This window comes from Arvicola amphibius, chromosome 2 (genome assembly GCF_903992535.2).
Source record: "Arvicola amphibius chromosome 2, mArvAmp1.2, whole genome shotgun sequence".
NCBI classification, from domain to species: Eukaryota; Metazoa; Chordata; class Mammalia; order Rodentia; family Cricetidae; genus Arvicola; species Arvicola amphibius.
In genome coordinates this window covers 132,594,160-132,738,338 of record NC_052048.2, presented here as the reverse complement: position 1 = coordinate 132,738,338, position 144,179 = coordinate 132,594,160, and the positions used below count along the sequence as shown (strand labels likewise).

The window sequence follows — 144,179 nt, the reverse complement described above, 5'->3', positions numbered from 1 at the left end:
AGAACCTAGGTCATGGGGAGCTAGATCAAAGGAAGGGGAACCAGAAAGAAATAACAGGACACTCAGAAAAAGCGTGAAGTGTCCTGCCTTTCACCCAAGTTGACCCTGGCAGGAGACCAACAAACACAAGGAACCAGAGCTACTAAGACAGACTTGACCCAAGTGTTATTGTTGGAGGAGCTAGAGGAAGGACCCCAAGAGAAGAGGCCTGGCCTCAAGGACGTCTGAAGGGAAGCTAAGTCCTCCACCCAAAGTAGCTACCCTCCTGAGACATCCCCATGTGTAAGTCACAAAAGACAGACTAAGACAGGAGCAGAGCAAGGGCTTAGGCAAGGAGCCTTCAGCTAATTGCAGGGAAGGGGGAAGGGAGAGGGGGAGGGGCGGGGAGGACCATGGTCCAAGGCAGAGCATTTAGCAGATGAGAAAGAGGTGTCACCAGATTGTGTTTAGCTGGCAGGGATGACTCCTGTCAGGTCTTGCGTGGAGAAGGTCTTTCAGGTTGACTGGCCCACAGAAGCTAAAAAGCACAGGTGAAAAGCCTGTTGTGCAATTGTCTCGGGAGTGGTTCAGCCAGTCCACAGAGATTAGTGCAGAGGCCTTACTTAGTTCAGGGCTTGGAAGGACCAAGTCACAGGAGCCACCAGAGCATGCACCCTAGATGGTCTGCCTGCTTGTGTGGCAGTACAATGTCCTGAGACACAGCCACCAAACCAAAGGAGACAGGATGTGAAGAGGGGGTGGGTAGGCAGGGGAAGCGTGAGGCAGCTTGATTGAGCCAGGGGTTTGGCAGCAGAAAGAAAAGAAAGAGGAAGGCAGAAGTGTTGAAAACTTGAAAATCTAAAGGAAGTAGAGAGAATTTGAAAGAGTCACCATCAGAAATAAGCTGGGAAGGATGGGATCTCCAAGCAGCGTAAAGCCCCTGCAAAGCTCAGAGCATGAATACGGGGTGCAGCCAGCTGCCACATTGCTTTTTCCAGTGATGCTGGTAGCCTCCAGCAGGGGCAGCTTGTGGAAGGGACGACAGACAGTGACACAGCAAGTCCAGTGGGAGGTTGGCACGTGACGATCTCAGCTGCTTTCAAGGACACGCTAGAGAGACCTGGCCTCTTCTGGATCCCCTGTGAAGGCAGGTGCGGGAGCTTCTGCTTACATCAGGGGATGTGCCACTCCCACTGGCATCGCTACACACACAGGCTGCTGAAGAAGACAAGACACTAACAACCTCACACTGACATTGCCAGTGATTTATTTCTTTCATTTTTAGAAATTGTAGTTAGGGGCTGGAGAGACGTCTCAGTCAGTGAAGCACTTGCCACGTAAGCATGATGTTCCAGTCTTGTTTTTGCTACTGTGACAAAACACCCTGACCAAATACAACAAAAACGGCTTAGGAAGGCTGGAGAGAGGGCTCAGCAATTAAGAGCATGGACTGCTCTTCCAGAGAGCCTGAGTTCAATTCCCAGGATTCACGTCAAGCAGCTCACAACTGAATGTAACTCCAGCTCTGGGAGAATTGATGTCTCTGGCCTCTGCGGGCGTGTGTGTGTGTGTGTGTGTGTATGTGTGTATGCATGTGCACACACACATGCGCATGCACATGCAATCAAAAGCAAAAGTAAATCTTTTAAAAAAAGGAAAGCTTGGCACATGCTGCCCGGTCAGTCTAGCTGAGTCAGCACTCTCAGATCCCAGGGAGAGACCCTTTCTCACAAAAGAAGGGGCTGGGGCTGAAGAGATGGCTCAGTGGTTCCAGGGGACCCAGGTTCAATTCCCAGCACCCACATGGCAGCTCACAACTGCCTGTAACTCCAGTTCCAGGGGATCCCATGGCCTTTCTGATCTCTCCCAGCACCAAACATGCATGTGGTACACAGACATACATGCAGTCATACACCCATACAAATCATATAATAAGTAAAAGAGAAATATGTTTTTAAAAACAAAGATGATGAAGGCTGGAGAGGTGGCTCAAGAGTTGAGAGAACTTACCATTCTTGCAGAGGACCTGAGTTCAGTTCCCAGCACCCATCTGTTGGCTCACAACTGTCTGAAACTCCAGCTCCAAGGGATCTGGCCTCAGCGCTCCTGAGCATACGTGGTACATACATTTATGCAAATAAATACAGATAACATATGTAAATTTTGTTTTGTTTTGTTTTCTCTGTGTAGCTCTGGATGTCCTGAAACTCACTCTGTAGACCAGACTAGCCTCAAACTCAGAGATCTGCCTGCCTCTACCTCCAGAGTGCTGGGATTAAAGGCGTGCACCACCACTGCCCGGCCCACCATCGCACTTTCTAGGAGAACTTCTGGTAGATTCTCCTATCTCCATCTCCTACTTTGCTGTTGATACGCTGAAATTAACCAATGCATGATACCACATTCAGATTTTTATATGTGCTCCCAGATCACACCTGGGTAGCCAGGCTTATTTATTTGGCAATGTGGCTTATTTATTTGGCAATGTCTTTGCCTATTGAACCATCTCCCTGATATATATATATATATATATATATATATATATATTCTTTTTTAAAGATTTATTTATTATGTATACAACATTCTGCCTCGATGTATGCCTGCACGCCAGAGGAGGGCGCCAGATCTCAGTACAGATGGTTGTGAGCCACCATGTGGTTGCTGGGAATTGAACTCAGGACCTCCAGAAGAGCAGCCAGTGCTCTGAGCCATCTCTCCAGCCCTCTGTGATATATTTTTAAATGATACACATAAGTGAATTTTAAAAATAGATTAATGTAGCTTTGAGTGGGAATGTATCATGCTGGCCCGTGGAATGCTAGGTTCAAGGGAAAATGAATACTATCACCCAGCCTGGGAAGACCTAAGTTCTTGTATGTCCACTTCTGGAGCCCTAGGCTGGGATCTGGGGAGTCCTTTAGGATTCAAGACTGGGGAGCAAAAGAACCCAGGCCAGTGAGATGGCTCACTGGGCAAGAGAGTCTGTCATACAAGCCTGACAACCCAGATTTGACCCCTGTAACCGACTAAAGATAGAAGTATGAATAAAAATAAATAAAACGTCTCCATGAAGTTGTCCTCTGACCTCCTCGTGTATGCCGTGGTGCTTGTGTGCACCCGACCCCATCACACACACAACACACGCAGTAACAGTAAAGAAAACTGAAAAATTTTAAAGCAGAGAGGCGCCCCAGCAGGCTCTGACACACCTTAGACAGCAGCTAGGTTTGGTACGGACAAGGATGGAGCTGGCCATTTATAAAAACAAAACCAAGCTCTGCTAAGGCAGCCTCCTTCCTCCTCTGATGCACACACAACAAAACAAACAAACAAACAAATAAAATAGCACGTTTTGGAGTCAGCCAGGCTTCTGCTTCAGTCTGTTCCATATCACGTCTCTCTTACTCTCTGTCTTTTTTCCCCCAACCTTAGTTGGTTTGTAACGAAATAGAACCTGAAATCTTCCTGTCTCTGCTGCCTAAGGGCTGGAATTGCAGCTAAGAACCACCACACCCAGTCTCTCCAGCACGTCCGCCATTCTACCCTTCTTACTCCCCACGCTCTGTGTGAGGCACTGCCTTAGGGTCACTGTTGCTGTGATGAAAGGCCACGGCCAAAGCTACTTGGGGAGGAAAGGGCTTATGTGGCTTCCACTTTCACAGCACTGTTCACCACGAAGGGAAGTCAGGACAGGAACTCACACAGGGCAGGAACCTGGAGGCAGGAGCTGATGCAGAGGCCATGGAGGGGTGCTGCTTACTGGCTTAGAGAACCCAGGACCACCAGCCCAGGGATGGTACCACCCACCCACCAATAACTAATTAAGAAAATGCCCTACAGGTTTGCCTACAGCCCAGTCTTATGGAGGCATTTTCTTAATTGAGGTTCCCTCCTCTCCGATGGCTTTAGCTTGTGTCAAGTTGACATAAAACTAGCCAGCATAGGCAACCAAAAGGATCCCGTGGAGGTGAGCACACAGTAGACTGTGACTTTCACCTTTGCCTTCCACTTCTTTAAGTGTTGGGGACTCCTCCACCCTCTGTCACCAAAAGAAACAGACTAAAACACTGCCCCCTGCTTTCTGGTGGAGAAACAAACGCATGGCAGATGTTTAAACGAAGTTCCAAGTTCCTATTTTACTGGTTTATGAGTCAGAGGTCAGATCTAATTTGTAGCTATATATCTGAGTCATCAGCACAATATCACCTTAGCGTCGGCTCACTTGGTGTGTCCGCGATGAACTACCGTGTGGCAGAACGGTGATCAGACGCCGTTAATGATACTGCCTTCATCTTCTCTGAATGGCTACAGCGCTGGCTCTGCATTAGCTTCCCGCGTCTGTGACTGAGACCAACAAGATGCTACTGAGTAGGGCAGCCTGGAGTTTCTAAGCCCAGAGTTGCGGAAAGACCCGAGACAGGTGCTCCGCGGGGAGAGCCAGGAAGACAATTGGTTGGAGGTGACTCTCCGGAGGGAAGATAATGCTGAGTTTCAGAAAGGCTGACCAAGTGGCGAAGCAGAACACTCAAGAACATTCAGCTGCTGCCAGTGAGGCTCACTGTGGCTCCGGGCCCATCTGTCTCTGGTCGTGACTGGAGAGAGAGAGAAGGAGTGCTCTTCTCAGAGGCAGAACCAGTTGAGCTGAGAGAAGCTGAGATAAGCAAGCCTGGGTAGTGCAGGGCAGGCGGAGCCGGTGAGTGATTGGCAGGAGCCGAGAGAAGGCCGGGGTCAGTATGTGTGCTGCAGGGGAGGTACTTGGAAAGGAGAGCAGACTGTAGATTGGCTTTGCATTTTGAATGTCCCTCAACATAGCTAGTCACTATGACAATGGTCATAATACAATGTCTGTGACCCACGCTGGAGCAGCTGAAAGAATCTGTGAGCCAGACTCTGGCCAGGTTTGGAGAGGTCTACCAGAGCCAAGCCAAAGCCCCCTTTCCTGCGAATTAGGCAGAATACACGGCCAGGGACCCAGCCACATCATTGGGAGATGCTCTAGCCTGGAAGCAGTTTTGCTCACATGTCCCCAAGCTATACCATGTCTGGACGACCTCTGCACCGGGTTATTTAGTATGCCGGTCAAAAAATGCTCTGCTAGTGAAGATCAAATCTGTATTTCCAGGCTGCCTGCCTCCCTATTTGGTGGGCAACTACAGCTCAAAACCCAGCTTTGCATATGGACAATTTCTGCTCGAAGGACACTTTTAGTGGATTCGTGCCTTGTCTCGTGCTCCTTGAAGCTAGTCTCTGCTGGATGCAGGGAGAAGAAAACCCGAAAGTGCCAACTTCCGCACAGTCTGAGAGGCAAGGGGAGGTGCGATGACAGCTCATAAATACCCAGGTGGGGATGACTGGGCACGATGAACTAACTGCTAGAAGCACAAATCAAGGCTATTTGAGGAAACACAGTCAGAGAAACCGAGGGTAGCATGAGGGAGTGCCAGCGCGTGAGGCATGGGGAGACATCGGGAAGGCTGGGGATGGGGGGCAGAATGTGCTCAGATACTGAAACAGGGTTAGTGCCCAAGAGATGGTGGCCATAGAAGGCGAATTGTGGGGAGTCAAGGGAACTCGAAATTTTCCAAGGGACAGGGAAAACAGCTGTCCTGATGGACAGCTTCCACTTTATTTTATTCTATTTTATTTGAAATAGGGTCACATGTAGCCCACACTGGCCTCCGACTTGCTGTGTAGCTACAGTGGCCTTGAATTCCTGATCTTCCTCCCTCCCTCTGCCTCCTTGAGGCTAGGACTACAAGGGCAGCCACCACAGTCAGTTTTTATGGTGCTGGGGATCCAACTCAGGGTTTTGCGGATGTTGACTATACCCTGACAAAAGCAATTTAAGGGGGGGGGGGCTGGAGAGATGGCTCAGCTGTTAAGAGAGCCTGCTTCTCTTCCAGAGGACTGGGTTCAATTCCCAGCACCCACATGGCAGCTCACAACTGTCTGTAACTGCAGTTCTGAGGATCTGACACCCTCATATAGACATACACGCAGACAAAACACAAATGCACATAAAAGGAAAGGGGTTATTTTGGCTTACATTTCGAGGGACAGTCCATGAGGGTGGTCGGGCTGTACTGGGAGAGAGGGTGACCAAGTTGCAGAAGGGGGCGGGTGAGGAGGGGGGGTGGGAGATGGGGGGTGGCCCAGCCCAGAGAAAAATGCTGCCCTCCTTGAAGGTGAGCCTTTCCTCTTCCATCACACCAATCAGGCTAATCCCTCACAGGCCAACCTAAATAATCCCTCACCGGTGTGCCCGGAGCCTCCTCTCAGGGTGATTCCAGAGCTCATGGATTTGTCAATATTATTCCTCGCAATAGGAAAGCCTCGGCCCCTGAGCCCTGCTTCCAGGCCTATTTTTCTAATCCTCTGTCTCTTAAGAGAGGTAATTAAACTAAACAAGAAGTCTCTGGCTCGCAGATAAAAAATGTAAAATAGCAAGGCCCTGAAGTGAAACATCAAATCCTACGTCTACTTTGAAGGCTCTTGTGCCGCTTCCTCCCGGCATGGTGTCTTTTTCTTTTCCTCTCTTTTTTGTTTGTTTGCTTGCTTTGTTTTTCCAGCCAGGGATTCTCTGAGCAGCCCTGGCTGTCCTGGAAGGGAGGCTGCACCACCTCCTGGCATAGTACATATTTTAAAGACAGAGTCTTGCTCTATAAGGCCAAAATGACTTCAAAATTGCAATCCCCCTGCCTTAGCATCCCCAGTGCTGCAAATAACAGGCATGTACCACCATACCTAGCTTTGATGCTGTAGTTTTTGTTTTAAGATTTATTTATTTATTATGGATACAGTGTTTTGCCTGCATATCTGCCTGCAGGCTAGAAGAGGGCACCAGATCTCATTACAGATGGTTGTGGGCCACCATATGGGTGCTGGGAATTGAACTCAGGACCTTTGGAAAAGCAGTGAGCTTAACTACTCAGCCATCTCTCCAGCCCTGATGCTGTAGTTTTTAATTCATGGCTACTATTTTACCAAATTATTCAATAAGTTACCCTCACGCCTTAAAGATGAGGGACACAAACTGAACGTGGTGGCACATAACTACAATCTCAACACTTAGGAGATAGAGGTGGGAGGAACAGGGGTTCGAGGTCCTTCTCAGCCATGGGACTTATAAGCTCTCCTGCGCTGTCCCTGCTGGCTGTTCTCGGGAACCCCCTGCCCGCTGCCTGCCGCCACATGATCCACTGCCTGACCCCGCTCGGGACCTGCGACGTGGTCTCATGGCCCGCTGCACCGATGCAGCCACTCGGCAACATGCAGCATTTTTATTAATCCATTTCAGACAAGACAAAAGGCAAAGAAAGAACTGGGCCTGGTGAGTGTATTTCAAAGGGTGCGCTAGCCGCATAGCTGACAGTAGAAAGGCACCAGGGGCAGAGGCAGGCTGCTGTGGCAGAGGCAGAAACTAACACCCAGTAGTAGTGATGGGAAGGGCACAGACAGGAGAATTCTTGTGGATTGCTGACCTTCTAGTCTACCCATCTCGGCAAACTCCAGGTTCAGTGACAGCCTCTGTCTTAGTGAGGGTTTTGTTGCTGTGAAGAGACTGCAAGACTGTGGCAACTCTTATAAAGGAAAATATTTAACTGGGGCTGGCTTAGAGTTCAAAGATTTACTCCATTATCATCGTGGTAGGAAGCATGGCAGTGAGCAGGCAGACATGGTGCTGGAGAAGGAGCTGGAGGCAGCAGGAAGAGAACTGGCTTGAGTTTCTGAGACCTCAAAGCCACGTTCCACAGTGACGCACTTCCTCCAGCAAGGCCACGCCCACTCCAACAAAACCACACCTCCTAATAGTGCTACCCGCTATGGGCCAAGCGTTCAAACACATGAGTCTAAGGGGACCATTTCTATGCAAACCACCACAGCCTCTGTCTCAGTGGGCAAGGTGGGAAGAGAAGAAGATATCCAATGTCAACTTCTACACACACTTACACACTCAGGAGCCAGGTAAGGCGGTGCACATAATCTCAGGCTTAGAGAATTTTGAGTTTGAAGCCAAAGTAAAGGTGCTAGGATACAGCTCAGTTATAGAGCAAAGGCTTAGATTCAATCCTATGGTGGTGTGAAGGAAGGTAGCGGCACTCTTAGGAGGTGTGGCCTTGTTGGAGTGGATGTGACCTTATCGGAAGAAGTGTGTCAATGTGGAGGCAGGCTTTGAGTCTCACACAGGTCAAGTCCTGCCCAGTGAGACAGACCTCTTCCTATTGTCTGCAAGATGTAGAACTCTCAGCTCTCTCTCCAGCACAGTGTCTGCCTGCACGTCGCCTTGCTTCCTGCCGTGATAATAATGGACTGAACCTCTGAAAATGTAAGCCACCCCAATTAAATGTTTTTCCTTATAAGAGTTGCTGTGGGCATGGCGTCTCTTCACAGCACTAGAAAGCTTAACTAATACAAATCCTCTAGTACCAAAGTGAAGGAAAACAAACCAAGAAAGGGCAGAGAATCTAAACCCAAAATAAGCAGAAGGAAGGGAGGGAGATGAGAGCTGAGGTCAATGAAATAGAAAACAGAGAGACTAGAAAAACAGTCCAACAATGGAGGAAAAAGTTGGTCTTTAGAAGAGAAACAAGACAAACTTTTAGCTAGCTTTACCAAGAGAAAAAGACTTCACTTCTAACATCAGAGGAGAAAGAGGGCACATGACTACCCACTTCCTGGAAACAGAGTCACAGGGCAGACCTTGAGCAATTGTGTGCCAACAACTTAGGTAACAGAGACGAAACGGACAGAATCTCAGACAAAAACTGCCAATATTGACTCAAAAGAACTGAAAACCTGGGGCTGGAGAGATGGCTCAGTGGTTAAGAGCACTGGCTGCTCTTCCGGAGAACCGGAGTTCAATTCCCAGCAATTTACATGGCAGCCCACAACTGTCTCTAACTCCATTCTAGGGGATCTGATTCCCTCACATGGACATACCTGCAGGCAAAATATCAATGCACATATGATAATAATAAATCAGTTATTTTTAAAAAGATTTTGTTTTAATTTTTTTAAAATTATGAGTACAGTGTGGGCCTCTGTGTGGATATGTGCACAGGAGTACAGGTGACTGTGGAAGCCAAGGAGGGCGTTGGTTCTCCTAAAGCCTTTGAGAGCCATCTCTGCAGCCCTTTAATTTTTGAAATGTTTGGTAGGAGTCACCAAGGAAGCCACTGGAGTTTAGGTTCTTCTTTGTGGACTTGTTTGGGGATTGAATTTGGGGAGCCTATGCACATACAACAAAATCTTTAAGAAGTATGATTACTAATCCTTTGCAAGTTTCTCCAAAAGGCATTTGAGGAGTGACAATTTCCTCATTCTCCGGGAGGATAGTATTATACTGATACCAAAAACAAAGTATAAACTGGAGCCCCCAGTTTGCCGCTACACAGTCGTGTGATGTGCACCCATAACCCCAGCACATAGGAAGCCAAGGCGGGGTTGTGAGTTCAATACTAGTCCAGGCTACATAGCAAGACCATGCCCTCTCACCTGTGATGGACTGTTAGCTGCCTACCCATTATCTACCCCCATTTCTTCCTTAACAACCAGAGCCCCAGTTTCCTCACGGGTCTCTTTGTTCTAGCAGTCGATACTCCCGGCCCTGCAGAAATCCTGATTGGCCCCAAGCCTCCGGAATCCACGCCCCTTGCTGGTGGCTGTTGTAGGGATGGGTCAGTGAGGGAAGTTCTGCTGGAGAGTTAGGGAGAGGTTCTCTCCTTTTACATCAGTCTCCTCCAGACCTGCACCTTGTGTTGCATTGCTGCTGAGTGTGCTCATGAGCAGGAGAGTGAGGCCCCGGTGTGCTGGATTCACGTAGATGGGAGGAAGCCTGGCCAGAAAGCCACAGCTGAGGTATGGCAGTGTCTGGGCCAGCATGGTGAGGATGGGGGGGATGACAAGTTGCTGGACATTGTAAAGATGGCGTTCTGATTAGCATATGTTTGATTTTTTTTTTTTTTTTTTTTTTTGTGGTTTTTCGAGACAGAGTTTCTCTGCAGCTTTAGAGCCTGTCCTGGAACTAGCTCTTGTAGACCAGGCTGGTCTCGAACTCACAGAGATCCGCCTGCCTCTGCCTCCTGTGTGCTGGGATTAAAGGCGTGCGCCACCACCGCCCGGCTTTGATTTTTTTCTTAAAGTATTTATTCTACTTTATATATGTGTCTGTATATGCACTATGTGCACACAGGAACCCAAAGAGGCCAGAAGTAAAAGGTTATCTGCCCCCCCACCTGATACTAAATTTCTCAGCTGAAGCGATAAGCCGGATCAAGCTGAATTGAAAAAGGCTAACAACGGGTTTGCTGAGAGCAACTCCTGGCCGGGTTCTGTGTCCCAGAGATTGAGGCCTTAGAAGTGGTGTCGCCAAACTAAAGCAGGAAGACTTTATAGGTTGTAGGTGAGGGGTGATGATGTGTTCGCCACAAGCTGCGTTTGTGTTCGAGTATGATCAAAAGCTGAGCGCTAAGGCGGGGACTTGGGCGACTGGCAACTTCCGGAGAGGAAGCTGCAACAGCCACCAAGAATTTGGGACAGGGCTTTTTGATGCCTTTCCTTTGTTAGACTCTCTGAGCAGGCGAGGTTTGGAGAGAGAGGGAGAGAGATGGGGCTTTCTAGACTGTGCAGCGGCAAGCTGGGGGCTCCAATCGAACAAAAAGAAGGGTCAGATCCCCTGGGACTGTAGTAACAGGTGGTTATGAGCTGCCACTTGGGTGCTAGGAACCAAACCACAGTCCTGAAAGAGCAACCAGTGCTCTTAACAGCTGAGCCATCTCTCTGGCCCCAAGCATATTTTATTAAGAGTGCTGTAAAACACATATAGCTAAAACTCTCATCGACATTAAAAAACAAAATAAAAATACAGTGCCAAAAGATATGGAGGCTGGATATGGGTGGGTGTTTGGCTTGAGCACCTGAAAGCATCGGTTGCTAAGATGGGGAGCAGGAATTCAGCTCTGGCAGATTAGTACGACGTGTCACCTTAAAGCAAAATGACCCAACAGAAAGGTAGATGCACTTAGGGACAGGGGAGAGGCCCACTCTAAAGACGCAAATTGGAGACTTCCCAGTACGTAGACCGTATTGAAGTCATAAGCAATGTCCCTACCAGTGAGGTGAAAGAGAGAAGGTATTGAGGGCTGAGCTCCAAGGTAGCTGCCATGACCAAGAAGGAGTTTTGTGTAGATAAGTGGACCCATTGCTCAGCAAAATACATTTTTAAAAAAAGATTTATGGGGGCTGGAGAGATGGCTCAGAGGTTAAGAGCATTGCCTGCTCTTCCAAAGGTCCTGAGTTCAATTCCCAGCAACCACATGGTGGCTCACAACCATCTGTAAAGAGGTCTGGTGCCCTCTTCTGGCGTGCGGGCATACGTGGAAGCAGAATGTTGTATACATAATAAATAAATAAATCTTTAAAAAAAATAAAAAAAATAAAAAAAGATTTATAGTTGGGCAGTGGTAGCACACGTCTTTAATCCCAGTACTAGGGAGGCAGAGGCAGGCAGATCTCTGTGAGTTCGAGGCCAGCCTCAAGTGAGTTCCAGGACAGGCTCCAAGGTTACACAGAGAAACCCTGTCTCATGGGGAAAAAGATTTATAATAAGATACTATCTAACTTTTAATTAAATAATAGTTCAGAATAAGGATTCAAAAATCAATTTGCTGTATGTCAGGTCTCTGCGTATATTATCCAATTTAATTCTCAGCAAATCAAGCAATCTTGAAGCACCAGTTAAGTGATTGCAAAGTATCATTACACAAATTGAAATAAAAATAAAACCTGGTGTAAGTAGGGCTGTGGGAAAAGAGAAGCCCTGATAGGGCTGGTGTCTGTGAGCTGGGGGGACAACAGCTGGAGAAAACAGACAAAGCCCCCCAGCATTCTTTGATCTAATCTGTTCCATATGTTGGTTGTGGCACCATCAATGAGCATGAAGAGCTGGAAATGGCCCGAGACCTTGTGAAATTGCATGGTACATGCACATTTCGGGATGGTCACTTAACCACTGAGAATGACAAGCATGCAGACTGTTGACACGGGCAGATAGATTTGTCCTCCTGGGGTCGGTTGCTTCCTTTTGAGGGTAGAACTTAAGCCAATTATTTTCAGTAAAGGGAAATTTACTATGAAGACAGAGGAACCCTGTGACGCCAAGGACAGCAGCCAGACCCGCAGAGCTTGCAGAGCCCCTGGAAGGGCAGTGCCCATGTTGCCAGTCATCCTGTGTGTCTCTGTCTCTCTCTGTACATCTGCTTTGCTGCTGTCACTTTGTGTCAGCCCACTGGTCGCTGTGCTACAGTTCCTTGTTGCTGCCTTCAGTTCACAAGGCTTTCTAGTTGAAGGAGCTTGGGCATGGTGAATCCTATTCAGAGGGGAGCTGCAGGAGTGCTGGGGCTGGCAGGGCAGTGGGTCTAGGGAAAAGGCTTAGCCTGAAAGTGGAAACTCCCGAAGGATTTATAGACAGTGGTTGGTGGGGAGGGAGAGGCATTTTCTTCAGTGGAGTAGCCATTGGTAAGGGGTCTCTGTAGATTATTCTTCACCCAGACACCCAGACATACACACATACCCACACACACACACACACACACCACACACACACACACACAGAGAGAGAGAGAGAGAGAGAGAGAGAGAGAGAGAGAGAGAGAGCTGAAAGAGTAATAGGAAGAGGAATAGTCTTAATTGGATTATGAGGGGACAAGATGGGGAAGCAGGACAAATAGGCTCAAAATACATTATTAATTCATGGACATGCCATAATAAAACAAACCCATTATTATGTATCATTAAAATATGCTCATCAGAAACATTCTACAAAAAGACAGCAAAAACAAATAACATACTTTAACCCATTTCTGTCTTGTGAAAGGTACATTAATAAGGTCAGAAAGGTGAATACCACCGATAAGATACACATTTTTCAGATGCCTTTTTCCCCCCTGTAAAACTTCTTGTACTCAGTTGGGTGGTGGTGGTGTATGCCTTTAATCCCAGCGCTCAGGGGAGGCAGGGGTAGGTGGATGTTGTGGAATATCAGCTGAAGATGTGTTACATTTGTTTATGCTGTGGAACATTAGTTTAATGATGCAAAGATGTGTTGTATTCTTTTATGTTTAACTATGTGAAGCTGTGTTACTTTGCCTGCCTAAAACACCTGATTGGTCTAATAAAGAGCTGAACAGCCAATAGCAAGGAAGATGAAAGGATAGGTGGGGCTGGCAGGCAGAGAGAATAAATAAGAGCAGACGGAGTGAAAAAAGGAGAGGAGGATGCCATGGACCAGCCACGCAGCCAGCTATGGGGTAAGGAGGAAAGAAAGGTATACAGAATGGTGAAAGGTAAAACCCAGAGGCAAAAGGTATGCGGGGTAATTTAAGTTAAATAAAGCTGGCTGGAAACAAGCCAAGCTAAGTCTGGGCATTCATAACAAAGAATAAGTCTCCATGTATTTATTTGAGAGCTGGGTGGCAAAGAGTTAAAAAAACAAAACCAACTACAAGTAGTTCAAAGCCAACTTGGTCTGCAGATCAAGTTCCAGGACAGTCAGAGCTACACAGAAAAACCAAAAGCCAAAGAATAACTCCTTGGAGTCTTAATTTTTAAAGTAATTTATGTATTCTTATTTTATGTGCATTATATGTCTGTGTGAGGACATCAGATCTTGGAGTTACAAACAGTTGTGAGCTGTCATTTGAGTGCTGGGAATTGAACCCAGGTCTTCTGGAAGAGCAGCCAGTGCTTTTAACTGCTGAGCCATCTCTTCAGTCCCCATATTTAATTTTTAAAGTACATTTTGAGATATTCAGTGAGTGGTTTTCCTTGACATGTGAAGAGATGCATGCCCAAGTGCCCCTGGGTTGCATACAAACAGCAACTCAGACTCAGGTGGAATAACTCCAAGGACAAATGAAGGCTGATGAGCAGTTCATTTGAGGCTCCATCCTGTGTTTACGGAAAATGGTTCTTCCTAGGAAAGTCCTCATTTCTGGTTTGCAGAGAACCTTGTACTTGACAGTCTTTCTCCCTTGAGACTTACCAATGTCTTCCAAAGGCTCCATTTGAGAGGCAGGGGCATTGGTGGGCGAAGAAGGTGACGAAAGATGCAGCGTTGTAGGCTGCTAACCAATGCATCTGTTCTGCATGAGACATGCATCCTTGTCCCTTTGTGAAGTTGCCACACCTCTCTTAAAGCTCAGACCACATAGTATATCCTATATGGAACCACCTCTAATCAGCATAAATACTGCATTCCCCTTGCGTGTTTGTTCCATCTGTTGTGGAATTGGTGTTGTGTGTATACATGTGTGTGTATGTGGAGGCCAAAGGCTGATGTTGGTAGCTTCTTCAATCGCTTGCCACCTTATTTTTTTTAAGATTTAAGAAAAAGGGCTGGAGAGATGGCTCAGAGGTTAAGAGCATTGCCTGCTCTTCCAAAGGTCCTGAGTTCAATTCCCAGCAACCACATGGTGGCTCACAACCATCTGTAGTGGGGTCTGGTGCCCTCTTCTGGCCTGCAGGCATATATACAGACAGAATATTGTATACATAATAAATAAATAAAATAAAAAAAAGATTTAAAAAATATTTGATCATGTGGATGTGTGTATCAGCCACGTATGTGGGTATCCTCAGAAACGAGGCGGTAGATCCCCTGGAGCTGGAGTTACAGGCAGCTGTGAACTGCCTGACGTGGGAATTGAACTAAGATTCTTCTAGAAGAGAAATACATGCTCTTAACTGCTGAACCATCTCTTCGGGTCCACTTCGTTTTTTTGAGACATCTTTTCTCACAGAACCTGGAACTCATTGATTCTGATATTCTGGCTGGCTAGTGAGCTCCAGGATTGCCCATAACTCCACCTCCCCAGAGGGGGCTAGGATTACAGGCACATGCTGCCGGGCTCGCCTTATTTATATTAGAGTGCTATGCCTTGAACTCGGAGCCTCATGTTTACGTGGCAAGCACTTTACTGTTGTAACATCTCTTAGCCTCCTACTCTACAATTTTATATGCTGTGCTGTGGATAATCATGGACGTATCTGTCTTTCCCATGGGTGAGGGATTGTGTAAATTGTCTCTGGTCCTTGGTATCAAGACAGTGCTTACCGAATTGTAGGCACTCAATAGATACTTAGTGACTGGTTAACTTCTGTGCTCATTTGTTGATTTGTTCCCTATTGATAGTGAGGAAAGACACATGGGGAGGTCACTGTGAGGTCTGCCCACACTGGACTAGCGGCAGCAGTTTCCAGCTCAGCAGGGACTGGGCGATAGAAGTAGGCTCAGTTTGTGACTCCTGAGAAAAGACTGAAGGAGACCCAGGAGGAGAAGCCGTCGCGTGGGAGGACATCAGCTCCCTCCAGATCTATGACCTTTCCCTGAAGAAAGTCTACTTATTTTCTGGCTTCCCAGACTTGCACTGCATCATATAGAGGCTTTGGGACAAGAATTAGAAGGACTCACACCTTCCTACTGTTTGTCAGGATGAAACACATACATGCTGCTGGGCATGGTGATGCATGCCTTTAATCAGAGCACTCGGGAGGCAGAGACAGGCAGACCTATGAGTTCGAGGCCAGCCTGGTCAACGAGGTGAGTTCCAGAACAGCCAGGGCTGCATAAAAACAAAAACAAGAAGAAAGGAAGGAAGGAAAGGAAGGGAGGGAGGGAAGGAAGGAAGGGAGGGAAGGAAGGAAGGGAGGGAAGGAAGAAGGGAGGGAAGGGAGGAAGGGAGGGAAGGAAGGAAGGAAAGGAAGGGAGGGAAGTAAAGAAAAGAAGGAAGGAAGGAAGGAAGGAAACACATACATGTCACTTCCAGTCACTGCTGTAACAACACCAGCAGCAGCTCCTGGCTTCAGTTAACACGAAGTCATTCTCTTGGAGTTCTAGAGGTCAGGAGTTTAGAAGGCATTTTAGAGGGCAAAGGTCAAGGTGGATACGAGGGCAGCTTCTGCTGGAGGCTATGAGGAGAGAGCCCAGCATCCTTCCAACTTCTAGAGCCCTCCTTTAGTTCTTGGCTTGCCCCATATCTCACACTGTCTTTCCTTCCCCTGCACCCATCAGTACATCCTTCCTCCCCTGCACGCCCAAGTCCTCCTTGTATCTGTTCTTGGGACTGCATCTTGCTGGCAGGGTAATCCAAGAATTTTTTGGTACCACGTGATCGAATTTAGCTTAATCACACTTGCCAAGCTCCTTCTTTTGTTGAATGAGATAAGCTTCACAGGCCCCAGGTTTGAGGACACGAGCCTCTCCTGGGCAACCATTATGTGTAGCCTATTATTTGTGCGAACGGTGGAAGTCTTTTCCTGTAACAAAAAGCTGCCCATTCAAACAGCTCTTGCTTTGGATTTCTAGCCTCCCTAGTAATGGAGGTGACTCAGTGCCTGCCTGCCATGCATGCACGCGCGCGCACACACACACACACACACACAATCAAGGTGAATCCATGGCACAGTGGGTGTTAACACTGCTGAGAAACAGACCCTGGAGAACATAATTGCTTCAGAGCTAAGTGACTACAGTAGAGGGTGCTAGATGTATCTAGGCTAATTCTCCATCAAAGATACAGGGAGACCTGTAAATTCCATTCATAGTGAGCTGCAGGTTCAAAGACGATCGTTCCGGAGGGTGTAAGGCATTGTGCGACTTCTAGAAGCTGATTCTTCCTTTCTGGAATCATAGGTTACATCTGTTTCTTTACACCTCTCCTCCCTCACAAGACTAAGGGCAGGCTCCTCATGTGTCTCTAGGGTCTCAACTAAAGTTTGGGACCAAGCTAGCATTCAAAATTCTCTGAATGTACACACACACACACACACACACTTATACACACACTATTAACTTCCATCCACTAAAGAAAGATACAATGATGAAGAACCCAGCATTTGATTTGCTTACATCAGCATTTTTGAAGTCTCCTGTAGCCCAGGTTAACCAGTATAGCTGGATCTGATCAAACTCCCAACATAGCTGAAGCTGATCTTGAACTTCTGTTGTATTACTACTACTAACTACTACTAGGTGTATGTAGTTCTGGAAATCAAATCCAGGCTTTAATACTTGATAGGCAAGTGCTCTACCAACTGGGCTATACCTTTACCCCAGACTTTTATTATTAATGAGGCAATAAAAAGTAATTCCTGTGTGTAATCTATACCATAAGCTCATATTATAAAGGGGAAGGATGTTACTGGGCCGGGTGTTGCTGTAGAACAGTAGTCCCAAGGCCGGGAAAGAACTGACTCTTCCTTCTGGAATCAGAGTTCACACCATTTCTCTCTCATCTTACCTCCCTCGCTTGCAGCCAGTGCCTTGAGAGCAGACCCCTCGTGTGTCAGTTTGCAATCAGCTGCCTTGTGGGGCTAGGAATGAATCCACAGCCCCTACATACCAGGCATGCTCTCTCCCACAGAGCCACAGCCCCGACCCAAGAAGTGTACGATTTGATGCAATGGTTGTGAGTGAATGCACAGATGTGTGGCCTCGCAGTCCTGTGTGCCCCACCCCTGAGCTTTAGGTAGATAAAGGGGCTGAGTGCACGTGTCAGGGACACAATGGGCACCTTGCCAAGACTCTTGCTTGTTGGACTTTTGTTCCTGGTCACTTTTCTCATTTCCAGGGTTGGCCTGGCCACCTCCCTGGAAGGCTAAGAAAGGTAAACAGAGTCGTGGTCCTTGTGGCTCGTCTAGTCATCTCCTCTGTAAGCAGCTATGTGCTTGGCCTTCCTAATTACCTGGACTTCTGGTGGACCCCACCCTAGCAACCACATTGTAAGCGCCCAGATACCTAAAGCACACCTTCTCTTCCTGCTTCTCCTTTTGAGAGTGACTGAGTATGTGTAGGGACCCCAAGGCTCCACGGATCCTTGCTTTAGTATCCAGAGTAGCTAGGACTAGATACACAGGCCTATCACCGTGCTCAGTACAGAAGCATACCATTATTTTAAGAATGATAAGAATGAAAGGGTCCTGGAAAATGTACAAGAATATGTGGAGGGAATACCGATTTTTCTACCGTGCTAGTTTTCAACCCAATAAACACTTGAATGAGCATGCAATTTAACATACGTGCTCTCCAACACTGGTGGGCAGCCTGCCAAGTGCCCTGACTTATCTGATACCAGACTCTCTGGAGGAGTCATGCACTCAATTGTCCTGTCTGCAGCAGGAGTGCAGAGAGACACTGGGTCCGGGATTCCGCCTCATCTTGCTCAACCCTGTGATAAATGCCGTCTGCTTTGCCTCTGCCTGTTCTGACCAGGCCAGTCTAGTCCTGTCTGCTATTCATCCTGTGTTCCTGCTGCCACACTGGCTTGGCATAGCTTAGGGACTGTTGGCTCCACACCAGGTCCTGTTCCTCTGCCCCTTCCAAACCCACACCATGGAGAATGTGATCTCTTCACTCAAAATCTTCAGGAACTAGAATACGTGGTGCTTAGAAATGGTCCTCCTAGCTCCATTCTGGAATCGTGGGTAAAAGTCAGAACAGCTGGGAATGGTGACACACACGTTTAATCCCAGCACTCAGGAAACAGAGGCAGGCAGATCTATGTGAGTTTGAGGCTAGCCTGGTCTACAAAGTGAGTTCCAGGACAACCAGCATTGTTACACAGAGAAACCCTGTCTTGAAAAACAAAAATAACAACAACAACAAAAAAGAGGACAGCAACTTTGTGTGATTCCAACCATGAATCACACATAATATCTTTGTGGCTCGAGCATCATAGGGCCTCAGCTTTTCCATTTGTGCCAAGGGGTTGATACCATAAAACCCCACCATGACAGCCTTGTAAAATGCAAGGATATGTTGCTGAAAAATTAGCATGTAAGTCAGGCGTGATGGCGCATGCTTTTCATCCCAGCACTTGGGGGGGTGGGGGACAGGTGGATCTCTGAGTTTGAGACCAGCCTGGTCTACAGAGGGAGTTCTAGGACAGCCAGGGCTACACAGGGAAACCTTGTCACAAAAAAAGGGGAGGGAGGGAGGGAGGGAAGGAGGGAAGGAGGGAAGGAAGAAGGGAAGGAAGGAGGGAGGGAAGGAGGGAGGGAAGGAGGAAGGGAGGGAGGGAAGGGAAGGAAGGAAAAGAAAAGAAAAATTAACATAACTTGGACTTTCAGGGGTCTGACTATGTGAGTCCTTGCCAGCCTCCGTTGTGTTCTGATGCCATCTGGGCATGTTTAAATATTGATGGGGGCGAGTATGAGCCCTGCAGCTGGCTGGAATATGCAGAATAGCAGTGATAATCCCAAGAGCCTCCTACTTGGCTGGTACCCATTACACTCTTTGAATCTAGAGAAATCTGGCTTCCTTCCCATTTTCCTAGAGGAAATCGAGTCTTTGGTCACTAGGCACTTTCACTCATGCGTAAGGAGCTACGAAAAAGATACTGGCATGGTGGGTCACCTGTACAGTCTCAGAATCTGGGAAGCTGAAATGGGAGAACATGCACAACTTCAAAGTCTGTTTCGGCTGTGTAGTGACTTCTAGGCCATCCTGGGTTATAGACTGCGAGGGTAAGACACGGTTTATATGGAGGAATGAAGAGGAGGAAGAAGACTATAAAAAAGAAAGGAGGTGAAAAAAGTTGGTGGGGTGGTGTTGACTTATAACCCTAGGAGTCAAGCGGGTGGGAGAGGCATCAGGGTCCAAGGTCATCCAGTCTGGGCTACAAGGTGTTGGAGGGATGGCTCAGTAGCTAAGAGCACTTGTCATGTGTGGTGGCTAACCTTGGTTGTCACCGAGACTACATCTGGAATTAACTAAAACCCAAGCAGCCGGTCTCACCCGTGAGGGATTTTTCTTGGTTGCATTATTTTAGGTAGAGAGCCAGCCTAAACCTGGATCATCTGTGGTCAGAAGACACACACACTGAATCTGGACCACAACCTATGAATTCCATATGGATCTATAACCATCTGCATATCTATCTATCTATCTATCTATCTATCTATCTATCTATCTACCTATCTACCTATTGTTTTGACCTTTAGAGAACACCACTTTTTCAGAGGACCCCAGTTTGATTCCTAGCACCCATGCCCTACAGCCCAAAACTGTGTCACCCCAGCTCAAGTACCCTCTTCTGTCTTCTTCAGGCAGTGACATGAATGTCACACACACACACACACACACACACACACACACAGAGAGAGAGAGAGAGAGAGAGAGAGAGAGAGAGAGAGAGAGAGAGAGAGAGAGAGAGAGAGAGAGAGAGAGAGGAAGAAACAGTTTGGGATAAGGGCAGGAACTTGGGGGGGTGAGGAGATAACACGACACCAGAGAACAGCGGCTGTCCTGGCAATGCTGATGTAAGAATTAGGGTTAACACTGAAAACGTCAGCTGGGTGGCACGTGCCTATTATCCCAGGTCTTGGTGGGGGCGGGGTGGTGGTGGAGACAGGACCACCAGGACATAAGGTCTCCTTGGTTACAAAGTGAGTTCAAGACCGCCATGGGCTACATGAGACACTCGCTTACAGAAGCTGAAAGGAAGAAAGAAAAAGAAAGAAAACATGGTACCTGATCTATGGTAATTGACGGCTAATGGTGACAATTTCACAGATGTTTGCAAATGCTCACTCAGGCAGCAGGATGACCTCAGGACTACACAGATACAAAACCAGACGCCCACAGTTCTTGTCTTCTGAAGGCATTTCTTTATGAAAATGCCACCTAGAGGCGCCCCTAGTGGTGAAACGTTAAATGGCCATGATTTCTTCTGAACCATCATCACCTCCCCCCAACACTTAAAATGAGCACTGACTGCTCTTGCAGAGAACCCGGGTTCAATTCCCAGCACCTACATGGTGCCTATATGGCAGCTCACAACTGTCTGTGACTCTACGATCTGACACCTTCATGCAGACATACATGCAGGCAAAACACCAGTACACATAATACAAGAATAAATAAATTACTTAAAAAAATAGTCACAGCCGGGCGGTGGTGGGACATGCCTATAATCCCAGCACTCAGGAGGCAGAGGCAGGCAGATCTTTGTGAGTTCGAGGCCAGCCTGGTCTACAAGAGCTAGTTCCAGGACAGGCCCCAAAGCTACAGAGAAACCCTGTCTCAAAAAAAAAAAAAAAGTCACAATCTGATGTATTTTGAAGTGTGGTATTCCACCCTGTCTCTAGGGCAGTTTTATAGGTGTCAGTTCTAGTCCTCAGGGAACATTTGGTAATGTGTGGTGACATTTTTGTCAACTTGTCTGTGGATCCACTACTGGTGTCTAGTGGGTTAAGCCAGGGAGGCTCTGAGCATCTTCAAATGCACAGGATGGCTCCCCAGATTTCAACAGTGCTCAGGGATAACTAGAACAGCGCTTCTCAACCTTCCTAACGCTGCGACCCTTTACTCCAGTTATCCTCGTGTTACAGTGACCCCAACCACAAAATTATTTTCACTGCTACTTCATAACTGTATTCTGTTCCTGTTACAACTCGTAATGGAGATGTCTGTTTTCCATGGCTAAGGTGAAAGTGTCCGTCAACCCCAAAGGGGGCCATGACCCACTGGCTAAGAACCCTGGTCTAGAAGGAAACTTCTGAATCTTCAGTCATTTCTTTCAGGCTGTACCCAGACAGAAGCACGCTTTCCTTCGAGGTCTTAGTAATGCGGCCCTCCGAACTCCATGACAGCTGTTCACGACAGAGAGAGTAGACTGGTAGAAGGAAAACACCTTCTCAGAAGTGCTGAGAAGCCACCTGACAGTACCAAGCCCCAAGAGTGCTGTTGTGGAGTTCTCTTCATTCTAAGGTCACTCATTGGTGGGGGTTATATTCGACTGATCTGCCCCCTCCATGGGGGTGGGGGACAGGCACTGGAGACCCAGTTCAAGGCCTTGTACTTGAAGGGGTTAATTGTCTTATACAAACATGTTATTCAGACACAAGACTCCAGAAAAAGACCATGTTCAATTTATCCTTAGAAAACTCTACCAAGATATGCAAATGAGCCAAATCATCTCTAGGTCATTGGATCCAAGTTTCCAGTTCATTTGTTTGTTTGTTTTTCTTTCTTCTCAAAGTGTGCTGGAGCAGAACTGATCCAATTTGCTCTTTGGTCTTTTTTTTTTGTTGTTGTTTTTCGAGACAGGGTTTCTCTGTAGCTTTGGAACCTATCCTGGAACTAGTTCTTGTAGACCAGGCTAGTCTCAAACTCTGAGATCCACCTGCTGCTGCCTCCTGAGTGCTGGGATTAAAGGCGTGCACCACCACCTCCCGGCTTGGTCTTTAGTCTTTTGGGTGGCCCAGGCTTCCAGGGTGGCTGATTTTGATGGCTGCTTTTCTAATGTCCAGCAAAATAATCACACTTGGACAAAACTGAGGATGGGAGAGAGAAATTAAGTAAAATAAGGCCAGAGTCAGGGTGGTGGCAAAGAGGGGGTGAGATGGAGCAAGAGACGAGCAAACTTACCAAGGGGGTAGATGCTAACAACCCAGAAAGACACTGACGACCAACGGCCAGTTCTAATCTTGGTCTCAAGCATCCTGCTTCTTCAACGCCTTTGCCTCTTGCCCTGAACTGAATTCCGGCCTGCTTCCCTGGCTTCCAGCTTGTGGGTAGAGGGGGCAGCTCTGGTCTCATCCTGACTTCAGAAGTAAAGTTCTGGCTTGAAGGAGTGTGCCTGCAGAAGGGAAGCGAGGCCAATTTGCTTGTGGTAATGGCATCAGCAGGCACCTCCCCCTGCTGCTATGGGCCAGGACGCAGGATGAGCACTTCCCAGCTGCTTCCATATACCACGTCCACCCTCACATGGCTGGTGAACTGTCTTGTGTATCCTGTCAACTCTGTAGTGCATGGCCCGTTACAGAAAAAGTGAAGTCCTTTTTGTTAGCACTGAGATTTGACTTGTAAAACATTTTGCCAGTACAGCTCTTATTTGAAACTGATTACAGATGTTAAACTGTAGAGTCTCTCATTTTTATGGGTTGCATTTGTAGCAGCTTCTGTGCGCATCCTCTGATGTTCTGTTTGCCTCATAACGTCACAAAGTCAAAGTAATGCTTGTGGTTTACAGGATTTTTTCTTAAGTGTGATATAATTCTTTTGTTGTGGCTGTGGTTGTAAGGGTTCTACAGTGCTTCATCAACATCACAACCTAACGAAAGAGTTAAGTGTGGTGACCCCAGAGATATCTCTGTGGTTTAGAACACTAGATAGGTGCTCTTATCTTGCAGAGGATATAGTTTTTGTTCCCAGGACCCACAAGGTACTCAAAAGCACAAAAACAAACAAACAAAACAAAAACCACCACCAACAACAACAAAACTAACCAAACAACAACTAAAAAAAAAAACAAAAAAAACAGTTCCAGGGGATCCAATGCCCTCTTGTGGCATCTGTGGGCACCAGGCATGCATGTGGTACATGCAGGCAAACAATCATATACACATAAAGTAAAAATAAATCTTAATTAGATGTGGAGGCACATACCTTTGATTCTAGCACTCAGCAGGCAGAAACAGGCACATTTTCCTGAGTTCAAGGCCAGCCTCATCTACAAAGTGAGCTCTAGGCCAATCAAACAAACATGTTGTGTGTTGTAGCAAACATCTTTAATCGCAGCACTTGGAAGCAGAGGCCAGCCTAGACTTCTAAATCAGCCAAAGCTATACAGCGTATCCTGGCTCAGTTAAAAAAAAAAAAAATTGAACTGCTTAAGAGAAGAAATAGCCCAGGAACGGTGGCGCACATTTTTAATCCCAGCACTTGATAGGCAGAGGCAGGCAGATCTCTGTGTCTGGTCTACATAGCAAGTTCCAGGACAGCCAGAACTCTGTGAGACCTCATCTCAAAAACAAACTTCCAATAATGAAAGCCTTTGCTATCCCAAACCTTAATTAATGGCTTTCCCTTTCTCACTCTTGAATTTCTCTAATCTTAGTTTTGGATTCACATCCGAGAGACTCAGTGAGTTTCTTTGGCTTCTTTATTGCATAGTGGATGATCCGCTGCTTGCACACAGTGTGCATGGCAGGTGTCCAGTGTTTGCTAGGCTAAAGAACGGGTCATTGCCTGTTGGCTAGGCTGCTCACCAGCACATCCTGGTACTATTACCCATGCATTTCAGGGATCCCACACCCTAGCCTCCCCAATTCTCAAGGAGTCCTTGTGCTGGGGATGGAAGCAATGCTTTGCCATTGTCTTCCTCGGATTTAGGATCAAGTTAGCGTTTGTCTCCTGGCCCGAGGGTCAGGCCCATTACATAAAAGCCCAAGCTAGTGAAAGGAATGGAGATGATGAGGCTTGAAATTCTTCACTCTTTGTTCTTCTGGTGGGTGACAGGATAATTAGTCCAGATGAGACGCAGCCTCTCCCAGCTATATTTAGTCTAATTGCAGAGCTTTTCTTCCCAGAGGAGTCTTGGATTCCTCCCTAGCAGACAGCGATGCCAGAGGGGAACTTTATAGGAGTCTGGCTGGTCACAGCAGGACATGCTCAGAGGGGAAGTATCATGGGACATTCAGGAAATAGGTTCAGTCCTCAACTCTGTCACTGAGTAGCTGCTGTGTCCCCACAAGGTAGGAGACCAGGAGAGCGCTCCAGTGTGGCTTTCAAATTCATTATGTAACATCAGAGGCATGAGGATGGGTGTGTCTTTTGTATTTTTAATTTCTCAGAAAATTTTAATGCTGAAAGTCTTGTCAAGCCCGTGGTGGCAAATAAACATGTTTTTGTTGTTATTTTGTTTTGTTTTGACTTAGAAGCTCAAATTTCATCACTGCCAACAAACAATACCCATTGTTTGAAGTGACAGACTCACCTTGCTCTTTCTAGAGACGCCCAAATCTAAAGGCTATTATATTTCATTATTGTCTTAAGTGGTGTTATATGACAAAAGCCAAGCTTACTTCATGGCTCAGCCACATAAATAATTGCTATACTTTGCAAAAAACCAAAGTATTTTGTGAGCAAACTCATTTAATTATGCATACTGAAAGGACAGGTGTTCAAAAGCTGTAAAAAAAAGGGTTAAAATTATTTCCTAATAACTGGTTTTTAGAGATATTATTTTAATGATGTATGTCTGGGTCTATGTGTGGGTGTGTGCATTTGTGAGCAAGTGCCCTTGGAGGCTAAGGCTTCCCATCCCTCTGGAGTTAGAATTTCAGGTAGCTGTGAGCCTCTGGGTGCTGAGAACAGAACCCAGGTTCTTTGGGAGAGCAGTATGCCCTCTCGACCTTCTACCCCTTGTAAAGGATTTCTCTCTCTCTCTCTCTCTCTCTCTCTCTCTCTCTCTCTCTCTCTCTCTCAGTCTCTCTCTCTGAGTCTCTCTCTTTTTCTCTCTCTCTCTCTGAGATAGGGTCATCAACTTAGACCATGAAACCCGATATGGACAAGGTCAACAGAACCCCCATATAGGGGCTGCCCATGCATGCTTCAGCATTGCCAGGGCATACATTCCACTCATTTCATTTCAGGGTCTCACACTGTAGCTCTGGCTGGCATTGAACTCAATGTAGACCAGGCTGACCTCAAACTCAAGAGACCCTCCTGCCTCTGCCTGCTGAGTGCTGGGATTAAAAGCATGGGCTACTACATCCAGACCCAAGTATCCATACTTAAGTGGAACTTTGGAAGTATTATGAGCTGGAGATGTGAGACAGGAACAGATCAGAACTGTTGGGGTACTGCAAAAGTAGCACTTGGGAGGAAGCTTGCAGCACCAAGCTAAACTGGGCGGTGGTGGCGCACGCCTTTAATCCCAGCACTCAGGAGGCAGAGACAGGCGGATCTCTGTGAGTTCGAGGCCAGCCTGGTCTACAAGAGCTAGTTCCAGGACAGGCACTAAAGCTACAGAGAAATGCTGTCTTTCAAAACAAATAAGAAAAGAAGGTTGTGCGGGTTGGAGGGGTGGCTCAGCAGGTAGGAGTGCTCACTGCTGCGCCAGTGGACCAGCGTCCAGACCCTAGCGCCCACATTGCGTGGGAGGGTAGAGGGTGGAGTCGCTCGCAAACCCCAGCTGCAAGGCCTTGAGTGCCATCTCCTGGTCTCACCTGTACACAAACACACACACAGTAAAACGAAACCTGAAGAGAAGAGGAGAAAGAATTAGAGGGAGGAGAAGGAGACGGTACTGTATGCTGGCACATACCTGTAATCCTTGCGGGCTAGTCTGGGCTACAAGACAAGACCCTCCCTCAAAAAATAAAACTGTCTCGCCAGGCAGTGGTGGTGCAAACCTTTAATCCCAGCATTCAGGAGGTGAAGGCAGGCGGATCTCTGAGTTTGAGGCCAGCCTGGTTTACCAAGTGAATTCCATGACAGCCAGAGCTAAACAGTGAAACCCTGTCTTGAAAAAAACAAACAAATAAAATAAAAAATAGAACTGTCTCAAATTAATGAATCAGCTCTCTTGAGCCTGTCTCTTGAACATGAGACAAGAACAAATGAAACCTAAATTAAGCAGAAGATGTGAAATCATAGCAAGTACCTGAGTAAAAATCAAAGCTAGAAAATGGAAAACCAGTAAATCTCGAAGCTGATTTGCTATTCTGAGGACAATTTAGCATTAATAGAGCCAAGCCATGAAGTGTACTGACAGATGCGGAGAACATGGCATCAAGCTCTCGTTTCTGATGAAAAGCAGTGCACTCTCAGCAAGCAATGCGAGTGAGTTTGCAAGCCTGACACGGGACACTGTGGAGACCTAGCAGAAAGCATCACACCTGGCATGATGTCAGACCCAGGATGCCTTTCTCTGCTTCTAATCAATGCTGCACTGGAGGCTGTGAAGCCAGTGCAGTCAGAGGGAGCGGCTCTCTTGAGAATGTGTTCCGTTCCTGGTGACGGCATTGCTATCTGCATAGAAAATCCAAAGGACTGTACAAGTGATGAGTTTAGCAGCGTAGAGGAAGAAAAATCAATATAAAAATAAATGAATGTTTGTATCCATCAGTCATAAGTGATCATTTTTTAAACTGTTATGTGTGTACATGTGCATGTATGCACGCCTTGGTCCTGCTGAGATCAGAAGAAAGCTTCCAGGAGGTGGGTCTCCTTTTACTGTGGGTTTCATGGGTCAGAAATAAGGTTATCAAGCTGTCGGAGACAGGGCTTCACTGTGCAGCCCTGGCTGGTCTGGATTCGTGATAATCCCTTGACTCTACATGCACGAATGCTGAGCTTTCAAGCTGCAATTAAATCAGGCACAGTGGTGCCTGCCTTTAATACCAGCACTTGGGAGGATGAGGATCTCTGTGAATTTGAAGTCAGCCTGGTCTATACAGTGAGCAGGACAGCCAGAGCTGCATAGTGAGACTTTGTCTAAAAACAAAACAGCAAAATTGAAATTAGTTTGGTGGTGGTGGCACACACTCAGGAGGTAGAGGTACACAGATCTCTGAGTTTGAGGTCACCTGGTCTACGGAGCAAGTTCCAGGACAGCCAGGGCTACACAGAAAAACCTTGTCTTAAAAAAAAATAAAACAAGCCGGGCGGTGGTGGCGCACACCTTTAATCCCAGCACTCGGGAGGCAGAGGCAGGCGGATCTCTGTGAGTTCGAGGCCAGCCTGGTCTACAAGAGCTAGTTCCAGGACAGGCTCCAAAGCCACAGAGAAACTCTGTCTCGAAAAACCAAAAAAAAAAAAAAAAAAAAAAAAAAACAAATAAGAAACACATATTTATGATATGCAGTGTTGATTTATACTTGATTATATTATAAATGTCATTTAGGAATGATTTTTACTTATTGCATCATTTAGGGTAAATCCGACAAAAGATGTAGAAGGCATGTTCATAAGAACTTATGATGTTTGATTCTTTGGTTCCAATAAGACAAATGATCAAGTAATATTATGATATCAATTTCCCCCAATTGAAGTATTCCTTAAATATACTTAAATATAATCTCAAATTGGAATTACATTTGTAGTTCCAGACTTGAGAGGCTGAGACAAGAGGATTGCCATGAGTTTAAGACTATTCTTTTTTTTTTTTTTTTTTTTTTTTTTTGAGACAGGGTTTCTCTGTAGCTTTGGAGCCTGTCCTGGGACTAGCTATTGTAGACCAGGCTAGCCTCGAATTCACAGAGATCTGCCTGTCTCTGCCTCCCAAGTGCTGGGATTAAAGGTGTGTGCCACCACCACCCGGCCGGGACTATTCTAATTCTAGCCCAGCCAGGACTGTCGAGTGAGACCTTGTCTCAAAATAATAAATTCCAAAAAAACCCTCATTTTTGTAGAAACTGGCCATGTGGTACTCCAATTCATATTAATAAAGGCTCTAATACAGCTTATCTGATTTTATGTGTAAAGTTTGAAGATTAATAACACCACCTGACTTCAAAAATTATTTATAAAGCTGTAGTAATTAATGCAATGTTGTAATATTCAGAGATATACAACTATGTCAATAGAATAGAATAAAGTCCAAAAAATAAGTTCGCTCACAAATATATTACAAGGTTGGCTTTCAACAGAGGTACAATCATTCTGCAAAAAAAAAAATCAGACTTTTTTTGTTAAAAAGATTTATTTAATGTACTCTGTTGTTTTGCCTGTATACATCTGTATGAGGAGTTACAATTGTGAGCTGCCATGTGGGTGCTGGGAATTGAACCTGAGTCTTCTGGAAAAACATCTGATGTTCTTAACCGCTGACATCTCTATAGCCCCCCCAAAATTGGTCTTTTAAAATGTGCTACAGCCCCTCCCCCCAAAAAAAGCAGGGTGGTGGTGGTGGTGCACGCCTCCCAGCACTCAGGAGGCAGAGACAGATGGTCTCTGTGAGTCTGAGGCCAGCCTGGTCTACAGAGTGAGTTCCAGGACAGCCAGGGCTACACAGAGAAACCCTGTCTCAGAAACCAATAAACATGCTAGAGAAAATGCAAAACAAGTTGCAAAGAGCATTTTGAGCTAGACCTCTCAAGTCTACCTCAAAATTAAATTAACCGATACGTATGTCATGAAGGAAGATCTATGGGTGTCCAGCAGGACTTGTTCCTGGGGAAGATACCACTACACATCTGTTCAAATGGCCAAGACACTGCCCCACGTGTTATCAAGGACACAGAAGGACTGGATCTTCATACTGTGGGTAAGAATGTAGAGTATTTAGGAAATATGTATTTCACAAGTGCTAACCGCGGAGCCATCATCCAGCCCCTTCAATCAGAGGTTTTTGCCCAGGAGAAATCAAATCATATGCCCATTAGAAGATGTATACAAAAGCAGCTTTATTAGGAGGAGGAAAGAGTTAAAACCAACTCAGTAACTCACTGGTAAACAACCACACAGTAGTGCCCAGCAGTAAAAAGGAATCAGCTTCTCATCCACTTGACAACACAGATGTCAAGCGACTGAGTTGAGGGACCTAGAGACAGATATTTCTCAGTGGTAGAATGCTTGCCTGGTGGGACTTTAGATTTAATTCCTAGCACTGGGGACCAAAACAAAACAAAACAAAACAAAAACAGCCAAGGCCAAAAGAATTGGAAGCTAATATTAACACTGTGGCTGTGGTGGGGACAGAGACAGGAGGATCACTGGGGCTTGCTGGCTGTTAACCTAGCTCCAGGTTCAGTGAGAGATCGCCCTGACAAAGCAAGACATCCAACCTCTGCCTCTGGCCTCTGCGTGCACATACAAAGACCACACACATGTTCACATATGGCACACAGGTGGTACATACATTAAGTCATGCACGCAAAATATAATACTGAGGGATACTGTGTATTCACAGTTATGAAAACTGCTGTACTCGTTTGGGTTCCTGTTGCTATAACAACTCATCCTGACGAAAGCAAACTAGGAGGAAAGGAAGTTACAGCAGCAGAAGCTTGAGGACTTAGCCACATTACATCCATAATTAGGAGCAAAGAGCAGACAGTGCAGGCGAGGGCTCAACTTCTCCACACGCAGGGCCTGGCCTTGGGAATGGTGCCGCCCACATTCACGGTAGGGTTTTCCACCTCAACTCAAGAGAAACCCATCCTAGGCATGTTCACAGACCAACATAACCAAGACAGTTCCTCACTGAGACTTGCTTCTTAGGTAATGGTGCAAGGTGGCAAGCTGACAAAACTATCACATCACCACATCACAACTTCTCAAAGTTTTTACACCTTCTGAACCTGCTCAACACCACTCCCGCTCTTCCAGCCTTTCACCCCCGGCTGTGGTGTGGCCTACTCTGGGAGTCTCAGGCTCCCAGAGCTATACAGCGATTGTCCATTTTGTGTCTGGCTTATTTAATGGGCCTGTCTTCAAGGTTGAGCATGTTGCCAAATATCACTTGCTTTTTCCTATTAAGGTGAATAATGTCCTGCTGTACCTATAAAACACCTGTTCCCCAGCCGCCTGGGGATCATTCGGGTGACTTCTGTTAAGGCTATTGTAATATCAGAAACATTGGTGTACAAATATGTTTGAACATGACTGTCAAAATAAGGATTGAGTCCTTTTGTGCTTACTTCTCTGGTTATATACCCAAAATCCTAATTGCTGTGTCATAAGGTAATTCCCATACTGTCTATAGGGCTTGAATGTAGTGTGCACCCACAGGCTCATGTGTTAAAGGCTTGGTGTCCATCTGGCGGGTACTGTCTGGAGAGGTGAAAGAAATAATGGAGCCTTGTTGGAAGCCTTGTTCACAAGGGTCACATGTTTGAAAGACATGCTTTGTCCTCCACATCCTTCTCTGCCACGAGGTAAGCAACTCTGCTCCAAAAATCCCTTCTGTCATGACATCACTGTCCTGTGATGGGGCTGGCCATGGACGGAAATCAGCTTAAATACTTCCTTCTTCAAGCGTTTGCCACAAAGATGAAACAGGAAGAGTTAACCCAATAGCCCTTAATATATCTATCACCAAGACATAGGGTTCCATTTTCTCCTCATCCCTTCCAAGACACGTTTGTTTGTATATTGACTTCGGGAGTTTAAAAAAAAAACTTTCCAAGTCCTTTGCTCCTTGTGGAAGTTTACAATAAGAATTGATCCCCATAGGCTCATATATATGAATGTTTAGTCATCAGGGAGTGGCTCTACGATTCGGAGGTTTGGCTTTGTTAAAGGAAGTGTGTCATTGGTGTTGGGATTTGAGGTTTCAAATTCCCATGCCAGGCCCAGGCTCACTTACTCTTTGTGGATGAGGATGATGCCCACTACCATGCTCCCTGCTATAATGATAAACTAAACCTCCTACCTGTAAGCCAGTCCCAATCAAATGATTTTTCTTATGAGTTGCCGTGGTTATGGTGTCTCGTCACAGCAATAGAACAGTGACTAAGGCAGCCCCCAACTTTTTTCTTCATATATTCAGAATTTATTGGATATCATTTGCAAGTATTTTCTGCTACTCTCCAAGTGCCTTTTCATTCTATTGATAAGGTTCTTTGATGCACAAAATCTTAAGCTGTTTTAAAATTTAAAGGAAAAAATTTTTGAGGCAAGATCTCACTAGCAGCACTGTTTAGCATGGAACTAGTGATGTAGACAGGGTTAGCCTTGTCTTCAAGGTCGGCCTGCCTCTTCTTCCTGAGTGCTAGAATCAAAGGCATGCACTTCCGTGCCCAGCTGAAGTTCAGTTTGTATCCACTGTTTTCCTTTTGTGGATTTTCATATTTAGAAGACCATTGTCAAATCTAATTGTAAAGCACTTTCTGTTTTCTTCTGGTTGGCTTAATTTCTAAGTGTTAGGTACGGGTCTAGTTCATTACTTTGCATGTGAAGAATCAAGCTAACAAGTTTGCACATTTGTTGAGAAATGCCCTATCCCCCTAACTGATCTCAGCATGGGGGTCTACTTTTGGGGCACCCTTCACGATGGGTCTGTCCTCTTGCCAGAACTAGTTTTGAATAGTAGCTTGTGACATAGATTTCTTTTTTTTTCTTTTTTCTTTTTTTGGTTTTTCGAGACAGGGTTTCTCTGCAGCTTTTTTAGAGCCTGTCCTGGAACTAGCTCTTGTAGACCAGGCTGGCCTCGAACTCACAGAGATCCGCCTGCCTCTGCCTCCCGAGTGCTGGGATTAAAGGCGTGTGCCACCACTGCCCGGCGTGACATAGATTTCTATCTTTTTTTTTTTTTTTTCAGTTTTTCAAGACAGGGTTTCTATGTATCCCTGGCTGTCCTGGAACAACTGGAATAAGCTCTGTAGCCCAGGTAGGCTGTAACCTGTAAGCTAAAACAAGCTAATTCCGTCCCCACTCCCCCAGCTTTTGTTGTTTTCTCACCGTGACAGAAAAGTAGAAACAGAACATTTCCTTCTATACATTTGCTACTGAAAATAAAAACATTCACTGTAAGATTTTGAAAACCAGAAAATGTACCTCGTTTCCCTGTAACAAAACTAATAATTTCTTTATATTCAAGCTACTGGTTTTTTTTTCTGAGGGGGGGTTGTTTTACGGGGAGGTTTCAAGACAGGGTTTCTCTGCATAACAGTCTCAGCTGTCCTTGAACTTGCTTTGTAGACCCCGCTAACTTCGAATTCACAGAGATTCACCTGCCTCTGCCTCCTGAGCGCTGGGATTAAAGGTGTGTGCTACCATGTCCAGCACCCCCGCCCCCCAGACTTCAGGCTTTCTATAGCACATGGGAATACTTAAGACTCATTAGGACATCATGTGTAGGGCATTCAAAGCTGCTGCATAGTCCATCCTAGCTTTTACCATCTGCTGCATCTAAGTGGCCAGCAGGAAGGAACAGTGTAAGACTCATACCTAAAACAACCCTATTGTGATCAGCCTTTACTCCAGGTGAAGGATCTAATGATGCACATGGCATCTACAGGCGTAACTGAATAGCTAGCACCCTTCTAGCTTCACTCCGAACTCATTCAAGGTCATCTCTCCTGGTTGTCTTTAAGCCAAGGGTTATCTGCATCTTGGGGTATTGCACCTCAATCTTGACACCTGTTCTCTCCATAACAGTGACAGCTGTAGCCCCATTCTCCTGTAGTGCAAAGCCACCTGTGGTCTCCTACAAGATCCTTCCCCTTCTGTCTCCAACATGAGGTGAATTTTGATAGAGGGGAAGGAGCTTGGTACTAGGGTCGAGAGTCAAGTCTTAAAGGTCCATTTCCAGCTGTGAGCCCATACAATCTGTAGGGAGATCTGAGGACTCATGGCAGGGTGGACTAAATACTATGACGGATCCCTTGACAGTGTGCTAAAGTGTCCAAGCAGTGCTGCAAATCACTCTAGAAAAACACTGTAATCTTGAGAGATGAAAACCCCAATCTCCCAACAGTGGTGGTGAAATAAGCTAATCTAAACATTTTTTCCTCTTGTTCTTAAAGGATAGGCTTAGGCTCAAATTAAGTACCTCAACTCCTTTTGGATGTGTCCTAAGAAACACTAGTTATGTGATGAACTAGGGAAGAGACGAGCAGCAAGTAAGCCATGCACCACGTGGTCCACTACTTTAGAAAAGGCACCACAATTACAGTAAAACTGTATGCCTTTATTCAGCAGGCATCGTCAAGACAGAACTGTACCATACATTTGACTTTCAAGACAGCATCTATAGTACCAGTAAAGAAAGAGTAGAGGGAGGAACGGACGATAGTGTGGAGTTGAAGGCAGACTGCTCGTGTATCCAAGTGCTGAGGCCTACACGCACAAAGATTTTAGTCAACAAGTTATGCTAAGGCCCATTTCTTCTGATTCCCTTGTTGCTGGTGAAAAAAGGCATGCTGGAGAAACTCACTGGATTAGGAGTTCTGAAAACACATCAGAGCACACACAGCTCCTGGCTTTTCATCTTCTGGAGATCCATTTGTCATGTATTCTACAGCTTTCATGTGCTCAAAAAGTTTCATGTATTTTTCAAGAACAAGTTTGATTAAACTGTCCTATTCACAGCCCAGGATATTCCTTCTTGAGACAGGCTCTCACATAGCCCAGCCTGGCCTTGAACTTGCTACAGCTGAAGATGACCCTGAACTCATCTCTCACCTACCAACTGCTGGGCACTTCAGGCATGCAACCATACCCACCTCTCCTCTGAGCACTTGCCAGTGACTGACAGAACTCCATGAAGAAGTGTTAAGGTGATGATAGACAGAGTTCAGCAGGGTTAGGACTGAAGTCTCTACATGTTAATACTGCCTGAAAACCTGACTGGAAAAAAAATTGCTAACTTGAAGGGGAAACTCCAATTTCAGTTCTAAACTCTAGGTTATCTGAAAACATTAGACTCTGGTTTTTAAAATAAATTTATATGCTACACGTTCCAAATTACCTAGACTATGTGTGAAATAAATTCAAACTTATCTTCAGATATCAAAAGAATCTTAATTAAATTTAATAAAACCTAATGTTGGTTTACATGGGACTAATACAGTGTTTATGAAGTTCGGGTACAGACACATAGCCTTAGCTCTGACTTATGGCAAAAGCTGCTGTAATTCACAAAAACTATTTTAGTCCACACCCCAAATCAAATTCCAGGCAACATTCATGGTGACTCATGTTAAAATGAATCTTTTAAAAAGGCCTTGTTAAAGAGTAAGGCACTCAACTGAAATTTTACTTAAACCCATTTAAAAGCCACATCTTGGGTTTATCCTTATTCTTCTCCCCAAGGGATCCTTTAAGTTTTGCAGTTGAGATGAAAATCAAATTTTTTATTTTTATTTCTACCCCTCAGCTTCTTTGAGTTTCAAAAACAAGAAAAATGAGGTTGAGGTTCTGGAGACGCCATGATAGAGTCATAGCCAGCCTCCACAACTGATCTTTGGCTTTGCCAGGGCTCCTCTTCTCTCTTCTAAAAGCCTTCTAGGTGTGAACTCCCCTTCTTAGGGCAAGGGTGAAAGTACTCACTCCTGTGAAATCTCCCAAGGGTCCCGGAGAGCTTGGTGAAATACACTGAGCATCCCTTTGCAGTGTAGATGCAGATATTTTGGCATACAGCAATCATGCTATGAGCCCAAACATCTGGTTGAAGACTTCAAGAGGTAAGGAGAATTCAAGAGCAAGTACTGACTATGACTTTTTTTTTTTTTTTTTTTTTTGGTTTTTCGAGACAGGGTTTCTCTGCAGCTTTTTTTTTTTTTTTTTTTTAGAGCCTGGCCTGGAACTAGCTCTTGTAGACCAGGCTGGCCTCGAACTCACAGAGATCTGCCTGCCTCTGCCTCCCGAGTGCTGGGATTAAAGGCGTGCGCCACCACCGCCCGGCCCTGACTATGACTTTTTACCTCCCAGACACTCCTAAAGAAACAGCACCTGGGCCTAAGGAAAAAGGCTGAAGTGCATTTTCATTCTGTGACTTAAAGGCAATTCTACAAAATTAAGATTACTTATTAAAGTGATCCTATCCATCCACTATGGAGAAAAAAATCAAATGAAGGGACGGACTCAGTGTCTTCTCAGCAAGAACATGAAACTTGACATAATGCTCCATTTGCCTCAGCTGCTTTTTTAGCCTCTCTACTCCAACAATCTCAAAAAGACACATCTTACTAATGTGGCTCCTTAGGTCTACATTAGCTGCTTTTATCTTGGGGCACTTTTTCATGTCACTGCTGTGCTGTCCAGCGCTCAAAACTTCTACTCTACAACTCACTCACACTTATTTTGGGAAAACAGCCTTAACTGGACAGTAAGAACTACAGCCAGTGCTGCGTGGCTGCAATTTTAGGAAAAACTGTTGAGGTGAATTTTTTCTTATCCTTGCATAACCAGCACTTTGGCAACACTGAGCACACAATAAGCAAGAAGTAAACACTGAAGTAACAGGATTTGTATATAAAAGGCGAGGAATGTTCAATGTGACCGAAATTCAGTTGAGATAAAGCAGTGTGAGAAGCAACAAACAGGTTTCCAAGACAGTGGGAAGTAAATAAAGTCCCCTATCACAGGAATATGCATCTTGCTTATGATGTGAGCTCGATGTGTACTATTACGTAAATGGGAGTTATTTTAATAGACACAGTACTTAAATATCTCACCTTCATTACTTTCATGAGTAGAAATTTTGACACAGTATCTCCTGAGTTCGTGAGTTTCCCTTGTGTTTGCACGCTCTGCACATACTCTAGTGCACCTGCCTGTATGCGCCTGTATGTAGTGGACAATGCTCATGCTGGAATGTTCATCTGGGTCGATTCTCCACGTTTTTAAGTTTTTCAAGACAGGGTTTCTCTGTAGCTTTGAAGCCTGTCCTGGAACTCACAGAGATCTGCCTGCCTCTGCCTCCCGCGTGCTGGGATTATAGGTGTGCACCACCGCCTGACAGGGTTTTCTCGCTGCACCTGAACCTGGCCAGGAAACCTCCAGATTAGCCTTGCCCGACTTCTCTAGTGCTGGTATTACAGGCCAATGCCACAAACATGCAACTTCCATGTGGGTGCTGGGGTCGTGCAGTCAAGTCCTCATACTTGGGCAAGTGCTTTCACTGACGGAGAAATTTGTTTTAGAAACAGCACTTCCAGCTGAGACCTGTAAGGCCATCCTCTTGGACAGCTGAACTTCCATGTTTTTACATTAACTTGAATGATGGAATCATAAAGATACTTTAACCCCAGCACTCAGGAGCAAGAGCAGTAAACTTCTTCCAAGCCCTTCACTACTCCTATTTTATACAACAGGAGATCTATCTTCATCTCAAGCCATTCTCACAATTAGTGGACACTCACCCTAATCAAGCACAGATGTTCCCAACAAAACAGATTTAGCTTCTGACTTGCCCAGATCAGTCAAGGCCATGAATTAACTCACCTCTGAAAATGATTGGCCTTCTGTATTTTTAAGAGGTTAGTTCTGAAACATCTGATCTGGTATGCAGTGACTGCAATGTCTAACAAAGCATCAATCACTTTGGAGAAAGCCTGTGTCCCCTAACAAATTTCATTACCTTCTTCCATGGCGTTAGAAGCCACAGGCACACTACAAGAGACTACTGCTTTCCTCACTCTCTCAGCGACATTAGGTGGTCAGGAGAAAAGGACAGATGAGGGAGAAAACACGACAGATAAATGGTGAAGTTTTAATATTTTTACTTAAGTTCTGAAATTCACTACCCTGACTTATGGTCAAGTTCCTCAGTGATTCTCTCCCAGTCTGTGGTGACCTTCCCTCCCGTAACTGTTCAAGGCAACTCTTTGAGGGTCCTTCCCCACGTCATATTCAAATGTCAGATCTCAAGACTCATCAAAAAACTACAAGGTTTTAAATTTCACTTTTAATTATCTTTTACTTAATAATAAAATGAAAAATAATATATGAATACATACAATCTATATACATATATTTATTGCAAATACTTAAAATTCTTATTAAAATGATTTTTCCTTATTTGTGAAAAAATATGACTTATTAAATGGCATTGACACCAACTTCTCTGTACATACCCTCAATTCCAATGTTAACAATTCCTTTAAAAAGGCAAAAGACACAAAAATTGAGCATTTACCAAACCAGTCTGTACAAACCTTATCACCAGCGAGGGAAAAATAGCTTGTGGTAAATAAGTCAACTTTCTTTTAAAATAAAAAATAAAGCCCCCAAATCATTCCCCTTATTGCATTTTTCCTTTTCTTTCCTTTTTTTTGGGAAATAATCTGAGTAGTTTGAGTAACTCTTGAAATAATTTGTGCCTTAGCAATGAGATCCTACATTACACATACCATATATGAGAAATTCAGTCCTTCCACTGTCACTTTTTACATAGATATTAAAATATATATTACTTAAAATATATTACTGGAAAGTTATTTTAAAATTGATCTTTAATAGTTGTATCAAATGTAAAGCATTAAAAAAAATAAAGTAACCAAGACTCTATGAAGCTCTTGCTTCAACTTTAGGAAATGTCTCCCTACTGTTCTGTTCAATAGGTATGTAGGTATTGAAACACATAGGAAAAGGTCCCTGCCTGTCAGAATGTTTCGCAAAGTCTCTTTGGACTGTTCCATAAGTTGAGCTGCAAAACCACCCATGGCCAAGTTCTCCACTTAGTACACTTTGCTGTCATGCAACGGGAAGTGTCCTTCTCCTTGTTCTGTGATGCCAGAGAGAAAACAACAGTGCTCACTAGCAATGAGCTCTAAACAAACGTGACCACAGCGAATCCCTCACTCTAACAAGCCCTTTAACCTAAGAGCTCACGAAGGTTTTCTAACATGGAGAGCAGTATGGAGCAAACAGAACGGTAGCTGATGGGCCTGCTCCATGTGGGACAGCGTGCCTTCACCTGGAAGGCAGTGAGGTCTTCCTTTGACTGTTAATCTACTTTTGAGATAGACTCTCAAATACCCACATCTCTATACCCAAGGAAATGCAGCCTTCCCACCCCAAGAAAAGCTCCCACATTTGCCAGCTCACTCTTAAGAAATGCCACATAGAACACTGGAGGCAGCTTCAGTGTCTTGAGTACAGGGGTTAAGGAACTGAAGCAGGACAAACAACTTCATGTTATTTGTGCTCCCCTTTAAATTAATAGGATAAAGAATTCTGATTATTAAAAAAATCCTTTGATTCAGGGAGTGTTCATCTTAGGCAACTCAGAACACTTATAAATTACCCTGAGATGATGCATCGTGAATACTCTCCCAGAGGTGACTTGCAGAAGTGGTTTAAGGCTGGAGAGGGCATACTAGTATGTGTATCAGGTGTGATATTTAAAACCTCACTGGAAATTGCCCAAAGAATAAGCTAAACACTGAACCATTTCATGTTAACTGAAATGGTTAAAAAAATAGCAAAAAGTTATGATTAAAAATGTGTTAACATGTACTGAAGTACCAAATTCAACTTAAAGGGACAGACTCAACTATTTTTTTCCTGTTCATTTGAGTGTTCCTCTTCCATCTGAAACCATGTTTTAAAACAAACCCTTTAAATAGATTCATATTTAATATATTTTCAATATAAGAAAAAATTCGTTCTTGTCAAGTCTGAGGCAGTGTACCTAGCTATCAAGTTCTGCTTTTGGAATAGTAGGATGGAAATTAGCTGGGTGTCACTTACTGGAGTTTGGATTGAGGTAAGAGGAACAATGTGGTCTTTAAATGGACCTGACAGTCTCCAATGCCTCGCTCCTGCCCACCCAGTCCCAGATTAATGAAACCAGGGAGCAAAATCTTCCTAGTAAGCCAGGTCGAAAGTAGAAAAATTTTCACCAACACAAACTTGCCCCTGACTGTCAGCATGAGGTCCTTTCTGAAATTACTCACCCTCTTCCAGCAGGATAATAAGACAAGGAGACTACTCAGATGAGGGTCTTTAAAGGTCTCATGGGGACTACCCATGTTCCTGAAGGTTTGGGACCAGAACCCTGGCTTCTATTTCCTACTCGTCCTTCAATTCACAACATATGCATTTCTTAACCCCGAATCCTTGCAGCCTTTCTTTCCCACCAGCTGTGCACTTACTGAATAAAGGGAAGATGGAAAGACGTCGTACTGTCTTGCCTGGTTCTGGAACACAGGATGTGAGCCCGTAACTGTTTACGGCCACGAGAGCAGAAAAAGTGAGTTTCACAGAGTTTAAAGCAAAGATTGAGGAAGCACATGTGTGTGATGGCCAGGGGTGAGCACCACATGGCAGGCAAGACACACTCCTGTCTCCTTCCTGTGATGTATTAACAGTTAAATTGTCCTGAGTTTTATAGCTTTTGAAACCCAACTGTACAGGGTTGCAATATTACATCATTACACACTTCACATTAAGAGACTTGAAATCAATCAATACAGACTATTTGATATTAGAACATCGGATGAACTGATGTTTTTCTTAAACCGTCTTTAACAGCGATTTAAGTAGTATTTGCTTAAAGTTTGTCACTAGTTCTTTTGTATGTTTTAAAGACACTGTTTGTGTGCCATGAACTTGTTTTCGAGCACATTGGCTGTTAACTCACTGAGACCCGCCTGACTCTGACTCCCAAGCACTGAGATTTTAAGTATCACCATGTCCACCAACTAGAGAAGGATTTTATTTTTGTTCTTTTTAAAAACAGACTTGCTTTATTATTAATTTATGTTTTTGGAGACAGGGTTTCTTTATATCCTGTCCTGAAACTCATTATGAAGACCAGGTTGGCATTGAACTCAGAGATCAGCAGGCCTCTGAATCCACGGATAATAATCAAAAAGAAAAAAAATGTGAAATTTCACAGCCAGGTATTTGATCAGTCACTCCTAACGCCCTTTCACATCAGGCGTCCCTGCTGTCCAGACAGCAGGAACAGCAAACTGTCTTCTTTCTCTGTATGAGGTGCAAACATGTTGTGGTAGGATGGCATAAGATCACTGCATCATCATCTCATGCCTGGGAGGTCAAAGCAGAAAAGAGGTTACCACCAAAGAGCGTTTCTACCTGGAATTGTTTATAGAATAGGAAAGGAAAGTATTTTGTGTCCAGTGTTAAAATCACTCTTCCAAATTCCTGAAGTTTCAGTTAAGTTTCTTCAGTTTCATTCCTTTGCCAACAAGACACACAGTTCTCTCTCTCTCACACACACACCCCAATCACTAATGCTCGTGTGCATTTTATTTTACACTGGTATTTCAGACCTGTTTGTGGGAGCCCACGAATGATGCAGTATCAGGATGTATTATTGCTGGAACTAATGCCATGCACAGATTAGACTAATAGAGGAGTCCCTTGGAGGCAGACCCTTCTTAAATAAAATTCACTGACTAGGAAACAACAGTACTGATTCATGGAAGGCAAAAGCTAAGTCAGGACTGTCAGGATCAAAAACACCGGGATGTGAATATCTTTTTAAAAATCCCACTTGAAATGGTTCCACCTAAAGTAAAGGGATGAGTAAACCCCAAATCTAAATCCCACAAAGGCATGTTATCTGTGAAGAACCTGCAGCCAGCCTGTGAGGACATGATCAGCATGATGGTCACTTCCTGATCATTCTTTTCCTTTCCCCACCCTAGGAAAGGTCAGAGGCAGAGTTTCCTTTCACCATGCATACCACTCAACTATTTTCAGAGTCAAAAGAAATGGAACATAAATCTGAATGTGAAGTTAACACATCATTACCTAAATTCTTGGAAAACAATGTTAAAACAAAATGTGACATATTTACATGATTTTTTAAGTGCAAACTTGTCACCAATTCGTAGTCCTACTCGACTCACACTTACTATACAAGGTGCTCTTCCTGTCAATGTGAAGACCTGTATTCTGCATTCCTGATTAATGTCTCTTGAGACAACTGAAACTTTATTTCTGTGATTTCAAAAGGGTGCAAGAATATGTCTTGTTAAGCCTCCCCTTCCCTCCTTTACATTTGCTGTAGTCTTATCGGACGACGAGGCAGGAGACACACAGTTTGGAGGGCCCAATGCAATCATCATGACAGAAAGCTCCACATCCCTTGCACATGATCATGGCTTTCAACCGGCAGTAACATTTTGAAGGCGCGTCCTCAATGCTGTTCTCATCAGGAAAGGCCTGAACAGGAATTGTTTGGCCATGGCTGCTGGGATTCATAGCTTGGCTAGCAGGGATGGTAGTGACTGTCACTGAAAATGACATAACATCCCCTACATTGCTAGATACCTGACTACCTGGTGGAGCAGAGCTATGGTCCATGTCTGATGAGGTTGAGACATTGATCATGCCTCTATAGCTTGGCCCTATCTGTGTGGGGCTTCCATACAATTTGGGGGTTTGCAGTGGTGGAAGGAGTAGAGGCTGGTGTGTGGGACTGTCTGCAGGGAGAGAAAGAGCAGTAGAATTGAAAATTTCGGGGCTGCTACATACTGTCTTACCTCTCACACCGTGAGCCATTTGTTTATGTGCTGCCTGAATAAAATCTCTGGGTAGGGTCTTTTCATCAAATGTTTGGCCTCTAGAGAATATGCAATTCTCCTTGCCTGCAGTGGCTTGCTCACTCATCGGTGCCTCAGCCTTACCATTCTTGCTAGCTAAACAATCAATGGTGGACGGAGTCTCCCCACTATGGAGATGCTTGCCAGAACTCTGAGAAGCCCAGGGCTCCTCCTTCACTGACACAGGCTCTTTCTCATCTCCCACACTCTCTTCATCAGTTTCATCATCTTTGCTGCTGCTGCTGTCTCCAGTTGTGTTTTTACAATCTGCATAGCCCATTCTCAAGTCTTCAGTGGGGCTACTTAGACAAAATGGTTCCTCAGGATTTACAAAATGGGTCCTCCTAACACTCTCTGAAACCCGGCCATAGGTGGAAATATTAAGTAAATAGTGACCTGCCATTGCAGGCTTGGATGTCCTCCTGCCAGCAAAGCCCAGCATAAATTTCTGCCTTGTGGATATGTCTTCCAATTGGAAACCTGAGTGAGCAAAGTTGAACTGAGAGGGTGGCACAAATGAAAGAACGCTCTGTCTCTGAGTCCTCTGGATGAGTGTCTGAAAAAGCTGATCTTGAGTTGTTTTACTTAGTCCTTCTGGGTACTGGTGAGTGTCACTGCAAGAGTCCTTAGCTTCCAAGACTGGCCTTGGGACCTGGGGAAGCTGCTTACTCTGCAAGGGTTTCCCCAGCTGCTGGAGAGCCACATAGGCCTGCCTGCCATTAACTTCCTCTCTGGTGCTGCCTTCCATCACACTGGAACCAGGGAATGCTCCTACCCCCTTCTCCTCTTTCGTAGTCAGTGGGACTGTTTTCATTTCAACTTTGGTGAGAGGTTTAGGCAGAATTTGCTCCATGGGAACATCTTTGCCCTGGAGCAGCTGAGTAACTAAAGGGTTATTAGCAGGGATACTAGAACTTGGTCTTGAAGAGGGTCCGTTCATATTTGCAGAAGTTCCTGGGGATTTAAGGCTAGAAGCTGCTGGCAAAGTGCTTGAGGATGAAGCTGATCCAGTAGATGCTGCAGTTCCACTGACTGGGGGTACAGAGAGTTTTTCTAAACTGGCTGTTGTCAATAAGGATGTTGCAGAGGGGGAAGTCATATCCAATCGAGCAGAAGCAGCTGCCTTTGCTGAGGCTGAAGGCTTTGGTGCATTCCTATTAGAACCTGCTTTGTGTTCAACTGTGCTATCAGCTACAAAACAAACAGGTGAAGCCGTTGAGATGAGAGCAGGCCCTTCTGGAGAAGGAGCTTTTTCCTGTCTGTAACTACTCAGGTCTTGTGGGTGGCAAGGAGAGGCTGCTGTGGCTGTTGCCTGTGGGGGGTTCAGTTTTCCACTGTTTAATTTCTCTATGTGGGCTGGTAATGGGAGGCTTGTGCATGCTCCACTGATGGTGTGTGCTGTAGGCACTGAGGAGGTTTGCTGTAATTGTGCTCCAGAGACACCAGGAGGCTGGGACTGGCCTGGTGTATGGGTCTCAGGCTGGGGACCACAGGGTAAAAGCTCTCGCATACCTCCCCTGCTTCCAGTTCCTGCCAGCTCCAGTGTGGGACCCTTCCCAGTTGCGCTGACTCTGTCTGAGCCTGGACTCCCGCCTGCACCAGTTTTCCTTCCACCACCCTCTCCGGGACAGTGTCCACCCCCAGGGCCAGGTCCTGGAATGGTCCCTCCAACTGAGGCGGCTGCAGCAGCTGCAGCGGCTGCTGCGGCTGCTGCCCTCTGTGCTTTGACCAACTGGGCTTTTGCTTTGATGTCTGCAAGAGTTCTGGCTCCTGTTCTGTAAGGACTAGTGATGGAGATTGGGAAACGAGCCCTGGGAGAGACCTGCGATGTAGAAAACAGCATCGGGGAGATTCTGGAGACCGGGATCTGAAAAAATGAGGTGGGGGAGCCGAGATCAATTTCAGCTCTAACTAGAGCAGACGAATACAATGCACCCATGACACACACACTTGCTCTAAGACTAATACACACTGTGTTAAGCATTCAACCCCACTGTCTCCCCACATAATGGGTCACATACATAATATTGCCAAGCATTTTCACCCCTACTGAATACTGTACTTATTTGTGTAAACTTTTTGACACCCCCCATTTATGAATCAGAATGGCCAGAAAAATGAGTATTATACTAAAGAAAAAATATTATAATAAACTACTAACTTTGAAAATTCTTCAATTACAAATAATTGTGAAGTCACTATTTTTCATTACTCAAAGTCCTAAGTATTTAAAATCAATTCTCTATACATCAGAAACCAGGGTGGTATTTTCTAATAGTTGTGATAAATTCATGTACTTAAAAAAAGTACATTTGTGGGGCTGCAGAGATGGTTAAGAGCACTTGTTCTTACAAAAGACCTGAGTTCAATTCCCAGAACCCATATAATGGCTCATAACCACCTGGAACTCCAATTCCATGGGATCCAACAAGCACACACATAGTGCATATACCTGCATTCGAGCAAAGCATTCAAACGAAGTAAATAAATAAATCTTAAAAAAAACAAAACAAAACAAAACAAAACAACAACCACCACCACAACAACCCACTAAGGATGTTTAGCGAGGCAGTGGTGGCGCACTGCTTTAACCCAAGAGTTGAGAGGCAGAAGCAGTAGGATCTTTGAGTGAGGCCAGCATGGTCTACAGAGTAAGTAACAGGATGGTCAGCGAGTTCCAGACAAGGATTTTTGAAACCCTGACTCAAAAACAACAACAAAGTTTGTTTAATACTTAGTTGTACAAACTTAGGTGACATTTTTTTGCACATAGTAGTTTAGAAGTTCTATGGAGTAGAAAGAAACAATTACTGCCTCTTGTTATATAAAGAACAGACTACAGGAGAAAACAGAAAAACTAGAAAACAAAACCCAAGAAATTTGTTTTGGGGACAAACAACCTTGTATAGGTAATCCAAATGTAAGAAATAGGAGCAACCTCTAGTACTAGGCAGGAAGTATAGGCGGGATGACCAGAACAGGAGGATTCTGGGATGACGAAAGGCTCAGTCTGCAGTCATCACCCAGACGCAGAGGAAGCAAGATGAGAACACCTCCCTGATAAAAGATAGCAAGTCATGTGGCTACCACAGACAAGTATTATGGGTTAATTTAAGATTTAATAGTTAGTTAATAAGAAGCCTAAGCTAATAGGTCAACCAGCTTATAATTAATGTAGGCTTCTGTGTGTTTCTTTGGAATCGAATGGCTGAGGGATCAGGTGGGACGAAACCTTTGTCAACAGGCAAAAGGCAGTCAGGATTATTTAAGAAAAGCTGGCAAGAAACAAGCCAAGGTAAGGGTGGGCATTCAGAAGTAATATAATAAGCCTCCCAAGTGTGTGATTTACTTGGGAGCTGGGTGGCAGACACCTCAAAAAAAAAAAAAAAAAAAAAACCACAACAAAAACAACAAAACAAAAAAAAAAAAAGCAAAAAGAGAAGAATTCAATGCCAGCCTGACTTAGGAATTGAGACTTTGCTGGACTGGCTCACATACTCAGACTCCTTTTCAAATATCAAGAACTGGAGGGATGCAGTTCTACAGCCTGATTATTACTGTTTCTATAATACCACTGTTATATGTATATTAAATATATGCTACTATTTTATGTTAATACCACAGGTCATGAAACTTAATGAGTATGACCACTTTCTTACCTTGAGAGGTGGTACTTTTCGCACTTGTACCCTTTCCCCTCTATTAAGAAAGGGCTGTGGCGAGACCTGAAATGGCTGCTGGTGATGGTGATGGTGATTTTCAGTGATACGTGGTCTTTTCTCCCAGCTGTTAGCAGCCTCTTCTTGGGTAAGAGAAGATTTCCTTTTCAGACTTTCTGGGATCTGATCAGTAAGAGACGTTGGAGATATCTTCACATCTGGGTCCAGTGGACCAGCTTCTGCAACAGGCTTTGTTATAGGCTTTTCTAACCCAGAAGTTTTGGATTTGCTTGGGGATGTAGATAACACTTCTTGGTTCTCACTTTTGTTATAATTAGAAGTTGTGGTAACTTGATTTTCTTTCTCAGACTCTTGTTCAGCACAGACAACATGCTTCTGCTCTAAGAGTCCCTCATCTTTAGGGCACTTGACGGATGTCATGGTGATAAGCTCATTTGTATCGCTGGCTGACGTAAGGATGGGTTCTGGGGATGTAGAATTTGGCTGTGCCTCCTCTTGGTTTTCGTCTTCTTTTCTGAATGGTGATGGCATTTGCACTGCTTCTTCTTTACACTCTGAATGGGGAACTACTGGGAAGTTTCTGGCAGGAGAGGCCTCTGAAGGAAATATGGATTTTGGTTGCTCAGCTGGGATTTTCTTTACTTTGGAATCACTAGGGGAAGCTGTCAGTTTCTGTGACTCTTCAAGGCTTAAGCCAGAACTGAAAAATTGAAGGAAATATTGTTATATGGAAAATAGTCCACATTACTTAATAGACAAGAAAAGTAGACCATGTCAGTAACTAGGAACCCCCTGACACATAGTATTTTCTGTAGAACTCTTGAGCCAGAGTAATTAAATTCAAATCCTGGTTCTGGTAATAGTTGTGGACAAGATACTAAATGACTAGGCTTCTTCACCTTTGTTAAATTTTATACCAGAATTAAAATTTTCAAACTGCAATGATGAAGTTACTCCATGTGACGTTCTCACTTGGCACACAATGAAAGTTCTATAGTGGTAACTGTTATTGCCACTTCTGCTTATATAGGAGCCATATTATCTAGAGACTCACAGGCTACCTACAAGAACCTAAAGAAAAACTGAGAACTGAGCTTATAGGAAGCTTGTTTAAACCACACTCAATCTAGATCCAAAGATCTGAGGTTGCATGCTGCTGAGCTATCCACAGGTAAAAGTCAGCTGTGATTTACACAGGGTGGTCTGCCAAAAAGTGCCACCAATAATTGTTCTTAATGTTCTTTCCCTTTTTAAAGCAGTGATCAATTAAACCCTGTTGCCTTAATAGAATCAGTAATAAAAAAAATTACTGATTAGTCTATCTAGGGTCAGCAAGATGCCTCAGAAGAAGAAAGTGTTTCCTTGATCACCTAGGCTCTAACAAGGGAGCTCATGCCTATGAAGAGCGTCAAATCCCAAACTCTTCTGCCCTCCAAGAGCACACTGCAGCACATGCACTCGCAGACTCACTATAACTTATGATATACACTCACCACCAGCTTTATAGCTTAGTCCTGAAAAGTCAGCATTTGAGACAGGGTTTTTTCTCTATGTAGTCCTGGCTGTCCTTAAGTTTGTAGACCAGGCTGGCCTCGAACTCAGAGATCTGACTGTTTCTGCCTCCCGAATGCTGGGATTAAAGGCATGCGCCAACACTGACTGGCCAGCTCAGTAGGGAGTCTATCTTAAATGATTAGGAAGGAGGGGGATCAATGAACACTACTTGAAGCTAAGAAAATACTTATTTCTCAGTTTGTGATCAGTGAAGTTCTCTCGCTGGCTTTTACTAGTACGTAGAAAGAAGCAAGGGAGACTAACAAACAGGAGTTGGACTATGCAACCCTATTCAAACCAAATGGCTCTATTGTCTATTAAATGTCTCCAGTACAATTTTATTATGATTAGACAGGTTTTTCTCTGTGCAGCCTTAACTATCCCGGAACTCACTCTGTAGACCAGAGTGATCTTGAATTCACAGAGATCCTCCTGCCTCTGCCTCCCAAGTGCTGGGATTAAAGGTGTACACTACCACCAAGCTAGACTTTCTAATAAGGTAAAAAAGCGGAGGCATCACATTACACGTGTAGGAATTAATATGATTCCAGAGACTGCCTTATTTTACCTCTGACCATAGTAGCTTTCAAAGAATTGTTCCTTCCACGGCTCTACCTTCTTTTCCTTCTCGATCTCTTGACGAATTCTCACCTGCATTTCAGGAGTAAATTCACCTGCAATGTATCAACAAAATGACATAAACAGAAAAGTATTATTCATGAATTTTAATCATGAAAGACTCTTATAGGAACAAAATACTATCATGTCAAAGCAACAAGCTTCCCAAAGAACCTAGACAGACAGGAGACACCACTACTAGGTGGCATCCGGTACAGTCACATACTACCCTTAAGTTTTCTATATGCAGCTAAAGCCCACAGTGCCGTTTTCTAGTTACAAACATCATATTTCACACAGATTTCCTTTCACCTCTAATTTCAAGTTTGTAGTTTATTTCCCAATGGAATGAGAGTAATGAATATGTGTTGAATTCATGTGAGGAGAATTCTGGGTGCTTGTGCAAAAACTATTCTTGTTATTTGTTTACACACCTCTATGGGAAAACATGGTTTTACATATTTGGCTGGCCTGCTATGTGCAGCCTGCCATTGTGATTGGACATTTTAATCATGTGACTTCTCTTAACCCTCAAAATATAAACTGTTTGGTGCTCACTAAAGTTGGCTGTTGCATGAGACTTCAGTCTGCCTCATTTTTCAGCACCATCCTCCCAAGTCCCACCGCCAACCAGGAGTGACAAATGTGCTGTCCATGAATAGAGCTATCTTAAAGTTAGGCTTCTTCAAAGCAAACTCGTTTGAGTACGTTACTTTCATTACTTTTTTTTCCTTTGAGACAAGGTTCTTTGGATAGCCCTGGCTGTCTTGGAACTCTCTCTCTCTCTCTCTCTCTAGACTCGGCTGGTGATGTTTGATTCCCCTCTGTACGCTGTGAATAACATTGGTTAACAAAGTAACTTCCTTGGCCTGTTGATAGGGTAGAATAGAGGTAGGCAGGGAAAACTAAACTGAATTCTGGAGAAAGAAGGAGGAATTAAAGAAGGAGGAGTTAGGAGATGCCATGTTGCCCCGCCGGAGACAGATGCCAGAACTTTAGCCAGTAAGTCACAGCTACGTGGCAATATACAGATTAATAGAAATATAAGAATTAGCCAATAAAAAGATAGAGCTAAAGGGCCAAGCAGTGTTTTAAATAGTATAGTTTCTGTGTGATTATTTCGGGGCTGAGCAGCCAGAACCAACAAGCAGCCTCCTCCACCAGGCTGGCCTCAAAGTCAGATATCTGCCTGCTTCTGTCTCGAGATGTGAGCTCTCACCATGCCTGCCTGCTCGCTGCCTTGCTCCCAGGCATGATGTTCATAGACTAACCATCTGAAGCTGAAAGCAAGGCCCCAATTAAATGCTTTTTTTTTTAAAAAAAAATAAGATGTCTTGGTCAGCTGGGCTGTGGTGGCACACACCTTTAATCCCAGCACTTGGAAGGCAAGAGGCAGGTGGAGAGTTCGAGGACAGCCTGGTCTACAGATTGAGTTCCAGGACAGGTTCCAAAGCTATAGAGAAACCATGTTGAAACAAACACACAAGGAAGGAAGGGAGAGAGAGAGAGGGGGGGGGGGGGGGGAAGGAAAAGGAAAAGGAAAAGGAAAAGGGAAAGGAAAGGAAAGGAGGAGATAGATAACTTGGTCATGATTTTTTGTTAGGGCATTAGAAAAGTAACCAAGACAATAATGACAGATACCACACAGAATACTCAAAACAGTAACTTTTAAAATATTCTATTATTGCCTTTGGTAAATCTGTTAAACCAGACACACAAGGACAAGTGACCAAGACCAGTAATTCTTAAATTACGGTCCTTAAATGTTCCCTATTACTTCAAATGAGTGTATTCAACAGTGTGTGGAATCAGTTGTTCCCATACTGAAATTTCACAATCTTTCCAAACGTTTCACACAGAACAGAAAAACCTATGTTTAGAAAACTTCCTGACCCTCACTATAATGAAAGTTCTTGATTGTCAACTTGACTATATATGGATTTAACTAAGCTGGGCACAATGGTCAAGAATTTTTTTTCTTAACTAACTCATTTGAAGTGGAAAGATCAACCATTAATCTGGGCCACACCTTTTGGTGGCAGCATATAAAGGACTTGGGAGAAGGAAGCTTTCGCTTTGTCTTCTTGCTCTTGCTGGCATTACAGCCTACTTTGGGATTCTGGAGTATACTGAAAATCGAATGGATTCTTAGACCTTCCATTGGTAGACACAGCTGAAGTAGCTGGACCACAGCAAGCCTTACTAATAAACCCCTTTGTACACATTTATTCTATAAGTTCGGTTCCTCTAGAGAGCCCTAACTAACACATTCACCTTCCAAATCTGTTCCAGTACCTAGGCACACAAATCCTGGGAAAAACACTTACCTTCTGAGAGTCTTTCCTTCCAGCCCTGAGCTGCAGAAGTGAAGAACTCATTGTTAAGGGCTGAGCCATTTAATTTCATCAACCCATCTGGACCAACCTAGATCAAAGAGCAAGCCAGGGAAAATGTGCAAAGAAAAGGTATGATATTCACTTCATGTTAAAGTGTACAAAGGTCAATCCTATAGAAATGTGCTGTCCCGGCACTGGGGAAACAGGGGCACCTCTGTGAATTAGAGGCCAGCCTAGTCTACAGAGTGAATTCCAGGACAGCCAAGGCTACACAGAGAAACCCTGCCTCAAACAAACAAACAAACAAACAAACAAACAAACAAACGCACAACGAACACACCCACCCAAACATGGTTAGTTCATTTTTTACTGTTTTTCCATAACAATGGAAAAAATATTCTTCATTGAATGATATTTAAATAAATGTATGTTTTCTTTTTAACAGAATTTATTATCTTCTTAACAGATCTGGGTTCAAATGATATATAACACACTCTAACTTTAGCTTTCTCACAGAGTACAATGTCTGTTCAAGTCAACTGGTATATATTTAGCCTTTCTGAAACTGCTGCACATTATTTCATTGTATGAATGGCTTTAAATTAATGGTAAACATGCACTTGTTACCAATGCTTTCCCATAATCAATAAAGCTGCAACAAACATCCTGGCAGATGAATATATCAATACGTTTATTGTTTTATTTGTTTGTTTGAAACAGGGTATTGTTATGTAACCCAGGCTGGCCTTGAACTCACAGAAGTCTGACTCCTAAGGGCTGGGATTAAAGGAGTATGCCATCTTGTCTAGCTGTACTAGTTATTTTCTCCCCCCACCCCCCAAGACAGGGTTTCTCTGTGTAACAGTCAAGGTGTCCTGAAATTTAAAAAGATACGACTGACTCTGCCTCCTGAGTGCTGGGAATAAAGGCGGGTGCCACCACACCCAGCTATTTCTAAGGTTGTATTCCTAGATCAAATTACGACTAGTATGTAAGAAGATATTTATACTACTTTCTGAAAAGGCTGAAGCTACAAACAATATATGAACATACAATATGCTTTTCCTTGCAAACATGTATCAACACGTAATTTAATTTTTGTCAACGGGGTAGGGTTGAAACGGTTGACGATTTCCTGACTCCTGTGTATTCTGCTGTTGCTGCACGGTTATTAAACATGGAGGTCTGTGATGGTTCTCATTGCCTTCTTAGTTTTCTTTGTTTTCTATCTGGCTGCAGTTTTATCAAACTTTGAGACATGGTTACTGATGTATTTCCCTCCATATGTCTACTGAATTCATTTCTGATGCTTTGTTACAAGGCTTAATTTCTTTTTTTGGTAGGCTAGAGATGTATCTCAAGGATACATCAAAGTACTGGGAGACAAAATTTCTTACATCTGTATTATGTGATGTTTTGTTTGTGTTCTGAAAAATAAAGCTTACCTGGAGATCATAGGGCAGAGATAGCTACTAGTTTACCATAGAAGCTGGTCAGTGATGGTTCATACCTTTGATCACAGTACTAAGGAGGTAGAGACAGGAAGTAAAGGTGGGGTGGAGATAGAATTTCACCCCTTTTGGACTGAGGAACAGTAGAGGAAGGAAGCAACTGGCTGCTGCTCCTGGCACTCCTGGATCAACACTTCCTATCTGTGTTGTGCTCACACAGAACGTGCCATGACATTTGTGTGGAGGCCAGCTCTCTCCTTGCACTGTGGTGAGTCCTAGGGTTCAACTCAGGTTGTTAGGTTTGACTGTAAATTCTTTTTTTTTACCCACTAAACCACAGGCCATGTGAAATTTTTAATGAAAAAAAATTTTTCTAAATCTATACATCTAAAATCTGAATTATTGTCTATCTTGGTTTTTTTTTTTTTTTAAAAAAAGAAAAAACCATTTGACTCATATAAAATATACAGGAAAAAGTGCTACACAAATCTACAAAAATACTCTTGTACGCCTGATGGTGGTGATATACACCTTTAATCCCAGTAGTAGGGAAGAAGAAGCAAGTGGGTTTCTCCCAATTTAAGGCCAGCCTGATCTATAGAACTAGTTCCAGGAAAGGCTCCAAAGCCACAGAGAAGTCCTGTCTTGAAAAACCAAAAACAAACAAACAAAACCTTTATTTATAATACTTTCAACACAAACATTATCCACATTGAAAATATATGGTAACTTAAAGTACAAATTCACTTAAATTACTCAGTATCATTCATGTTGTTTATTGAATCCATAGCTCAAAGACTGACCAACTAGCTTCCTATCAAAAGTACACACAAACAAACTAACATTGTGGGAATGCCAATCTGGGTGAATTTGAACTAGAAAAATACTAGGGTCCCTTTTTAAAAACTACACATGGCAGGAGATAGAAAAAGATGGCTAGTGGTTAAGAGCACTTTTTGCTCTTTCAGAGGACACAGGTTTGGTTCCCAGCTCCTACATGGCAGCTTTGCACCATCGTAATTCAGGGTCCTCTTCTGGCCACCTCAGGCATCAGGCACACATACACTGCACATACATGCATGCAAAACATTATAAACATAAAACCAAAAAAACCTTTAATACCATCACTACAACAACAAACCACCTGTGGCAATCTTGCAGAAACCAGAAATGGTGCATCTGAGAAAACATCAGACCTCCACAAATAGGCAGTAGTCATGTCTCATATATCCTGCCAACAATTCTTCTTGGGGGGTGGGAACAACACAAAACAGGACACAAAAACATCCACAAGAGACATAACACCAGGTCTTTAAAAACATGCTGAAGCTTCAGTCTTCCAGCAAGAATTAACTAGATGAATATCCTCCAAAATAATTTTTCTTGAAAGAGATACAGCAGAGAATGCAGTCATTAGGAACAGCTCTCCTTTAATCCCTATTGCTGGAAAAATACCTGATTATCTGAATTATCCAAAAGGACTCATCACACATGCTAATTACAGAACTAAGAAAGCAAGTCTCAGAGAAAACAGACTTAGTGCATGCCTTTATCCCAAAACTCAGGAGGCAGAGGTAAGCAGATCTGAGTTTTAGGCTAGACTGATCTACAGAGCAAGTTACAGGACAGCCTGGGCTACAAAGAGAAACCCAGTCTCAAAAACAAAAAAAGAAAAGGGGGGAAAAAAAAGAACAAGAAAGTCTTCAATTTGATTTGGTTGTCAACTAGCTATAATGATTTGTGCAGCTTACCTTGTAAGTCTCTTCCTATAAATGAGAAAAGACAGTCTGCTGTTAAACACTAGGGAAAAGGCCTGTCTTTCATACTGAGTTTGTTTTAGTTTTTCTTTTGTTAATTGGTGGTACCTTATCTGGTATGTTTGTTCACAGCACATAAAAAGATACTTTTAAAAATCTTGAGAACTAGCCAGGCAGTGGTGGTGCACGCCTTTAATCCCAGTGCTGTGGGAGGCAGAGGCGGGTGGATCTCTGTGAGTTCAAGGCCAGCCTGGTCTATAAGAGATAGTTCCAGGACAGGTACCAAAAGCTACAGAGAAACCCTGTCTCAGAAAAAAAAAAAAAAAAAAAAAAAAAATCTTGAGAACTAGACATGCTTGCCTAGCACACACAAAGCCCTGGATTTTATCTCTAGCAACACATGTAATAAGACATGTGTAGCACACATTTATAACCCTACATTGGGTAAGTAAACGAGTAAAGAGTGTAAGACAGCCTCAGCTACACAGTAAGTTTAAGTCCTGCCTAGAATACATGAGGTTCTATCTTGAAATCTTATGGAGTCCTAAAGGTGATGAATGCCAGAAGCCTCATTTAATCAGAAAACCCCCTGCGCTTGACATAACGCACCTGTCGATCCACCTCTGGAAGCAGTAAAAGCAGGCGCTGTTGGCAATCTCCAGGAAGAAGTGAAAAGGTGTGCTTGTTAATTAGTGCTCGAAGATTAGTATTAACCAGAATGGAGTCAGGGGTCTCAACATCAATGTCAGCACATTTAGTCCTTTTCATTTGTCCTACAAAAAGTAGAAAACAGTAATTCATCACATGGCTCTCCTTTCACAGTTTTGGTCCTAACTATAGCTTATCTAAAGTAAAAAAGAAAGAAAATCAAAATTTAATAGTACACTTTGAAGAAATGAGAATTAAAGATCTCAGAAATGTCGTCTCCCCCCACCTCAGGGTTTCTCTGTAGATTTGGAGCCTATCCTGGAACTCACTTTTGTAGACCAGGCTGGTCTTGAACTCACAGAGATCCACCTGCCTCTGCCTCCTGAGTGCTGAGATTAAAGGTATGCACCATCACCACCAAGCCCACCATCACACTTTCTTTATGAGAAATGACAAATATGAAGAATATTTGCTTTTCTTGAAACAGAAAATCTGGCTGAGGAGATGGCACTATGGGTAGAGGGTAAAAGACTTGACACGTAAACATAAGAATCTCAATTGCAGTATCCAGCACCTATTTAAAAGCTGGGTGTGGTAAGGTGTCTAGTATCCCATTGCTCCTATAGAAAGATAGGCAGTAAAAACAGGAAGCTCATGGGCCAGCCAACCTGTGTTTGCAGTGGCAAACAGCAGAGACCCTGCCTCACCACTAATTAGACTTGGTGTGTTGCAGGAAAAAAAAAAAGAAAAGCCATAAAGCCATAAAATTGGGAGGGAAAAGTGTTAAAGGGTGACCAAGGGAAAGTTGGGGGCTCAACAGGACAGAAAGAATCAAAATGTATTGTATTTATATGTCTCAAATCAATAAATAAGGGGCATGAGCCTTGCCTTAAACAATGCAGACGGTAAGGACCATCACATCAAACTTTCCTCTGACCTCCATATAGGCACTATGATACATACACACACATGTACACAATCTTATCTAACACACACACACACACACACACACACACACACACACACACACACACACACACACAGAGGCCACTGAAAGACTTTTAAATAGAAAATCCAAGCCAGACGTGAGGGTACATGCTTGTAATCCCAACATTTAAAAGGCAGAGGCAGAAACACCTGAAGTTCAAGGCAACCCTGAGTACCAAGTTAGCATGAGCTGCATTTTTGTTATTAAAAAAAAAAAAAAAGCAACAACTTGAAATATATACACACAGAGAGATTTGTGTACACGAAGATTAGTAGTACTAACTAAATGCGGTGTTTTGGTTTTGTACATTTTTATACATCTTACTATTGTCACTGAATCTTTTTTTATTTTGATATCTTCCATCTTTCCATCATTAGTTCTCATTTCGTAAATTAAATCTTACAATAAAATTTGGGATTAAAAAATAAAAATGCAACTTAACGTAAATAAAAACTGGTTTCTATTTTTAAAAAAGGCAAACATAGTAATACAGGAATAGGACGTATGTAGAAATACAGAAAAAAATTTAAATATTTCTTGTAGAACTGAAATTTACAGCATAATCTTAAAGAGAATTTGTAATACTTAACAAATTTAAAACATTGTGTGTACATTTGTGTGTTGGAGGGTATAAGCCACAGAGCGTATATGGAGGTCGGGGACAACTTTCACAAGTTGATTCTCTCCCTAGGATGCTAGGGGTCAAATTTAGGTTGTCGGTCTTGGCAGCAAGTGTTCTTAGCCGCTGAGTCATTTACCTGGCCCCTGACAAACTCATACACTGTACAGAGATACTCCTTCAATCCTTGGTGTGGTACCCACTAGCTCCTGGCTCAAGTACAAGGAAAGTCACTCTCAGGAAAGAATTTTCTCAAATCAGGCCCTCAGGAGTCCTAGAAATTAAAATCCAACACAATCACAAAAATTATCCAATAAATTATAAAGAATGCCACTATGAATGTCATTAGAATTCAGAAACAACAGATTTATACGTAGACATATCTCATCTGTGAAACATAATACAGAGTAGCTATTTGTAAATACATAAAGAAACAGCAAATGGAAACAACAATCAAGAACAAACAGACTTTAAAAAGAAGCAGGACTAGTATAGCAGCTAACACCTGTGACCCCAGCACTTGGACAATAAAAGCAGGAGGATCATTAGGTTTTCCACCATTGCATGGCGAACTCAAGGCCTGGCTATATCCTATACATACAGAGAGAGAGACTGGGGAAAAGGGAGCTAGAGAGAGGGCTTAGTAGTTAGGAGCACAGGATGTTCTTCCCAGGGGACATGGGTTCAATTACCAGCACCCACACAACAGTTTCCAACTGTCTGTAACTCCAAGATCTAACACCCTCACACAGACCTATACCAATGCACATACAATAAAAATAATTTTTTAAAAAAAAGATAATGAGAAAGGGCAAAATTTAAATAAGTTTTAATAAATGTCTCTCAAAAAAAGCAGTAATATCAAAGACGAATCACAGATATCAGGCACGGAGGTGTTCATTTGTAACCCCAACAATTGACATGGCATTTGGACAAAGCTGTGGCCTAACAAACAGAAAAGTATTTTTACCATCTACATCCAATAAAGGGCTAATACCCAAAATATAATCATGAAACTTGATTTTTAAAAAAAAAAGGCAACCTATCTGAGCAGTGGTGGCATATACCTTTAATCTCAGTAATTGGAAATCAAAAGCAGGTGGGTCTCTGTGAGTTCCAGGCCAGCCTGGCTTACAGAGTGAGTTCAAGAGCAGCCATGGATACACAAAGAAATTGCCTTGAAAATCCAAACTAGACCAAAACAAAAAAATAACCCAAATTACCAAAAAAAAAAAAATGGATACAGATCTGTGATGGTTTTAAAGAAAATGGTCCCCAAAGGGAATGACACTGTTAGGAGGTGAGGCTTGTGGATGAAGTATGTCACCGTAGGAGTGGGCTTTGAGGTCTCTTGTTTAAGTTTTCCTCAGTGGCTGTTCAGTCGACTTCCTGTAGCCTGCATGATGTGTAAGAATCTCAGCTACCAGCACCACACCTACCTGTACACTGCCATGCTCCCTTTCATAATGATACTGAACTGAACCTTTGAAATTGTAAGCAAGCTGCCCGATTAAATATTTCCTTTTGCTGTGGTTGTGGTGTCTCTTCATAGCAATAAAAACTCTAAGACAAAATCTAAACAGAAAATTCTCAATAAACATAAGAGGCTGAGAACCATTTAAATGTTCAATATCCTTAGCCATCAAGGAAATGAAAACCAAAATTACTTTGAGATTCCACTTTACACCGGTCAGAATGGTTAAGATCAATAATACAACAAATGACAACTCTCACTGGTGAGGATGTGGAATTAGGGAAACACTCATCCATTGCTGGTGGGAGAGCACTTATATAGCCACTGTGGAAATCAGTGTGGTGGCTCCTCAGAAAGTTGGAAATCAACCTAACTCAGATCTAACTTTATCATTCTTTAGACATGTACCCAAAGGATGCTCTATTCTACCACAGAGATACTTGCTCAACCATGCTCATGATAACTCTATTCAAAGTAGCAATAAACTGGAAAACACCTAGATGTCTCTCAACAGAATGGATAAAGAAAATGTGAGACATTTATACAATGGAGCATTACTCAGCTCTTAAAAAAAATATGTGTGGTGGGGGAGAGGGCAGAAGGTGTTGGAAGTGCTCGCTCTCTGTGGGGGACCAGAACAAGGCCACTTGCCCCTTTCCCCCAGCTCCGCTGCAGTTGGTGCAGCTGCCCCAGGCTGCCTGGGAGATGTCCTGTAATGAGAGGTGGGAGGTGCGGGGAGCCACGGAGGGTGTGCTGAGTCCTGGTCTCTCTCTCTCTCACACACACACACACAAACACACACACACAGAGAGGAAGAGGGAGAGGGAGAGGGAGAGGGAGAGGGAGAGGGAGAGAGAGAGAGAGAGAGAGAGAGAGAGAGAGAGAGAGAGAGAGAGAGAGAGAGAGCGCCGGGAATTGATGGTAATGTATTGAGGAAACAGCAAAGACTCAGTGATGGCTGTCACAACTGGAGGGGGGACTCTCAGCCTTTCCATGCTCTTTAAGTATTCCTCAAAGAGTCACCTCAGTAGTGGCGATCATAGACACGAAAAGGTGCTAGACATCCTTCACCACCAAATAAAATGTTGCGGAGATCTATCTGATAGTCCTAAAAACAAATACAGGGACATCACAGGTCACAGCAAGGCCAAAAATGTGCATACTCAAAGAGTTAGAGAAAGGGAAGATGGACCAGTTACTCGCCACAAGAAAATTCACACAACCACAGTGCTCTTCATAGTTCAAATTCACATTTTTCTAATCCAAGCAAAACTTCAGATGCACCTTATGATTCTGCAGATGACCGGTCTGAGCATATTAGCTCTTCTGGGAAAAAAAATATTACTACAATTGCTGCACAGAAGTATCACAATGGGAAAAACCAAAAGAGTGGTTTGAAAGAGAACAGAGACAAAAAGAAGTAAATAAGTTGGCAGTTAATTGTTTCCCAAAAGATAGGGATTATAGAAGAGGTGATGCAAGCAACAGCCACTAGTGGGTTCACCAGTGGGGTGGAAGACAAGCAGTCTATCATCCACAAGTTTCTTACTGCTGGACCATCTGCCTTCAATATTACCTCTCTCATTTCTCAAGCTGCCCAGCTCTCTACATCCGATGCTTCATCCCCAAGATCCTATGTGTCTCCGAGAATAAGCACAGCTCAGGTAACACAGTCCTATCAAACCTTTGATTAGTGCTCCACCTGTTTCATCACAGCCAAGGGTTAGTGCTCCAGTAGTTAAGCAAGGACTGGTGTTACAGTCGGCCACACAGCAGCCTGTAACTGCTCACAAGCAGCAGGGTCGTGAGCCTATCTCTCTTTGAAGTCTTCAGTGCTTAAGCAGCCAGATAAGCCCATCACTTGGTCCAAATCATACTTCCAGTAGTAATGCATCAAATGCAACAGTTGTACCACAGAATACATCTGCTCAGCCTGCGTGTTCATTAACACCTACACTAGCAGCACACTTCAATGATAATCTCATAAAACATGTTCAAGGGTGGTCTGTGGACCATGCAGAGAAACAGGCATCAAGATTGTGTGAATAAGCCTATAATATGGGAACTGTTAAGAAATATGTACTGAATTAAAAAATTAGTTCGAGTATGTGAAATTCAAGCAACTTTGCGAGAGCAGAGGATACTGTTTTTGAGACAACAAATAAAGGAACTCAAAAAGCTAAAAATCAGAATTCTTTATGGTTTGAAGATGTGAATAATTGCACATGATATCCTATAGGAACTGTAAATCTCTTGCCCAGTCATAATGTTGAGCTGCATTAAATGGCCATTAAGCTGGGCAAATGAAATAACAAGGGGACAGGAATCTGTGAGAGTCAATTCAGGGGAAAGATACAAGATTGATTTGTGAAATGTAGATTTCTTGTAGATGTATCTTCACGTTGTAAATATGTTTTGTAGAGTGAAGCCATGGAAAGCCATGTGTAACAGAGCTTAGACATCCAAAACTAATCAATACCTAGCCTTTTACATGAAAACCTGTCTGCAAAATTAGCTTTTTTTTTGGTTTTTCGAGACAGGGTTTCTCTGCAGCTTTTTTAGAGCCTGGCCTGGAACTAGCTCTTGTAGACCAGGCTGGCCTCGAACTCACAGAGAAAAATTAGCTTTTTTTAAAGAAAGAAAGAAAGAAAGAAAGAAAGAAAGAAAGAAAGAAAGAAAGAAAGAAAGAAAGAAAGAAAGAAAGAAAGAAAGAAAGAAGGAAGGAAGGAAGGAAGGAAGGAAGGAAAGAAGGAAAGAAAGAAGGAAAGAAAGATAGATTTGGAGGGTTAATTTATCATTCAGAAATCTTGCATTTTCAAAAATCCAGTGCAAGCGCCAGGTGATCTGTGTCTAAGGATACAATTTTGAGCAGTGTACAGATAGATATCCTGAGACAACTGTTCCGCACTTGGACCTGATCAGGACCAGTGCTGCTCCATTTGTTCTGTGCAAAATAAAATAAAAAAGAAACAACCTTTAAGGAAAATTTTAAGAGTATAAAACAAAACTAGAAAAAATGGCTAAAGAATAAAAACTAAGGTTAAAAAACAAGTTCTAGTACATTAGATTAGCAAAAGCAAAAAATAGTAAGATCAGAGACTATCACAAAGAATTAAAAATGCCAGCCAATTAAATACTGTTTGCAGAGAAATATACAAGCACAAGGGCACACAAATAAATAGGCATACCAGGCAAAATCTAACCAAACAAAACACTTATCAGTGATTGATAAAGTAAATAATGAGGAGGAATTCATCAGGAAGATCTTACTTTACTTTTGTGGCTACGATCTTGCTATATACATATACGGCAGGCCTAATATATAATTCAGGCTGAACTGTAAATGGCCAATAGATTAACTTAAACAAGAATCATTTAATACAAGATAGCTTTAAATACCTGAAAGGCCAGCGCACAGTGGTTTATGTCTATAGTCCCAACATCTAAAATGCTGAGGGAGGAGGATCACAAGCTCAAAGCTAGGTTAAGACACTTCTCTTACACAGAAATCATGTGTTTGTGTGAGGCCGACTGCCACAACGGGACAAGTCCTCACACAGAGCAGATTTTAGCATATCTTGTGCAATCATTAACCAAGCTCACCCAAACCAAACATTTAAAAGGATGCACTGCTGCATGGTGGTGGCACACATCTTTAATCTCAGAACTCAGGAGGCAGGCAGGTGGATCTCTGAGTTTGAGACCAACCTGGTATTCAGAGCGAGTTCCAGGACACCCAAGGTTACACAGAGAAACTTTGTCTCAAAAGAAAACAAACAAAAAAGCCAAAAACAAGCACTATTTTTTAATTTAAAAATTTAAATTATGTATATGCATGTGTTTGTGTGTGCATGAGTACAGTAGCAGCCAGAGGAGGGAATTAGGCCCTGAGAGCTGCAGTCCTTTGAAAGTAGTGTGATGAGCTGGGAGCCGAACTCTGAAAAAGGAGAACAGGCTCTCAGCTCCTAAGCCATCACACTTCAATCACTTCGACCACAGGGTTCATTATTTTAGATTAATAACCTTGACTCAATAAATTCAGAATTCACTGAACAAGCAGGACTTCAATACTGTTAAGCCTAGAAGAGAACTTCTCTGTGTATTTCAAATAATGCCAATAGTAACAATTACCACAGTAACAGCAAACTTATGAAGGGTTACTAGGTGCCAGGCACTATTCTGAGCATTTATTTCTATTAACTTGCGCACAGGCAGATCTCTGTGAGGTTGAGGCCAGCCTGGTCTACAAGAGCTAGTTCCAGGACAGCTAGGACTACACAGAGAAACCCTATCTCAAAACAACAACAACAAGAAAAAAACAGAGAAAAAAAAACAGAAAAGAAATTATGTCTGACTTTTTAAAATAAAATTAAAAATTTACATTAAACTCAAGCAAGTAGCTGATGAATTTTAAGCATACTGTGAACACAGGGCTGCACTGAGAACGCAGTCTTTGAACTTACTTGTGTGGAGTCTGTCAGACCTCTGGAAAGACTTCTTCCCCAGGCCTAGAAGAGAACTGTCCACTTTCACAGAGGAAGAAAAGCTGGAATTTGAGTTCTGGGGACTGCTTGACTGTCCATCAGATTGCTTTCCTTCCCATAAGGCTAGGAGAAAAAAATATTGAAGATGGGTAACATGGGATTCATAAACAAAAATCCACCAAGGGGGCTAGCAAGACAGCTGTACCAACCCTTACAGCCTGACTTATCGCATGGAGAAGAAAAGTGACCCCTTCAAGTCAGCCCCAGACTTCCACATGCAGTTGCTCCCCAGATAACAATAAACCTAATAATTAATAAGATAAAATAAAAACATTCAGACTATTATCCCATGGTAATAAATGAAAAAAATGTAGGCCTCTTGAATGCTTTATAAACAAAATCCATTACATCTTCTCTCACATTATTTATCTCTAGTCACAAATGCTTTTCTAACAAAAATGAAAATATCTCCAAGACTAAGACCATTGACTTTTAGGGCAGCCCCTAGAACGAGCTTATGGTATTCAGGTGAATTATATAATGCAAAACAAAGTCTGTGGCAAAACAAAGTTAAAAACAAAAGCAACAACAAATACCAAGTTTATGTAAACATAGCCAAAAGAAATTAAAGAGTATATATTTTTAGAAAGCCTACATACTTAATTTTTAACTTTTATGTTTAAAATTTATTTTGATTTTATGTGTATGAGTGTTTTGCTTGCATGTATGTTATTGCCCCACCAGAATGCTCAGTGTCCTCAGACACCAGAAGATGAAATCAGATCAGTACACATTTTTACTGACTGAGCCATTTCTCCAGCCCCATCTTCATATTTTAAATGAGAGCATTGGTAACAAGTTCACTTTGAGGCTGCATGGAAGGCTAAGTCAAAAAACTATTTGTTGCATACATCTGCCTAAGGACCAAGTTTCTCTGTATAGCCTTGGCTGTCCTTGCCTCTGCCTCCCATTGCTGGGATTAAAGGTTTGCACACCACCTTATCCTAGGATCTATATCATTTTTGTGGCAGCAGAAAGATAATGCTAGGAAAAGAGAAATTTAAAAATAAACAGTACAGTAAAATAACTTACAATATCAAAATTTCAGATAAGCTGGGAGAAAGAAAATTCCACTGGGGAGGGAAGATTAGTCAAACTGCCTACCGGGTTTGGCAGGTAGAGAGTCACTGGCTGCTTTGACAGTCTTGAGAGAGAGATGTTGATTAGACATGGACATGCTTGACCTGCATTGCTGCTGCTGCTGCTTCTTCTGTTGTTGCTGCTTCAGGGCCTATAAAGAAAAACTGGCAGTAAGAAATAAGCAACCCAGTTTACAGTAAAATTGAGTGACATCAGTTATGGCGAGAACTTACTCTGATATCTATTCAATACAAACAAAACCCTAAATTTAACAAAACTGACACAAGGACTAAGTGACCTACAGAATTTGGGTACTTTGGGGGAAGGCCAAGATTATTCCATTATATGTAGCTGTAAGGAAAAAATTATTAATTTTTTTTCAGAACTTAAAAATCAGCAGTAAGGCAAGGAATTTACAATCTTCTTATTACAGAATTAAATACTTTCATAATTTCTCAAAACAGAATTCTAAGTCATGTACCAGTAAGCTTAATTTGCACTAATTCTATGAAAAAGGCAATTATTTGTATTATTTATGATTCACAGACCTTACATTTTAATAAGTATTTAAATTACCCTGAGTAAGAGCAAAGAGACTTGCCTACATGATAATGTCTTAGTTACTTACAGCAATGAAATAAAGAGTGGAAATGACACTGTAAGGTTCTGGTAACAGCAGTTAGTTGCTTCCAGACATTGTAGGTTATTTTTCTTTTTTTAATAAAGGTGATGTAGGTGTGTCTTCTATCTATCTGGTGATTTCATTGGTTAATTAATAAAGAAACTGCTTGGCCTAATAGGTTAGAACATAGGTGGGTGGAGTAGACAGAACAAAATGCTGGGAAGAGGGAAGTAAGGCAGATGCCTCAGGCAATTGCCCTGCCTCTCCTTTCTGAGCCAGCCGCGATGGAGCCAGCTGCCAGATCAGACATGCTGAATCTTTCCCGGTAAGATACCACTTCGTGGTGCTACACAGATTATTAGAAATGGGTTGATCAAGATGTGAGAATTAGACAACAAGAGGCTGGAACTAATGGGCCAGGCAGTGTTTAAATGAATACAGTTTGTGTGTTGTTACTTGGGGCTTTAAGCTAGCCATGCGGGAGCCGGGCGGGACGAAAAGCAGACCTGCCCGCTGCTCCTCACTACATAAAGGTAGCATGATATTATTTAGAATGGCCATTAGAAAAAGAAAGAAGGCCTGTGAGATGGCTCAGTGGGAAAAGCACCAATCTCCAAACCCGAATATCAGAGTTGGATCCCTAGGACCCAGAGTAGAAGAAAAGTGACTCCCAAAAGTTGTTCTCTGACCTCCATGTGCTAAGGCACAGACACTCACACAAAACGAAAAGAATTCACTAACAAAAATTCCCACTTCCAAATCTTACAAATTTGGATATAAACTGTGGAGACGTGAACATGCACTCACATTAGTGTGTCCATAGACATGGAGACAAGTATACAGCCATACTCACGGGTATAGTGTGGAGACATAAACATGCACCCACACCCATGCTTACAGACATAAAGTGTGGAGACATGAATGTGTATCCACATCTGTCCAACCACAGATATGAAGACATATATACATACACGTGATCACCCCCCCCACACACACACACACACACACGCACGCACGCACAAACGCACGCACACACATAAAAAGGGCTGGGGAGATGGCTCTGCAGGTAAGGACACTTCTTGCTCTTGCAGAGAATGCATGTTCAATTCCCAACGTCACTATGGCAGCTCACAACTGTGTGTGTGGCCATGGATCCTGGTCCTGCAAACAACTTGTAATAAAAAAACTTTTAAATACTTTAAATTTCACATAATTTAAAATGTTTATGGATTCTGAGCCAGGAATTATGGCACACACCTTAAATATAGTTCTCAGGAGGCAGAGGCAGGAGAATCTCTGTGAGTTTCAGAGCAGTCAGCACGATACAATAACACTCGATCTCAAAAAATTTAAAATTGTAAGTTCTAATCATTCATAAAAAACAACCTGTTTACTGACCAGGCTTCCAGATACTCTGGTAGGATAGTTCAAAGAAAATCTGGGGCCAACAGGTTAACCATTCAGCAATGATCTTTCGTATTTATATATGTGTATTCATGGACAACAAAAGTCAACATCAATATCTTTTCTAACAGATTCCTTCAATTTTCAAGGCAGGTTCTCCTCACTATCCCCAGAGATCACTGCACTGATCCATCTAGACTAAATGGCCTACAAGTCACAGAATTACCAATTCTGCATCCCTAGTCAGGTGATTACTGACAAAAAAATGCCATGTATAACTTTTACATGGTTACTTGTACATGGAGTACCTGACCTACTGTGCCAACTGTGCAGCCTCTATCAGGGGTCCTTCTTTTAAAAGATTTTATTTATTTTTATGTGTATGTGTGTTTTGCCTCCATGTCTGTATACTGTGTGCATGCAGTGCCCAACGGGGCCAGCAGAGGTCACTGGATTCCCTGGGACTGGAGTTATAGACAGTCATGGGATGATAACCAGTGAGCAAACAAACCAGGTCTTTGGAAGATCTGCCAGAGCTCTTAACCCTTGAGCCATCTCTCCAGACCCTAAGACATTTTAAGATTTAATTACTTAATTTTATGCATGTATTTAAGTATGTGACATGTTTGTGCATGTCTCTGCAGAGGTGAAAATGAATCAGACCACTAGAATTGAAGCTAAACTTTAAGTAACCTGATGCAGGTGCTGAAAACCAATCCCAGGTCTTCTATTAGAGGAGAAAGCACTCTTAATCAACGAGCCATTATCTCCAAACCCTTTATTTTTATATTAGTTCTAGGTAAGGTATGTGTTTGTGCCCTGACTACACCACCTGTTGGGATCAGCAGAGGACTATGAATCCCTGAGCTAAAAAAGGATAAGCAATCGTCCGCCCATTGTGGGCACTGGGAAATGAAATTGTGTCTTCTCTTAGAACAGCATCCTTTTGGTGATTTCTTCATCTCTTAACTGCATAGAACAACCTTTTACAGCACAAGCTTTTAATCCTCTACAACTGTCCATCTTATAAACAAGAATGTTTATACACCCCCTAACTGATTTATCTTAGACAGATGTGAACATATGTGAGTATCTACATATAACATATAATATATAAGTCAGGCCTCAATTTTACTATTACAAACTTTTATACAAATATTTTTTTGTGTATCTTTCTTTAACATGAGTTAAAATGTTTAACTGAATGTTCTCAGAGCATGTACATCTAAAATTTAATAGATACTGTAAAATTTTCTTCAATAAAGTTATAGTGGCTTGGGATATAGCTCAGTGGCAGAGTACTTGCCTACCATTCACAAGGTCCTACATTCAATCATTCATACTTAACCATTAAATTTTTTTTACTATACTATACTATATGAATATATGAGCAACAATTTTCACCATACTTGTCATTTTCTGATAATAAAATTTCTTACTCATACCAAATCATGAGAATTAAAAATGGTGTTATTCAAAGTTTTCCTAGTTACTTGTCAGTTTGTATTTATTGATCACTCGCTGCTTCTTGGAGGAAGCTGCTAGGTAGTACCATGCTCTATAACCCAGGGTGCCCTGAAATTAGGATCTTCCTGCCTGAGCTTCCTGAATACTAGAATTATGTGACAAAGCATTTCGAGAGAGAGAGAGAGAGAGAGAGAGAGAGAGAGAGAGAGAGAGAGAGAGAGAGAGAGAGAGAGAGAGAACAAAGGCGGATGGAGGGATGCAACAGCCTGGAAAACATATTGAGCCACTCCAAGCAATACAGCAAGGTGTTATCTCAAAAGAGAAGCAATCCAAAGCCAGCTCTTTGAAAATTCCAAAAGAAAACTTAACTGGAAATTAATATTGGGAAGAAATAAATCAATAAGAATAAACAAAAAACAAAAAACATTGGATAACTTTACAGAGTACATGCAATAATCAAGTAAAAAGAAAATTTTACTTCTTTTTATAACAGACATTAATTAATTATAGAGTTGGGGGTGGGAGGGCATAGAAATGGAAGTCAGGAACCATTCCAGGGAGGTAGTTTTCTTTTCCACCATGTGGGTTCCAGGAATGTGAACTCAGATTTTCAGGTTTAGGAGTAAGTGCCTTTACCCACTGAGCAACCTCACTAGCCCAGAAACAGTCCATTTTCTAACAAAAAATCTCCAAAATTGATTCAAAAATAGAAAAACCAATAGTTTATTATACTAGACTATATTAGTCTATTATATTAAACAACAAAGCACAGTATAATGCAAGGAATATAATTCTTAAATATTATTTTTCCAACCTAGGGAGGAAAGATAATGTCTACAACTTTCTCCCCAAATCTAGAATAAAATATACAACTACACAGTTTATGTTAATGATGAGTGAAATTTCCTCATTTCAAAATGCACTAGAAGACCCAAAGATAGATAGATAGATAGATAGATAGATAGATAGATAGATAGATAGATAGATAGATAGATAGCCAGCCAGATGCCTGTTGCTACTGTATAGCCCATATTGATTTCAAATGCTTTTCTCTCTACCTCAGCCTCCAATGTGATAGGGAATGTGATAGGATTACAGATGTGTGCTACAAAATTCGTTTCTTGGTTTTATCAAGACAGGGTTTTACTGTGTAGTAGCCCTGGCTGTCCTGGAACTCACTTTGTAGTCCAGGCTGGCCTTGAACTCATAGACATCTGCCTGCTTCTGCCTCAAAAGTAGTGCTGGGACTAAAAGTGTGTTACATCATGCCTGATTTTGAAACACACACACACATATATCCCATGTAAAGAATGAATATATAAGTTCTATTCTATACTTCCAATTAGTATAATATTAATATAACCAACCTGAGGATTGGGAATGTGGCTCAGTGTGAGACGCATTTACTTACTGTGTAATGCTACGAGTTTCATCCCCAGTTCCCTATAACAATTACCAGACTACACATAAGAAAAGCCCTGAAAATGTAAACACCTATTCATGATTCAGGACATGCACTTTAACTAGGAAAAAAATCTGAGTCTTCAAAAACATCTTTAAAAGGATTTACCACAACCCTACACACAATGGGTGATAAACATAGAGTATAAAAATTACTAGCAGCAAATCAGCAGATTGTTGACATTCACCGTGTAAAGGAAATGAATCTAAATGCTTTCAATAAGTTTTGAGAAATTAACAGAAGAGTTGATGCAGTGTTTTATTGAAACATTATCTTGATACATCATTGTTCATTATACAACAGAACTAAAGGTATGAACCACAACGTGGCTCATTTTACCAACACAGGATCTCTCTGTGAAGCTGTCATTCTGTAGATTGGGCTAACCTCTGCCTCTTAAATGTTGAGATTACAAAGTACATACCACCAGCCTGGCTTTCATAACTATTAACTGGAGAGATATTTTTCTGATAAAGACAGACTTAACAATTACCTGCTTTAATGCCTTCTTGCTGTGCTTCTGTGATGGAGAAATGACTTTACTTGCTGGAATGGTGGGTGATGGGCAGCCCGACTGGGGAGAGGATGGCTGTGACAGTCTAGATGATACTAGAGGAAAATTGACAAGGAAAAATTGTGTTATCAGAGTTTATATCAAGCACCACTCCTTCCCCAGATCATATGCTGCTACCTGTTAAGAACTGTGACCAAACACTTTAGGGAAGGTTCTTCTCTTTGGAGTTGTCCTGCAAACAGTCTCCCTTTTCACTTTATTTCCTCAGAAAGTTCTAGTGTAGGATGATAGGATGGGGAAGGGGTGAGTATTAGTATATATTACTTCTCATTGTAATATATTAGAAGTGATTAAAGAAGCAAGAAGTCATGTATAAATCATGTTATCAATTTAGAACTAGAAAAAGGTCCTAAGGATATCTGTAGTACCTACAGTCCTAAAGTAAACTTGAAGGTAAATAATGAAAATACAACATAGTGGAAAGTTGTGACAAAGTTTATACTGAAGACAATACTGCCATTTCCACTTCAAAATTCTTCCACTGTGTAACCCTGTCGGTCCTTACCTCATGTCACAAGTCTTAGGCTTATCTGTACAAAGGGATTTTTCAAGATTTCTCTACTGGAAACAACCACTTACTTTCTATGTTGTCATTATCTGTTTTGTATACACTACGTATACAAAATGAGTACATTTTAATTTTTATATGCATGCAATGCCTGGTATCCAGAGTACAGAAGAGGGTGTGGAATCCCCTGGAATGAGGTTACAGAGAGTTGTGAGGTGCCATAGGGGTGCTAGATATCAGACCTGGGCCCTGTGGAAGGAAGAGCAGCCAGTACTCTATAGTGAACCATCTCTCCAGCCCATTAAAAAAAAAAAAAAGTGTGTGTGTGTGTGTGTGCGCGCGCGCACACATACATTTGAAGGCAGTGCCCATGGAGGTCAAAAGAGAGCATCAGATCCTCTAGTGATGGCAGCACTGTGAGCTGCCAAATGTGGATGCTGGGTACCAAACTCATGTCTTCTACAAGTCCAATGAATACATTTTGTTAGTTAAGGAGAAAGATAAAATTATTGGTTCAGACAAACTCATGTGAGAGTAAGGAAATGCTATTTGAGCCAGGAACAACCTAGAGATGACTCTTGAAGAATACATGTTGCCTAATGTCTTCTTTTAAAATACTTGACATGAAAACATTTATAGCAAAATAGTATTACATGGTTAAAACCATGAAGTATGTGCTGCTAGATATCTATCTGATACAAAATAAGAAATATACATACTAAAACATACAAATCCCAGAGTACAACATACTACATTACTCTCAAATGTCCTAATATTAATACAATTTAACTTTGGTTTTGTATCCTCATCTTCATAAATGTCATGTTTATGTATATGTAAGGAAACTGATATACAATCAGTTTAATGCTAAAATAAAACAGAAAAAAAACCCAAGCACTGACAATCTACTACAAAAAAAAATTTTAAGCTAAATAGTAAGAGATGGCTCAGAAGTAAACATCGCTCTTGCAAGATAACTCAGATTTGTTTCTCAACACACACATCAGGCGGCTCATAAATGCCATCCAGTATCATTTTCTGGCCTTCAGGGTATGCATAAACAAATGTAAGTATATACACATGGATTAAATTTTTGAAAAATGAGCTAGATAAATCTTAAAACAATTGATCAACAGAAAGAAAATGTATCCTCAGTGTGGTATTAGATGTTGACAGATTATATAAGAGGTAAAAGAAATTATGTTCATTAACCTGTTGAAAGTGTACAATTCATATTTGCAAAACTATGAAACCATTACCACCATCATCATCCTACCCCAAAGAGCACATTTGTTAGCTGTTCACTGTTCTACACTTTCACTTTGCACCTAATCCTAGCCAAATACTTACCTTCTATTTGTCTCTATGGATCTATCTAAATTCTGTTTGATATGATGGAATAATACGCTTTTGTGTGTGAATTTTTTTTTCAAATACTGATATCTTTTGAAGGTTCATTTATATTCTGACAAGAATACTTCATTTCATGACTGAATAATTAACCATTACATGCATATATCATGTTTATATTCACGAAATAGTGAATTTCCCACTTTTAGTCAGTTAATAACAATATTGTGAGTAACGTTCTGTCTGTTTGTATATAATGGCAGGTGGGACTGCCCCTGCCTTTCTTAATTTTTTGAGAAATAGACTTACACTATAGCCTAGATTTCACTTTGTAGTTTAACTCCTAGAAATTTTCCTGAGATTATAGGTGTGTACCAACCTGCTTGGTTGAGCTTCTTAAACATTATTTCCTGCTCTCCCCCCTTTTGAATTACTCTATGTTTAGCTTATTTATTTGTTTTTTGTGGGTTTTTTTTTTTTAAATTTTTTTTCTTATTGGGTTTGTATGTTTGCTCTGACTTTTGCTTTTTTGTCTTCTGTGGTTTTCTGGGGGGGGGCGAATATGAAGCTGGGTGAGTAGGGAGGGTAAGACGATCGGGGAAGAGTTGGGGGGGTTGAAAAGAAAATGATCAAAACACATGGTATAACAAAGATCATCAAACAAAAACCTTTGGATTTAGGAAACCTGAATTTGGGTTTGTAAGTCATCTTATCTGCGGCTCTCCAATTTTTTGGATTCAATCCAGGAAAGAACTACAGGGTTTTATGGTAATTCTGTGCTTAATTGTTTTTAGGAACTGCCGATCTGTTTTACAAAATGATTACAATTCCAGTAAGAATGCAAGACATTTTCATTTTCTCTATATAACTGTGAGCATGTGTTGTTATGTCTTTTTTATTTGGTCATTGGTATTATAAAGAATATATGAAAATACAAGGTTAAACTATTAATAGTCAACTGTTTTTTCTAAAGCCTTGCGAGAATTTCATAATATATATTTTCTCACTTTTCCTAAAAACTGCCTGGTTATAAACAGCAAACATCCAGAACAGGCCTACTAAAGAATCTAAGACTCATACTTCATTGTCTTAAAAAGGTAATAAAGCTATCATGTTACCTGGAAGGTTCTTCCTTAAGGCAAATGCCTTTTCTAACAAAAAAATAAAGCACAAACCTATCACACTAAGCCACTTCAAATACATCGTGAAAATTATAGACCCCATCAATAGAGGCTGAAATTATGGTAAGTTCTAGTCTCAACATCTATGAAACTTAGAACACTCTTCTTTTCAAATGCTAACGTCTCAAAACTTCAAAGAGTAAACACGATTTGTTGAGAAACCTCTCTTAATATTCTCTTCTATAATCTCCCAGAAATCTTTCAACCTAAAACTTTTGTCAAAGTTTTGTTTCCAGGATGCATTTGAAACAAGAATCCAATCTTCCCCATTCAGTAACTTAGCACATACAAAGATGATAGAGGGCTGAATTTACAGTATTTTCTAGCTCCAGTTACAAAATTCCTGACTAAAAGAAAACAGGAGTCATTTACAATGAAAGGGAGTTTTTCACTAACTCATTTTTTTCCCTTAAAAATAGCAAGAGCAAAACCAAATCTCACAACTTTGCCTTTTAACAAGATAAGAACTATATCCATGCAGCATCTTAAATCCCAGCCCTTGAGAGGCAGTGGCAGGAGGATCAATCAGTCAGTTCAAGGACAGCCTGGTCTATCTAAGTTCCAGCATAACCAGAGCTATGCAAAGAGACCCTATCTCCAAGGGAAGGAGAAGGCACGATCAAAAACCAACTATCCATGAAGTTATTTCCTATTACAGTATTTACAATACATTTTGAGGAAAAGACAGATTTCCCTCAGCTATGACCACAAAACAGTAAGATATAGTTGATCTTACTAATAGATTTTCTGACATTATTTTACCTTACCTTGAGATGACATTCCATTAAGCTCTTCTCTGAACATGTTTCCTGTCTGAAAGCTAAGAACCAAAGCTACAAACTAGCAGCTTCCTCTAGTTTACATATAAATCAATAAAACAGATTCACTATTGGACTGAGTTTCTAAGTTCTAATCTGTTTCTACTTGGCTGAAAGGTACACTTATATCAAGAGTTCTATCAATTTTTGACTAAAAGCATCAGTTTTGCTGTCAGACCTCTATATTTTTGCACATAAAAAGGAAGTGGGTTTTGATACTATCTCTATGTTCTTCCTGTCTTATAATGCATTTGAAATAGTGATGTCAAACTGAGAGCTAAAGCCCTAAATAAGAAAAATGGACAGCCACAATTAGTTTGCTTTACCGATAAGTAGAACTGTCTTTTCAATATTTTTGTTTGTTAAAAACTTTTCAGAACCTGGTAGTGGTGGTGCACGCCTGTAATCCCAGCATTTCAGAGGCAGAAGCAGGTGGATCTGAGAGTTCATGGTTAGCCTGGTCTACAGAGCTAGTTCTAGGACAGGCTCCAGAGAAACCCTGTCTCGAAAAAGCAAAAAAAAAAAAAAATAAAAAAAAAAATCTTTTCAGAATGTGCCTCACTGCATGATGTTGGCTGGCCTAGGACTCACACTGTAGACCAGGCTGACCTTGAACTTGCTGTAATCCTTTTACTTCTGCCTGCCAAATACTAGGAGCTTGGACGTCCGTCAACTCACTCAGCTTAAAGCTGCCTTGCTCTGCCTTGCCTTGACAGTCTTAAGGAGTGAGTGCTCTCTCTCTCTACCATGTAGGTTCCAAGGTTCAAATTCAGGTCATGAAGTTTAGCCACAAGTGTTCCTGCTGAGCCAATTCTCCAATTCCTTTATTATTTTTATTTTTCCTCCTTGAGACAGAGTCATGTGTATACTTAGAACTGCATTGTTGAATGATGTAGCTATTCCTAATAGGCTACAAGCTACCACATTTATTTCTACAAGAGTAGAAAAGTTTATAGATACATAATAAATACCTAACATTTTTAAGAATATTATACTATGAATGATACAAAAATAATAAATTTAGATAAGGAAAACCACTGTCATGTATTGCTGGTAGTTCATCTCAGAGCTATTCAAGGAAATCTGAGTTACATGCACACCTCCAACCTCACTTTCCAAACCATTTTTGTGTTTCACAGATTATCTACAACTAGGTAATAACTTCAGAGAATATATCATAATATAATTCAAGGAGAAATAGCTGACATTGTACTCATTTCTAGAAGAAAAATGAATCAAACACAGATTGAAAACAATGCTGAATTTGTTACTACCTAGCTGTTGACATCTATTTTTACATAGAGCATAGGGTAAGGTTTATATTATGCAATTTACCTATGGAGTTAGGTATTTTAGGACAATACAATTTTATGATTACTATTTAAGATAGTTCTATATCACATTGAATTTACCTCAAATTTTTGACATGGCCATTAATAGACAAAGCACCAGCAATTAAGCAGGAGTAACTACTCAAAGGGCTGCTGCATCATGTGTAGATGTTTGTAAAATTTATTTAAAAAATATTTATTGATTATAGATACAATATTCTGTTTGCATATATGCCTGCAGGCTAGAAGAGGGCACCAGACCTCATTACAGATGGTTGTGAGCCACCATGTGGGTGCTGGGAATCGAACTTAAGTTCTTTGGAAGAGCACGCAATGCTCTTAACCGCTGAGTCATCTCTCCGGCCCTGTAAAATTTATTTTAAAATACAACAAAAAACCCCACACCTTTATTTTACATGAATGGGTGTTTTGCCTCCATGTACACACACTGTGTGGTGCCTGAGGCAACAAAGGGGCACGGTACCCCTAACTAAACTTACAGGTGGTTTTGAGCTGTCTTGTGAATGCTGGAAAAGGACCCCCCCAAGATCCTCTGCAAGTGCTACAAGGAAGTGTTCTTACCTGCTGAGCCATCACCACAGCCCCTGCATGTGTGACTCTTAAAAGGTAGGAACGAGCCAGGTATGTGGATCTCTATTTAGCAAGTTCCAGGGCAGCCAGAGCTACACAGTGAGACCTTGTCTCAAAAAAAAAAAAAAAATAAAGCCAGATGTGGTAAAATGCTTGTTACCCCAGCATATGGGAGGTATAGGCAAGAAAGCTAGAAGTTCACAGCAAGTTCTGACTAAATAGTCAGTTCTAGACTAGCCTGGGCTATGAGAACTGTGAGCATTCCAACCCCAAATAAGAATGCTCCAATACATTTAAGACAATGAATTTTGTTCACAGTTCAGACTGGCCACCTTTAGTGTTGTTCTTCTTGTTTAGGATGCTACCTAGGAAATATGAACCTTGCTAGTTATTTCCTTTGCCTGATGTCTTAGTTTTGTTCTACAGTTTTCAAACTTACACAGAAAAGTTCGAACTGGAGAGAAATGGAGGAAAGACAAAGTACCTTTCACTTGTAGCTTTATCCTTATCAAATTAGGTGCTTAAAAAATCTGCAGAATAGCTGGGTGGTGGTGGCCCAACCTTTATTCCCAGGACTCAAGAGGCAGAGACGAATGGATCTCTGGGAGTCTGAGGTCAGTCTGGTCTACAGAGCAAATTCCAAGACAGCCAGGGTTACTCAGTGAAACCCTGTATTGTGGGGGGAGGAGGGAAGAAACTGCAGAATAAAAGACTCTGGGCCACAGTTGCTGTTTATCACTATCAGGAATTATTCTGATATTATTCATCAAGAATTTGCAACAGAAGGCCTAATTTTTGTCTTGTTTTCATCTCATTTCATTTGTGTCTGACAACTTAAGTTTGGTTGCCTCTCCAATGAACTTGTAACTTAAAGCTAAGATTATCTGATTATTTGCCTTGAACTGTATATGTACTAATTATACCAGAGAATATAAATGAGTTGATGAATTATTTCCATGTTCCCCAAGAGTAGCACAATTATTATACTGGGGGTGAGAAGGGAAGAAAAAAAAGAGAACATTTTTTCTGATTTCTCAAGGCAGTTAAAATGAACAAGTCTATGATTACAGAACACATAATTTTAAAGTCTAAGGCAGTTTACCTATCACTCAAATTTCTAAGATATTCAAATAGAAGAAAACTGAATGTCTACCCGAGGAAAATCAATATCCCCATAAGGTACTCAGAAGTTAGTTCAGAATTTCTATTGCCACATACTGCTTACTAAATGGGGGGGGGGGGGGGAATCTTTCCTCTTTGAACAGAATCTAACAAAGCTACAAATTAACAGGAATCGATGATAAAGGGCCGCAATGGGGCCGCAATGGAGTCATTATTCCTTACATGTCTTAGATTAGCTATGGAAGATAACAAACGGTATGAGAACAAAGACAGGCGGGCTACATCTGGTGTTTGCTAGTAATCATGAACATTCTTTTCCTAGTAAGGAAAGAGCTAAGAGCAGTAAGTGCTCCAAGGTTAAAAGGCAGAACAGAGAAGAGTAGTAAGAAAGTCACTGTAAGCATCATCTATAATGGTCACAGCCGAGACTAAACCACAGTAAAATTTAGAATGCTGCCCAACTTGTACTTTTTTTTTCCTTCTGAGGAAAGTTCTCAGTATGTAGCTCTGACTGGCCTTGAATTCATAACTGTCTGCACTATCTCCCAAATGCTGGGACTAAAGATGTGCAACACCATACCCCGCTAACTGGATATCCACATTACAAGAAGCAGGTTTGGCATAACAATTGCTTCAAAATGAGGTTGGTGAGATGGCTCAGCAAGTAAAGGCAATTGCTATATCAGCATGACAATCTGAGTTCAATCCTCAAAACCCACATAAAAGTAGAACTGAAGGCATAGGCTCCACATAGCCAGTATCTCTCCACACATACAACATGCACAGACTCACTCTAAACATTTAAAAATTAAAACTAGCCGGGCGGTGGTGGCGCACGCCTTTAATCCCAGCACTCGGGAGGCAGAGGCAGGCGGATCTCTGTGAGTTCGAGGCCAGCCTGGTCTACAAGAGCTAGATCCAGGACAGGCTCCAAAGTTACAGAGAAACCCTGTCTCGAAAAACAACAACAAAAAAAAAAAAAAAAAAAAAAATATTAAAAATTAAAACTAATCGCAGAGTTAAAATATAAAACTTCTAGACATTATAGAAGAAAATATAGTTGAAGCTGGATTTGGTCATCACTTTTCGATACAATTAACAAAGGCTCAAATTCACAAAGCAAAGGACTAATAAACTGGCCTACATTCAAATTAAAAACTTCTGCTTTGGGGCTGGAGAGATGGCTCAGAGGTTAAGAGCATTGCCTGCTCTTCCAAAGGTCCTGAGTTCAATTCCCAGCAACCACATGGTGGCTCACAACCATCTGTAATGGGATCTGGTGCCCTCTTCTGGCCAGCAGGCATACACGCAGACAGAATATTGTATTCATAATAAATAAATATTTAAAAAAAAAAAAAACAAAAAACAAAAAAAAAAAAAAAAAAAAAAAAAAAACTTCTGCTTTGTAAAAAGAAACTGCCAGAGTCAGGTCTGGAGAGTTGGCTCAATTGGTACAAGAGCTTGAAAAAAACCGGACAATGTGAGTTCCAATCTCTGAAATTCATACAGAAGCCAGATCTGGAAGCACTTATCTACAATCACAGTGTTACTAAGAAAATAGAGGTCATGGCAGAGGAACTGCCCAGAAGTTTCAGGGTAGTGGCAGAAATAAAAGACATTCTGCCTCAAAAGCTGTCCTTTGACCCCCACTTTTTCATGAACATGTACTCATATTCACAAACCACACACACACACACACACACACACACACATTTGGAGAGGGCAAAACTGCCAAGAGGGGGGAACTACAGTTTTTGAGAAAATATATATAAAAATCTTATCAAATAAAATATAATCCAGGCTAGAGAGCTGACTGAGCAGTAAAGAGCATTGGCTGCTCTTGTAGAGGACCCAGATTCAATTCCCAGCACCTGCAATGGTGGCTCATCATCATCCATAATCCCAATCTCAGGGGTATCCAATGTTCTCTTTTGGCATAACTGGGCACCAAGTATACACATGACACAGAGACACCCACTCAGACAAAACTTACATACCCATAAAATAAAATAAAAAAAAAATCTTTTTTTTAAAGAGAGAGAGACTGCTATTCAAAATGAACAAAAACAAAACAAAACAAAACAAAACAAAAAAACTCCAGCCGGGCAGTGGTGGTGCACGCCTTTAATCACAGCACTAGGGAGGCAGAGACAGGTGGATCTCCGTGAGTTCCAAGGCCTGGTTTACAGAGTGAGTTCCAGGAGTTCCAGGACAGGCTTCAAAGCTACAGAAAAACCCTGTCTCGAAAAACAAAACAAAACAACAACAACAAAAGAAACTTAACAAAAATGGGCCAAGAACCAGGGCACACTTCTCACCAAATAACATATTCTAATGGAAAATAAGCATGCAGAAAGAGAAATGTAGAAAGCATGCAATCAGAAAAATACAGATTACAACAACATACTGATATGCACCTATCAGAATGGCCAACACTTAGATGACTTAGATGACTGACAACACAAACTGATGATAAGGATGTAAAGCAACAGCAGCTGCCATTCACTGCAGCAGAGTGGCAATCTGTTACTAAATTTAACATGCTCTCACCATAATCAAGCAGTCACACTCCTGTAAATTTACACAGACAACATATACCCACAGAAAAACACAAAGTTCGTATTTTCACTCATAATTGCTAAAACATGAAGTGACAAATGCATCTTTTAATTGGTGATGGTTATATGCAAATTATATGCACATGCTATTTTGTTTTACAAGGAAATGTACCATACGCCATAAAAATACACAGAGAAATCTCTACACACATTACTAAATGGAAGATGACAACCTGGAGTCAGTGTGAGGTGTTTTGGTTGGAAAACATCCATCCACCAAGCTTGACTGCTTGAGTTTGATCCCTAAGACGCACATGGGTAGAAGAGAATCAATTCCTGTAAGAGGTCTTCTGATCTGTATAAAACATCATGACACCAGTGCAGGTGTGAATGCAGGTGTGTAAATGCACACATTCAAAAAAAATTTTTATTGTTTTCTTTTAGACAAGGTTTAACCAATCTAGCTGTCCTGGAATTTGTTCTGTAGACCAAGCTGGCCTTGAACTCAGAGAACCAGCTGCCTCTGTCTCCCAAGGGCAAAGTTTAATGTTGTGCGCCACCGTGCCCGGCCCAAAAAAGAATTTTTATGCAATTTTTTAAAACAATGCCCATTTGATGCCAGGCAGTGGTGGTGCACACCTTTAATCTCAGCAATCAAGAGGCAGACACAAGTGGATCTCTGCGACTTTAGGTCAGTCAGTCCTACAGAGCTAATTCCAGGACAGCCAAGGCTGTTACACAGAGAAAACCCTTTCTCAAAAATCAAAAAAAAAGTAAATAAAAAGAATGCCCATTTGAAAAGATTCCAACTTTATGACAGTCTCGGAAAGGCAAAATTATGAAGACAGAAAAGATGAGAAGTTAGCCAAGACACTGTAGACAGAGTATGAGCCTACTTAGTGGTGTTGGGGAATATTATTTTAAGGTGTGTTACTTTTGTTTATGCTGCATTTGTTTAACTCTTTGAAGTAGTGATTCTTTGCCTGTCTAAAAGACCTGATGGTCTAATTAAAGAGCTAAATAGCCAATAGCAAGGTAGACGGGGCTGTCAGGCAGAGAGTAAAAAGAGGAGCAAAGAGTAAAAAGAGGAGCAAAGAGAAAACAAAGAGAGGAAGATGTCAGGGCCCAGCCACCCAGCCACCCAAAAGTAAGAGTGAAAGTAAGATATACAGGAGAGACAGAGAGACAGAGAGACAGAGAGACAGAGAGAGAGAGAGAGAGAGAGAGAGAGAGAGAGAGAGAGAGAGAGAGAGAGAGAGAGCGCACATAGGCAAAAAGTAGTCAGGATAATTTAAGAAAAGCGGGCAAAAAATAAGCCAAGCTAAGGCCAGGTATTTCTAATTAACAATAAGCTTCCGTGTTTGATTTATTTGGGAGCTGGATGGTAGGCCCCAAAAAAGCCGAAAGAAGAAAACATCACACAACTTAGGGCAGTGAAAGTATACTGTATGAAACACATGTGCATAAATGCCAAGCCTTAGAAAGTTCACTACCAAGAAAGAATCCCAAAGTAAACAGAACCTGGGTGATAAAAATGTGCTAGTACAAGTTACCAAGTATACCTAACAAGTGTAGAACAGATAAAAAGAAAGAAAAAACATGGGACAAACTTAACTGCTAAAACAGTGCCTGTAATTTGAGCACTCAATTGGCAGAGGCAGGATGACTAGTCACCAAAATACCAGCCCAGCCTATATATCCAACTGTAAACCAGTGCTACCTGGTGAAACCCTGTCCCAAAAAGCCAAGAACAAAAGGTATATAATCAAGAAAGCACAAAACAAACCCTGATGTGAGCAAGTCTGTATGTACATAGGTCAAGAGTGGGAAGCAAATGGAAACACCATACTTTACAATCAATTGGAACCTAAAAGTGTTCTCCAAAAGGACATTTTATGCCTGACCAACTTCTACATTCTGAAGATTTATACTATGGTCCTCATGCTTATTATATTTCCTTATTACAGCTCCCAACATACCCCCATATCCCTCTTTCTACTTCGTGGTTTTTGGTTTTGCTTCTCTCTCTCCCTCTCTCCCTCTCTCCTCCCCCTTCCCCCTCCCCCTCCCCTTCTGAGACCGGGTCCCTCACTGAACCTGAAGCTCGCAGTGCTGGCTAGGCTGCATGGCCCCTTTACTGGTGTTATAAATTTGTAGGTGCTAGGGATCCAAACTCAGATCTCTATGCTTATATAGCATATATTAGTCACAGAACAATCTCCCAGCCCATAAAAGACAAGTATATAAAGAGATATCTATTTAGAGACATTTTATATCAATATAGATTTTTATTTTTTATTTTGGTTTTCAATACAGGGCTTTTCTCGGTAATAGTCCTAGATGTCCTGGAATTCACTTTGTGGACCAGAATGGCCTTAAACTCACAGAGATGCACCTGCCTCTGCCTCCCCTGTGCTGGGATTAAAAGTCTGCACCACCATACCCAGGTAGGAAAGTATATTTCTGAAAATTCCTCAGTCACACAGTCCAAGTGGTCCATGAGGGGTGGCTATTGCACTGTGTCCGACAGATTAAAAACAAACACCCCTGCAGGAAACTACTGCAGAGCACTAGGTTAAAAGGGAAAGAAGCAGCTGATGGTCTGAGAATAGCAATAAAGCACTGCCCTGCAGCAGTCAGAGATTACCTTTCCTCTTCCACCTGCTCTTTCTCCCCTCTTTGTTGCTGCCACCATCACTGCTGCTGCTGTTTTCAGAGCTCTGAGAATCTGACTGACCATCACTGCTTTCTTCTGAACCTTCTGACAGTTCTTTCACTCCATCTGGCACATCTTTCTGAAAATGTAGGCATCCTGTTAGGATTGTTACCATTTTAGCAAATCGAAACTAAATTTCTAATATATAAAGCATTAACTTAATTAACTGATAAATTCTTATTATAAAATAATAAAACCACCAATAGTTGATGATATCCTGATTTTTTGGGGTCAGATAAATCAATTTTCCATCTACATTCAGAAGATAAAAATCATACACAACATTCTTATGCAGGCACAACATATGTTTTAATTACACCAAAACTGGCAGATATAAATCCAGGTAAAAGATATAATGTTCAGGTTTAAAAAGCTAATAAGAATTTTGTTAGACATATTTGGGTTTGTGTGTGTGGGTACCCCGTGTATTCTAAATTCAATTACAGAAAAGTCAGGAGAACAAGATTATCACATTATTTTCACCTAACTGGGTCCTCAATATTGATTAAAGAGTTAACAACAAGAAAAGGAGTTTTTGTTTGAGTTTTTGTTTTTTTGAGACAGGGTTTCTCTGTGTATTAGTCCTGGCTATCCTGGAACTCCTTTTGTAGACCAAGTTGGTCCCAAACTCACAGAGATCTGCCTGCCTCTGCCTTCTAAGTGCTGGGATTAGAGGTGTGTACCACCACCGCCCGGCATGTTTTTTTTTTTTTTGTTAGTTTAGGTTTTAAAGAATCACATCACTTTCTTTCATTTCAGTTTTGAATGAGAATGTTAACTAGAAAGGATAACTATGATCACTAAATATAAGAAAAACAGGGTGGTAGAATATGAGGGACTAGAGAAGTAGGACTTTCTGGCTTTGTCTTCTCCCAGTTACACAGCCTTAGTCTAAAGTAATCTATCATAGCTAAATTTCAGTTTCTAAGGTACCTACCTTAAATGGCCACATAAAAATTAAATGAATTAATTAATATTAAATGTTTACAATAGTGCTTTATGAGAACTCAATGTTATTTACTATGCATTTACAAAGTACAAAAAGCATACACAAATAAATGAGTTAGTGAATGTTATTTCTCTTATGGATTTTCTTTCCATCAGTACTTTCGTTGTCCCACATAATTATTTTCATACTCAATTAAAAAATGAACTGACAGACATAAAAAAAAGCTGCCCTATATCTAACTGGCACCACATGACATATACCTAAAACCACTGAGTCAGACTGAGTAAGAACAATTGTTTTCCACTTAAATTTCTTTCTAATCCATCTCTTATGTTATACACTTTCTTAAAATACAGACCCCATATTTTTATATTCCTTCTTTCAAAATGCAGGACAGCTTTTATAGAGTTAGTTGCCAGCCAGACATCTTGACCTGTAGATTCAACAAGTATCTGAAATACAAATATAATTATCTTCTTTTTGCAAAAATCTTGTGATCCCTTTGGGATCAATGGCTCATGCCCCAAATCTCAGAATCTTTTCTCACTGCTTTACCCATACCAAATGTAAAGTGTTCTATGCCTCAAATCTCTCTTGGGTTTACCTATTTTACTACTCTGAGTTCCTATTCCAAACTGTAATCTCCTTTTCATGACAATCTTAAAACAAATTTGCTGGTTCTCCCTGAAGACCTTGGCCATCTACTTAGTCAACACCCCACCCAAACACAGAGCTCAGTTAGGGTGAAACTTTATTAACTAATGTTTATCAGTTATCTTGATTCCAGAGACTATCACTTAATCCAATTTTCTCTACTTCTGAATGCATTCAGAATTTTATCTGTCCCTTCATTTGAGCTATTTATCCTTGAAGACCTTCACTCCTCTTATATGTTTAAGTCTAGTTTAAATCTTCCAAGTAAATAATATAAACTTTCTAGACCTCTTTATTCAAAACTAATCTTTTTTTGCTTCATTATAATGGTAGAACTTCACAGTATATTTTGTAAATATGAAATATTTTAATAAATAAAAGGTAAGTGATTAAAGAGATCAAAAACTATAGATTATCCATCTTAGTCTCTGGCATAGACTTGTCAATAGATATAAGACATACATTATTTGAATTCTTAATTTTTTCTTTAACGATTTTATTTATTTTATGTGAGTTTTGCATGAATGCATATGTACACCATGTGTGTGCAGTGCCTGTGGAGGCCAGAAGAAAGAATCAGGCTGGAAACTGAATCCTGTTCCTCCGTAACTATCTGCAAGAACTTTTTGTTGTTGATTTTTTGAGACAGGGTTTCTCTGTAGCTTTGGAGCCTGTCCTGGAACTTGCTCTGTAGACCAGGCTGGCCTCAAACTCACAGAGATTTGCCTGTCTCTGCCTCCCAAGTGCTGGGATAAAAGGTGTGCACCATCACTACCCAGCCAGCAAGTACTCTTAACTGCTGTCTACAATTAACTCTGAGCTCTTGATACAGTGCCAAAACCTTTGTACTTCCTGATCAATAGCAGGATTAGGAAACCCGACTGTTCTGTTTGACTCTAGTTCTGGAAACCGGGTACCTTAAGTGAGTTAGCGTCTCCTAAGTAATGACTCTTTGTCAGCTACTGAATAGCCTGTCTCAGAGTCGGGGCTGACTACTAAGAGAGACAATAATGTGATTAGAAAATTGGGACTTTTAGCCCAACTTCTCAAGGATGAAGGTTGAGTTAATGGGCAATGACAGAATCATGCATGTTCATATATCTTCCATAAAAACTCTGAAGACCAGGGCTTTGGATGAGCTTGTACATGGCTAAAATCAACTTTGTACTTGGAGGCTGCTGGTATGCCAAGACAGATTCCATACTCAATGACCACACCTCACTTTATGAATGCCTTTTATCTACATTACAATAAATGGAAAACTTAAAAAAAATTTTCCCACTCTGACATATTTTATAAGCAGTCCTAGAAAGTTAATCAAATCCAAGAAAAAGGAAACAGGAATATCAATTACAGCTGGTCGGTCATTCAGAGGTCACAACCAAAGACTTGTAACTAATAGCTGAAGTGAAGGGCAACCTTTGGTACTGGGCCCTTTGCCTGATACAACAGCCAGACAGTATAAAAACCGAGTTAAATTAAAAGCTGATTTCAGTTGGAGAATTGCTTGATAAGTAAAAGAAACCTCCAAACACTGGTATCAGAAGAACTGTACAAAGTGGTATATAATAATAGAAAATACATTTTCAGGTTTTCTTCCCCTAGTATGCATTTAATAAATGCAATTAAATCATGGAAATATCAAAAAAGGGAAAGCTTCATTTGTAACGAAAGTCCCATAACACCCACAAGCTAAACACTACAGACAGTCATAGGGAAGTTAAGATTAAAAAGCAGAATGGGTTGTGCTATATTGCACAGATTGGCCTTTAGTTCACTATAATAGCTCACTGAGGGTGATCAACAAATGGATCATTACTTTTGCCTTGGCCTCCTGAATACTATGACTAATAGCCATATGCCACCACATCCCTGCTAGATGTATGTTCTTTTGTTTTGAGGCAGGATCTTACTATACAATCATAAGCTTACACCTGGCTAGAACTCAGATACCCTATATCTGCCTTCTGAGTTACTGGGGTTAAAAGCATGCAAGGCCACGACACCCAGAAGACATTCATTTGCTGTGTGTGTGTGTGTGTGTGTGTGTGTGTGTGTGTGTGTGTGTGTTTACCCTATTTAGTGTGTAACTATGAGCACCTGTGTGCCGTAGTGCACACATGAAAGCTGGAGGACAACTTGTGTTTCCATTTCTATGTGCTCATAGGAGCAAAAGCAGTTTGTCAGTACCTTTACATGCGGAACCACCTCAGCACCCTAGGTGAGATGTTCTTAATGTTAGTGAATTCCATACTACCTCTGAGCATTGTGATGGCCTCAGAAATAAGAGGTAGTGGGACAGAAGTAACTTCCTATGGGTGTGTCACCTTGGGTATTATAGCCTGTCAAACCTTCCTTCTTGTTTGCTGATAAACTTCCTTTGAGAAACAAACCCTCTCCATAATCATCAGGCTATCACAAGCTTAACCACCTTACACCAAGGTTCATAATGATTCTATACATTTGTCAACAGCCATAATTCATGTATGGTGTCACATGGGCTGGGCTAAAGCAAGTGAGTCAAATTTGAGTAAGGTGCCTCTTGCTTTAAGTCACTGCACTGTCTCTCTAGACTTACAGTTTGTAGAATGGAGACGCAGAATGAATTCATATACGATGAAGAGAGGCTGAATGAGAATAAAGCTAAAAGAAAGAACAGAGACCAAGACCAGATGACATCCTTTGATCAGCTGGATCCAGCCTGGATTTCCCATGAATGTTTAGCTGCATGAGTTAATAAATTCTACAGTCTACTTACTAAAGCTCATTTAGGTGGGTTTTCCTACTCATAAGTGAAAGGATATTGATAAGAAGAGGTCACCATTTCAGTGTACAAAATTAGATACTAGTCAGCTAGTTATGAAAGAAGAAATGTAGGCATTAAGTCTGATCAAAGTTTCTATTCTTGTTCTGATACAGTATGTCCAATATTGGTCAAGAAATTATCTCTTGAACTTTAGTTGTCTCCATTATGAAAAAGGAATAATAACTATAACCATAAGTTTTGATGGGGAAGTCTATGAGTAAAGAATCTATCTACGGCTCTATGTAGTATGTTTCAAAATAATTACCAACTTAAAATTTAAATATTTTGAAGTTGTTTAAAACAAGAAAGGGGGACTAAATAAAGGGCTCAGCAGTTAAGAGCACTGACTGCTACTCTTCCAGAGGACCCAGGATCAGTACCCAGTATCCACAAAGTATCTAACAACCACCTGTACTCAAGTTTCAGAAAATCTAACACTGCCTTCTGGCATCCATAAGTACTGCATGTATGTGGTACAAAGACATACATGCAGGCAAGAAGCCAATACACATAAAATGTATCTTAAAAGAATTATTTTAAATCAAAATATATACAAAGGGTGCCTTCTAAATATTCATGAGACCTTGAGTTCAATTCCCAGAACATCTCCTCCCTCCCCCAAATTTATTTACTTACTTAATTTTAGGGTTGAAATATTATGTCTTCCTGGAAATAAGTTCCTCAAAAACAGAATTCTGTCTCTGTGACTCAATTATTACATATTGTCACTTACTATTTCTTGTCTTCTGAGCAACTTACCTTCAAAGTATACACTCCCATTCTACCTGGGACTTTATAGAAGATTCCTTCTTCACCTCGGGAGTTTGTGTGCAGCATTGCATTTAAGCATGCAAGAGGGGAAGTCCCGCTAGAAAGCAAAGAAGGTGAAGAGCATAGTGATTAGTTTATCTCTGAAGAGTCTTTGTAATTCGGACTTAATTTTTTAACTGACCAATATTCCTTTCTTTAAATATATTTTTATATAAAATAAAAATATCAATAAAGAAAATTACCAGGGGGGAAAAATGAATGGAAAAGCCATTCTTTGAGTATCTAAAGGGGAAAAAAAGTCCTAAATCTAACACTTAAATACAAGTAAGAACACAAAATCCACATAGAGCAGTATCAAATTTATTTTGCAAACCTATTTAAACACAAAACTTTAGAAGTATACATAAAAGTGGAATGTGCACGCATGTATTCTTATGTGTTCACACTAGTGCGCGCACACACACAGATTCAAATATCCATCCTCTTATATGCTGCTGCACTAAACTAAAGCTGATTTGTAAAACTGTCATGGTTTCTTAAGCTTCACAGGAGATCACTTTAAAACGTACTTAATAGGCTTATTTTGCATGGATTAGGTTTCCCATTTTCTCAAATTTTAAGTACATAACTTATTATGTAGATGCAAGAATGTATTTTCTAGGTGGGGCATGATGGCACACAACTCTAACGCCAGAATTTAGGAGACCAAGGAAAAAGGATCACAAGTTCAATGCCACTCTCTTACAAGCTCCTACGGGGGGGGGGGTTATTTAATTAATTTCCAAGTGTCATCAAAGCTTACTGTAGTCCCAAGAAACAAACAAATAAAAAAAAATGGCAATAAAATTTCCTAACAGGTACCCTTATCTTGGTTTGTCACTGCATTAAGGAAATAGGACTAATACTGAAGAGATGACTTAGCAGTTAAGAGCACGGGCTGCTCTTCCAGAGGACCTGGGTTCAATTCCCAGCACCCACATGGCAGCTCACAACTGTGTAACTCCAGTTCCAGTGGATCCAACATGCTCACACAGACACACATGCAAGTAAAACACCAATGTACATAAAATAAAGGTAAATAATTTAAAAAAAATAAGCAAGAGAGGGAGGGAAGGGGGGAGAAAGGGAAAAGAAAACAGGGCTAGAAAGGAGGGAGGGAGGGAGGGAGGGAGGGAGGGAGGGAGGGAGGGAGGGAGGGAGGGAGGGAGGGAGGGAAGAAAATAGGGCTAATGTTCTAAAGTCTAATGTTGAGAAACAAGAAGGGCACACTAGTGCCTGTCTGCCTTTAATCCCAGAACTTGGGAGACAGAGGCAGGCAAAACCCTGAGTTCAAGGCCAGCCTGGTCTATAGAGGGACACAGAGAAACCCTGTATTGAAAAACAAAACAGACAGACAAACAAATAAATGCTTTATAGTAAGAACAATATTAAAATATAAAAAATAAAATGATAAAAAATATTACTAAAATTCAGTTATCAGTCTAAGGTCAAGGGCTACAGTATAAAAGAAAGTACACTAATACTTTTTTAAATGGTTTGTAGGATTTTGTTTTTGTTTTGGGACAGAATCCTCATTCTATAGCACAGGTCTAAAGTGGCGTGGAACTCTAGATGTAGTGCAGGCTGGCAAACTCAAGGCAACATTCCTAGTTCAATCTCTCAAGCACTAGAATTACAGGTATGAGACACTATAGCTGGCATTTGGTGCTGTAACATTTAAAGCAACGTGTTCATGTACCTAGAAAAACAGAAGTAACAAGAAAACACATTGAAAGTTCATATGAAAAGAAGTATACAGAGTCAGGAAATGGTCTGAAGTCTTACTACAGCCTCCTTAAGAATTTTGTTTGAGTTTTTGTTTATCACAATTCTTAAGGGGCAAAACAACTTAACTGGATATTCTCAACTCATTTCTCTCAGCTCTCTGATTAAACCATAACCTACATGGACAGAAGTGGAGGAACTAACATTAAGAGAGGCACAGGTAAGTGGACCTCTGTAGATTCGAGGCCAGCCTAGTCTACAGAGTGAGTTCCAGGCTACCCAGAGCTACATAGAGAAACCCTGTCTCAAAAAAACCAAAATGAAGGAAGAAGAAAGGCAGATAAGGGACTGGAGAGATGGCTCAGCAAAGATCACTGGCTATTTTTCCAGAGGACCCAGGTTCAATGCCAGGCACCCATGTGGGCAGCTCACAACTGTCTGTAACTCCACATCCAGAGGAATCCCACGCTCTCACACAAACATACCTGCACGCAAAATACCAATACACATAAAATAAATCATTAAAAAAGAAAAGGGCAGAACCCTGGAGCTCACTGGCCAGTCAGTCTAGCCAAACAGAAAAGATAATAGGAAGTGGAGTGGAGGGAAGGGCAGCAGAAAATACTTGATGTCCACCTCTAACCACCACAAATGCACTTGCACCCACATGAACATGTACATACACTAACACCTAAACTAATAAAAAAAAAATCACAAAGTATCTTGGATGTCTCTAATGGGCTTGTGTTCATTCATCCTTTTTTTTTTTTTTTTTTGAATTGCCATAATATGGTATATCAAAACCCAGAGAGAAGGCTGCAACACAAAGGGGCTAGGATTAAAGACATGTGTCAGGAAGCCCAGCTGAAACTGTTAAAAATACACACAACAACAAAACACAACTTTTTGTCCAACGGTTGGCAGAGTACTTGCCTACCATTCCTTGTGAGGCCCCTGGGTTCAATCCCCAACACCAAGGAGGCAAAGTAAGATCCTTGCCCAATCACCTACCTACTTTTAACACAAAGTGAGGCAAAAATAAGAGTTTATGTTCTATCACTAACTACCTATGCAATTTTTTCCTCTTTCAATGTCTATGAGACAAAGATGTCTAAAAGTTTAAACATAATGCATATGAAATACCTAACTCTCCTCTTAACTAAGGTCATTTCAAACACTGGACATCATGACACTAACTTTTAAATCTCATGGTAAACAGGTCATAAAATAAAAGTAGCTTTAAGAATGCTTCTTCATTCCTCTAATAAAGGTATTAACTACCTATCTATTTACTATCTTATTACATATGATTAGGTTGCCTAGAAGTTTGTTTTGTTTGTTTGTTTTCCTTCATACAGGGTTTCTCTGTAACTGCCCTGACTTGTCCTGGCTGACCTTGAACACAAGAGGTCTGCCTGCCTCAGCCTCCCAAGTGCTGGGAAAAAAAGGTGTGCACCACCACTGCCCAGCTGGGATGATTAAAGTTCTTTTTTTTTAATTTTTTTAAAATATTTATTTATTTATTATGTATACAATATTCTGTCAGTGTGAATGCCTGCTGGCCAGACGAGGGCACTAGACCTCATTACAGATGGTTGTGAGCCACCATGTGGTTGCTGGGAATTGAACTCAGAACCTTTGGAAGAGCAGGCAATGCTCTTAACCTCTGAGCCATCTCTCCAGCCCCATGATTAAAGTTCTTAACAGCTGGACCAAATCCCGAATAGTGTTTGTCTTCGAACTAAGTACAAAAGGTTACATATGAGATCTTACGATTCCAGGTAAAAGGAGTGCTAACGTGAACCCAGACACTGAAACCCATCTTTGTGAAGAAAACAGAGTATGTGTATATGGGTATAATTATACAAAAACTGAATTGGAGATAATAAAAACACAGTAATCCCATTAAATTTTATATCATTGTCCTTATTGGGTAGTTAGTGCTCATTTGGCAATGTAATGCTGCATCTTAATTGCTAGTGCTGTTATAATTGCTTTCTCCTTTTTGGTTTTGTTTTGTTTTAGTTCTGTTTTGTTTTTTGACACAGCGTTTCTCTGAAGTTTTGGAGCCTGTCCTGGAACTAGCTCTTGCAGACCAGGCTGGCCTCGAACTCACAGAGATCTGCCAGCCTTTGCCTCCTGAGTGCTAGGATTAAAGGTGTGTGTGCCTCACCACCACCGGGCTGCTTTCTGTTGCTTTATAAAAACTAACAGAAACTGAACTGGAACTGGGCCCTCTGCAAAAATATCAAGTGTCTCCAGACAGGCTTTGCTTTCTGTTTTTGTGACGGAGCTATGCAGGATGTGAATGTTGAAATTCTGAGTTTTTAAGTAGTCTGACCCAATCATTTAGTCAATTCCTGACATTTTCTATCAGATTCTTTCTCAGAGAAGTAACTTAGAGTTACAGTAAATCTTTGATTATATTAAATGGCTTTGACTTCAAGCCTCAAAAACAAATACTAATAGTAGTGAGTATCAGGCACATGGGGTTAAGATAAGAGAAAGTTGGGCATGGTGGCACACAACTAATTTTGAGACAGAGCTTAGTAAGACCCTGCTTTAAACAAAACAAAACAGACGAGAAGACATGAAACAGCCCAGCCAGTCACTCTGTCCTCAAAGACAAGACCACCCACCACGACTACCTATAAAGTGCCTAACAGACCAAAATCAAAGAACCTGCCACAAGAGCACCACGATACATATATAACAATATTCACACATCATACACACAACTTAAAATTAAAATATTAATAAAGCTTTATCCAAAACCTGTTACTTAAAAATTAAGTTATTACAAATGAACTTAACAGAGTATTAATTGAAATTAAGAGAGATTAATCTCAAGCTGTAAGCAAAATGGCATGTCTCTAACATGAAAACACTGATGTTTCAAGACTTACACCAAAGTCATAACTGAAATTTAAAGGAAAAACAACTATATTATAAAAAAGGAATTGATATAACCAAGGGTTGTCTAAAGTGACGGACAAACACAGGAAAAAGTCAATTCAGTAAAGGATTCAGATTATGAATTTAAATCTGTTCTGCCTGGTTTAAAGTAATATCATTTGGGTAGACAATTTACCAATATTTTCTATCAGTCAAGCAAATATTTCCAATCTCATAAGCAATAGAAAGCACACACAGCTCTCATATTTTATTAACATCCTAAATAGTACTTCACTGCTGTAAGACAAATGACAATTCTGATAAACCTTAATGCCAACAATTTCTAAAATTATGGCCATGTAATAGTTACAAATTATAAAAATTAACAAACAACAAAAAAATCTCTTTTAGTAACTAACATTTATATAATATCACTATTACTTCATTTCTAGGCCAGTTAGTTTTATAAAGTAAAATACATGCAGACAAAGGCACATTCAATAAATCCTGTAAAAGATTGCATTATAATTGCTTAATACTCATTTAAAATAAAGTAATACTTCTTACCTTCTGCAGTTGGAATGCACCCCAAGAAAACAAGAGGAGGGAAAAAAAAAGGTTTTAATTTTTCTTTACAAGTAACAATAAGCTTCCCCAATTAAGTTATACCTTGGTCTTCCAGCAAAGCTAACAACCCTCAAATTAGTAACAATCCCATTTTGCTACATAAAACATTAAATTTTTAAAAATGCATAAATTGCCTTTAAGGATCAATGTCTAAAATTGCACACTCAAATTCAGGTACATAAATTACTTTAGAAAACAAGTGAAATACTTGAATTCCATGAAACAGTGTGATCTATCAGGGCAGCATTGAGCTCAGTGTGAATTCTTTAACAGTACTCTTTTTTTTTTCCCCATGCATTTTGATTGCAAGGAGTCATCATAAAGCCATCAACTATGGGCCTTGGGAGTTATTTTCTTCTCTTTGATCTATTAAGAATTTGATGGAAATTTAAAAAGTAGATAAGGTTATATTGTTGCTGCTGCTGGGTCTAGAGGCACAGACACAACACAAGGTAATCTTAGAAAAACATGTTAGCAACTTAATACAAAATGTGCCTGTGCACTTTGGGTGCTGGTTCTTCCGTTGCACTTCTACCATGGGATACAGAAGTCAAACTGAGATGTGTATAGCAAATGTTATAGGTAAAGCCTTTGAGTCATCTTACAGGCAAAAAATGTTCTTCATTCTTTTCAAACTTATTTTTGTTTTTTATGTGCACTGGTGTTTTGCCACGGGTGTCAGGATCCCTGGAACTAGCTACAGACAGTTGTGAGCTGCCATGTGGGTGCTGGGAATTAAACCTGGGTCCAGTGGAAGATCAGTCAGTGCTCTTAACCACTGACCATCTCTCCAGCCCAAAGTTCTTCATTCTTAAACTGGGGCAATTTAGCTTGATAAATATCCAAAAAAGATCCTTTCCTGAGATAATGGTTACTGCCATAAAGTTATGACTTATGGACTCTTTATTCCCTTTGTTATATATATTTTTGCATAAGAGGTAGGGGAAATCAGGTGGTCTGGATTGAACAAAAATATTTAACGAATGGCATGAGATTATTTGATCCATTAATTAGCACTAATTCATAAATTAGTACTAATCTTTTAATAAGAAAATACCCACCAAGATATAATACTTAATTCATTTTAACTTAAGGATAGTTTTGAGCTTTTTATACCAACCCTAAAAGTGCCTACAACTTTGGTATAAACTAAAAAATAAACTTAATAGGCTAGAATTTAGACACTGTAAAAAACAGAAAGCAAAGGGTAATAATCAGCAACTACCAATCTAATGCTATTATATATAGCATACAATGAAAGCTTACCATAAATAACAGAATATATTAACCAGAAAGAAAAATAAAGACAGTAAGATAGATTGAAAACAACCAGAGCTAGTTATATGATCCTTTAAAGTATCAAAATTTTTGAGTCTTCATTTATAAAAAATGAGATATAAAATTCATTATCCTTTTCAACTGTCTTTTCTGACTATAATATAAAATAATGTGAGTGACGGGGAAAGTTATGAGAGAAAAGGAATGCAACAGATATTATCTCTAGTTGTACAGTTAAAAGATATCACTATATTATAACTACTAGTAAATAAATTTTGTTGGTAAGGAATAGATGTCTAAGCCATCTCCTTACACTCAAAACTGCCAATTACTATGTATATAGGTAGTACGGTGCCTTCTTTCAGGTTGTTCTGAATGAAAAACCAATTACTTATAAATACTTGTAAACTTCTTCCAAAGGTGAAAAGGAAAAAAAAATTAAGCTTATCTAGAAACTAGGCAGTTGGCCACAATCTACAGAATAAAAAATTAAAATTGATGATACATCAGAATTAGCAATAAATGGACTAGGTCTGAAAACAGCAAATTCGCAGGTAAGATAAATTCATGAAGAACCTGCTCGAGCTGGAGAGATGGCTCAGTGGTTAAGAGCATTGCCTGCTCTTCCTAAGGTTCTGAGTTCAATTCCCAGCAACCACATGGTGGCTCACAACCATCTGTAATGAGGTCTAGTGCCCTCTTCTGGCCAGCAGGCATTCACACTGACAGAATATTGTATGCATAATAATTTGCAGAGTCATGCAAATCTCTGAGCTCAAGACCAGTCTGGTTTAGAGTGAGTTACAGGATAGCCAGCAATACCCATCTCAGAAAAAGAAAGAAAAAGAAAGAGACCAAAGCAAACAATAATAATTCAATAATTAGAGGACAGTAAGATGTCTAGGAAATTGTGTAATTCATAATAAAGAATAGAATAATTTTGTTTTAGTGATGGTGCATGCCTTTAATCCCAGCATTTAGGAGGCAGAAGCAAAGGGATCTCTGTGAGTTCGAGGCCAGCCTGCTCTACAGAGTGAGTTCCACAACAACCAGGACTATACACAGAAACCATGTATCCTAGGTATGTGTTGTGGGATAGATTTCTGTTGCTATGATTAAAAAAAAAATCAATAAAAAATTTATTTAAAAAACGGGAGGGCCTGGAGAGATGGTTCAGTGGTTAAGAGCACTGACTGCTCTTCCAGAAGACCTGGGTTCAATTTGGAACCAACATGGCAGCTCATGACTGTAAGTCTACCCTCACACAGACATACATGTAGGTAAAACAGCAATGCACGAGAGAGAGAGAGAGAGAGAGAGAGAGAGAGAGAGAGAGAGAGAGAGAGAGAGTCACGAGGAGGAAGGGGAAAGAAAGGGGAGGAGTGGGAAGGGGAAGAAGAGAAAGAGGAGAAGAAAAGGAGGAAGAAGAAAAGAAGAAGGAGACCAAAAGCAACTTGAAAAGGAAAGTGTTTATTGGCATATATTTCTAGGCTGCAATCCAGAGATGCCAGTGCAGGAACTCAAAGAGGAACACTGCTTGCTGGCTTACTCACTGGCTCATTCTTTGAACATATTCAGCTACAATTTTTTATTTATTTGTATATTATGTATGCAATATTCTGTCTGTGTGTATGTCTGCACCAGACCTCATTACAGATGGTTGTGAGCCACCATGTGGTTGCTGGGAATTGAACTCATAACCTTTGGAAGAGCAGGCGGTGCTCTTAACCTCTGAGCCATCTCTCCAGCCCTACAATTTTTTATATACTGCCCAGGACCACCTGTCTGTGGAACAGTGCCTCCCATAATGGGCTGAGCTTATTACATCAATTAATAATCACAACAATCCCCTTACACACATGACCTAACCAACCTAATCTAGGCAGGCAATTCCTCAACTGAGGCCTCTCCTTCAACATAACATTAAGCTAACCAGGATAATACATAACTTAGAAATCTACATTTGCAACTTATATGAGTGCATTATCACAAAATGAAAAGACTATTTTCCTTGAGTATACTGTAGGTCATGGAATGTTTATCCTCTAATGTCCAATATGGGTATTAGATACTAACCTTAAAAAAGAAATTTAAAAGTAAGTTCTTCAGACTTAAAGGAATACTAGATATACTAGAGGGAAGTTCTGAACTTAAAGGATCAATGAAGAATAAAAGATATGTAAACAGACGAACCATTAAGACACCAGAAAGCAAAAGTAATGAGGTGTTGAGTTTGATTTCTTGTACGAATATAAAAATGTGGCTTTAGCATAAAGAAAATATATAAACAAACCTAAGCATCTATAAAGAAAGCAAAATAAGAGGCCTATGGAAGATTTTAATTAGAAATTATACGTTCTTAAATTGCTTTAAAAAAAAAAGCTATAGTCAAAAAACTAATAAACGACGTAAAATAGTTAAGTACAAAAACACCCAGTCAATTAAGTACTAGGGCTGGAGAGCATGCTGGCTCACACAGAGTCTAAGATCCAGTACACAGAACAGTAGGAGACATTAAAAAAATAAATAAAAACAGTAAAAATCTGGAGAGGGGATGGAGAGATGGCTTGGTAGTTGGAAATGCTGGCTGCTTTTCTAGAGTACCTGGGTTCTCCCAGTACCCACATGGCAGCTCACAACTGTCTCTAAGTCCAATCCTAGAGGATCTGGTATCTTCACACAGACACACAAGCAAGCAAAAACACCAATGCACATGAAAATAAAATAAATAAATCTTAAAAAAAAAATTTGAGAGGCAATGGACTGATTTGTCAGCACCGCTTTAATAAATAAGGAAGAAGAAAGACAAACTGTTACTCTAGAATCAATGCACACTAATGTACTCAAAATTTAAACATAACACAATCAGCAGCCACATGTTATTACAAGAACTTTTTCTCCTCTGTACTTCTAAAATATTCTGTGCTTTACAGTTCTAAATAGGCATTTAAATTTCTTGAAGGGCTTTAAAGAAATAAAAGACTTTTTTTCTTTTTTGGTTTAGAAACAGGGTTTCATTATGAAGCCTTGGCTGTTCTGGAACTCACTCTGTAGACCAGGCTAGCTTCCAACTTGAGTACTGGGATTAAAGGCATAAGTCACCACCACCCTGCATAAACAGCCTTTTAGCATTTTAATTTATAAATGTTTACACTTAAAATTTTCAGGAAGATATTACATCAAAATGAGGTCGGTGCCAGGAATGGTGGTGCACACCTTTCATCCCAGCACTCAGGAGGTAGAGGAAGGCAGATCTCTGTGAATTTGAGGCCAGCCTGGTCTACAGAGCAAATTCCATAACAGGCTCCAAAAGCACACAGAGAAACCTTGGGGGCGGGGGGTGAGGTATACTCATTTATAACTCTTCATATCAATGAAATAAACCTAATTAATTTAACCTATTGACAAATGACCACAATCAAAGTTTTTTTCTTCTGATCTGTTTTTAAAATTTATGTGGCTGGGTTTACCTGAATATAATAGGTACACACTTGGGAGGCCAGGGTACAATGTACAGGAGGTTGATTCTTTCCTACCATGTGGGTTTCAAGCCTCAAACTGGGACTGCCAGGCTTAACTGCTGAACTACCTCACCAGCCCCTTTCTAATTTTTGGTTTCTTTCTTTCTGAGACAGGGTCTTATCTTACTAGGTTACTCTAGCCAGACAGAAATGTGCAATACTACAACCTCAACCTCCCAAGAAGCAGGGATATAGACATTTGCCACAGTATCAGCTCAAAAGGGAAGGGCAGTTCGGTCTCAGAAAGTTCACATATCCAGAAATGAGCTCAAGCTGGATTATGGAACACACATGGCTCTCTATTGACATATACCTGTTGCAGTTATCAACATATGAAACTCATGCTAGCCTCCAGGCTACCTAGATATCACAAATGCCTGTAACACATTTCAAAGTCTACATTAGCCTCCTGGCCCATCTCTCCTCCCCAAGCTTTTTGTCCACCTTATAATTAGCATGCTTTTACAGTTCATGCTCTCTGACTTCTCTTGCCAATAGCCCTGGCTGTGACCAGTCTACTTTCTCACTGCTCTGGACTCTTCCAGATGCCTCTGTCTATTTTCTATTACTCACAATAAAAACCTTCTCCCTAATGAAGAAGTCATTTCAATGATCTCTTTACTGTGTTCAGAAGGGGAATTTTTGCTCTAGAAAAGAACAAACTAAAAATATCTTAAGGGCTGGGTACATGACTCAGGGGCAGATCTCTCACCTATATGGAATTCAGTGATGCCTTTTATTCAAGCCCCAGTGCCACAAAAATCAGTAAATCTGAAGTAAAATCTTGAAGAAAATTAAAATCTAGGGGGGGCTGCAAGGTCCTGGCTGGTGGAAAGATATCCACAACACCTCCCCTACCCCTGTGCAGTTCTGCTCAAATGGAGGCTAGCCAGGTGCCAGGCGGGTGAACCCCATAAATGATGAGCAAATATGTGGTAGAAAAATGGGAAAGAAAGAAGAATGATTCATGTGCTTTGAAAAAAAAGGCATACAGGAATAAATGAAGGGGTGAGGAGTAGGCTGATGCTGGATGCCTGCATGCCACCTGGGGCTATGGTGAAGGCAGTGAGGCGTAGGCTTATAGGGGATCTGTTGCCACAGAGCCATGGTGATATCCAGGCCAGGCTGCTGCGTAGGGCCATGTCTAGTTCATATCTAGGTCTATGGCCCTACTCAAGCCAGGGTCTGTGTTGATGTCTATGGCTCATGTTGCCATCAAGGGCCATACTGATTCCAGTGGTCTGGACCACCACTGGGGGCCATGTTGGTATCCAGGGGCCACACTGTCACTGGGGCCATGTCAATCTGGGTAGCCTTCACAGCTACTGGGAATATAGTGACCACCAGACCCAGACTACTGTTGAGGACCATGTCTGGGTCTGTGGTCCTACTGCAGCTGAGATCTGTGTTGAATTCTGTGGCCCATGTTGCCACAAAAGTCACATGGAACCTGGGGTCTAGGGACCATGTTGCTGCCAGTCATTCTAATCTGAGTGGCCATTGCTTCCACCTGGAACCAGGATGTCAATCAGGCTGCTGCCTAGGGCCATGTTTGGGTCAGTGGTCCAGATGCCCCTGGAGTCTATGTTGAAGTCTTTGGGCCACTATGACCTACACAGAAGCTTGGGATCTGGGTCAAAGCCTATGGACTAGGAGTCTGAGGGTCATACCCAGGACCATGGTGTCATCCAGTTCCAGGCTGTTCCCAAGGGCCTGAGTCTGTGGTACTGTGGCAGCCAGAGTCTAGATTGACATTATGTGGCTCCTATTGCCACTAAGGATCATGAGGATGCCCAAGGTTGTTGTGGAAAGTCCTTATGTATATGTGTTGCTTTTATTGGCTAATGAATAAAGCTGTCTCGGCAAGTGGTTTAGCAGAACAGGGCAAGGCAAGAATTCCGAGCAGAGGAGGAAAGAAGGCGGAGTCAGAGAGAGGCCATGTAGCCACCAGAGGAGAAAGACACGAGCCACCAGTGGGAACTTTGCCGGCTGTAGTGGCATTTCAATTCTATTTTAATAAATAAAGACTGCCTGAAGATGTGAGAGTAAAACAGTCCCACTAGTCAGTTTTACAAACCAGATTATGGTAACACACACCTTTAATCCCAGTAGTCACAATGACACGCACCTTTAATCCCAGCCCTAGAGAGTCTCCCAGTTTTCCGTGGTCTTTCAGTTCTCTGTTCCCCTCTCCATGTTCCCCCAGTGTTCCCCGGGGAGGCCACCCATGAGTTCTGGCAACCATTAAACATGGGCATCTTTTAATTTGGTCTGACTGGAATTACTACATAAGTGGAGAGGTTGGTTGTTTAAGAAAAATACTTAACAGGTGGCACACTCAGGAGGTGGTAGGGAGGCGGCAAGTGGATCTCTTGTGAGTTCAAGGCCAGCCTGGTCTACAGAGGGAGTTCCAGAACAAGCTTAAAAGCTATACAGAGAAAACCTACCTCGGGGTAGGGGTGGAGGTGACACGACACACACCACAAGCTTTGTATGTTATTTTGGTTTGGTGTTGTGAAACAGGATATGGTAGTTTAAAGAATGGTCCCTATAGCTTCATATACTTAAATGCTTGGTCCCCAACTGTTGGGACTACATGGGAAGGTTTAGAAGGTATGGCCTTCTTGAAGGATGTGTGTCACAGGCTTTGAGGTCTCAAAAGCCCACATAATTCCCCAATTTAGCTCACTGTGCCACATACTTGTAAATCAATGTAAGCTCAACTACTGTTCTAGCACTCTCTAACTATAACCCCAATTGAAAGTCCCTCCCCCCTTTTTTTTTTGTTGTTGTTTTTCAAAACAGGGTTTCTCTGTGTTGCTTTGAAGCCTGTCCTGGAAACTAGCTCTTGTATGTAGACTAGGCTGGCCTCTGCCTCCCGAGTGCTGGGATTAAAGGCCTGTGCCACCAATGCCCAGCTGAAAGCTTTCTTTTATAAAATGCCTTGGTCATAATGTTATCACAGCAACAAAGTAACTAATACACAGATTTTGCTGGGTAGTGCTGCCAGTCTGCTATTCAACAAGTAGCTGAGGCTGGCCAGGCACTTGTCTCAGCTTCCTGAACACTGAGATTACAAATGTGCCCCACCATACCTAACATCTTTTGGTCTATTTTTGTTTCAAATGTCTTATGTTAATGAAATATTCCCAATGTAGATGGCCAAATTTGTCTCAATATTCACAACGAATCTGAAATAATTTTAACATTTCTTAATGACAGACAGTCTTAATTATGCAATGACTATTATATGCTAACAAGACTCTTAGAACTCAAAGGGTAGTATCTTTGACCCTATTAACACATTAAACATTTATTGATTTTTAAACATGAGAGAGAGAGAGAGAGAGAGAGAGAGAGAGAGAGAGAGAGAGAGAGAGAAAGATAGATAAGAGAACAATTTTCAGAAGTCATATCCTTTTTTCCACTGTGAGTTGTGGAGACTGAACTTGGGTCATCAAACTGGCAAGAGCTTTAACTCCTTGAGACATCTTATCAGCCCTATTTATTTGGTTTTTTGTTTGTTTGTTTGCTTGTGGGGAAGAGGATCTTGCTATGTTATCCAAGCTGGTCTAGAACTCAGGCTCACGTGATCTTCCAACCTTAGCCTCTGACAAGCATCTTGGACTATAGGCATAATGTCATGATGCCCAGCATCTTGACACACAAAGATCTTTTCCATTTCTTTAATAAATCTTATTTCTTCTTACACTGCCTACTTCTGAAGCTGCCATGTAATAATTTTTACCCAATTACTGAGCTCAGTATATACAAAGCACCAAGTGATAGGTGACGGTTTAAAGATGACTCCAGGTTTTCCTAAGAATCAAAGTGCATGTGCTTTGAAAGACAGTTACTTTCTCATAAAGGATTTACTTTATTTTTAGTTTTATAAATGCTATGACTTAAAAACCCCAAGGACTGACAGCTGAAACAACTAGAAGTTCATAAAGTATACCATACTAACCAATGAATGCTTTAGACAAAGAATACTAATAAATACAAGCAAGCATAATTATTACTAGTAGTATTTTAATAACTCACCTGATTTCCTTTAACCCTTCTCTCTGGATAACTTGAAGAATTTCTTTATGACTCATAGGTGTATTAGGGTATTTTTCTAAGACCTGAGAAACAAGGAAATAATACAATGAATTCTTATTTTAATTTCTCATTCTTATAATTGTCTATTATAACTATGTCAATAACTAGATCTAAAACATACGTATCTAGAGACTTCACCCAGAACTCTTCCATAGGTCACAAACAGTAAGTTAAATTCTGAAGCAGAAATGGATCAAAAATTAATGTTTTAATTAATAAATATGAAATTGCTTACTTTTAGTCTCCACTCCCATATCATATCCCTACCTGTGGCCTAACACACTGTACACAGTGGCACACACCTTTAATCCCAAAACTCAGAAGGCAGAAGCAGGTGGATTTCTTAAAGTTCAGAGGCCAGCCTGGTCTACAGAGTGAGTTCCAAGACAGCCAGCACTACAGATAAACTGTGTCTTGAAAAATCTAAAAAAAAAAAAAAAAAATTATCTATTTTTTCATCTCTATCAAAAACTACTACTATATTAACACACAATAAACTCTTAAATAAATGAACATTTATTTATAACTATATTAAAACTGTATCTGCTTTCTGACTAAATATGACTTCACACCCCTACCATCATGTTCCCTACCATAATGAAATATACCCTCAAACTCTAAGTTAAATCCATGCTTCCTTTTTTTACCCCCAAGACAGGGTTTCTCTGTGTAATACTTAGCTGTCCTGGAACTCACTCTGTAGACCAGGCTGGCCTCTGAACTTAAAGAAATCCACATGGCAGCAGTTATAGACCAAGATCACACTTTGAAACTAGTTACTGACTGACTTAAACACAAAATAGTGCAGATAGCTGCAAAAGTTATAAAGAATACAAAGGATTGGGAGTTAAAGCTAATGCCAGGCATGGTAGCACATTCCTCTAATCCCAACACTGGAGGTAGTGGTAAGTAGAACTCTGTGAGTTCAAGGCCAGCCAAAGCCTTGTCTGAGGTGCAGGGGGTGGGGGAGTACCTGGAGAGATGGCTCAGAGATTAAGAGCACAGGCTGCTCTTCCAGAGTTCAATTCCCAGCAACCACATGGTGATGGCTCATTACCACCTGTAATGAGATCTGGGCCCTCTCTGGCCTACAGAGATACATGGCAGAGCACTGTATATATAAAAATTAAAAAAAAGAAGAAGACTCTTGTCTCAAAAGCAAAAAATATCCCCATAGGATTTAAACAAGCATTTGATGTTTTGTTTCAGTTTGGTTGGAGAACAGATTCTCTAGCCCAGGTTGCCCACAAGAAAGCCCTTGAACTTCTGATCCTCCTACCTCCACTTCCCCAGTGCTAGGATTTCAGACACTCTACATCCTCTGGTTTATGCTGGAGATGGATTCAAGGACTATGTAGCATACTACTCAATGAGATATCCTGGGCTGTGTGATCCTAACAGCATTAAAATGTCAAATACATCATCTGAAATCACTCAACAGAACTCACAAAAGAAACTACATACAACAGACCCAAAATAGCAAATGTTAGCATTCTGAGACACAAGCTTCAAGAAATAGTGATGCATGCCTTTAAGTCCAGCACTGAGAATGCTAGAGCAAGACTGCCCCTGCTCACCAATAATCCTTGCCACATCCTATTTCTGATGTCAGCTTCAAAAATTTTACCAGTACTACTCAGATGAAAATAAACAAATAGCATGCTTTTCTTGGGCTATTAGCCTGTTTTCCTGCAGTTTCACTATAAATAACTAATTTCTACTAATTAAACAAAAACACACAGAAATAGAAAATAATCATAAATTTCAAAACTCATGATAAAAAAAATTGCTGCTCTGTTCAGAAATTACACTATACTGCAAGAAAAAACAAGAGTGAATGAAATATCCTGAGTAAAACACGTATGTTTACATGTAACAGTACTTTGGTTAAACTGGCCAGAATGGTACGTGACTGTAATTCCTGCACTATAAAGAGTTAGGCAGCAGTACCAAGAGTTAGTAAGTAGCCAGCCTAGACTAAATATGTAGAGTTTGCCTCCCCCTCAAAGTGGTTCATGCCCATAAGTACAGCACTTAGGAAAGACATGAATACTGCAGAAAATTCAATGTCAGTCTGGGCTACATAATGAGTTCCATGTCAACTGGGCAACAAAACAAAAACAGGGCCTGGGATGGATCAGCAGGTAAGAGCACTTGCTGCCAAGCCTAATGACCTGGAGTTCAATCCCCAAGACCCACATGGAGAGTTATTTTCTGAGCTATGTGCACATAACCTCACAAATAAATATTAAAAACAAAAAAGGAGGGACTGGAGAGATGGCTCATAGGTTAAGAGCATTGCCTGCTCTTCCAAAGGTCCTGAGTTCAATTCCCAGCAACCACATGGTGGCTCACAACCATCTGTAATGAGGTCTGGTGCCCTCTTCTGGCCTGCAGGCATACACACAGACAGAATATTGTATACATAATAAATAAATATTTTTTTTAAAAAAAAGGACAGTTTCTCCTTTTGATAACAATTTTTGTTTACAATTAATTATCTTTTTTGGGAGGAGGGTGTAAGATAGGATTTCTATGTGTAACAGTTCTGCCTCTCCTAGAACTCACTTTGTAGACCAGGCTAGACTCAAACTCACAGAAATCCTCCTGCCTCTGCCTTCTGAATGCTGAGATTAAAGATGTGCACCACCACTGCCTAGCTTATAATTAATTATCTTTAATTCCCCTAATAAAATATGAAAAATAAATATATATACATACACTAGAAAAACCTAAGAAGAAAAATAAAAACATTTCAGAGTAAAAAGAATAAACAATTACATTCTTTATTTTTAACTTCAGCAAGTGTAGATTTATTAAGGAAAAGTGAGGAAAGCTTATGAAGGTGGGAAGGATCCCAAAGGAGGCATACTATATTATATTCTCTTATCACAAGCTGTGTAGGCTAGTAGTTTTCCAAAACAACAGCTACCTTATTCTAACCACAGGAGGGCAGTATCTTTGTCTGTCTGTCTGTCTGTGTCTGTCTGTCTCTCTGTCTCTGTCTCTGTCTCTCTCTCTCTCTCTCTCTCTCTCACACACACACACACACACACACACACACACACAAAATTCTACTGGAACTGTTCAAACTACAAAAACACAATTTACAAACTACTCTTATGACAATGATTAAACATGGGGGAAAGGAAGGTTAAAAACAACAGTATAGAGCTGAAGAGATGCCTCACGGGTTGAGGGAACTGCCTGATCTCCAAAGGTCTGGAGTTCAACTCCCAAGACCCACATGGTGGCTCACAACCATCTTAAGTCTTCCTAGAACATCAAAATAAACAGGGAATTGGAGTCAATGAACTACTTTTGCCAATGACAGAAATAACTTTCCAAACCAAGACAAAAGGAAATCTTAGCCATTCCAAATTTTGATCCAAACATGAAAGCCAGATACAGTTTTAACAACTGCTTCATCATTCAAACTTATACTACCTGATATTTGCAACTGAGAAACAAAATGAGGTCAAGACGCTGTTTTCCCACTATGAGTTTCATAAAACACTATGAGAACTCAAAAACTGAACTTCACACAGGAAAACCATCCTGGTGGAAGGGAAGAAGGAATGGCAGAAGGAGAAAGAAAGGAACGTAGGCACTTCAAAATGAAAACAGAACTAGTTGGGAGGTGGTGGTGGTGCACACCTTTAATCCCAGCACTCAGAAGGCAGAGGCAGACTGATCTCTAGGAGTTCCAGGGCAGCCTGGTCTACAGAGCTACCAGAATTACACAGAGAAACCCTGCATCAAGAAAGGGAAGGAGGGAGGGAGGGAGAGAGAGAGAAAACTCAGGTGGAGGGGTTTATTGGGCAAAAGTGAATGGGAAAGGGGGGGAGGGAAGAGAGGAGACAGGCCTCTGGGGACAGAAAAGAGAAAAGAGGGAGACAGTCCAGCATTCAGGAAGAGGCAGGTGGATCTCTGTGAATTCGAGGCCAGCCTGGTCTACAAAAGCTAGTTCTAGGACAGGCTCCAAAGCTACACAGAAACCCGGTCTCAAAAATAAATGAATGAATGAATGAATGAATGAATGCAAAAAAGAGGGAGAGGTAGAGAGATAGAGACAGAGAGAGAAAGAAGGAGGGATGGGAGTGGGCAGGGCCCTTTTAAAAGGGAAGATTCAATATGCACTGGTGGTGCTTGGTGGCTACAGCTGAGGACTTTACCCCAAGGTCAGGTCAGTCCACAGGCCTGAATACTAACACAAAACACTCTTCTGGAGGACCCTAGATCATTTCCCATCACATCAGGTAGCTCACAACTACTTATGTGTATCTCCAACTCCATGGGGATACAAGAACTCTGACCTCTGCAGGCACAGGCACATGCATCACGCGAGGGTGTGCACACGCACACATATATGCTTAAATTTTTTTTTGTTGTTTTTTTTCGAAACAGGGTTTCTCTGTAGCTTTGGAGCCTGTCCTGGAACTAGCTCTTGTAGACCAGGCTGGCCTCAAACTCACAAAGATCCACCTGCCCCTACCTCCCGAGTGCTGGGATTAAAGGCGTGCGCCACCACCGCCCAGCCTGCTTAAAATTTTTTAAAAATAAAGTTATTCCTTCCTGGGCAGTGGTGATCATACCATTAATTCTAGCATTTAGGAGGCATAGGCAGGCAGATCTCTGGAGTTCAAAGCCAGCATGGTCTAAGAGCGATTTCCAAGACAGCAAGAACTACACAGAAAAATAATCTTAAAAAAATTTAAAAATAAAGTTATTCTTATATGTAATAGTGCAGAAAAGGAAAAGAACAGAGCAAGGAAATAACTATTATCCTTATTTTGTCCCGCTTCCAAAATGACCATTGGCTAGTATATGGAAACTTGGATTTGGAGAGCAATGCTCTGTACAAAACATGTGATTACTGGAACATCTGCTTTCCTTCTAGAAATTGGGAATCATGATATGCACTGCTGTTCAATAAACTCCTTGGTTCTGTTTCATGGTAGACAACGTTTACTCCTAGTCTTAATTCATTTCTGGAGAACCAACCAGTGTGTCCTACTCAGAAAACACTCAAAACCTTCCTCCATATTTTACTCTACTCCAATTTGAGTTTTCTGTGTAAATACACATTTATGTATGTGTACTGTGGGTGGAAGCCAAAGGTCAACCTCAAGTACATTTACTTCCCTTAGTGGCCCTCCCTCATCCTTTTTGAGACATTCTCTCACTTAGGCCTGGCTCACTTGTTGGCCAGTGAATTCCAGGGATCTGCCTGTTTTCCTTCCCAAGCCTAGGATTACAAGCATACACTACTACCATTCCTGGTTTTTTATGTGGATGCCAAGGACCCAAACTCAGGTGCTCATGCTTGTGTGCACTTGTCTTTTTTCCCTCCTTTAAAAACAGATCTCAATCCAAATCCTGCCTCCATATCCCCCAAGTACTGCGATCATAGGCCCATGTACCATGGTCTGTTTCTACCATACCCAGTTTTGAACTGAATCGTTTGCCATAATAAACAACTATTAGTATGACTAAAAGCTGAGTCCCACATGTCTTCTTACAGAATTACCAAACCTGGAAGTGGTATCAAGGATCTCTCCCACAAAAAGGAACAAAGAGTCTGTTGCTAGCAAACAATACTCTAAAAGAATAGCTAAAAGTTTTCAAGGCAAAAAAGATATACTATCAGAATCTGAACAATAAATAAGTCAGACAGTGATCTACTCCAACACTTAGGCAGAGGTGGAAGGATCAGAAGTTCAAGGTCATTTTGTGTGTGTGTGTGTGTGTGTGTGTGTCTTTATGTCTGGCAGTGAATGTTGGAGACACTTTAAGAATGAACTTAGCCTTTCGCAGCTAGCTGCAGGGGCGTCCAGCATCAATGGACTGAAGTGCTTTCCCTTCACCACGGCGTATTTATCTTTCTCCATACAAAACCCATGGAAACCGCAGAAGGAGAGAACCAACTCACCAAAGTTGTCTTCTGCGTACATACCCCAAATAAAGGTCAGCTGTCCTCTGACCGTCACTTTGTACACACACCAAACACAAATTAAAAATATTTGTACAGGCCAGGTGGTAGCTGCACGCGCCTTTAATCCAAACACTTGAAAGGCAGAGGCAGGTGGAAGGCTTAGAAGCAGGTAGATCTCTGTGAGTTCAAGGCCAGCCTGGTCTACAAAGCAAGTCCCACGAAGTCTAGGCAGTTACAGAGAAACCTTGTCTCAAAAAAAAAAAAAAAAACAAAAGAAAAATACCCATGAACCTGTTCAAAAGGCAAAATAGGGAAACAACTCTGTAAATCTGTAATATAACAAATTACCTTGATATATAAAAGGCTCAAAAACTGACATGAAGGAAATCCCAACAGTGGAGAGGTACAGGTCTTTAAAAAGACAGACCAGGAAATAGGGGCTGGGGAGAGAACTCAGTGTTTAAGAATATTTTGTTCTTCCAGGACCCAAGTTGGGTCCCAGCACCCAATCCAGGCAGCTCTCTGCTCTAACTCCAGCTTCACTGTAGACATATTCACAGCATACAGAGGGGAAACCCACATCAAAACACCCTCTTCTAGACTCTGCAGGTACCTGCACACACATGGCAGACACAGAGAGACAAGCACATACATATAAATAAAAACTAAAATTTTAAAGATCAAGAAATAAGATGGAGAAAAAGAAAAAAGATATGAACAGCCAAGTTTAGTGGCAAAAATTACAAATAGTCAGACATGCTGGAGTACATCTGCAATCTTGGTTACTCAGTCTTTCCCGGTAAGACACCACTTCGTGGTGCTACACAATTATTAGAAATGGGTTAATCAAGATGTGAGAATTAGACAATAAGAGGCTGTAACTAATGGGCCAGGCAGTGTTTAAATGAATACAGTTTGTATGTTGTTATTTCGGGGCATAAGCTAGCCAGGCAGTCGGGAGCCAGGTGGGAATGCAGCCCGCATCTCAACACTACAGAATGGCGCCCAACGTGGATAACTGAATTCACAGAAAGCTTGAGAAAGCTTGCGAAAGAATAGAGTGAAGCATGTTTTCTTGGTGGCAGCAATTTCTCGGGTCTGCTCTGCTTGCTAGGGGCAAGCAAGCGCTCTCATCTAAGAGAGGCTTCCTGACTCAGCTTTAGCTGCAAAACCGCGCAGCTCTTTTAAGAGGTCCTGCACGAAACACTTAAATGGTGTTGATGAAAAGCTGAACATGTTTTTGTGTTTTTCGATTTTCAGCCGTCCTGCCAGGGAAAACTCTGACTCTTTCAAGTTGGCGGTCCTGACTATGGAGCTTTTGATTGTTGTTTAACACTGTTGCAGCTTGCTTGCTGGCAGGGACCTTGACCCGCTACAGAGTTGTGGTGATAAACATGGCTACAGCCGGTACCTCTGCCATGAGGCTGGAAAGCTAAGGAATGGGCTGGATCTAGCTATCAAAGTCACGGCTTTAGTCCTACCGATATTGTTTGGTAAATTAAAGACTCATGTGGTCAGAAAAAGAGAGATATACAGTAAAAGAAAGATTCAAAGTCGAAGAAAACATCAAAATGGTTTACAATGTGTTGAAAATATATGTAGACTAAAAGTTAAAGTTCTTAAAAGTAAAAAAGATAGAGTAGTTGGGTGTGGTAGTACACACCTTTAATCCCAACACTTGTGAGGTAGAGGTAGATTGACTCTGACTTCAAGGTGTGGCAGGACACACCTTTAATCCCAATGCCTGGGAGGCAGAGACAGAGGGATCTCTGAGTTCAAGGACAGCCTGGTCTACTGAGTTATTCCAGGACAAAGATATACAGAGAACCTGTTTCAGAAAGTAAAAGTAAAAATAAATGAAATAGAGGTTAAAATAAAGCCACACAAAGATGGAAAATACACTGTATGCTATTATGCTCTCTTTGAATTGTTCAAATACTGAGGAAGGAGCAACAGCTGCTAAAAGATATTTGTTTATAAATGCTGCTGAACTAATCCAACATAGATATTTTGAAAATACCTTGACTTCAGAAATTTGGATTTAAGGATATGATATATTGGAAAAGAGATTCTTTTGTTTTTACAGAAAATGAGACCCTGTGGATTGCTTCTATCCCAATATGGTATGACAGACCACGCCCTCCTGAAAGGTTGCTGTGAACACCCTCAAAAAACTACTTCACCCAACTGATGACTGAGATGAACCTGGCATACAGGTTACACCATGAAAGATCTGATTAACAGCGTCCCCATTCAGCAGGAAGCAGTTTGGAGACAAATAACTGCGCCCATATTCCCAAATATTGTTTATAAATGTTCTTTTACATTTAAAGGGGGATATGATATAGATATGAATAATTTGCACTGATATGGATTTTGCTTTAATGATTTAAACTTAAGGTCAATTTTATTACATGTATATGTATTTCTGATCTTGATTAAGGTATTGTGATTGTGTAGTTCTTTAAAAATGTAATGTATAATTAGGAAATATAGGTTGTTAATAGATAATCATTGATAATAGTCAAGCTTGTAGTCATGTTAGTTAGATTTTCTAGATATATAGAGATATATTTCAGTTAGATAGACATTCCTAATATCTTTCAAAGACTACAGAATATGGCACTTAATGTTTTAATAACTTAGGACTGTTCATGACAATGAGACATGTCTGCTCCTGGAAGCACCAATCTACTTCAAGAGGAAGATGGGCATTGAAGAGGCTCCTTATGGACTTTGATAGCCATTTGGGCAAGAAACTGCTCTTGCCTGGACTGTTGCATAAACTGGACATAGAGAACCCTCAGAGAGAAGACTGCTGAACTTGCCTAAAGGTGAGATGGTTTTTCGGGGTTCCTGACTCATGAAAGAGTCTGCGAGACATTCTGCAGGACACAGCAGATACTGACTGAACTGCCTTTGAAATTTCCTGCTTCATGGAAATGTCTCTGGATACTATGGGCCTGAAGGCCGAAGATGGATGCCCCAACGGTACAGAGGAACTTTGGGTGAATGTCCAGGCAGCGAGATGTCTCTGTGATTTCTAAGTTTTGTAAGTTGCTTACTTCTCATTTACTTAGGTAATATTATATCCTTCTGGAGTCTTTGATGGAGTTGAAGAATATAGTTGTTTTCCTTTTTTATGATAAAAGATAAAATAGATATAAATATTTTAACTGTAATTCTTACTTGATAACTGTTTTGTTATATGTAATTTTGCTATGTTAAAGCTAAAGCCTTCTCTTTGTTTAAACAGAAAAAGGGGAAATGATATAGGAGTGTTTCTATCTATCTGCTGTTTCATTGGTTAATTAATAAAGAAACTGCTTGGCCTGATAGGTCAGAACATAGGTGAGTGAAGTAGACAGAACAGGATGCTGCGAGTGAGGCAGATGCCTCGGGCAATCGCCCTGCCTCTCCTCTCTGGGACAGTCGCCATGAAGCCAGCCACCGGGTCAGACATGCTGAATCTTTCCTGGTGCTTTCTTTGTGGTGCTACAGATTATTAGAAATGGGTTAATCAAGATGTGATAATTAGACAATAAGAGGCTGGAACTAATGGGCCAGGCAGTGTTTAAATGAATACAGTTTGTGTGTTGTTATTTCGGGTGTAAAGCTAGCCGTGTGGGAGCAGGGCAGGACAAAAAGCTGGCCTGCCTGCAGCTCCCACTACAAGAAAGTTCAAGTCCAGTCTGGGCAACTGTCTCAACTTAAAATGAGGGTCAGGAGCCCCACACAATGGATGCACATGGATATAGCACCTGACTAGCAAACACAAGGCCCTAAATTCAATCCCCAGTAGTGAAGGTAGGGGGTAGAATATAATAATAGTCAATAAACAGGAAAAATTACTTTAACCAGTAACACCCACTAGTCACATACTGGTGGGTTTTTGATTGGTTTGGTTTAGTTTTTCAAGACAGGGTTTCTCTGTAGCTTTGGAGCCTGTCCTGGACCTAAGCTCTTGTAGACCAGGCTGGCCTCAAACTCACAGAGATCTGCCTGCCTCTGCCTCCTTGAGTGCTGGGATTAAATGGCCACCACCCAGCCTAATTATTGATAGTAATTAAGATTAAGTAAATTGAGCAGTGGTGGATCACACCTTTAATCCCAGCACTTGGGGGGGCAGAAACAGGTAGATCTCTGAGTTCAAGGCCAGCCTGGTCTACAGAGCTTCAAGTTCCAGGACAGGTTCTAATGCTAGAGAAACCCTGTCTTGAAAAATAAAACAAAACAAAAAAATTTAATTAAATATTAAATATAGTTCTTAATCACAGTAGCCATTTTAGGTACTCAATAGCCATGGAATACTTTTAGCACATGACAACATAGACACCATTATAATTCTGACATAAAGGATCTCCCCAAAAGATTCAAGTGTTGTCTTGGTTCCTAATGAGTCAGTGTGCAGGTGCAGGGGCAGAGGGGGGTGTTTCAGGTTAGTGAAATGGATTATGAAGGCATGACTTCAAAGGGTAAATTCACTGATGGATCTGTAATCTGACAGCTTTACTGTAAAACAGCAGGAATGTTGAAGAGGTAGGGTCTGGTTACAGAGTTTCTGTGTAGCCAGGCTGGCCTCTGCCTCCCAAATGCTGGGATTAAAGGCATGTACCACCACCGCCCCTGCAAGGTAGGGCCTGGTTTTATGAAGTATGTCTTGCCAGGTGGTGCATGCCTTTAATCCCAGCACTTGGAAGGCAGAGGCAGGACAATCTCAGTGAGTTTGAGGCCAGCCTGGTCTACAAAGCGAGTTTCAGGACAGCCAGGGCTGTTACACAGAGAAACCCTGTCTTGTATAAAAAAATAAAAATAAATTTAAAAAAGAAGTATATCTTAAGCCTTGATCCCCAGCACTTGGAAAGCAGAGGCAGGCAGATCTCTGAGTTTATGTTCAAAGCCGGTCTGGTCTACAGAGCAAGTTCCAGGACAGCCAGTGTTATGTAGAAACCCAGTCTCTATTAGATTAGATGGACGAATAGACAGACAGATCAATCTTAGCCAGATATTGGTGGCCCGAGCCTGGCGCACAGAGCACATACCAGTCAGTCAGATCTACAAGGAAACCGCCTTGAAAAAACAAAACAACAAAGTAGGTCCTTGGGCATAGAGCACTTGTACTACCTTGTCCCAGTTTGTTTCTGTGTCTGTGTACTGGCGTGCAAGCTAACACTCTCTCCAACCCTGCCACCATGAGACTTTTTCTAAACAGGAAGATGGTAGCTACTTATTGACATAAGACGATATCTATGACATTCATGAAGCAAATTAGAACTTTATGTAATATATACCTCCGCCTGCTTGCACATTTAGCAAAATGTGAAGCATTGAAGTAGCATTTTTAAAAATATTTATAAGTGTTTAACCTGCATGCATATGCGTAATGTGTACCTCCTGTGTGCTTGGTGCCCAAGGGTCAGCAGAAAGCACTGGATCCTAGAACTGGAGTTACAGATGGTTATGAACCACCATGTGGATGCTGGGAACTGAACCTAGTTAGCTAGGTCCTCTGCAAGAGAAACAAGTGCTCTGCCGGGCGGTGGTGGCACACGCCTTTAATCCCAGCACTCAGGAGGCAGAGGCAGGCGGATCTCTGAGTTCGAGGCCAGCCTGGTCTACAAGAGCTAGTTCCAGGACAGGCTCTAGAAACTACAGGGAAACCCTGTCTCGAAAAACCAAAAAAAAAAAAAAAAAATTAAAAAAAAAAAAAAAAAAAAAAAAAAAAAACAAGTGCTCTATCCCTCCAGTTCCAAACTAAGCATTTTTGGTAATTTTTGTATGCACACTTTTCAGTAGACTAGACTCAACTGAAATTAACTACTTACTTCTTTTTTATTTTTAAATAATGAGTTTATATAAATTTTATAGAATTGGTTTTTGTTTCATTTCTGAGGGAGTTTCATGTAGCCCAGGATGTCCTCAAACTTTACATAGCTGAAGCTAGCCTTGAATTTCGATCCTGCAGAGCTAAAGCGCTTGAGCTATATAGACATGAGGCACCACAGGGGCTTCTATATTTGATTTAAAGAATGTAATACTATTTCAATCAAATTGAAAAAGTTTTTAAATTTAGTATATTCAGTAACCTGGGACAATACGAGAAACATAATGAATCACAATGAACCAAAAATAAGAAAATATATAATACCAGATACTTTATAGAATGATGAACTCTACCACGTAGAAAGAATATGAAAGTGGAACTCTTATAAAATAACAAAGGCAGGTTTTTATACTGATAATTTTAATTTTTCAAGACAGGGTTTGTGTGTAGCCTTGGGTGTCCTGGAACTCCCTCTGTAGACCAGTCTGGACTCTAACTCACAGAGATCTGTCTGCCTCTGCCTCCTGAGCTCTGGGATTAAAGGTGTGCACCAACCAACACCACCCGGCTATGCACTGATCAATTTTTTTTAATTTTTTTAAATTTATTTTTATCTTTTATGTTCATTGGTATTTTGCCATGGGTGTCAGGTCCCCTGGAACTGGAGTTACAGTTATTAGCTACACGTGGGTACTGAGAATTGAACCCAGGTCCTCTGGAAGAGCAATCAGCACTGAGTCATCTTTCCAGTCCACACTGATCAATTTCTATAGTCACATTTTCACCTCTTGCCACAGTTTCTTTTTCTTTTCTTTAAAAAGGTATAGACAGCGGGCGGTTGTGTCACACGCTTTTAATCCCAGCACTCGGGAGGCAGAGGCAGGCAGATCTGTGAGTTCGGGGCCAACCTGGTCTACAAGAGCTAGTTCCAGGGCAAGCTCCAAAACTACAGAGAAACCCTGTCTCCAAAAAAAGGAGGTATAGACAAAGTCTCACTATGTAATCCAGGCTAGCCTCAAACTTTGAGACCCTTCTACCTGAGCTTCCCAAATACAGAATTTTAGGTATGTGCTACAAAACTTTAGTTCTAGACAATATGTGCATTTAGCAAAATCCAGGTGTGGGAATGCATACCTATTAATCTCAGAATTTGGTAATTATAGGTTACTTGGAATTTGAGGTCAACCTAGGATACATGAAACCCTGTATTAAAATGAAAACAAAAACAGAATGTCATTTCACTGATAACAAAATTTCTTACAAGCAGATAAAATCAGTGGTTGAAAAAGCAGTTTGCAGCTGGGCAGTGGTGGCCCATGTATTTAAACCCAGCACTTCAGAGGATCTCTGAGTTTGAAGTCAGCCTAGTCTGCATAGTAAACTAAATGACAGCTAGGGCTACACAGAGAAAACATCTCAAAAAAAAAAGCAAGAGAGGCCCGGAGGTGGTAGCACAGGCCTTTAATCCTAGCACTCAGGAAGCAGAGGCAGGAGGATCTCTATGAGTTCAAGGCCAACCTGGTCTAGAGAGCTAGAGTCCAGGACAGCCTGTTACAGAGAGAAACACTGTCACAAAAAAAAAAAAAGAAAAGAAAAGAAAGCAAAGGGGGTTGGAGAGATGGCTCAGTGGTTAAGAGCACGGGTTTCTCTCCCAGAAGTGCCAGGTTCAATTCCCAGCACCCACATGGCAGCTCACAGCTATCTGTAACTCCAGTTCCAGGGTACCCCCACATCTTCATGCAGGCAAAACACAAATGCACAGAAATAAATAGTAAAAAGGAAAAAAAAAAAAAAACCAAAGGCAGTAGACAGGTCTGCAAATCTGAGATTTTCTCTCCAAGTGGTGGTGGGGGCAGTGCACGCCTTTAATCCCAGCACTTGGAAGATGATAGAGGCAGGCGGATCTCTGTGAGTTCCAAGTCACTAGGTCTACAGAGCAAGTTCCAGGACAGGCTCCAAAGCTACACAATGAAACCTTGTCTTGAAAAGATCACCCCCCCAAAAAAAATAAAGAAAAAGTTGAGCTTTTCTCAGTTCTTCATAATCTAGGAGATACAGCAGTAGCTCCTTTTGTAGAAAATATTTTTTCTACTTTCTTTTGGGGGGCAAAGGTGGCTACCTACCCATGCTGGCCTTGATAACAAAATATCAAATTATTTCTGCCTCTGCCTCCAACATGCTGGATTATACCCTGCCAACATGGCCCTCTAGAAATTTTTAACTTAAATATCCAAAGTATATTTTTATTTTTAGCCTTTAACAAGGTAGGAGTATGTAGATTTTCAAGAGAAATATAAAACAGAACAGAAGAATGGGAAAATGGCTCAATGGCATACAGCACAGCACACGCACAAGGCCCAGAAATCATGGTGTGCAGGCTACGAAGATCATCCAGTGGATAAAGGCTCTCTTCCAGAAGACCACGGTTCAGTTCCCAACACCCACATGGCAGGCAGCTCACAATCATCTGTAACTGCAGTCCCAAGACCAGACTTCTAACCCCAGGTATTCATGTGGTGCACAGACATGCAAAATACATATACATAACGTACAGTTTTAAAAACTTTAAGACCAGGTATGCATGGTGGCCCCATCTTATAATATTAATGCTTAGAAAGCAGAGATGGGGGAGCCCTGGGCAAGCTGGCCAGCTATACATGTAGACCAACTGCTGGGCGGTAGTGGCGCATATCTTTAATCCCAGCACTCGGAAGGCAGAGGCAGGAAGATCTCTGCGAGTTCGAAGCCAGCCTGGTCTACGAGACCGACTTTCAGGACAGGCTCCAAAGCAACACAGAAACCCTGTCTCAAAAAACAAAAAACAAAACAAAACAAAACAAAAAACCATGTAGACCAACTGGCAAGTTTCCATTTAGTGAGAGACCTTGCCTCAGTAACTATGGAGAGTAACTGAGAAAAGCACCTGATTTCATCCTCTGGCCTCCACATGCACACCTACACACATACATAGATATCCCTCCCCCAAAAAAGCAGAAAAGTGAAATAAATTAATTTTTAATTTAAATTTTTAATGATAAAAGTGAAATAAATTAATTTTTTAATATGTAAAGGTGTCTTCCTACACAAGTGCTCTTAAACACTGAACCATCTACCCAATCTATTTTCTATCTTTTCAACACTATTTTCAAATAGGTATCCGGGGCACAAAATAAGTGAATGTTCTAATTTATTACTTCAAGAAATGAGAAAGATGCAAAACTCTTCTTCCTAACTGTCACAATCTCTAATCATTAAACTATTTAACCCAGAAAGATCCTAACTCACAAGTTACTGCAGAGACTGAATCAAACATGGTAGTTAATGTGCCTATAATCCCAGCCCTGAGGAGGCTGAAGCAAGACATCACCTCAAGTTTAAGGTATGTCTGGACTATACAATGACTCTTAATTAGGCTGGGCTTCAGAAGAGAGTTCATCTCAAAAAAATAAATAAGAAGATACAGAGACTGCTGAGATGTAATCTTACTACTTCCAGTGCTAAAGCGTGCCTGGGTGACAAAGTGAAACCTGGTCTCAAAAAACTAAAGCCTAATAAATAAGTAAAATTAATTCACATAATTCATTTTGGGATCTGCAGGATTATAACTAAAATAGCACCTTCTCTTTTGTTAGCAAGAAGCAGTCATGAAGTGCCCCTGAAGTAAAAAGTAAAACTTATGTGAAGAAACTCCTCACAACCAAAAAAAAAAAAAAAAAAAAAATTGCTACAGTTGTCTTTTAGAGGAAAGCATCCACATAGTCACAAAGACATATTCTAGGTGGGCTGAGAGTTTAGTTCAACTGTTAAAGTGGGCATGGTGGTGCCTGCCTATAAATCCAGCACTAATGAAGGAAAGGAAAGAAGCAATCGTTTATGTTCTATCCCCAAAAATAAGTAAATAAATATATATAGGAAAAACATTCAGCAAAACAAATACACATGGTTTACAAAACAAAATAATACAGATTGAATTAATAACTGATTTCAGATTTGGGGAAACAAAAAGGACTAGGCAGTAAAAAAAAGGAATTGACTGAATTCTTATTTTCTTTTTGATGCTTTTCTAAATTTCTCTATGATGAACATTACTTTTGAATTCTGAAAGTCTCATTTAAAAATATAAATCAGGAGCCGGGCAGTGGTAGTGCATACTTGTAATCCCAGCACCTGGGAGGCTGACTAGGGGGAATCTCTGAGTTCCAGGCCAGCCTGGTCTGTCTTCTAAAGGAACCGGTGGTCTACAGTCACGGTGAGTTCAAGGACTGCCAGAAATACAGAGAAACCCTGTCTCAGAAAACCAGAAAATAAATTAATAAACCAAGACCAGCGAGATTATTCAGTGAGTAAAAGTGCTGACCACCAAGCCTGATATGACCTGCGTTTGATCATGAGAATCTACACCAACTCCTACAAGTTGTCCTCTCAGCTGACGTGCTCTATGGACATTCGCACATGCCCCACCCCCTAACACACACACACACTTAAGGAGAAAATACACTTTAAATCTATAAGGCTCACTTATTAGAACCCATTATGCTCTCTACTTATAAAAGAGGTTGAAATGCTATCTAATACTTAATGTCCTGTTATTTTTGTTATACTCTTCAATGATGGAATTTCAGTTTCTCCTTTAAGTTCCGTTTCTTCGTAAATACACGTTTTAAACTTTTTTTTTCAAAACAAGACTTCTCAACGAATGTTCATTCTTAAGTGACTTCTAAAGTCCGTAAAAACAAAATTGCGCGGGGGAGGTTACCCCCAACTACAATTTCGTCGGTCCACCTTCATTTAAGCTTTAAAAAAGTGAAGGACGGGTAAACTACACGTCCCACCATGCATTGCTGCCTTATTCAGAGTAGGTCTCTACGGAAACAGAAAAAAAAAATTATCCAAGTCCCACCTGTTACTTCGTTTCTAAACACCTCTTGCACTTTCAGCTCGGACGGCAAACACAAAAGCCTCGTGACCTCCCGTTGGCTCCCCGAGCCAGATAAGCAGGGGGGCCCGGGTCTGATGGCACGACAGCTCCGGCGCCGGGAACGCCACCGAGCTCCAGCGCTCCCCTCTCCTTTCCGGGGCTGGATGCACGCACAAGCCTCCTCCTGTTTGCATCCAATCGGGGCTCTCCAAGGCGCACAAGGGAGAAGAACCGGTTACTGGGCAAGCACAACACACGGTGCCGAAACAAGGGCTAGCAGTGTGGGGGCGACAGCGACCTGACCCCCGACTGGCAACCTCGGAACACCAAGGGATCCGGTCGCAGCCCCCGTGAGAAGCGGCAGCCGCGCGATCGGCGCCTCGGTCTCCTTAGGGCTCGTCAACGCGACCCTAACCGCCGCCCTCTGCGCGCGCTTTCGTGCCCCTCAGCCCGGTCGCGGGGCCAAGTGACCTCCCTTCCCCTGCGACGAGCAGCCGGCGAGAAAAAGAACTCCCGCCGGCCTTCCCCTCCGCTCCCTCCTCCTCACCGTCTTGGCGGCCTCCGCCCAGGTCCTGCCCTTCTTCCTACGGCCCTTTTCCCTCATGTCGGGTCTTGAACTGACTCGGAGGCTTCCGTGCCCCGGCTCCGGCTGCTTTTCCTTGCCTGCTGCGCCCTGCACTGCTTTTCCCGCGGTACCGGGAAAGGTGGGAGAAAGGGAAAGTCGGACCGCAGAAGCAACTCAGCTGAGGAGCGGCCGCGGAGGCGCGCAGTGGGTGGGGGGGGGTTTACGGGGCGGCCGGTCCTGCTGCTGTTGCCACTGCTAACGCCGCTGCCATATTGGGTTCTTACTGTACAGGCAGCCGCTGTGGTCATGTGACCGCTCCCGCGCGGCCGTCACTACTGTACGCAGCCCGCCGCGCGAACGAGCGCGCACTAGCGCGCGTCCCCGGCCTTAGCGCAAGTGCCGGCTGTCTGGGGCGCTTTGCCCCGCCTCTACACTTCCGGTCTCCGCCTCCTCGGGCGCATGCGCGTGACGGGACGCACCTCCCAAAGTCTGTGGGTCGCTTTCTGGCGGTGCCAACCCACCGCAAAGATCTGCCGGCGGAAACGGAAGCCTCTTCTTCCTAGGAAGGCTGGTTGAGTGGTTGTGGACCGCGTGCGTGCGAGGGACGGCTCTGCAGACTTAAAGAGCCCAGCACTCGCCCCAGTGATCTTGCCAAGTACCATTGCAAGAAACTTAATGTTTTATTTAATTGTGGCACAGGCGCCCCCGTTACTGATAGTTACAGGCATGCACCATCGTGCCCAAAGCTTATCTTTTTAAAGATGTACAACAAGCTGTCTTCGTCTATTACTAATCTCAGTATAATAGATGAGATAGGTTAAATTGATTTACCAAATTCGCGTATAGGATGTGGAGAAGCCAAAAAACCAGGTTATTTTAGCTCACAAGTCTTGCCTCTCAAACTTCCGTAGTTTTTTCCATGGGATTAGTCTTACCTCAGGAAACTCAGCCATGGCACGGTGCCTGTATGTATCAGGCATCTGCTAAATATTTGTTGGATGATTCAGCTGTGTCTCGTCAAGAACTGTTCATTATTCGTGTCTGTAACACCCTCTTGAAAAATCCAGAACATGGCGTTTTACCCCAGGTGGTTTTTTGTTTGTTTAGCTGGATGGTTGATTGATTTTGATTTTGTTTTGTTTTTTGTTACTGTGGAGTTTGTTTAGCTGGATGGTTGATTGATTTTGATTTTGTTTTGTTTTTTGTTACTGTGGAGCAAGTTCCCCGTGCCAGCGGTGGTTGTATGAGACCCCGTCTCAAAAAAGAACCAATAAAAAGCATATACGTGATTGTTACGACCAGATCACTGGGTCCCCCAAAAAACACTTCATAGTCCACACTCATATGTATTAAGCTTATTCAAGTTTAAGCTTGGACTCTCCGTAAGTACAACGCAGTGTTTGAGAGCAGAGTCCCAAGCGCAGTTGAGGTAGGGGTTTTTTTTAATTATTTATTTATTATGTGTACAACATTCTGCCTCCATGTATGCTTGCAGGCCAGAAGAGGGCGCCAGATCTCATTACAGATGGTTGTGAGCCACCATGTGGTTGCTGGGAATTGAACTCAGGACCTTTTGAAAAGCAACCAGCGCTCTTAACCACTGAGCCATCTCACCAGCCCGAGGTAGGGTTTTTATCATAGCAGAGCTTGGGGATTTCCAGGGTTCAGGACCCTGATTGGCTGACATTTGTCCAGGGGTCTTGGCAGAAGGGGAATAGGTAAATCCTAGACCCGAGGACCTCTGATGATCTTATCTAATGGTTGAACTACCAGGTACTTCCCTTTAGCTGCTGGCCCTCCCTGGGTGGTGTCAGCTTCTGGCTTTTCCTGGAACCCAGTGCTGCCTGCCGAGGTAGCTGTGTGGCCTAGGCCCCATGTGTAGGCCACACATGACCTGGGCTCCATCATGTGCAGTCAGGCTGCCCTGGGTCCCACAGTGAGAAATGTGGATTTCTATTTGGCTTTTGTAACTTTGACGGCCGTGGATCTTTGAATGTAGACTAAGACTGGCCTGGAACTCACAGAGATCACCTGCCTCTCTCTGCCTCCTGCGTGTCAGAATTAAAGAGGTGCATTTATCATCACACTCAATTTACAGGTAGGTTTTTGGTTTTGGGTTTTTTTTTTTTGTTTGTTTGTTTTTTTGGGTTTTTTTTTTAGAAAACTTTGGTAACTTTACCTTGACTTTAAATTCATTTTTATTTATTTATGCTAGTGACTGAATCCAGAACTTCAACATGTAGCCAAGTGTTCAACCATTGAGCTCACATCCTTATATCTCAGTTTAAAATTGCAAGCAAGAGGGCTGGAGAGATGGCTCAGTGGTTAAGAGCACTGGCTGTTCTTCCAGAGGTCCTGAGTTCAATTCCAAGCACCCACATGGTGGCTCACAACCATCTGTACTGAGATCTGGTGCCCTCTTCTGGCCTGCAGGTATGCATGCAGACAGGAGACTATACATAATAAATATTTTTTTTTTTAAAAAGGCGAACAAGAAAGAAAAAAATGTTAGGAAGTTTGAGAGACCATCAGCTACTGATTGATCATAGTATTCTGACAATTGATATATATATATTTTTTCAGCAATTACTTTAGTAACTCACAGCACTATAAGTTTTATTATATATGCCACCTCAGCACAAAGCCTGTGTCTTCAGTCAATTCAAGAAGGCCCAAATCAAGCTGAAAGAAAAGATTGCTAAGAGCTTGAGTCCTAACCATAGTCTTGACCAATTTGCTGTCTCTAACATGTTTGCCTAAAGTCAGGTCACACCTGGGAATAGGCTATAGAGTGGTCCTGCTCAAAGTTCATGCCTCTGACACTATGTGGAGCAATAGCAATGACATTTTCTGGGGAAGCACAGAGACACAACACATTCATACACTCACCCCAAAAAGAAAACCCACAAGACACCAAAGTAAAAATTGCACCAACATCCAATTTGATGAAGCAGTGACTTTTGTATTGGGGTCACTAACAAGAGTGTGGGTGAATGGTTACTTACAAGCAGTAGCAAGCAGTAGGAATTACTGACTAAACTACCTATGTCACCAAAAAGCCCACCCCAACATGGGCGCCTGCTCAGAAAACTGCAACCATGAAGCATTCTTTCCAGCTTGACAGAATCTCTCTCATTAGGTGGTTTTCCCAATCAGACTCTTGTTTGTTTGTTGAAACAGGGTTTCTGTGTGTGTGTGTGTATTACTAAATTAAACCAGAATATATATATATATATATAAAGGAGATATATATATATATAATATATATAACTAAATTAAACCAGAATATATATAAATATATATAAAGGAGATATATATGAATATATATATGGTGTCTTAACTTTAGAATGAAAGTCAAAAAATTGTTACATTGGGAGAGAGGTTATGCTTTTGTTTTCACAGAAAACAAAAAGTTATGGATTTCTTCAAAATTAATAAAGATCAGATTTGACTGGGAGAGACCTCCTTAAAATCTTGGCTACAGACATAAAGCAAACAAACAAACAAAAATACAAGACAGGTAACATATAAAACTGATCCCTCTATATGGGAACAGCTCTGAGACTAAAGGACATGATAAATCTAATCGACTGCAAAGTCTTCATGACAATTTGATTATACAGTCCAAACGGATTTATAAAGTCAACATTTGTCTCTTACCTGCTCAAAGATAGAACCCAAGAAAATCATCTTTAGCTGACTTGTGCACACTGCACATTTAATACTTGTGTTAATGCAGATATATATGTTACCTTTAAAAATGTGTAGGTTTTCAGCCTGGCAGTGGTAGCGCATGCCTTTAAGCCCAGAAATCAGGAGGCAGAGGCAGAAGGATCGCTGTGAGTTCGAGGCCAATATGGTCTACAAAAAAAAAATTGTGTGTTTTCAGAAAAAAAAGAAAGACCAGACACTAATAAAAACAAGTGGCCCAGGTGATCCAGTCTTTCAGAATACCTCTGTTACCGTTTCCTCAAAATTCTACATCTAGACAACTTCAGAGCTGGTAGTTGAGATGGTCCAGCCTCACAGACTACTCCAGTCAGGACCTCACACAAGCTCTACACTTTCATATCACACAGAGACTAAACAAAAAGTAATACAGCTAGCTCTCCCAGGATTTGACCATTATCCCAATTTTCCCATAGTCCCCTAAAATGCCGTTACCCCCAGACAACAAAAAAACAGTCTAAAAAAACATGACATCCACATTCCCAAGAGGTGGGGTGGGCAGTTTTTGGTCATTCGGCCGGTTGTAACTGTTTGTCATTGTTTAGAAGTTTCTCATTGTTTAGAAGTTGGTTACAAGTTGTTATTAGTCATGGTCAGGGAGGCAACTGGCAAAGAAAATTAGATTCAGGGATCTTCTTCTAAAAGGAAGGGAGGGATATAGGAATGATAGAATAAAAGGGTAGATTAATTACTATACTTTGAAACTAAAAAATCTACTGGTCTTAAATATTCTGCAGTGGTATAGATTTTTGTATATTGATACAAATTTAAGGTTATTTTTATTATACTATGTGTGTGTGTTTCTATTCTTGTTTACAGTATTGTACCTATATAGTTCATTAAACAATACAATATAAATTTCTAGCCATTAAAATTTATTATTACAAACTATAGCGAGGCAGTGGTGGCGCATGCCTTTAATCCCAGCACTTGGGAGGCAGAGGCAGGCAGATCTCTGTGAGTTTGAGGCCAGCCTGGTCTATAAGTTCCAGAACAGGCTCCAAAAGCTACAGAAAAACCCTGTCTCGAAAAACCAAAAATATATGTATAGGTTAGCAGTTAGTCAGCTAGCAATCAAATTTATGACCATGTTATATATGTTTTTAGTGTCAAACAGAGATATATTTTGGATAAACAGATTATAATGATCTGTCCTGTCCCTTTAAGAGACAAGCCATGCCTACTCTATCAGATTTTTGTCCTGTGGGTCTAAGACAGATGCCCCAGTGTTGCAGAGGAACCTTGGGTGATTGTTCAGATAGCCAGAAATGACAGTTTCTGTCATTTCTATTGTTTTGGAAGTTGCTTGCTTTGCATTTCCTGTTTCCTCAGTTAATATTATATCCTTCTGAGGTCTCTGATGAAGGTAAAAAAAAATGGATAGTTAAAGTTTTACAGTTTATATTATTACCAAACTAAAGAAAAACTTATAAATAGATGTAAAATTTATGAGGTTGAGAGACATAAAAAGCTTAAGTTGTTTATCTAAGAAAATGTTTTAACATCCAAAAAATATTGTAAAAATTTATTTATTATGTATACAGTATTCTGTCAGCATGCCAGAAGAGGGAACCTGATCAAATTACAGATGGTTGTGAGCTACCATATGGTTACTGGGAATTGAACTCAGGACCTCTGGAAGAACAACCAGTGCTCTTAGCCTCTGAGCCATCTCTCCAGACCCCCCAAAATATTTTTAGATTGCTAATACAAGTTATGATGGAAAATAATTTAGGTATAAAACTTTGTACTCACCAATATAGTAGATAGATAATACAGTAGCTTCTCCAAATTTCCCAAATACAAATGAACTAGACATTGTAAATGTATTCCTTACTTGATAATTGTTCTTATTGTATATAGTTTTACTGTGTTAGAGTTAAAACCTTTCTGGGTTTTTTGTTTGTTTTTGATTTTTGAGACAGGGTTTCTCTGGAGTTTTTGGTGCCTGTCCTGGAACTAGCTCTGTAGACCAGACTGGCCTCAGACTCACAGAGATCCACCTGCCTCTGCCTCCTGAGTGATGGGATTAAAGGCGTGTGCCACCACCGCCCTGCAAAACCTTTCTTTTTTATTTAGACAAAAGGGGGAAATGTTGTGGATTATATGTTTACACTGTGTGACGATGTGTCACTGTTGTGATTGGTTTAGTAAAGAGCTGAATGGCCAATAGCTAGGCAGGAGAGAATAAGCAGGACTTCTGGTCAGAGGGAGAAGTCAGGATAAATCTGATAAATCTTGGTGTATGAGAGCTGCCAGAGAGAAACTGAAGAGGTAGGACATCAGGTACAGTAGAGAGGTAACTGAGACATGTGACAGAATGTAGATAATAAAAACAGGTGCCGGGCGGTGGTGGCGCACGCCTTTAATCCCAGCACCCGGGAGGCAGAGACAGGTGGATCTCTGTGAGTTCGAGGCCAGCTTGGTCTACAAGAGTGAGTTCCAGGACAGCCAGAGCTGCACAGAGAAACCCTGTTTTGAAAAGCAAAAACAAAAACAAACAAAACACAGGTTAGTTGAAGTTATAAAAGCTTTCATAATTAATAATAAGTCTCTGTGTCGTAATCTGTGAGCTGACAACCCAAAGAAAAGTCCGACTACACTCTGTAGAGCAGACTGGCCTGAAACTCACAGAAAATTGCCTGCTTCTAACTCTTGAGTGGGGAATCAAAGGCATTTACTACCACCACCCTTCCTGATCAGAATCTTTAACTCAGCAACTGTTTGCCACTTTATACCATTGATAGGCCCCCTTAAGAATCTTTTTTTTAATGATTTATTTAACTTTATTTTATGTGCATTAGTGTGAAGGTATCAGATCCCCTGGAACTGAATTCACAGACAGTTGGGAGTTATCATGTGGGTGTTGGGAACTGAACTCAGGTCCTTTGGAAGAACAGACAGTGCTCTTAACCACTTAAGAATCCTTTAAGGTTTTTTGCTGTTCTTGTTGTTGGTTTTGTCATCTGGGAATGTAACCTTCTGTTGTAGTCACAACAAATTCAATAGAGGCCCGAGTCTCAGTAGGCACTACCTGGTTCCGAGAAAGACCACAAATTGAGACCACCCAGGTACAGACCATCCAAAGGAAATTCCTATTTTTCCAACCATTTTAGATAGGATCACCTGCCAGCACACACCCATCACTTTTCACCAGGACACCCCTAGACAAATGTCAGCCAATCAGGGGTCCTGAATGTTATAATTCCCTCACCCCTACCTTTGCTCCTATAAAAACCCAACCCTAACTGAACTCGGGGCTCTCCAATCCCTCCAATATGTTAGACACAGGGAGAGTCTGAGTTTGAAACTTGTGTAAGAATAAAGGCTCTTTGCTTTTACATACAGGACTTGGTCTCCTAGTTGGTTTTGGCGGGACTCTGCGATCTGGGCCAGTTTTCATAAGACTAGAACTTGACATTCTGTCAGGCTTAGCCTTAAAAAAAATAATGATTTTTGAGTTGACGCTAATAAAGAAGCTAAATTAGTCATCCGGAGGATAAAACAGTAAGATCACATCCAGCTGTTAATGTTGTCTCCTGGGCTGGCAAGGAAAATGTCCTAGGGCAAAATGGGAACTGGAGGGAGCCTAGGGGATAGCATTGCCCTTGATAAATTCAAAGGCACCAAGCCACAAGTTCCCTTTTGTCAGAGATAAGGAGGGTTACACCCTTTTTGGGAGTAAGAAATTTCTCCTAGCCCCTAGAATGAACAGGAGCTTTACCCGAATGCCTGACCTTGGGAAAAGGACTTTGTAGTTTTATCTGTTAAGTACAAGCAGTAGAAAATAACAATTTTTAAATTGAAGTTCTTCCTAGTATAAATAAAAAAGTTTATATGACTCAGTTTATCCAAATAGTTTAAACCCAACAAAATTAGCAAAAACAAGGAAGCTAAACATATTTTTAAGCCCAAATAGACCTTGAGCAAGGAGATACATTTTTAAACCATTAGTTAATATTTTCAATGCTTTGACCTTTTAATATAGTTTTCATGTTGTGGTGATCCTCCCATTACAAATTTTTTCCATTGTTATTCTACAGCTGCAGTTTGCCAGTGTTATGCATTTCAATTTAAACATCTGACATGCAGGTGGTCCTAGGCTACTCTGGTACAACTCCCCCCCCCCAAAGGATTGAGCCCCAAGGGTTAAGGTGCTGTTCCAAGCCCTCTGTCTGACTGCTCAGGTTATTGTCTTGCAGAATCACAAGAAATGAACATTCCAGTTTCTGGTTAGTTTTTGGTGCTTATGACTGTGACCCCAGTTTTTAGCTTTTTTTTTAATCTTAAGCCCAAATATTAACAATATAAAACATTTTATAAGCACAAATGTCCCATAGCCTTAACTGCTTTTTTTTAAATAAAAATCTCTTAAATGTCTTCCTGCAGTATGAAAAATAAAGTACCTCTTTGGCCCCACCTTCGACGGCATATTTAAAACCTGTCTTTAGATCTCAGCCTGCTCCATCACAGTGTAGCTGGTACTGCTGGTAACTATCACTTGGCACTGGCATTTCTAAAATGGTCAGGGTCTGTCCTTGCAACAGCCCATTCTTTGGGACTCTAGTCCTACCAACATTTGTAAACCTCAGCGGTTTCCTATAATCCTTTTTTTTTGTTTGTTTGTTTGTTTTTGTTTTTTTGAGACAAGGTTTCTCTGTAGCTTTGGAGCCTATCCTGGAACTAGCTCTTGTAGACCAGGCTGACCTCAAACTCATGGAGATCTGCCTGCCTCTGCCCTCTGAGTACTGGGATTAAAGGTGTGCAGCACCACAGCCCGGTTCTATACTCCCTTTTATGTCTTTATAACCAATATTACTTGGGTGACTATTAAATTAACAAAGTTTTGCTGGCAGAGCAAGGTACATTTTTGAGTATAAAAGCATTAGCTGGGGGGCTGAAGAGATGGCTCAGAGGTTAAGAGCATTGCCTGCTCTTCCAAAGGTCCTGAGTTCAATTCCCAGCAACCATATGGTGGCTCATAACCATTTCTAATGGGGTCTGGTGCCCTCTTCTGGCCTGCAGGCATACACACAGACAGAATATTATATACATAATAAATAAATATTAAAAAAAAGCATTAGCTGGGCGATGGTGGCACACGCCTTTAATCCCAGCACTTGGGAGGCAGAGGCAGGTGGATCTCTGTGAGTTCGAGGCCAGCCTGGTCTACAAGAGCTAGTTCCAGGACAGGTTCTAAAACTACAGTGAAACCCGGTCTCAGAAAACAACAACAACAAAAAAAGCATTGAAGTGCAGCAGCATTAACACTTTAAATCATATATATATACATATGTATATATATATAGCCAGCTTTTTAATAAAAAACTGCATAAAACGTTTTTAACATTATCTACATCAAAAAGTCATGTGAATTCCTGCTAACTCGAATCCAGTAACCAGAGCTCAGTGATAAATTCTGAGATCATACCCATAAATGTGGCCATAGCAGTGATGGGTGGTAGAGACAGCAAAAATATCCAAACCATTTCTGTCTCAGCTCCATGCTGCAACAAAACTTACACAGATAAACTTTTCAACAAAACAAGCATACATAATTTTCTTGAGAAACAGACAAAACTCTTTAACAAGACAAAACTTAAACCAGAATTAAACCTAAAATGGTTTTAAATTATGTTTTTTTTCCATACCCTAACCAATAATTTGTAACCAAGCCCTTTAAAGGATGACAGATCTTTATAACCCATTGGCTCTGAATGACCAAGGCAGCTCTGGTGAAAGAAAGTCTGGCTATAACTTTGTTATAACATGGCCACTGCAGCTTAACACCTATAGCCAGTGACTATGACTCATTGCCCTTGGCCGGCAGAGCCAAACCTTGGCCAGAACTAGAGGCACACAGCCCCCAGGGCAGGTCTAGGGAACCCATCCACCATTGTGGGAGGGCAGGGCGTAGGGTGGCATACAGCATGGGGACAAAGCATAGTAATTCTCCAGCCATAGCGATTCTCTGTTCAGTGTTTGAAATCTTATTGGGACACATCTGCCCCCTACAACTGTGGCTGGTAGCCTTGCTATATTGTCATAACAAGGCTGTATAGCCCAGCCACCCATACAAGCATGCTGCCCCACAGCCTTGTGCTTGTGTAGCAAACCTGCCCATGTTTGCCCTGCACTACAAGCCAAGGAAATGTTTAAGGTGGGCAGAGGTTGTTGTCTCATCCCTTTTAGGAAAATACACCCCTATGTTTATGGCCCCATCTCTAAAGTCCTGGAAGTGATCTAGTATCAAAGTCAAAGAAGTCATGCCTTGAGTCTGACCCACCACATCAGAAAGAGGATGCACAATAGACAAAAACAAAACAGCATACAGAACAATAGAGTCCATCTGGTGGAGGGGGCAAAACTGAAGCAAAGATGACAACCTCAAGCTGTTCTGTGGGTGTGACCCACCTGTCTATCTACAGAATTGAAACTGAGATGCCGGGAGCATCCTGCACATCTATCTACAGAAACCAAAGAGATTCACTCTCATACAGAAGGATCCTGGGAACATCTCCCCAGGTACCCCATCTGTGATCTTTCCAGGCTCTCACAAATTCTGGGCCCATTTACAGAAGGATATCCAAAACAGAAAGACGCAAAACAGAACTACTGAGCCTCTTTTTCCTTCCTGGAATGAATGTTTCAATTTGGAGGAACTACTGCAATTAGAAGGAATACGTCCCTGTGTAGGGCAAAAGCTGATGGTCAGAATTCCCGTCTGAGTCTATTCCACATGTGGGAATGTGGATGTAGGAGCCACATCAACGAATGTGAGCTACTGTATCTTATTATACCTTGTCATCAAAGAGGGCAAAAGCCTCACTCTTTTCCCCTTCTGTGGAATTTGCCACTTCACTACTAAGTACAACAAGATTTGGCTTATATAGGGCTGTGGCCAGCAGGACCATAGAGCAAAGGAGAAGGCAGACACTATGTTGCATTACAACCTTGACATAATCCAGAGTCAGATACAATGGCAAACTAAGACAGGAGGATTATGAGTTCTAGAAAGCCTGGGTTACCTAACAAGTTCTAGAGTCATTTTCAACTATAAATTAAATACTGGAAACTGGAAGGGAACAGGGACACATCTGTGTGTTCATTATTATATTTGCATTGTTTTATTACATTTTATTTGTTCTATATGTGTGTATGTGTGGGTGCACACATGCAATGGCACACATGTGGAGGTCAGAAGTCAGCTTTTAGGAGTTAATTCTCTTTTTTCATAATGTGGGTCCCAGAAATCAAACTCAGGTAATCAGTTTTAGCAACAAGTGTCTTTACCTGCTGGGTGTCTTCACCTGTTGGCCCTCTCACTCGCCAACAGATACATTTTTGTTGGTTTTTGTGGTTGTTGTTGCTGTTTTTGGTTTTTGAAATATGGTCTCACCACCACAGATGCATTTTTTTTATTGACTGCTATATTTGAGGATAAATTAGACACAGGAGCATGAAGAGAAAATTAGAGTTAGGACTGGACTGGACTGGACTGGACTGGATTGGACTGCAGGTGGCTCAATGCTTTGGGCCTGAAGTGAACAGGAAGGAAGGCAGAGAACTGGATGCCTGCCAGACAGGGAACCGCCAGCTGTGTGACTGGGAACAGCCCAACTATGTGACTCTTTAGTTAGCATAGGCTTTGTCCGGCCAGATGTCCTTAGCAGCTCCCCCCCCCCCCCCCCCCCCCCGCCACCCCTTTGAGGAATTTGACGGCTCATTCTGAAAGTGTCTGTCCTAAATGTCCTTCCTAATCACGTGCATCCCTCAGAAACCAAACACATTCTTCACATTTATTCTTGGTGTGATGGAGGGGCCTTGCACATACTAGGCAGGTGCTCTAAATGGAATTATATCTCTGCCCCTCAAATAATTTTTATTTTTTATCTTTTTAATTATTTTGATTTTATGGGACAGGATTTCTTTATGTTACAGCCCTGGCTGTCCTTGAACTTACTCCTGGGACTAGGTTGGCCTCAAACTCTCAGAGATCAGCCTGCCTCTGCCTCCCAAGTGCTGGGATTAAAGGCGTGAGCCACCACCCCCAGGCCTTAAAAAAATCATCCTTATGTGCTCATCTTACAAGAGATTTTTACATAGAGGGGAGATGCAGCGTGAACCTAAATAGGTTCAGATTCATCCTCGATGTCATTTACTGACTGAATTAAGAAATTTTTAAAATACTTTTTTTATTTTTGAGAATTTCATTTAGCAGATTTTGGCTATATTCAACCCTCCCCAACTCTTCCCCATAAGTCTTCCCAGATCCCCAACACCACCACATCCCTTAGCCCCTCCAACTTCATATCCTTTGCCTCCAACATGTGCTGTCCATATGAGTCTAGGCATGAGGCCATCCACTGGATGTGACTATAAGAAGCCACACCCTTGCAGAACGCTGACTCTTCTCTCCCCACCCCCAGGCCAAAGTTAGAGTTGGAGAGTAATTTATGTAAATTTTTCATCTCTCAGAAGATAGGACTGACTTATTCAATGAATATTCATTTTTATGTCAGGCATGATGGTTCATGCTTGTAACCTTAGTACTCAGGGAGGCAGAGGCAGGAGTATTGCTATGAGTTCCTTGCCAGCCTGTCCTACATAGTAGGTTTCCGAACAGTGTGGGCTATATGACTAGACCTACAAATGAATAAAACCACAAAAACAGTTTTAGTAAGACATGGTGACACATGCCTCAAGTCCTAGTGATTCGGGAAAAAGGCTTGAGTTCAGTATTTCAAGGTCCTCTCTCAATAAATAAAACAAAATCTAACAAGGTGTCACACAAATTTCAACAGTAGGAAGGTTTCAGGAGAATTAAAACTTCAAAAAACAGAAAGGGAGGGATGGTTAGATAGAGGGAGAGATGGCTAGAGGGAGGGAGAGAGAGAAGAAGGAAAAAAGAAAGGAATGGAATAGAGAGATGGCTAGGTGGTTAAGAGTACTTGCTACTCTCCCAGAGGACCTGAGTTCAATTCCCAGCACCCAGGTCAGGTGGTTCACAATTCCACAATTTTAACTCCAGCTCCAGGAGATATGATGCCCTTTTCTGGTCTCCAGGGGCCCTTGTATAAACACACACACACACACACACACACACACACACACACACACACACGAGAGGGGGGAGGGAGAGAGAGAGAGAGACAGAGACAGAGACAGAGACAGAGAGAGAGAGAGAGAGAGCAGGAACTTACTATGTAGACCAGGCTGGCATCAAATTCGCTAGGATTAGAGGTGTGCACCACCACATCATGTTAAAATAATTTTTAAAAAAGAAAAAGGATCAGGTGGTGGCAGCACCTTTAATCCCAGCATTTGTGAGGCAGAGATAGGTGGATCTCTGTGAGTTCAAGGCCAACCTGGTCTATAAAGCTAGTTCCAGGGATAGCCAGAGCTGTAACACAGAGAAACCCTGTCTAGAAAAAAAAAAGATTTTTAAACCAGGTGGTGGTGGTGCACGCCTTTAATCCCAGCACTCGGGAGGCAGAGGCAGGTGGATCTCTGTGAGTTCGAGGCCAGCCTGGTCTACAGAGCGAGTTCCAGGACAGGCTCCAAAGCTACAGAGAAACCCTGTCTCGAAAAACAAAACAAAACAAAAATTTAAAAAAAAAAAAAGAAAAGAAAAAGGAAGCCCTGGGCAGTATTGGCACACGACTTTAATCCTAGCACTGTACAGGCAGAGGCAGGCGGATCTCTCTGAGTTTAAGGACATCCAGGTCTACTAAGTGAGTTCCAGGACAGCCAGGGCTACACAGTGAAATCCTGTTTCAAAAAACCAAAAAGAGCCGGGCGGTGGTGGCGCACGCCTTTAATCCCAGCACTCGGGAGGCAGAGGCAGGCGGATCTCTGAGTTCGAGGACAGCCTGGTCTACAAGAGCTAGATCCAGGACAGGCTCTAGAAACTACAGGGAAACCCTGTCTCGAAAAACCAAAAAAAAAAAAAAAAAAAAAAAACAAAAAGAATGAGGAAGGAGAAAAGAAAAAAAAAGAGCACTTACTGGTTATTTTGTGAAAAGACAATGATTATGATTTAAATGTTAAGAATTCAGAAATATGCCAGATGCACAAAACGTTATTCAAATGAACATGGAGGAGAAAGAAACAGATGAGGTGACATGAGAACTGGGGTTGAAAACCACATGCTTGGTGCTGGGTGCAGTAGGGATGGAAGATGAAAGCCAGTCTCAGCCACAGCATACCAAGTCTGCATGGGGTCAGCCTGGGCCACATGACGCCCTTCCTCAAAACATAATAACGAGGGCTGGAGATATGGCTGGGTATTAAGAGCACTGGCTGCTCTTCCTGAAGACCCAGGTTCAACTTCCAGCACCCACATGGCAACCAGCAACTATCTGCAATTCTACCTCCAGGGGTTCTGATGCCCTCTACCAGCCTCTCTGGGCATCCACATGCATGTAGAACACACACACACACACACACACACACACACGAACACACACAGAGGTGTTTAATAATCTCTAAGAAACAAACTCAAAACCCCTCTAGTAAATATGCTGGAGTGTGACTAGGTGTGAGCTAGTATATAAATCACAACGAAAACCACTCAGAATTTGATTAGGTTTAGTAAGAAGACAGAGAAGGCAAGGGACTAGCATTGTAAAGAGAAAAGGCATGGGGGCTGGAGAGATGGCTCAGAGGTTAAGAGCATTGCCTGCTCTTCCAAAGGTCCTGAGTTCAATTCCCAGCAACCATATGGTGGCTCACAGCCATCTGTAATGAGGTCTGGTGCCCTCTTCTGGCCTGCAGGTATGCACACAGACAGAATATTGTATACATAATAAATAATAAATTTTTTTTAAAAAGAGAAAGGCATGGAACATTCCATTTAGACTTTATGTATGAGAACATTTCAGTGGTTTTCAACCTGTGGACTGAGATCCCTTTGGAAACCTCTGTCTCCCAAAATATTTACATTATGATTCATAACAGTAGCAAAATTTCAGTTATGAAGTAACAATGAAAACAATTTTGTGGTTGGGGGTCACCACAACATGAGGAACTATATTAAAGGGCCACAGCATTAGGAAGGTTGAGAACCACTGGAGTAGAGGGAAGGGAACTTGCAAAGGCCCAGCAGCAGAGCAGAGAGTTCCTATGTCACAGGAACAAAAAGAAACTTTTAAAAACAGTCAAGGGGCAGGGTGGGGGACCTTGGAAGAGTTGAGAAAAAAATGCAGGCCCAAGGAAGGAAAAGATGGGTTTTGCAGAGAACAGAGAGTGTATAACATAGCTGTCTTAGAGAATAGGAGAAAGCATACCAGGAGAGTGTAGCTTGGCAGCATGGAGAGCCATCCTGAGCTGTGTGGTCATGAATTTAAACCAGAACTGGACGTCATTCCAAGGGTAGATAAAATGAATGGAAGTCTCTGGTGTGGATACTAAAACAATAACTACATATCATAAGAGGCAAAATATATTGGAATAAGAAAATTAAGCCAATTTGTTAATTTTGCTATAGTTGGTAACCTAGGGGAGAGATACATATACAAAAATACAGTGTGGGGCTGGAGGGATGGCTCAGCTGGTACAGGTGCTTGCCACCAAGACTGTTGACCTGAGTTCGATCCCGGAACCCATACAACGTGAGGAGAGGACTGACTCCTGTTGTTGTCCTCTGATCACATGCATACTGTGGCATGTGTGCATGTACACACACATACACACTTAATAAAGCATTAAAAGTCATATACAAAAAATCCCTTAGTAATGTACCATGTCTTCTAAACTTTGATTTAAGATTAATGGTTTTTTTAGTTTGGGTTTTTTGTTGTTGTTTGCTTTTTTGTTTTTGTGGGGGATAAGGTCTCACTACATAGCTCTAGCTGTCCTGGAACGCTCTATGTAGACCAGTGAGTTGACCTTGAACTCACAGAGATTCACCTGCCTCTGCCTCCCAAGTGCTGGAATTAAAGGTATGTGCCATTAAACCTGACTTAAAGGTCCTTCTTCCTCCTTTTCACTTCTTTCATTATTGATGCCTGTTTTTTTGTTTGTTGTTTTGTTTCAGATAGAGTCTCACACTCTTGAACTCATTTTGCAGGAAAAGATGGCCTTGACCTTCTTCCTGATGCTCCAGCCTCCACCTCCTGGGTGCTGGGATCTTTATGCCTGGTAGGTGAGCAGTCTGCCCGCTGAGCCGTCCTAGCCCCTTAAGGTTTTCTTCTGAAGTGCATATAGTCTGTTCAGATATCTTCAACCTGACTGTCTTTGCACACCCGAAGCAAAACGCTGAGTTTTGCTCTTGTGGTCTAGTAAACTGGAAGTAAATCTATTTGGTCTGCTCTGGTAGCCCCACTTCCTTGTATTCCAAGTACAGGAACTTGGCTCATCTTTGGGTATCCACAAAACTTCCTTTTTTCCCTTTGGAGACAGTTTTGTCGTGTAGATCAGGATGGTGTAGAATGAGTTACGTAGTCCAGGCAGGACTGCTTCTAATTTCTCACTTTCCTGCCTGCGTCTCCTGAATGTTGGGACTACAGGAATTAGCCACCATACCGGTGCCTTTGTCGTTGTGCATGCAGTTTGGTATAAGTGCATGTGTGTGCTTCTGTGGAAAGCAGAGGTCATTCCTCAAGTGCCTTCCACCTTGGTTTTGGAAACAGTCTCTCATTGCCCTGACGCATGCTGATTAGGCAAGGCTGGTCGGCCAGCGAGCCCCAAGAGTATACTGTCTCAGCCTCCCCAGCACCTGGTTTGTTCACATGAGCGCTGAGAATTGAACTCTAGTTTTTATGCTTGTGCAGCAAGCACTTGATCAACCATGCTATCTGCCTAGCCCTCCATGCCTCTTTTATATTTTGTTTGTTTGTTTTTTGAGACAGGGTCTCACTATGTATTCCTGGCTCTGGAACTCACTCTGTAGACTCGAACTCACAGAGATCCACTAGCCTCTGCCTCTTGAGTGCTGGGATTAAAGGCATGAGCTGCCATCCTACCTGGCCTCTCTTTTATCTTTTGAGTGCTCAGAAAATGTTCTCTGGTAACCTTCCAAGCTATTCTGGAATGTCAGTTCACAATATTTGGTACCACACTATCTGGACCTTAGGACTGCACATCTATCGCCCTTATACCATTAGGGACTAGAGGAATTCTCCTTACGAATTCCTGTCATTTCATCACACCAGCCAACGGGCAGAGAGCAATGGCAAGCTCAAGCAATATGGGGTGGGAGGAGCTAGATTTGAACCTAAGCATAGGCCATCAACTGTGAGAACTTGCTCTCACACAGTTAGAGAGGTAGAACAGAACAAGATCAGCCGCAAAGTCAGAGGTTCTGATAGCGCTCTACACATCCCCACCCTGAAGCTATATCCATCCAAAGTCTCTTTCCAGTCTTCACTCCACATAGTGAGTTTTGGCCTTATTTGTTTGTTTTTATTTGTTTGTTTGTTTGTTTTCCTTTTTTGAGACAAGGTCTTAGTAGGTAGCCCAGGTTCACCTAGAACTCAAAGCAATCCTTCTGCCTCTGACTTCTGAGTCCCCATGTTTCTAAGTTACAGAAAAAGAGGTTCTGAGGTTGAGCTAATGTGTCAGGTCCCAATCATAACAGCCCAACACCCAAGTTCCTGTATTTGCTGACAACCCCTCCCTGAAAGTGTCAGTGCTCTGTCTGAAAGGGTTCCCTGTTTACCAGAGAATGCTTGGTTCATCATGCACAGGGCAGACCAGAAAAGCCAAGGTGTTAATGTCCCCAGCAGCAACCATCGAGCAATGAGCACACGGAACTGTGTGGGCATACATATTCCGGTTGCTTACTGCTGGCAACAAACCTAACCCAAATCGAGTGTCTTTGGACAGTTGTTGTTTCCTGGTTGGGCACAGTGTTGCTCAGTTATAGCCCCAGCACTTGGGAGGCTGGCAGTAGGAAGCTCACAGTTCCTAGGGCGTTTGGGACTAGTCTGGGATTCAGGAAACCATCACAAATAAACAAAACTGGACAAAACACAACATGAGCCTTGGGAATGTTAAGCAAGGTACTTGCTCATATCTTACTCACCGCCCCCAGAGAAAATCAAGCTTGCCTCGAAATTACTATGGAGACCTGGCTGGCTGCCAACTTTTCCAATCCTCCTGCCTCTGTTTCACAAGTGCTGGGATTACAGGTACATACCACAATGTCCAGGCTTCCCCCCCCCCTTCAAGGATTGACAGCCCAAGATAATCTGAAATTCACTATGTAGCCCAGGCTGGCCTCATACTTACTGTGATTCTCCAGCCTCAGCTTCCCAATCGTACCATCATTATATATGGCTTATGTTACATTTTATTTATTTGTTTGCTTGCTTATTTGTTTATTTTTAATAGAGGATCTCATGTAGCTCAGGCTGGTCCCAAATTTGATACATAGCCAAGGATGACCTTGAATTTTTCATCCTCCTGCCTCTACTTCTGCAGTGTTGGGGATGGAATCCAGGGATTCATGCATTCTACCAACTGAACGACATTCTCAGCCCCTAGCCTACATTTTAAATATATTCTGCTATAACATCTTCTTTACCTTATAACATGATATTCTTTTTTTTTTTTTTTTGACTTTTTGACTTTTTTGACTTTTTGACATTTTGAAACAGGTTCTCAGAAGGAGGAGGAGAACAAACAGGATCTTACTATGTAGCCTTGGCTGTCCTGGAACTCATAGCCCAGACCAGGCTGGCCTCAAACTCATAGAGATTTACCTACATCTGCCTCCCAAGTGCTTGGTTATAATGTATCATTCTGTGGAGGGTAGCATTGATGGGTTGAAGAATAAGAGGACAGATAAGGAAGTAAAAGCAACAGTAGCAGCCAAGAGACTATTTAAGGAGGCTCTTGCAGTATTCTAGTCAAGATTTGGTGGGGAGTCAACTGTGTTGGTGCATACTGTAATCCCAACACCTGGGGTGGAGAGGTATGTGTATTATCACAAGTTCAAGGCCAGCCTGTCTATGTTGGAGAATACCATACCAACCAAGGGTATAAAGGGAGGACTCTATATAAAAACATATGCATACTATTTTGGGGGGACTAGGGAGATGGCTCAACAGTTGAAAGTACTTGTTATTCTTGCAGAGAACTCAGGTTTGAGTCCTAGCATCCACATGGCGGGCAGCCGTCCTTAATCTCAGTTTCAGGTGATCCTGCAGGTACATAGATATACATGCATGCAGTCAAAACATTCATACACATAATGTAAAATAGATACATCTACTTTTTTAAAGAAAAATAAAAAAATGAAGAAAAGGTAGTTGGCTGTGAACTTGGTGAAAAATAGCCTTGCAGAGTGAATATAACTGAGACATAATCACTTTTGCTAAAAGTAGACTGCTCACTGGGCCCTGCAAATGTCTACTGAGCAGCTAAAAATGCAGCTAAAAGCATGAGCCTGTATGCATTTATTTTGTATGTCTCCTTTGCTGTGAGTCACTCACCCTGGCAGCCACCCTGGGTTCCAGGAATAGGTCTGGCGAAGTATCCTGTGACAACACAAGTCAAATCTCCACACAGCAGTGACTCCTCTGTCTTCTTGTTTACTGCTGAGGCAAGACTATAGGTATTGTTAGGAATATTTCCTGAGCCTCTTGGAGAACTCTAATCAAACCAAATTAGATGGGATCAAAAATGCCCACGTTTAATGAATGGCTGAAAGCATGGCAGGGGGATCTCATTTTTGACCAAACAGGTGTCCCAAACTGTCCTTGAATTCACTATGTAACCAAGGATTTTTTTAAATTTTTTTCTATAATTTATTTATTATTATTTTATGTGCATTGGTGTTTTGCCTGCAGGTATGTCCATGCAAGTGAGCCAGGTCCCCCTAGAACAGAGTTATAGACAGTTGTGAGCTGCCATGTTGGTGCTGGGAATTGCATCCAGGTCCTCAGGAAAAGCAGCCAATGCTTTTAACCTCTAAGCCATCGCTCCAGACTCCCAAGGATGGTCTTGAACTCCTGATCCTCTTGTCTGCTTTGTGTAAGTATTCCATCACTCCCAGCTTTATGTGATGCTGAAGACCAAACCCAGGAGCTTGTGAATGCCAGCAAGCCCTCCAGTTCAATATACTAAGTTACCTCTCAGCTCCTCACCCCCCATTTTCATCATTATTCTTTTTATTCTGTGTTGGGTACCAGACCCGATTTGTTGGACTCCCAGGGTGAAATCTGCCCTTAGGACTCTGGTTACTTGAGGACTTGCTGCCTAAAGCACTCTTAACAAACACAAGGCTTTTCACACCGTGGGCATTCAACAATCGGTGAACGAATGAACGATGCTCCCCTCCTTCCTGAAATCCCATCATTATATCTTTTACTTTATTGATAAAATGAGGAACATTGTAAATCATTCCCCCAACTGGATTCCATTTTCTAGTTGGTAACAAGACTTTGGTATAGGTGCTTATGGGTGTGATCAATTGAAGGTTTTTGGGGTTGTTTTTTTTTTTTTTTTTTAATTTTCGAGACAGGGTTTCTCTGTAGTTTTTGGTGCCTGTCCTGGAACTAGCTCTTGTAGACCAGGCTGGCCTCGAATTCACAGAGATCCACCTGCCTCTGCCTCCTGAGTGCTGGGATTAAAGGTGTGTGCCACCACCACCCAGGTATTTCACATTTTAAACATTGTACTCTGGCTCCCTCTTCACCATTTTTCACCCCCACCCAAAGTACTGGAGGTTTTCAGAGGCTCCTCTGAATAATTTTCCTTTGTAAAGCAAATTGATTGGGGTGCGGACTCAACCCCCACCCCACCAGGAGATTGGAGATGTGGGGTTGGTTCGTTTCCAGGGTCACCAGTTGCTGAGAAGGGTGAGCCATGAGCGCTTTGAATGGTGAGGGAATTGGCACAGAGAGCCACAATCAGTTTATCCCACTCAGTCTCTGCCCTGACTCTTTTTTGTTTTTCATTTTTTTCATCCCTAACTGGAACAAAATGCAATCAACATGTGTACTTAATTTGACGAGGAGAAAGGGCCAGGAACAACTGTAAAGTGTCACAACAACGGCAGCTGACAGCCTTGATGTCCGTGGCGACATCAAGAGGAGAGAGCGGCCTGCTTTGCACATCAAAGAGAACTGTCACTCCCTCAAGAGAGGATGCTGCGAGGTGTGGAACAGGGTATCTGAAAGAGGAACCATTGTTTCCAGGGTGAGCAAAACATTCAGAATTTCCGTGGAGAGAGGGGGTTTGCCGGTGAGTAGCAAGATAAATAATAAAAGAAGATCCATTTTTTGTTTTGTTTTTTTCTTTCTTTCTAGAAATGACATTGAAATTCCTGCAGCAGCCAAGAGAATTTAGCGGTCAATTTTAACTTGCTTTGTTGCCAGGTCTCTAAGGCCTGGAGTGGGGACACCAACTACCTCCAGCTGAGAGTCTTCTCAGTCCAAGGCCACTTTATTTTCCTATGTGCATTGTCCTTTCTCAATGGTGCATTTTCCATGTGACTCCCTAGATAGCCTTCTTGTGTGTGTGTGTGTGTGTGTGTGTGTGTGTGTGTGTGTGTGTGTGGTTGATGTGTACGCAGGCGTGGGTGTGCACCCATGGGGGCTAGAGGTTGACGGAGAGTACCTCATTCTCTTACTCTCCACCTCTATTGTTTGAGATTCAGTCTCCCGGACCATGGAGCTGACTGAAGGGCTAGACTGGCTGGCCAGTTTTTCCCCTAGGAGCCTCTTTCCTTCAGTCCCAGCGAGGATTACAAATGCATGTAGCCAAGCTTGATCTTTTATGTGGGTGCTGGGACTCAAACTCAGGTTCTCATGCTTGTCTGAGCCCTAGATAGCTTTCTTTCTTTTTTTCTTTGGGGAAAAGAGATGTTTGGTTGGTTGATTTTCCGTTTTTTAATATTTATTTTTATTAATTTTTCATCATGCTTCTGGGTAGGTGTCTTTCTCTGTGTGTAGGTGAGTGCAGGTGCCCTGGGAAGCCACTTGGAGTTAGAACTGTAAGTTGTATGTCACATGATGTGAATGCTGAGAACCAAACAGGGATCCTCTGCAACAACAGTCTCTCCAGCCCCACGCTGATTGATTTTCTTGAAACAGGCTCTCACCAGATAGCCCTGCCTCACCTGGAACTTGCTCTGTAGATAATTTTTTTTTTTTTTTTTTTTTTTTTTGGTTTTTCGAGACAGGGTTTCTCTGTGGCTTTGGAGCCTGTCCTGTCTTGTAGAGCTGGTCTCGAACTCACAGAGATCCGCCTGCCTCTGCCTCCCGAGTGCTGGGATTAAAGGCGTGCGCCACCACCGCCTGGCTCTGTAGATAAATTTTATCCAGAACTTGCAACGATCTTGCTTCTGCTTTCTTAATGCTGGGATTGCAGGTGTGGGCCACTGTGCTCTACTGAGGTTAATCATTTCAATGCAGGTAACCCTTGAGCTACACTTGGTGTGGAAGGTCCTTCTGTATATGTGTTGCTTTTATTGGTTAATGAATAAAGAAGTTACTTTCGGCCAATGGCTTAACAGAATATAGCCAGGCTGGAAAAGATAGATAGAGAAAGAAGGTAGAGTCAAGGAGAAGCCATGTAGCCCCACCAGAGACAGATGCCAGATGCCAGATGGAGTTTTACCCGGTAAGCCACAGCCATGTGGCAATATACAGATTAATAGAAATGGGTTAATTTAAGATGTAAGAGCTAGTCAATAAGAGCTAGAGCTAATAGGCCAAGCAGTGATTTAATTAATACAGTTTCTGTCTAGTTATTTTGGGACTGAGCAGCCAGGAACAAACAAGTGGCCTCCTACTACGCATACTAAAAAAAAATAACCCAGGGGAATAAAATAAGCACACCTAGCCTGCATTGTGGACTCAGTCAAGAGTACCCGCTGTGGGACAAGAGTAATGGCTTCAGTGGATCAAAACACTTGTTGCTCTTGTGGAGGTCTAGGAGCCAACAACTTGTCACTTCAGTGCCAGGAAATCTGATGCCCTCTGGTCTCCTGGGCGTCTGCATGTACATGGTACACAGACTCATGCAAACATACACACATATACATGTAAATAGAAATAACAAATCTCTAAAATATAATAATAATAATAAAAAAAAATCAGTTGTAGACTTGTATGATGACTCAGCAGGTAAGGGTCCTTGCTGCCAAGCCTGCTGACCTGAGTTCAAGCCCCAGGACCCACATGCTGGGAGAGACACAACGTCCTCATATTGTCTTCTGACCTTCATGCATGCACGTGCGCGCGCGCGCACACACACACACACACACACACACACAAACACACAAACATTGGCTATCTAGAGCCTATTCCACCCCCTCCACTACCACCATCATCTTTTTCATTTGTTTCCAGTGCTGAGGCTCAAACCCAGAGTCTTGAACACGCTAAGCACATGGTACCAGTGAGCCTTACTCAGTGCTACCTCAGGCATCATGGTCTTGTGAGAATGCTTGAATCTCTCCCACCCATTCACATTCTTTCAGCAGGGTGACTCTTGGAGGCAGGTCTTTCTCCACATGTCACAAACCAAACATCTCAGTCAGTCCTATCCCCATCAAGACTGAGATTCTGTCTCTCTGGCACCTGTGGCAGGACCACACCAGCAGGAAGCTGCTGGCAGATACATTTTCTACCATATTCACGTAGACAGCTATTGTGGTCCTTGGTACCTGTGGGCTGGAGAAATAGCAAGCCAAGGAATGAAAACGACAAGCTTTGGGAGAGGACGTTCAGCTTCATCACTGTGTGGACAGATAAGACTGTCAATTTCCCCAATTCTCTAAAGGGAAGTGATGTCACTCTACCCGGGAGGAGAACTCAAACTTGTGAGTTAAGTGTGTTGGGTCTCAAACCCAGGACAAATGGCTGATTCGTGCCCACTGACATATCCAAGAAGACTGGCTGCTAATATCTCCCAGCAACCCTCAGTCTCTACCTGTTAGAGGGCCTTCCTGGCTGGCATGCCCCGCCCCAAACTCACCGGTTTCCTCTGCACACTTCTCTGGTTCCTACATAACTCAGCCATGTTGGCTCTGCCAGTCTTTTGGCCCAGGCATCTCTCTTGGTTGGCGGCTCCTCTCCCCTCCCACTCTCCCCTCCCACATCCTGGCTCAGAACCATAGTCACTCTGGCCGCTCCCAGACGTCTCTGTCTCTGCCTACGTTCTCCCTCACACATACAATAAACCTTTTCCACCACTGTACCTAGAAGCAGTCATGTCCCTCACCCCCGTTTTCTTTTTCTTTTCTTTTTTTTTTTTTTTTCATTCAAAGTGCCCAGTGCAATCCCTGGCAGATGTCTCAACTTGAAGTCTGGGAGCTTGAGGGCTGGAAACTCAGAGGTAAGAAATCCCTTTGAGAAAAACCTCAGCATGCAAAATGGTCACTAATGTTTCTGCCTTGTGAGCCAAGCCATGTTTTGGGTCACTACTTTTCATTCCCTCCAAGAGAGAGTCCGGAGGGACTTAGATCTTTTATGTCTGTTTATGAGCTGTAAGTGGAAACCAGGGCCTCAGGCATGGTACTTGTGTGTTCTCTCAGTGAGCTCCACCCAGTTCAGAAACTAGTGTCATCCTGGAATTCAGCCCTCCCCATATGCCAGACACATGCATGTGCTTTCTATACGTTTATTTCTGTCCAATCCCTGACAGCTAAGCTAATCTGAGTATCCCCTCCCAGTTCTGAGGTGAGCCGGTGAGTCAGAAGTACCTGGTGGGAGACTGCTATCCTGGAACGTGAATAGCTGCTCCCACAGCCCCGGTCCAGCCCTCCCTTGAGAGCTTTTCACCTAAAGCGCAAATAAATTCACACATTCCGATTCTCTTTCTCCTCTCTCCTGTCTCCTTCATCTTGTGTGAATGGTGGGGGTGATATGTGTATGCATGCAGAGGCCAAAAGCGTCTTTCTAAACCACTGCTTTTCTTCTTTCATTCTTTTCTTTTTCTTTTTGAGCATGACTCTCAGACTGGTGAAATGGCTCACTGAGGAAAGGTGCTTGCCAACAAGACTGATGACCTGAGTTCAATCTCTGAGACTCACATGATAGGGAGAGAGAACTAACTCATGCAAGCAGTCCTCTGCTCTCCAAATGCATGCCTTGAAAGCTAGCAAAAAAAAAAAAAAACAAAAAAAAAACAAAAAAAAAAACAAATAAAAAAGTAGATGACACATAAAATGTGTAATTTAAAAGAGAGACAGAGTTTCTCACTAAGCCTGGAGCTCACGTATTCGATTAGATTAACTAGTAAACCTCAGGGAGCTCCTTGTCTCCGCTTCCCTGGTGTTAGAACCATAGGCAAGCTCTGATGCACCTTGTCTTCTAAATGGGTGCTAGGGATCCAAATTCAAGTTCTCAGGACTTTGCTTACTGGGCCATCTCCCAATATCCTCTCTCAAGTCAGTCTCTATTTGGTTCTCATTTTATAGTGCGCGCGTAAGTGTGTGTGTGTGTGTGTGTGTGTGTGTGTGTGTGTGTGTCTGCCGCAGCATAGATGTGGACGTCAGAGGACAACTTGCAGTCATCCACACTGTGTGCAGCCTCGGGGATGCAAGCAGGCTGTCAGCTGTGGGAGCAGGCACCTTTACCCAGTGAGCTATCTTACCAGCTCTAGTCTACTAGTTATCTTTCTCTTTCCGTCCATGCCGGACGGAACCGAGTGCCTTGAACATGCCATACGAATCCACTAACCACTAACCTTTCATTGAGGAATTATTTCTTCTCCAGTGTTCTGATAGATGCAGGTGGCCTCCAAATATTTTTAAGCCCTTACTGAAAAAGCTAGAGAGAAAGGCAAAACTGAAAAAGCAAACCCAAGAAGGAAGAGACAGGGAAGAGAAGCAAACAATCAACTCCGCAACGATACTCATCCCTTTATTGTCGACTGTGTTAATCTCAACAGGGCTGGGGCCTGCAGGCTGCTAGCAGCACCAAACTAGGGTGCACTTCAACTTAACACAAAGGCCTCCATCCTAAACCAAGGGGATAAAGGTTAATGTTTTATATATATATATATATATTTATATATTTATATATTACATATGTCCCAGATAGTCATATGTATAGCGTGACAAGAATGGGCCACTGTTTAACTTTAATTAGAGACCATAACAACAGACATGGAAATTTGGTCCTGATTAAGGCCCTTACTTTGTCAATCAAATGTCTGATACATCAAAAGAAAAGGAAGAGAGAGATCCAGCCACCTCTGGTGGCTCTGTCCCTAAAGTATCTTACATTGAGTGTGGTGCCCCCTGCACAGGTAAACACACGCAAACACACACATAAACACACATATACAATACCATAGGCAGAGGCTCTTCTGACCACGCCTTGGGCCTAGCCCTCAGGCTGGGGTGCTAAAGTGGGGTATATTGTGCTATAAGACTGTGAGGGACAAGTGACCCAGACTATGTAGCGTCCATGTGTACGACTGACGGGTGTGATGGCACATGCAGCTTCATCTACAAATGACAAAGCAGTTAGGGGGAGGTCACACGGGGCGAATCCTACACACAGCCCCCGTCCCAGATACAGCCAAACCTCTGATCGGAATCCTGAGTGTCAACTGATCATAGGGCTCTGATGAGAAACTAAGGTTTCCTTGAAGAACAGACAATCGAGAGGCTCACCCGTCTAGTCCGGCAGAACAGTAGAAAACAGCAGTGGAGATAAAGCAAGAGACCCGCAGAGGAGAATGTGAACGGTACAGAAGAGCTTATTTCCCAGAGATGAGCACACACAGAGCTCCTGGCAGATCTACCAGCTTCGTGCCTTACAGAAACTACAGACCTGCTCATCAGCCAGGGAAAGGGCCTCCCAATGTTAGGGCACCTGAAACCCTAACTTCCTGCTTGCTTTTACAAATTACCCTTTACTACCCACCAAAATATACATCTTGAAAATAAGTCAACATATTTGACAGTATGATCCCTAGCATTAAGAGAATTTCTTAACTTTTCAAGCAATAAATAATAATTAAGGAGTAAACTGTTAAATGTTGACAGCAGAAATTACAATTCCTACGTCAAGAAATTGTGTTCTCATCAACATCCGAGTAGCTCCAAGGCTTGAAAAAGATGAATATAGGGCTAGGCATGGTGATCCATGTCTGTCATCCCAGCGCTCTGGAGGCAGAGGTAGGATAATGGCTGCAAGTTTCATGCCGGCCTGGTCTACACACTGAGTTCCAGGCCAGCCAGGGCTACACAGAGAGACCCTGTCTCAAAACGAACCAAACCGAAACAAAAAACAACAGAAATAGAGGGTCATGGATATTCCCTAGAGACAGACATATCAGGAAAGCAATTAGGGAACGAGTCCAAGTTTGTTGAAGGATAAATAGAACTGGATGATTTTAAATTCAGTTAAAAATTTTTTAATTTAGTATTTCTTTTCTTTTTTCTTTTGCCATGGATCCAAGGAAGACTTTGAACTTCTGATCTGCCTACCTCCATCTCCTAGGTGCTGGAAAGACAATGTACCACCGTGCTCAGTTTCAAACCCTAATGTAAGAAATTCATTTCATCTTTAGTTATGTGTAAGTCTGTGTCTGTGTCTGTAGGTGAGTATGTGCATGTATGTGCAGGTCACTGCAGAGCACAGAAGAGGCTGTCAGATCCACTGGAGCTGACTAACATGGATGTTGGGAACTCAACTTGGGTCCCTCTGGAAGAACAGCAAGTACTGTCAATCATGGAACCATCTCTCCA

At 41.9% G+C, this 144,179-nt stretch overlaps 1 protein-coding gene across 1 annotated transcript; it reads right to left on the bottom strand.

Moving 5' to 3' along the window:
• Positions 1–37,462: 37,462 nt before the first annotated feature.
• Asxl2 (ASXL transcriptional regulator 2) lies at positions 37,463–117,137 on the bottom strand. The gene is made up of 13 exons (XM_038319064.1): positions 116,777–117,137; positions 99,493–99,575; positions 96,031–96,033; positions 85,352–85,460; positions 80,115–80,262; positions 67,928–68,043; positions 62,504–62,630; positions 61,319–61,462; positions 53,736–53,899; positions 49,910–50,006; positions 47,533–47,638; positions 45,390–46,110; positions 37,463–43,597 (listed from the first exon to the last, which is right to left on the bottom strand). The coding sequence occupies exons 1-13, from the start codon at positions 116,831–116,833 to the stop codon at positions 41,198–41,200; spliced, it is 4,275 nt and encodes a 1,424-aa protein (XP_038174992.1). The 5' UTR covers positions 116,834–117,137; the 3' UTR covers positions 37,463–41,197.
• Between the last annotated feature and the right edge of the window lie 27,042 nt (positions 117,138–144,179).

Excerpts from the sequence above, each read along its gene's own strand:
- Asxl2 (XM_038319064.1), bottom strand. The coding sequence starts at position 116,833 with ATGAGGGAAAAGGGCCGTAGGAAGAAGGGCAGGACCTGGGCGGAGGCC. Across the intron at positions 80,263-85,351 it reads TGGGAGTGTATACTTTGAAG|AAAGATGTGCCAGATGGAGT; the intron begins GTAAGTTGCTCA and ends CTACATTTTCAG. Across the intron at positions 47,639-49,909 it reads GAAGGAAAGACTCTCAGAAG|GTGAATTTACTCCTGAAATG; the intron begins GTAAGTGTTTTT and ends GATACATTGCAG.